Source organism: Daphnia magna, linkage group LG8 (assembly GCF_020631705.1).
Source record: "Daphnia magna isolate NIES linkage group LG8, ASM2063170v1.1, whole genome shotgun sequence".
Lineage (NCBI taxonomy): Eukaryota > Metazoa > Arthropoda > Branchiopoda > Diplostraca > Daphniidae > Daphnia > Daphnia magna.
Genome location: NC_059189.1, coordinates 6,165,445 through 6,304,675, shown reverse-complemented (window position 1 = coordinate 6,304,675; position 139,231 = coordinate 6,165,445). Strand labels below are relative to the sequence as shown.

Sequence of the window (139,231 nt, the reverse complement as noted above, 5' to 3'; positions counted from 1 at the left end):
TCATCGATCAGTAGATTAGCAAATGCAGAAGTAAGATGTGAGTAAACAGGGGCAACTGCTGTTTTAAGAAAAAAAAAGGGTAATGATTCAGTCACCATCGTTGCCACAACTTTTGAAACTGCTTTGGTTTGAAGACATCCAGTATGAGATGATGAAGGCTTTGGAGGAGTACCCGGAGCTCTTTTTTTTAAATGAAGGCTGGTGTGGTGCTGTTGATTACATTGTTGGCACCGAAAACGATTAGGACAATCTTTCAAATTAGTGTGTCCTGGATAAAGACAGTTGGTACATAGTTTCTTCATCTTTACGATTTTTGCGCGTTCTTCTGGTGACTTGAATTCGGAGCATTTCGTCGGCGAATGATCTACAGAACAAAATGGACACGTTCGCTTTCTTGCTATTTGGGAGGGGTGCGACGAGGTGAAGAGAACTTGCTTTGATGCAGGACGAGGAGGTGGATGCTCATAAGTATCTCCCATGATCTCGATCTCACGCTTGATGGCCGTCCGCAACTCGTCGAGAGTCCAATCCGCGGTGCCTTGATGGCGTGTAAGATTTCGACGTACGTCGATGGCGAGTTTATCGACGAGGAGACAAACTAAAATATCTCCGTATTGGGCAGGAGTTGTGCCAAGGGCTTTGAGACCCCGAATGTGAGATTCGAGCTGATCAGCAAACGCTCGGCTAGACTGGAATGAGTGGCATTCGCGACTGGTAGGTTGATTAGTGCTTTGTAGTGAGCGGTGACCACCTTCTTTGGTTGGCTGTAGCGTTCGCGAAGGATGTCGTTAGCCTTGATGTAATTGTCATTGGATGAGGTCAGACCAAGAAGAGCGGCCTTCGCTTCTCCTTCGAGTTTTGAGATGAGAAAATTGAATTTCGTAGCACCACCATAACTCTTAGAATCTACTTCAGATTCAAAAACATCCCAAAAGCTGGACCAGTGAAGAATGTCTCCTCTAAAGATGGGCAAATCAAGCTTCGGCAACACGCTGGCAGAAGGACCAGGTGTTGCAGTAGCGGCAGGAACTATTGGAGCTGTAGCTAAAGCAAGAGCTGCGTTTGCTGCGTCTTCGGCATCTTGGAGCGTCTTCAGTTGATATGTGAAGCCGTCTTTAGCGTCACGAAGAGTCTGATTATTTATATCGGCTTGCTCTATCTCAGCTTGTACTTCTTCAGGGTCTAATTCTTCTTGAATGGTAGCGTCGATTCCTTCTATTGTTTCCATCTTGGCCTCGAGATTTGCAATCTTGTTCTGAAGTTCGTGTATCTTTTGAGCTCTGGATTGCGTAGTATCTGCAATGATATCAGTAATCTTGTTAATTAGACGAGTAGCAGCAGCTCGATTGCCTCCACGTGATGCGGTGAGACGCGCAGGATCCGCCATGATGAATAATAAAATAAATAATTGACAAACTCTAGGCTGATAATTAAGACGAAAGAGAGAAGCCAAAATGAAGAGGCATAGATTTATTCAACTTTCGCATAGGGACCAAAATGCTCTGACCGAATACACGAATGTTACGACTAAGAGTAAGGACCACAAATGTTTAGAGTTGTAGATCTTCTTCAATTATTAGTTGAACGGTATCGTCTTCTTCTTCTTCGAGATCAGGAGGAATAGGGCGTCCTTGATCAGTGAGAATCACGCGTGCCGTTTCCCTATCACTTTGAATAAGTGTGGCTTTGTCGGACGGTAAACTAGGCGGAGTACGTGTAGGATGACGTCTAGTAGAGTAGTGTAGATTCCTTTAGGGTTTTTTCAGCGGTCTTAATTAAGGCTGCCTGTCTGTCAGCCGGAAGTTGATTAGCTCGTTCAGCGATTTGTATTCTGTATTTGGTAGCTTCACCCTTCTTTATTCTTTCTCTATTAAAGGCCACAGCCCGTATCTGCCGGCTCACTTGACTATTTCGGCTTCGTTGCATGGAAGAGTATCATCAAATTCAAGAGTTCAGAGAAATAAATCAAAGGGAATCTGGACCAACGAATCGACGACCGAATACCGTGTGAAGGCAACGACCAGACGACTAGGACCAAGAAAGCTTTTTACTAAAGACAAATGCGAAAAGAGCCAGCGATAATGGGATGACGACGTGTGAAAGACGACGTTGTGGTTTGCCTTGAGCAATGACGATTTTTCGAAACGCGAGGGAAGTGCCGTTTGCACAAAGGAGTGTCGTGCGCAGCCACGTGGTTTTTTTACGGGAGAGAGGGAAGGGGGACTAAGACGAAAGATTTAACGAAGTTCAACGACATTACAGGTCGGGACATTTTTGCAACCCCCAGGGTGGTGTGTTTTTTTAAACGACAGTTGGAAATGTTGGACTTAGGCTGTGTAATACTCCTTACCCAAATAAATTAGTTGGCTGTCTGTGCACAACTATGTCGTTACCGATGGCATATGTGTAGAGCCTCTGATTGCGACGCCGTAGATCAGTGTTCGATACCCAATAAGGAATTGCAAAATGTTTGGTATCGTTATAATATTCATCATTCGAATTTGCTGGGAATATTAATTTCTCTAGAACGAAGGAGATTATTATTTTTAAAATTATTCAATAAACAAAAAAAACACATATTGCTCGATGAAAATTTATTTTGTATATAAGTTAACCATATTAACTCATCACCTCATCTGGAATCGAACACTGATCTCCAGCATAGCATTCAGAAACGCTACACCTACGCCATTGACAGCGACGTAAACATTTACAGGCAGCTGGAACATAGGCTAAATTGTTTCGGTAAGCAACATTACCAAGCCCAAGCCCTAAATTTCCAACTGTCGTTTTAAAAAACACACCACCCTGGGGGTTGCAAAAATGTCCCGACCTGTAACTTGCCTTAAAGCGTAATACCTTAAGGCACCTTTTTAAAATGTCTAGACTTACCCAACCCTACCCTGTCGTGTCCATCACCCCGTCTACCCTCCCCCTTAAAGAAAAACAAACAAAAAACCCACTACCCCGCCAATAGGTGGCTTTAAAAAATTAAATCGGTGTTCGGATTTTTGTGCAGGATACTGTACTTGTTTAGCGGGGATGGCAACTCCCAAAACCGACTTTTTTCCTACTCGAGTTTAACTTTTATTTTTTTTTACCATACTTACCAAGTCTCTCGTTCGACTGGATCCTTATCCTTTTTCTTCTTGTAGGAGCAGAGAGAGACTGAGCCACTCCTACAGGGAGCCGTCCGCTCCCTATAGATGGAAAAGCAGTCTTGAAGTTTAAATAATCATTGGTAAGTGCGCCATTTTGCCACCAGGTGGCTTGGTATTCCTACATGATTCTGTTGTGTGTTGTCTGCTGCAACCTGCAAAGCAACGCGTGAAAAACTCAAAATGTCGGTTTCGCTGGGATCTGCATCGGTAGTTAATCCCCTAATAGAAAGATAAATTTAAAATGATTGCTACCAATCCGCCAGCAGAATGTTTACTGTAACTACTCAAATAATTCCTTACAGACTTACATTAAATCTAGCAGAATAAATGCAGCAGGTATCATTGGGAACTCAAGTTTTTTTTTAGACATAAAAAACCTTATTTTTCTAAATTACAAAGTAGGTTAACTGATACTTCTAGTTATAAACCAATGTCTAAACGGATTACATGATGTTACTTTGATATTGTCAGGCGTTTATCATTATTTACTAGAACCCAAGAAGGTATGCTGAATTGTACAATTGCTCGAGGTCGCGTAGCGACCGAAGAGCAGTTAGGATTGTATGTCAATAAAGAGAAGACCTCAACCTTGTGTTGTCCCTTTTATTACCCAGCCTTTCAACGCAAAAAATGACAAAGAAAGAGAGTCTACCCGCTAGGGTACCGCCCCTTTCTACATCAGGCCTTTTTCACCAGGCATAAACAAAAAAATTTATGAGTTCCATTTTCCGGTTTTGAATCTGTTTCCTCTGTTGGACTGATCTTTGCTTCCACCGGAATAGTTTCGGTTGAAGGATCCACCGCGCCTGGGAAAATAAATAAGAGAGATATAATTAAATTGGGTTGGGCAGGGCGGGGAAGACCGACAAGGTTGAGGTCTTCTCTTTATTGACATACAATCCTAACTGCTCTTCGGTCGCTACGCGACCTCGAGCAATTGTACAATTCCATGTCAATTGCTCGACCTCAACCTTGTGATTTTAAAGCATCAGTTGACTATTGCCAATCCGTCCGGTTCTGCCTCGACAACCGGGCGCTGATAGTGCTTCGAAAATACGGACTCCGTAGCCCAATTTCCGGCTTTTAGTATACGCTCCACCGGAATTCCGGATGCAAATGCCTTAGAGGCTGCGTCCCCTCTAGTCGAATGCTCCGAAAACATATTTACGTCTATACCGGAGTTTGTCAAGACTTCCTTGACCCAGCGGGCGACCGTGGATGCCCCAACCGATTTGTGAGGGGCATTTAGGCCTAGAAGAAGCGTTTTGCTACCGGACACGTGAGAGATTCCGGATTTAATCGGGCAAGCGTAAAGGACTTAAGGGGTCCCTTTTTCTGATTTTTACGCAATTTGGAAAGCGTCAATTTCACACCTAAATTATTCACCACGATGGAATTGTGCTCGATAGCTGCCAACTCTGAAGTCCTACACAGGGAGGTTAGAGCCAGGAGAACTGTTAACTTTAAAGTTAGCTGTTTGAACGATAAGTTGGCGTTAGGGCCAAGAGATTCAAGATATACAATCACCAAATTAACATCCCAGAATCCGCTGTATTTAGCTGACGGCGGGTTTGAAGTAAATATCCCTGTCATCAACCTTATCACCAACGGGTGCTTACCTACATCGAAGCCCTCGATCTTTTCGACGGTCGCTGACAGCATGGACCGATAAACGTTCACTGACCTGTACGCCTTCCCTTGGTCAGCTAGGTTGCATAGAAAGTCCAGAACTTCGTTTAAAGAAGGTGACAGGGAATTCTGGTTCCTCCTAACACACCAATTAATCCAAGCGTTCCATGCGCTTTGGTATGTAGCAGATGTGGTGGCACGATCTGCGGCCAGCAGATATTTGATGACTCCGTCCGGAAGGCCTCTTGCCTCGTACTTACTCCTGATAACCGCCAAAAGGTTAGCAGCAGGCCGCCGTCCACCAGGAGGGGGTGTGATATCCCGGTCGGGCCGGCTAGAAGGCCCTCTGCCTGACGAATTACCATTGGCATCTCGCATGCTAGTTCTAGCAGCGATGGGAACCAAGGCTGCGTTGGCCAATACGGCGCTACTAACGTCAGTTTGGCCTGATCTTTCCTGATTTTCCCCAGGCATCGCTGGATCAGGGCAAACGGCGGGAAGGCGTAAGCTTGCAGTTGAGGCCAATCCTGGCTGAAAGCATCTATCGCCTTGGCCGATGGCTGAGGATGCCAACTCACGAATGACTCCAGTTGGCGATTCCAGGCCGATGCAAACAGATCTATCTTTAGAATCCAGTGACAACTGATTCTCGAAAAGACTGCCGGGTTGAGCATCCAGTCACTCGGGTCCATGCGGGCTCTGCACTGAAAATCCGCCTCGTGATTCATCGCCCACGGTAGATAGACTGCATGCAATGAAATTGAGCGGATTTCACAGAAAGATATTATTCGCTGACTAATGTCGTTGAGCCTTGCAGACTTGGTTCCGCCTGCTTTGTTGACATAATTAACAGCCGTCACATTGTCCATCATTATGCGGATTGAGATTTTCGCTGCCCCGCTGGCGAACGATTCTAGGGCGTGAAGAGCTGCCAGGAGCTCGAGCTCGTTGATGTGTCTTTTCAAATCACGAGAGGTCCATGGACCTCGGGCCTTACTGCTGTTTAGCACCGCACCCCACCCGGTAAAAAAAGCGTCGGAAAACAAAATCAGATCTGGCTCCACGGCTGTCATTGGTTTCCCATTTGCTATCGCTACGTTGCGGACCTACCAAAGCAAATCATCCTTGGCCTCTGCGCTGAGAGAAACTTTGGTCTGTAAGTCCCCAAGACTTTTTTCTGACTCAGAAACGTAGACCCGTTGCAATGACCTATAATGGGCCTGTGCAAACGGAATAGCCTGAATGGCCCAAGCGAAATTACCTAAAAGTTTTGCAATATCACGAAGGGATACACGAGTAGCTTTAAGAGCAATTTTACATAGGCTAACAATACTTGTGACTTTCTCCTCCAGGAGTGATAACGATAGAAAATGTGACTCCCCAATCAGACCAAGAAATTCGATTTTCCGAGACGCCACCCCGACTGATTTTTCGTGGTTAACTAGGAAACCACAACGCTACAAAATAGATACTACTAACTCGAAATGTTTCTCTGCTCCACTCTTGCTTTCATTTAAAATTAAGATATCGTCCCAATAAGCAATTAGGCGTATCCCACGTTTCCTACAAAAAGCTACAACCGGCTTCAAAAGTTTAGTGAACGCCCAGGGCGCCGAAGCTAGCCCGAAGCAGAGGCAGGTAAATTGGTACAAAACCCCTTTCTACCTAATCTAAAGAAATTTTTTGTGTTCGTAAAAAACGGGGACGGTAAGGTAAGCGTCCTTTAGATCTATCTTAGTGAAAAAATCGAGTGGGCGTATAGTGTCCTTCAAAATTTTAACCCCCTCCATTTTAAAATGCTGGTATTCAATATATCTATTGAGACCTTTCATATTGACAATGGGGCAGTAACCGTCCGTTCTTTTAGGGATTACGAAAAAGCCACTTACAAAACAGAGCTCGGTTTCCGGAACGATTTTGATCGCCTTTTTTTAAAGGAGGGATTGAACTTCTGCATCACAGATAGCCTCAAGCTCCGCGCTCATTCCAATATTAGATTGGGCGAAAGGGACCGAAGGAATTGAAATAAATGGAATACGGACCCCTTCTGTTACCGAACGAATAACCCATTGATCCTTCGTGAGCGTGGGCCAAAAATCGGCGCTAAAATGAACCCGACCACCAACATAGTCCGGATCGCTAACAAGAGAAGTATATGGATTGACATACCCTTTTCCGGAAAATTGTTGCTGAAACCTCCTCTACTGGTACCCGACGGGAAGTTTGAGCTCGCTGACTGGCGCCCCCGACCATGATGATGGCTGCTAACCGAAGAACCGGAGTGACCGGATTGGCGCTGTCTTGAATTGCTGGCCCGATTTACGATTCTTAGCTTGGCATCGTTGTCTGCATCTTCCACCATACTACGAAGAAATGAGCGGCCGAAAAGCTCGTCACTCTCGTCTAGGTCGAAACGTTCAGGCTCATTTTGGAGGGACTCGAATCTTGGGTCCATGAACTTAAGAATGTTCTCCCGTCGTTTGGCTGTGATGCTGGTGAATGCGTGACCTAGTAGGCGTATCGAGCCTCTGCATGCATCTCGAACGTCTAGGTTCACATCAGTCTTGTCGGCTGCTAGGGACTCGGAGATGAAGAGTAGTGGGCGTGCGATGTCCAATAGTTTGAATTGCATCGATGTCAGAGCTTTCTCCTTCTGTTCCACCTTGGTGAGTTCCGGACCTCTCTTCTCCTTCACTCTCCGGGCCATGGAATGGTCAATTTTAGGGCAATGGAGATACACTGACCGTTTCTGAAATTTTGACTCGTAATACTTGCGTATCACTCTTGCGTCCGACGGCTGAAGGCAAGAAGACATGGCTTTACGATTTCTTGCTACGTGATCTGCTTACTGTGAATTTTCTTGAAGCTGAATCGTCCGCTTCTTCTCTCGAGCGTTTCTTGGCGGATGCGATGGGAACCTCTTCGGGATCTATGAGATCAAAGTTCACGTTCCGATGAGGTTGTGGCTGCGGCTGAGGCTTCGGCTGAGGCGTGGGGCTTCTGTTTCGTCAACGATCGTTGCTTCCCTCTCTGGCCTGGCTTGAGGTCCCGGCACCAGATCTCCTGTAGTCTCGGCCAAATCTTCTGTAACTTCGGTCCGATCTCCTTGAGTCTTCGGATGATGCACTAGAAGACCCAGATGCACTTTCCGAATAAGATGAGCGGGGCATCTCAAATACTTGGAACTTTTTTTTTTTTTTTTTTTTTGGAGCTTACAAATTCTAACCTGCGTTTTCAAGAGCTGAAAAAGGTCTGATGTAGAAAGGGGTGGTACCCAAGCGGGTAGACTTTCTTTCTTTGTCATTTTTTGCGTTGAAAGGCTGGGTAATAAAAGGGTCAACACAAGGTTGAGATCGAGTAATTGACATGCAATCATACATTTGCTGAATTTTTTGTTGTCGCAGCCTTGTCTTGTAATACTTTCTTTGTGCAGACCTTAACTTTTGATTACTCTACGAAATTGTATTTTTAAAATTTCCTCCCTAACAGTTGTATCTAATTTCTTTTATTTTATGTCATAGGTACTGCTTAACTGGACATTGATGGCAGGTTAATTTTTAAAAAGTTTTATTCTTTTGTTTTAATCTTGTTTGAACTTTTAATTACAGCCGTCATTTGCAAAAAAGATGCACCTGTAAATACTTTTCAGGGTAGGCCTAAGTAGGATAGCCTATTTTGTAGGCAGGTTTTATATGCTGTCAAACACAACAATCAAAATTATTCCTGTCTTAGGGGAGACTGGAGTAAGCCGGGACGGTTTTCGTTTTCCCGCTATATCTCCCAAACTAATCATTAAATTAATTTATTATTTTGTTTTAATGTATTCCATACGGCAATGTACCCCCCATATTTTTTATATAATTTAATAATAAACCATTTCCCATCTAAGACCTTTAAAGTTTTCTTAGATTTGTGGGTGGAGCCTATTTTGAGGGGTAAGTGAGGACACTAGGGTGGGTGGTGAGGGACGTCCTCCGTTTTCGCCTTAAAATTCATTAAAAAAATTTGTACAAATTGAAATAGCGTCCCACTGCATAGACTCTATAAGTTAATATTTAAATGTAATAATGTAATGTTAATAATTTTTAAATGTTTCAATTTGATTATTGTGTTTAAAAAAATTTTTCTTATATGATAAAAAACCCTTATTACAAGATAGGTGGGGGTTGGGCTTATTGTAATCGATTAATATGCTGAATAACTGATTGCTTGTGATCATTGTAAGGAACAGTAATGGCGTCATGAGCTCGGTGATGATTGATGGGCTTGAAGGCCAAACCCGCCCACAAATGTCCCATTTTAGTAAAAAACAGCTGTCCCGATTTTCCGATAAAGACTATTTTTTTAAAACGTTAATATTATCTACAGTAATTGATCGAAAATTATAATTTTTGTTTTTAACAATAAAGGAATGATTAATCTTCATTTCCATATTAAATTTACATGCCATTTGCGATCATTTTTTTCTAGAAACATTAAATGGTGGAGACAAAATTAACTAAAAAAAACCCTTTTTTTTGTTTTGTTAATAACTGATACAGTCATTGACAAAACTCAACCAAATTTCATGCCAAAGTAGATTGTATGTATCTAAATAACATACTTAAAAAAAGTTTAATTTTATTAAAATCTACTATTTTTCCCCCTACTGTCCCTCTTGACCCGGTTTCCCGGCATACTCCAGTCTCCCGTATGTCCTAATATTGTTTCAATCTAGTATTCCGTTAAATTTTCGTGAATACTAGGTTTAATTTTTCAAGTTCTAATGTAAAAGCGGTGAAATCAACCCGATATTCCAAGATTCGTTTTATTTATTTATTTATTTTTATAAGGTCATCCTATACTCCTTTTTAAAAAATACCAGATGTCGCATTTGCCTGGCGTTTGAATACTTCCGAGAGGGTTAGCCACGACGGATTCAGATACTGTTCTGTCACAGACCCTTCCGCATGCAGCCAGAGCAGAGTCTAAGACAAGTAATCCTCTAATCCTCCGACGCAATTCGAAAGAGAAGGATAATCGTCTTTCTAGAGAGGCCACGGCACAAGCCTTTGTTGTCGCATCTCACTTTTACGACCAGTGAGGAAGGTCAGACTGTTGTCGACGTGTACCTGAGCCAGACGATGAGTCAGCGAGTGTCTTAATGACGTGTTCTGGTTTTTGGAGTAGGAGGAAGTTGATCATTAGTTGCATTCAATAAATTTTCAGGTTAGTTACTTAGGAAATTCAATTTTGTAAGTATTTTAACTTTGATCAGTCAATCACAATTGAATGTTCACAATGTTGTTTTATTGCCTTAGTTAAACCAAAGCGTATTTTTGTTTGGATCTAAAGACAAGGTTCACTATCGTATACGTGGTATCAAACAAACTAACGCCCTACTAAAGCAATTTAACATCATGCGATGAAGGTTAAATAGGTTTAAGCAAAGTCAAAAATTTACTACCACTTCTTCTATCTAACGTTTTATCTGCCGTTTATTGTATACCGATGAGTTCGTCCTCATCTGGACACTAGGCTACACAACTTCTACGCCCTACTACACCACCACGTTTGCTCCTCCCATTTACAGCTCCAAGTCTTTCAAATATTATACCACATATGCAGCCCCCAGCTTCTACACCGAGTCTCACAACTACTCACTATGCTACCAGAACGCTCAAACACTACACCACCACATACTCTGATCCAACATACTACACTGGCGCCACTAAATACTATGCTGCTCAAAGGTGTTAATCAATGAATGAACTGATGCGGAATGTTGAGGTTTTTTATGTTATTAATTTCAATAGATCAAAAACCATATTTGATATATCAGACTCAGAAAATAACCTAAATCAAATACAAAACAATAAGATTAAAAAAAAACTCAAATTTCAATGTTTCATATTATGTATCCTCTAATTCTAAAATTTAAAACGCGAAAAAAGTAAAGATAGAAAATAAAAATAATAAAAAACTCGAAAATAGCCCTTCGGGTACCTTGCTAACGCAGGTAGATGAAAATTAATCAATGAATAGACTGATGCGGAAGAATGTTGAGGATAGTTCGTAGTGTGGCTGATAGATTGCGATTTACTATGCAATTAAGTAAGGGAAAAGGTTGAGTGTCATCTCGTTCGTAGGCAATTACGTGGACAGTCGAAATCTGAAAGTATTTGATGACTTCTTTACTTGTTTCTTGGTCAGATTTTGGTTCGTGGTCGCTGTTAACCACCGAAATAAATGAAGTCGAAATGTGATTAGCTCAGTGGCAAAAGGTCACGCGGCGATGTATTACACGCGAACACGAGGTTACAAGTACAAACAAAGGGAGCGACAGGTTGCGACTGTCCACCACAACGAAAACGAATAAGACTGCCCTCGTTGCTGCTTTTCCCACCATTTTCGACTACGGCGGAAATACATGAGGGGGGGGAAACAAAAGAAGGGTGCTAATGTGAAAAAAAGCTTTAGGTGTGAAAGGGGGTGAATGAGGTGGTGGAAATGTAAGGGAGGGTAACCTATTAGCAAAACCAAAAAAAATTTGTTCAGCCAAGGTCAGACAAGTTCAGACTTGTCTGCCCCTTGGCAATGGCATGATCACACACACACACACACACCTATAAAGACAAAACGTAAATTAACATTACAATATACCCTAACGACTTCTGTCGTTAACAGCGGAACCTGTTACTGATTGTAGAGAGAACACACAATCATTCATCAGTAACATCTGATTCTAATAAACATAATTTGGACACCAGGCGGTGGTATTCTCCAGTAGAGGTCTTGACGAACACCGATCGGACGATTCCATCTGGACTGGGGATGATTCGAGTTACTCGACCAACAAGCCAATGTCCTCTAGGAGAATTCGGGGCCACCACAAGCACGGTATCGTCCACAGCCAAATTTTTCATATCGAAAGGCCATTTTCGACGGACAGTGAGTGTGGGAAGATACTCTTGAAGCCATCGGCAACAAAAGTGTGTCATCATCACTTGCATAGCTTCCCAGTGTTTCCGAGAATATAATTTTCCGTTCTCAATGACGTCGTCTTCGGTATTTGGCAAGCTCTGCGCTAACAAGAAATGATTAGGGGTAAGTGGTTCTGGATCTCGAGGGTCCACGCTGACGGTAGTCAGTGGACGTCCATTCAGTTGTGATTCGGCTTGAATCACAAAACCACGCAGTAATTCTTCAGTAAGCGGACGCGATTCCACGATGGCTTCCAGAGCAACCTTTGCTGATTTCACAAGACTTTCCCAAACTCCTCCGAAGTGCTGCGCTAATGGTGGTGAGAAATGCCATTCGATTTCTTGTTTTCACCATTTGACCAACGATATTCTGCTCCTTGAGATGCTCGATGCCTTGTGGGATTGCCTTGTCCCCAGCAACAATTTGAGTTCCATTGTCGCTAAACACGACTGACGGACGACGTCTTCGGGTGCTGAACGAAGCAAAGGCGATAAGAAAAGACAATAAGTCAAGTGAGGCTGCAACTTCCAAGTGTACCGCTCTAGTGTTGAGACAGGTTATCAGCAAAACATATCTATTTACTTTGCGACGATAAATGGTGATGTTGCACGGGCCGAAATAGTCCAAACCCACATGAGTGAATGGACGTTGGAACGGAATAAGACAATGACGCGGAAGCGGGGCCATTAAAGAAATGCAGGGAGTAGCTCTATGGCGTTTGCAAGTAAAGCACTTGTGCAGATACCTTTTGATAGCCACTCGTCCTTTAATGATCCAATATTGAGACCTTATTGAGCTGAGCAGTTTTTCTGGAGATGGATGAAACAGGAGACCATGCTCTCTCATGACGATTAAACGCGTGAGTGGATGATTGTGAGGCAGGATTTTGGGATGCTTGATGTCGAACGAAAGGGGGGCGTAATTCAAGCGTCCCCCTACTCGCAATATTTCTTCTTCATCCAGAAAAGGTGATAAAGTAATCAGCGTCGAACTCAATTTTAAAGGTCTTTTATTCTTTAAAGCCTCTATTTCTTCGGAATATTTCTCCAATTGCGCAGATTTGATGCAATTATTAGCAGCGTGCTGAATGCATTTGACACCAATGCGTGATTTGTCACGATCCAACAATTTCAATTTCGAGTTGGAAATGAAACGAAGGATCCATGCAACAATTCGCATCACCACGTCATAGTTGGAATTTTGTTCCAAAAGTGAGCGGAGCTTATTTTCTTCAGCGGGGCCGTAAACAAGCACAATCCAGTTGGTGGCTGATACCTCTGGATTTTCGACAGAAGGTTCGGAAGTTTAATGGTTATCGGCCAGGCGTTTTCTTCTTGCTGCAAGAAGTCTGGGCCACCCAACGGTAATTCTCCATCATCTCATCAGGGAAAAGTCCTCTGCTGCACTCATCAGCTGGATTTTTGATACCTGGGACATGTCTCCATTCAGTTGGTTGGGAATGCTATAAGATTTCGGATATTCGATTTGCGACGAACGTCTGAAAGCGACATGTCTTTGAGGCTATCCGCTGAAGAACAGTTTTAGAGTCAGACCAATAGATGATTTGAGTGATGGGAATACGAAGGGTCGATTGGACGAACATCACAAGGCGTAGTGCCACAACTGCTCCTTGGAGTTCTAATTTCGGAACGGTCAGCGGACGAAGGGGTGCCACGCGGGACTTTGACGTAACAAAATTTACGGCGACGATATTGTTGCGATAGGTACTCGTAGATATATCACAGAGCCAAACCCAACGGTGGATGCATCGCAAAAGGCATGCAGCTGAATGTCTTGGATGTCACTAGACGAAGTTAGAGCTCGTGGGATCTTAAACGCATCGAGATTGCTAAGATTAGTATTCCACTTGTTCCACTGGTGTTGAATTACTTTGGGAACTTTGTTATCCCAGTCAACACTAACAAGCCACAATTCTTGTAGAATTCTTTTGGCACTAAGGATCACTGGTGATAAAAACCCCAGTGGGTCATACAAGGTGGACACAGCACTCAAGATCCGACGCTTAGTACTCGCTTCGACGTCGGTTTTTACATTAAAGATGAAGCTGTCACTTTCGCTGTCATATAAAACACCTAAGGTTCTCTCCGTGGGCCAATCCTCTAGATCCAAAGAGGCTGATTACGATCACCTTCTGTTACACGTGACAATACCCGTCGAGATGAAGAGAGCCATTGGTTCAGATGGAATCCTCCCTTTTTTAGCAATGCTGTAGAATCTTTGACCGCTCGACTAGCCTCCTCTTCGGTGTAAAAAGAATCCAGAAGGTTATCTACATAGAAGTTCTTGTAGACTCGTTCAGAAGCTTCAAGAAATTCTTTACGATGTAGATCAGCAATATGTCGGAGCACTTGAGAGCAGATGAAAGGGGATGAGACCGATCCAAAGATTTGTCGCTGCATCTCATATACGGTGGGGTTTTTTAGAGAACCAGGTGGACGCCATAGAAATCGTAGGGCGGAACGGTCATCTTTCTTCACGCCAACTTGAAGAAACTTTTGTTGAATATCCCCAGATAGGGACACCGACTTTTCTCTGAAGAGTAGAAGGGTAACACCTATGTCATTGATGAGATTGGGACCGTTTAACAATACTTCGTTGAGTGCAACTCCTTGAAACTGTGCCGAAGCGTCGAAGACCACCCTAACCTTTTCGGGTTTTCGAGGATTTACGACTCCATGATGGGGAAGGTACCAATTTCTCCCAAAAGTGCCCTTTAATTCACTTTCTTTGAGAGGCCGCGCGAATCCCTTTGCTACATAGTCATCGATTACGGCTTTGTATCTCTCAGCAAAATTAGAATTTTTAACAAATTTGTTTTCTATGGAGAAAAGTCGACGCAATGCACTATTGTAATTGTCGGGTTAGGCGATATCTTCTGAAACCCATGGTAGACCTACTTCATACCTGGTTCCGTCGAATTGAATTGTTGCATCGAATTTCTTCCTCGTTAGTTTATCCTCGGTTGATTCTAGCGGTTTAGTTGGAGTTACAATTGGAAAGCTTTCCGTTTCCCACAATTTCTCAACTTGGCGCAAAAGTAATGCTTCCGTCGGTGATTCTTGTACGTGGTAGCAGAGTTTTTGCACCGTCAGCAAGGATTTGTTCGAACGACAAACCGTTGAATCATGTTGCTGTGTCCCTAATGTTAGATCGCCAACGCAAGTCCAACCAAATGGCGTCAATAAACCAAAGGGAGCGTCGGTTCCTACAGGAGGTAGTCTTTCATCGAGACGTAAGTGCAGCCATTGGTTTCCTGCTCCGATAAGTATGGTTGGTTCTCCAACATCAACCAGTTTTGCGTCTTTGAGATGAGGGTAACGACTTCGGATCTCCATTAACTCCTTCGGTGGGCATGGTAACTTTAGGTACTGAGTCGGCACAGTAGAGACCTGCTTTAAATCCGATTCCAAAGATCTATCACGAGCCTTCACAGTCACACTAACCGTAGTTGACTGAAACTGTGGGTCTTGGCCATGAAACGAGCCAAAGAATACATTCCTTGCATTCCCTTTGCATTTGAGCTGTTTAGCTACATCCTCTCGAATTAAGTTAACGGTCGCTCCTGGATCTAGAAAAGCGAAATTTTCTATTTCCACCCCGTTAGCTTGAAGTAACACAGGAACGATAGCTAGGGAAGTGTTGATAGCCGTATCCCTGTTTTTAATGGTCATTGCGCGACCATCATACGATTTTGCTGGCCCGCATTTTTAGTGGTTGAAGCATTCGCGTGATAAACTCGAGGTGCTCCGTGCAATAGAGGATGGTGTATTTGACCACAGTTCCCAATGTTGCAGACGATTTCGGTGGGACACTCAGTTCCCCGATATATTCCAATCAGACACCTGAAACATAATCGTTTCTCTTTAACCCACTCCACTCTAGTTGCAACGTCTAGATCTTTGAATGTGGAACAGGTTTTTATCGAATGGGCGTTATCACAATAAATGCATTTCTTAATAACGCCTTTCTTCAGCGATGACGAATTACTCTCAGAGGGAGGACTTTGCTGCGGTTTCTTGACTGGTGGAGTTGTGGAGATGTGAAAAACAACAGGACCTTTACCAAAGAGAGGGGTTGGTTTGGTGGAAGGCTTAGCACTTCTCGCTTTCTTTTCCTTCTGTGGAGCTGGTGATCTATGAGCAGACGGCCTGGTCATCAATTCACCCATCACCATCTCGTCTATCCACTTTGCTAGATCCTTGAGAGTAGCTCGTGTTGGAGTCATCCGGTACACTTTCACGCCCCAGCTACTTCTCATTCGCGGAGGTAAACGGGAGACGACTTGTTCCAAAGTCATTCCCGATTCCAAGTCTTGCTTATATCCGCCGGTCCTCAGGGCATGCATGGCTCCATAAAGAGTTCCGTTGAGCTTGGCTAGTGCCTCTGAATCATCATCTCGGATCTATGGAAGATTCATAAGAGCCATCAAATGGCTCCGAGCAACCACTTGTGGTTGACCATATCGCATTTTCAGTTCTACTAAGGCATTATAATAAGTGGACGGATTGTCCAAGTATTCGGCTATGTAGGAACGAACTTCTGTAGTGAGCAACTGCTTTAAGAAAGCATGGCGTTGAGCGTCCGATGGTACCACATTATGGATCATGTCCCTAACGAAGAGATAAAGGTTGGCCATCCCTTTGGATCGCCATTGAATGGCGTGCTCTTTATCTGTGTTAACGCATTCATTAGCCAATTTGGGCTGAACCCCGCTGAAGCTCCCCTTGGTGGAGGTGTACGCCTGTTAATCCAATCATCGCTGCTGAACGATGGCATTAAAGGAGGTGGTGGACCACCTCTCCCCGATTGCTGTAATGGTCTAGGATTGAACTCAGACGTGGGCGGGCTCCCAATCGTTGATACAGGTTGAGAGGTATCGAATCTATATTGATCGTTAGTTCTGTCCATTGATTGCCTTAACGACGGATCAGACGTTTGCGGCCATGAACTGTAACGATATTCATCCATGGTGAAGAAAGATTCTTCATCAGCTTGTCTCCGTGTAGCACGACTGGTAGTAGAAGCTGGTGAGTTACGTCGATCATCAAGGTAATGATCTACCTGTTGTGATACTCCTCGGACTCGAATCTCGATACCTATAATATAATTATAGGCATCTGTCATCGGCTTCTTGGCTTCCCATAAGCTTTAATTGTACAAGAAATGGGAATCTCGCACTTGATCCAAACGAATATGGATCTGTGTCTTAAGATGGTTTAATATGGAACGGCTACCACGGTTACTAATCAGCTGCTCTATCTCACGACACTGTTGCTCAAGGATAACGACTAGTGTGTCTCGTTCGACACGTACCACTGCGATTGCTTGAATTCTTTCTTCTGGTGTACGGGACGTTTGACTTCTGGAATCTGATGATCCACTTTGACTGCCAACTCCAGTATCATTTCTGTTACGGTGAACCGGAATACCAATTTCTGGCATACTAGTTGTGCTGCCGTCACGTGTCCGTGGTTGAGACATTTCGCTAGGTAAATAAGATTAATGTAAACTTAAAGTTTCTTCTATCTGACGATTTTGCTCTATTCGTTATAATAAGACAAGTTGAAGCGATGGAATTCAATTTCCCTTTTATATTGTTAAACCGACACGGGAATTAACAAACAATATTCAAATGAATTATTTCCTTCGAGGCTGTTGGTCAGAATTCCGGAAAAGCTGACTTGAGGTTACCGTGCGTACGATCTGGGTCCTTGTGTTTCGGATTCTCCAACTCTTAGCAGGTTGTTCTGGTTCAACATGCGCAGGTTCAACCTCAGTTTCGCCAACTTGGCTCCTTACTTCACAATCGGCAAGATTAGGGACGAAATCGTCCGGCTCAGACTCTGGAACTCCTGGAGGAGTAGGTGGATCCGGAAGTTGCTCGACTGGTCACGTACTGTATGGCCGATAGAAACGAGGTTTCTTTGGCGACGGCGGAGAAACAAAATCCGCTAGCCGTGGTCCAGTCTTCCGACGTGACTGAGTAGATTTAACTAAAGCAGCTCTCAAAGCCTCCGGTGGTTGTGGTGGTGTGTCGGTATCTCTTCCACCTGCGGAACGAAAATAATCCAGCCGTATGCGACGTGGAGTAGGATCAGCAGCTTGTGGCTGTGAGATCGGCTCCAGCGGCGGACGTAATTGACTGGGCTGGCTGTCTGAAGCTGACGGTAAGTTTAGACTAAATTCCGCTACTTTCTGTGCAGCTTGAATCCGAGGAAGCAGCTCTGGTGTGGACAACTCTAAACAACTAAAGTTGCCAGTATAACTGTATATAAATAAACCTTAAAGTTTAGTTACGCGGAGCAGGAAGAATAACAGCTTGCATGTCTTCTGTTGGTCTCCGTTGAGCGATGAGTCTTCCAGTTGTCTTGCTTGCAGTCTCTCGATATGCAGGTTCCAAATCCTTGATATGCTGGAAACGGTATTGTTCCTGCCTAAAACCTTTGCGGATCAGCTTTCTCCTCAGCTTAGCCGCCGGAGTGTTCTTCTTTCGTGGAATGATGAAGCTGTATTACTGATTGTAAACAAATAGAGAGTCAATAAGTAACAATCGACGGCCCTGTAAAGGTATCGACGATACGAGACGGACGAAAAGGTAATTAACAATCGACGGCCCTGTAAAGGTATCGACGATTGAAAATTAGAGAGACGGACGAAGACTAAATTGACAATCGACGGCCCTGTAAAGGTATTGACGATTGAAAATTAGAGAAACGTGCGAAAAACGGAGCGAACAATCGACGGCCCTGTAAAGGTATCGACGATTGTAAACGTGACGGACGAAAACGAAATTAACAATCGACGGCCCTGTAAAGGTATCGACGATTGTAAATGTGACGGACGAAAACGAAATTAACAATCGACGGCCCTGTAAGGGTATCGACGATTGAAAATGTCATGGACGAAAACGGAATTAACAATCGACGGCCCTGTAAAGGTATCGACGATTGAAAATATGACGGACGAGCAAAAACGGAATTAACAATCGACGGCCCTGTAAAGGTATTGAAGATTAAAAATATTAAAGACGGGCGAAAACGAAATGAACAATCTACGGCCCTGTAACGGTATCGACGATTGTAAATATGCATAGACGAAAAACGAAAAGATCAATCGACGGCCCTGTAAAGGTATCGACGATTGAAATATGCACAGACGAAAACGAAAGAATCAATCGATGGCCCTGAAAAGGTATCGACGATTGAAATGTGCACAGACGAAAACGAAATAAACAATCGACGGCCCTGTAAAGGAATCGACGATTGCAAATGTGTGTTGGACACCAAAAGTTACCAATCGACGGCTCTGAAAAGGTATCGACGATGGTAAATAGGACGAGATAAGCAAATACTGACAAGAATTGACCAACCACCATAGGTCGGTCAAAACTATGCCAGCTAACAATGCTTACGTCCTGATTGAAGTGTTCAAAGGATGAGCCGGGATACCCAGGGATGAATGGCCACGCGAACGGATAGGTGATGGGGAAGATAAACACGAACGATGAATTTCCCGGTCGATGCACCAAAATGTTAACCACCGAAATAATCGAGATGAAAATGTGGCTAACTCAGTGGCCAAAATGGCCACGCTGCGATGTATTTAACACGAACACGAGGTTACAAAGGCGAAAACGAGAACAACAGGTTGCGACTGCAGCCAAGACTAAAACGAATGAGAATGACCTCGTTGCTGCATCTCCCTCCGTCTTCGACTACGGCGGAAATGCAGAAAAAAGGGGTAAAACAAAAGAAGGGCGCTAACGCGAACAATTAGCTTTAGGTGTAAATGGGGTGGCGGAAGTGTAAGGTAGGGTAACCTATAGCAAAACCAAAGGGTATTAGTTTAGCCAAGGTCAGACAAGTTCAGACTTGTCTGCCCCTCGGCAATGACACGAACACACACACACACACATACAGACATACAAAACCAACACTTAAATTTACATTTATTACTAATGACTTCTGTCGTTAACACCTGTTGGAAAATTTCAAAATATTTTGCCATTGTGTTTATGTTCATGGTGTTTTCAGTGTGTTGTGAAAGACATAGTCAATTTGTCGAGATATTTCTCTCTGCTTCTTTTTAATTATTTTAGTTTTTTAAATTAATAATTAAGCCGTTTTTTTCTATTTCAGTATGGCACCTGCTGCCTCTCGGCCGGTAAATGGACGTAGTCGTCATTCATTTTACCGCAGTATTAATAAGTTTAAGAAACAATTAAGTGTTCCAATTAGAGTTACAGTGGATGTTCAACAGGAAGTAGAAGCGGCTGACGTTTCAGAGCCTGACATTCAATTAGCTTTAGCTACAGGTGATAGTGACGACGGCGAATTGCTGACCCACCGTATCGATGATGGCGGCGATTTGTCAAACCGTATTGTTGACGGTGAAGTAGCGGGCAATAGTATTGACGAGGGTGTAAATTCTGAGGCTGGTAGTGTTGATGATGGTGAAGTGGGCGAAGTGGATGGCGCCGAAGACGGATCATTTGATGTTTCTAACAATTTCACTCGTACTGTTGATGATCCATTTTAAAATCAGGGTAATCAAGGAAATTTCGATCAAGATAATCAGGGGTTAGATGGGGATGGTAATAGTAGCGATAATGATTCAGAAGGGGAGGATACTTGTACTTTGAAAGATGAGCTAGCCCAAATCTATGCGCAGTGTAAGGTGCCACACTCTACGATAAACAAAATTAACCGAGTCCTCAGAAACCATGGCATGCGAGTCCCAAAAACTGCTAGAGCGCACTTGAAAAACTATTAGAAAAGCTCCACTGATTAACAAAAACCTTTGCCATTTTGATTTAGAAAAAGGAATCATTAATCGAATTCAAAAAGGTTACACGAAAATTTGGGGGAGGTTTGTTCTTGAATTGCATTTCAACATAGATGGGATAGCATTGCACAATAGTACAAAAAAATCATTTTGGGTCATAGCTTGCCGCGTCGTCAATGCCGTTGATGATACACCTTTCGCCGTTACTGTTTTTTTTTTGGTCTCTCAAAACCAAGTAGCGCCAGAAATTTTCTTAACTCATATGTTTCAGACTTTATTAAAATTCTTAAAGACGGAATTGTTAACACAAACGGGGAAAAGTTAAATGTAGAATTAAAAGCAATAATTTGCGACGCCCCCGCTAGAAGTTTTGTGAAAGGCTGTGTTGGGCATGGCCATCTCCAAGGGTGTGAACGATGCTCTCAGACTGGATTTCGGAATGTTGATCGAACGACGTTTCAAAGAGCCTTAGTACCACCGGGAATGCTTCGAACTGACGAATCATTCCGAAATATGGAGGACGAAACTCATCACAAGTATCTCTCACCGATAGCAGAGATAGAAGATTTTGACATGATTTTTGGTTTTCCTCTAGATCCGATGCATTTGGTGTATCTCGGTGTGGTAAAGCGTTATTTAAAAATTTTGTTTTTTGCAGATAAAAACACCAAAAGCATTTACCGATTAAAGAAGCGTGTTCGACAACTTGTAAATAGGCTGCTTGATGCGCTTGATCCGCGATATCCAAAAGAGTTTCACAGGAAACGGAGAAACATGACCGACTTATGCCACTGGAAAGCAGTAGAGTATCGATCATTTCTTTTATATATTGGCCCTATTGTTTTACGACAGGTTCTAAATCAGGAAAAATATCACACTTTCTGTACTTACATGTAGCTATTCGCCTTCTTACTTCAGATAATTTAACTGATGACATAGTCAAGTGCGCTGATAATTTTTTTAAATACTTTGTCGATCAATTTGGGAGATTGTATGGATCTCATCACTGGGTTTATGACGTTCATTCTCTTTTTCATTTAGCCAACGAATGCTTAGTACATGGTAATTTGGATTCATTTAGTGCTTATCCTTTTGAATCTTTTTTGGGCAGCACAAAAAACCTGATTCGGAGTGGACACAATCCTCTAGCACAACTATCTAGAAGATTATCTGAATATACGGCACTAGGAGTAGAACCTTTTAATAATAGAACAAAAATGAGATTTACGTGGGAAAGCATAAGACCAAATTCAAAGGCCAATTCTTATTGTCGTTTAGATAACGGGTTATTTATTCAAGTAACTTCCTTAACAGATTCATTGGTTTATGGGAAGCAGTTCATTGACATTGGAAGTTATTACACGGAGCCCATTGAATCGTCTCTGGTTGGTGTTTTCAAGGCCAGCTCTAAGAGCTCTGTCATATCGAGCTGGGAAAAGTCGAAATTTCAAAAAGTTCAAAAATGTATGGTGATAAATGTTAACTCTGAGTTCGTAATTATGCCTTTAATACACCAAATGTGGTAGATTTGACCTAGTTTAACCCAAAAAATATTTTGGTAGATTTGTACTCAACAATCGACAACAACGACCTTGAAAGAAAAAGAGGAAAATTCCCCCCTTTTTTTCTTAAGATTCCTTCAGGGCTTTGTTTTACTGACCTCTGATGAACTGCTGTTTAGTCTCTTGTCAACAGTCCCCAGAGTTATCTACTCATTAAGTCATTTCACTCGCTACTCATATAGTCGCATGAGAGAGAATGCCTAAAGTCAAAGTCCCAAAATCGGCCCAATTAAGGCAATTTGTAAAACAATTTGGGGATAATTTATTGGCAACTGTTGGCATAAAATTGAATTGCGTTCCCTGCGGAATCCATCCTTGAGCTCGAGAAAAAAGGTCTACCTCTTGTTTCTTCTGTTAACACAGTTTTGAACATTGAAGACAATCTTCCTTTAGGCGGTACAATGCTTGCTGTTAAAACCAAGTGGAACTATTTGTTAGAGAAAAATAAGGGCTTTAAAACAATTCGAAATATTGCTAAAGTCTTAGAAGGGGACGAGTCAGCTCGCACCGAAATTGAAGAGAATTTAAGTCCTTCTGATCTTGCTTGCTTTAAATTTGCCCCAATTTCGTCGGCAACTTGCTATAAAATTATAATTGATACGCTAACTTTAAGGTCGTCGACCGTCTTCCCCATCTCCTTGCTCTATATCACCCTTGCTCATTCTTCCTTTACATAACTTCCATCCCGTAAAATTCTTTGCCGTTCACATATCCCGGGGAAACGCCCCAGGCAACAATAGGGTACGCCCTCTATGATATTTTTACCCAATCTATTCATACATCCATATAGCATATAGCATTCCCCTTGTATTGCCTTTTCCCACTCCTACGGTGAACGAAAAACCAACCTACCATATTTCCATAATAACCCTGTGTGACACGACTGTCACGTAGACTGTTCCCCACCCCTTCATACCATAGGATGCTTCCGATTAAAACAGATAAGGCTCTGATTCAATAGGCTACACTATCAGCCATCCGTATACTATAACCCACCCAACCCCACTTCTTTCCCCACTGCACGCTCCCGTAATAGCGAATCGCTTTTCTTCGTGTAAAACCCCCGATAAAAGAACTCCCACCACAACCACCTCCCTCCCCCTCACAATTTAGGATGTCTGGAATAAAGCCGGATACAAACAGCGTATGCGAACGTACGTTGCGGCAGTCCATTTCGCCATCTCTCACTTCTCCCTCCATTTTTATCTTACCCGCTTCCCCCATTGCCCTCCCTCCCCGCGACAACGCCATGTTTCCCCCTGTAGCTCCCCTTATCCGACCATCAACCCCTAATACTTTTTACCCCATGTAAAATAGGATGTTTAAGATACAGATAGATAATAATATTCCGCCACTCAGCGAGATAGTAACATATACGTCCCTCCACATATATTTCCATCCCCCCTTCCCCAAACCCTATAAGTGTATTACAAAAAAAAAGATTTACTGCCTGGAAATACGGTAGTAAATCAAAAGGTGTTTTTATGATTACCTTAGATAATGCTGACCCTCGTCACGCTACTCCTACTACTCTCCTCGACAAACGCATTCCAGATCACGACATACGACGGCAACAAGTCAAGCAGAGTCGGACTCCTCCAATTTTCCGATGGCTCCTGCAAACCTGCCACACCCACTTCGAATACGAAAGTCGACTATCGAGTCATGACTATTGGTGGCAACCAAGTTTCGTTTTTACTACCTAGTTTTGACAAACAGAAATTGCCGCGGCTTTTCTCTGTGTGTAACCTCCCGGATATTGCCACTTTTATTTTAAAAGTACAGTACCCACACAAAGTTTGGAAACACGACGAGTTTTTCCGCGCTTTTAACACGGCGGCTTATGGGCCAAAGTGTCTGCCTTTTTTACGCGATAACTCACGTTTGAGTTATCGCAAAGCAAATCCAAAAATATCCTCTTGTTGAGGAAAGAATTTCCTTTCATTATGAATTTTTTGAAATTTTTGTGAATAGAAGTTTAGCCCCAAAGTCATAGGTATAAAGTTTGGAAACATCGGCGCGCTCGCCATATGTTTCCATGCTAAAGTGTATGTTACTGAAAAAATTATTAAAAATTCCAATATATGAATTTTTACTTGAAACTTTTACAAACGGTAGAAGACATAGTCTTCTACATTTTGACAAAGTTTCAATTTTTTTTTATGAAAGGCTGATTTTTGCCGATTTTTTTAATAAAACGTACGTCGGAACTTCTGTTCCCCCTTTCTTCCCCTTTTGCTTTTCCCTTCCATTCTTCCCCCGGGCTAGGATTTCGTCCCCTCGCCACGAAAGATTGATCGGCATTGTTTATTTTAAAAATCGGCAAAATTAGCCTTTCATAAAAAAAAATTGAAACTTTGTCAAAATGTAGACGACTATGTCGTCTACCGTTTGTTAAAGTTTCAAGTAAAAATTCATATATTGGAATTTTTAATAATTATTTCAGTAACATACACTTTAGCATTGAAACATATGGCGAGCGTGCCGATGTTTCCAAACTTTATACCTATGATTTTGGGGCTAAACTTCTATTCACAAAAATTTCAAAAAATTCATAATGAAAGGAAATTCTTTCCTCAACAAGAGGATTTTTTTGGATTTGCTTTGCGATAACTCAAACGTGAGTTATCGCGTAAAAAAAGCAGACACTTTGGCCCGTAAGCCGCCGTGTTAAAAGCGCGGAAAAACTCGTCGTGTTTCCAAACTTTGTGTGGGTACTGTATATTCCATTTTGGTCAAGTGTAACAAAAGTGGCTGTAATGGAAATAGTTAACTGGAAGATATCAGCCGCACCGATTCGTATTTGTCAAAACTAGGTACCTAGTAATGCCACCAATAGTCATGACCGACAAAAAGGCAGCTTTTAACTTCCCGGGATATATCTGTGGTCGATGGAAATCAATTAAACATATCACGGTCAATTTCGGTGGACAAGTTATTACCGTCCCGGAACGCATCGCCATGGAAACGACGGCAATAGAGTGCAATATAATGAGACAGTCGAAGCGATGCAATGAGAGCCCAATGATGAAATCAGAAAACAAATGGATATTTAACCAAGAGCCGAAGGACGTAGGATATTGGCTAAGAACCACCACTGTGGTTAAAGTCAACTGTATGTTAGAAGAAGTCGTCCTTTCCCGAATTGATAAAGGAGACATGATGAGCACGCCACTAGGAAAAGCAAACGTATCCCATGGATCCCTATCCCATAACCATCTAACATTATTTTGGATCGACACCTACGGGAAACCAACTGATACCGCAATCCGACAATTAGAGAAAGGCGTGGGATTCTGGTACGAATCTTCAACGAACGGGACCTCGATCCTCCAAGACGACTCCAAACAGTTGGACTTTAACGTGCAGTTGACGCCACGCTGTCAAACCGTGAAATGCGACATAAAAATAGACAGTTGGACCGTGATCGGAGACAACCATTTGTTCATCATTAAATACCCATTGGGATCATCCGCAGTTACCGTACAATCCGCCATCAAGGAAATTGTGACAAAAAAAATGACTCCTTCGATATCAACATCCGACAAAACGCAAGAATCCAGGATTTGGAGAACACCGCCATTCGTCACGAAAATGAACTCATGCGCGTCATCCAGAGCAAGCAGTGTGCCCAACGACGTGCTAAAAACGCACAAGCCGTGTCAACCGCCCAATATAATGGATGGCTTGCAGCCGCACAGCTGGGTCTTTGGAAATGCATCAAACTGATCGCCACCGGAAAAATTGTCTCAGCCCTAAAATGCACCCCTACAACAGTAAATTTCACGACGGATACAACCACTGGTGAACCTCAACCACGGTTCAACCATTTCACCATTGCCCGGTCCAGTTGGGAACTCACTGCTTTCACGCCATGCTACTGTGCTGGAAGTATCGTGAATTTCAACGACAAACCTCACGCCTACCGCAATAACACGTGGCAACCGGTCAAAGCATTCGTCGTCATCCCACAGCGCGATTTGGCTGACGCTTTCCGATACCAAGACGTCAATTTCTTCGAATACCAACATCAAACCAATCTCGCTTATACGGAAGTCCTCATTAGCCCGATGGATATAATGGCTGATATCACAGCCTCCATGAACGAACACTCCATGACTGGTCCCAATCAAATTGCAGGGACATTGGCTATCGTCGTATCCGCCGCCGAAAAAGCAAGTCTCGGAACCTTTACCAATTGGTTCGAGAATTTTAAAGTCTACTCATTCATCATCCTGCTCATCGCTATCTTCCTACTGATCGCTCGCGCTTGTTACGCCCTCGGATTTTGTGGTTTGATATGGAAATGTTGTTGTAAACCCCCACGTCCTCCCCCTACGGCGGTTTTCCAGCCGAGGAGCAGCCGATCCACAGGTCCCTGAATTTTCTTTTGGATTGCGGGACGCAATCTAGTATGGCGGGGAGCGATATAATGAAACGCCAAGCGAAGCCCCTTCTTGCCTTATTTTTTTGCTTAATTAGACTAAGACCTTAGTTCTTAAACTCCCCTTGACTTGATACCCCACTAGTTGAACTAGTTCTTAGACTTTCTAGAAAATATAACAAGCGGTGCAGGTCTAGTGCAGCAACTTTTACACCTTTGTTAAAAATGGATATATTTAATAAATATTGACGAATTCTATTTATAATGAAATCTGAACTAGAGAGAAGACAAACGTGTTTAATATAATGAAATAGGCCATGTTGCGAAAGGCGCAAAATTTCAAAAAATTGTGAATTTCAATCACAAATTTAACATATAAATAATTGCCTAATCTAGATGAATTAGGTATTTAAGGATAGGGAATTAAATTAAGCTTAAATGAAATCAATTTCTGGACACATTGATTGGTAATTTTATAGATAACGAACAAAAAACCCCAAATTTTACTATACCCCCGAGAGGCGAGGGGCCTCCTATACTAGCGAACCTGGCGGGGAATCTTGGGACCCTTTACTGAACACCCGCCGGTCTTGGGGATAGCCGAGAGTGTACCTTTCTATTATATCGTGGTTGCCGTATCAAACGATACCCTTATTTTCCCTCTATTCATTTTACCGAATTTTTTTTTATGTTTTGAACAAATTTCTTTGTATCTTTTATATATTCATCGATGTTTCTATAGACCTTCAGCGGATGCTGATTTGCACCATCTTGTAATTCAGCCCAACCACACCTGGAGTTTTAGTCCCATAAAGCTCTCTTGAGGAAACTTGTTTTTTAATCGTAGCATTATTATTATTTAATCGTAGCATTATTATTAGGGCAAATTTTTGCTTAATTGTAGTTTTAGCGTGTAGCGCGTTTTAATTCTGATTTAATAAAAGAATTTTAAACAACCTTATCTATCTAATTTTTCTTAAATAATTAATTATATAATGATGTTTAGTTGTTTACATTCAAAATCATCAACTGACGGCTACTTGACACTGCAAAACGACATCGATAGTTTTAAATCGAAAGCTGGTACCAGCCACACTTAACATATTTGACAGCATCACACATTGTTTTGTGTGAAGTTAATTTCAATTGTGTATCCTTACTTCTTCTTGTAATAAAAAAAAATATATTGATGTCGAGAACTTAATGGTAGGCAAGAACTGAAATATATGTTAAGTGTGGCTAGATATCAGCTTAAAAGAAAAAATATAGATGGCGTTTTACCGTGTCAAGTAGCCATCAGCAGATAATTTTGAATGTAAACATCATCCTATTATCATTTATTTTAAAAAAAAATTATAGGGATGGTTGTTTTAGTTTCTTTTATAAAATCGTAATAAATTCAGGCTACATATTAAAATTACATTTAAGCAAAAATGTGCTCTATTAATAATGCTAAGATTAAAAAACACTTTTTCTCAAGAGGGCCTTATGGGACTAAAACACCACATGGGATTGGGCTGAATTGTGAGATGGTGCAACTTAGCATCCGCTGAAAGTCTATTCCCGGTAAAATTAATTTTAAATAGAGAGAAAATAAGGGTATTTTGAATTTTGGATTGTGGATGCCGTGGAGAGAGCCAATCAGAGGGCCGGAAGCTACATCCCACTGGGATGTAGCGGTGCACGGAACACCAAATAACCCCCTAAAATTTCAGAAACTCGGGTAGAAAATATACGCGTTTCACTTTATTACCATTTAGTGTTGTTTTGAATTTTCTTGTTTACATTTGGATAGCCCTATACACGACATAAAAAGGTGACCATTAATTTTCAGTTTGCGACAATATAATTAGGCTTAATCTCTTACCCAGATGATGGTGCTAGTTATCCAATGCACTGAAACACAGGAAAATTTCACTGAGAGGAGAATTTTTAATGCTAAACTTGTTTCCCTATTAAAATCCCAGCAAAACAGGGTGGGGTTGGAAAAACAATGGAGGATTGCGCCGTTGCCGGACTACATGAATCCTGCTATCCGCACCGTGAAAGAGGTCTATTGTTAATTTTATGTTGAAAACTGTTGTTTATGTGGTGCAGAATGTTGTTTGAACACTGAAAAAATTCAAAATTACACTAAGACAGAACGTGAAATTGTTTTATTTTTAACCCTCTTTTAACCCCCCCTATCGTTTATAGTACTGTAAGCCTCCTTGGAAAAAATTAACAACTTTAAGCAAATGTTGCTTATTATTACAAAATGATGGAAATGTGAGTTTTAAAAAATCAGGAATATAGTTACATGACATTTTCCGGGTTAATTTGCATAAGACGATCAGGAAATCTGGAATGAATAAAAAATTTCAAAGCAAGAGGCACTTGAATTTATGCATATAATGATTAAGAGTACCATAACGTGCGAATTTTCGTTACTTTTAAGAAGTCAGTAAAGGATGTGTTGGTATAGAGCAAGTGATTGACGCGTACCCCCTCCCTATGTATGAACGCACTCTTGCGGATCTCGCCATGTTTGTTACGAGTCCGTTTTTCCTCTGAGGAATCCTTATAAGGAAAAAAGGGGATCGCAAAAAAAAATTTGTGAAACCTTCCCAATTTACCAAAGGATACTAGCAATAATTTTGTGTTAAAGGTAAATGAACTAGCTACATTTTAATATTAAATTAAGGGTATTTAATTCTATAAAACAGCTAAATTTTAATGTTTAACGGTATTGTTTACAATTTTCATTGTCTTAGGCCCTGGGTATGATGACACCCTTTTACAACGCAGCTCATTTTTCCATACACATAATGTAAACAATACCGTTAAACATTAAAATTTTGCTGTTTTCTAGAATTAAATACCCTTAATTTAATATTAAAATGTAGCTAGTTCATTTACCTTTAACACAAAATTATTGCTAGTATCCTTTGGTAAATTGGGAAGGTTTCACAAATTTTTTTTTGCGATCCCCTTTTTTCCCTATAAGGATTCCTCAGAGGAAAAACGGACTCGTAACAAACATGGCGAAATCCGCAAGAGTGCGTTCACAAATAGGGAGGGGGTACGCGTCAATCACTTGCTCTATTGATTTCCACCAACTGAACAACCTACTCTTCAGCTGGGTAAACATCTTTAGTAAGATGAACGTGAGTCCACAACCATTTTAACTCCAAGCCTTTGGTTCTTAGTGCAGATCTGGTATACGCGAGTAGTTGAAGAGCTTCCGAAGACATTGTGCTGTACATAGTTCTGACACTTAATATATACCTTCTTGCCATAAATTTCCAAAGCCTCTTGTAGGGCATGTTAACTTCATCTGCGATTTCTCGAACCAGGAAACCGAGATCTAAATAAATCAAATATATGCAAGAAAAACTATGCAAATTAATAACAATGTGTAAACATATTTAAATATCTGTGGACCTGAGACTAATTCAGCGTCGTCCATTTCAACGGCGTGATAAATTGGTTTGTTTTTGCAAGAAGCGAGATAAACAGTATTGAAAACCGGTAATTGATGAACGTTTAGAAAACAAAAACAAATTTATTATCACAGAGACATTCACCTGTATCTGCCACTGGCACGATAAAATAGATATTAATTGTTGGAAATGGTTATAGGAATCGATAGTGATTCAGGTCTTCAAAAAAGGTGCGTATCGTGGCCGCTAGATGGCGTTGCTGCGGAAAAAAATAAATGGCCCTAGCCGAGGTGTATGGCAACCGGTTTTACCAACATTTATTTTTTCTTTTTCCAAAAAATAAAAAAAATCTCTACTCTTTCGCCATCTAGCGGTCGATCTTGAACTCGGTAACCAAGTGATTTATTCCCTTTGTGTGACATTGCACTATTGCAGTTGCAGTCGAAGTCCTCGCGTTGCTGAGTCCCTCAAACAGCCTGCTGATTTCTGAGCACAACATCAATCTTAAGTGATTTCGTCGGCCGAAAGCGTCAGGTACAACACCTCTTACTCATCATTATTAATTATTATGTGTTAGCCTTACACCTTATTTTTACTTTAAGACGTTTACTGTTATATTAAAGTCTGTTGGAGACAATGTTGTCATAACATGCTGCAAAACTCTCCCTGTAACAATTTCCCCTCCACTTTCTTTAATGTAACTTTGCAATTCTTCTACACAAAGAGAAATGCAGATGGGAAATAACAAATGTGACACAAGAAATCATTCGTTTGTAGAAATGAATAAGAATCTTTCCAATACCAAAAGTCAGCATCATTGCCTGCGAGCCTGCCAATGTTTTCCGTACTTGCCTTCAAATATAAAATTTGGTCATTGATGTACATCACAATTGAAAATATATCCAACCTATGTACATAATTTGTATTTCTTACTATGCATTGTGCTACTTTCATGTAGTTGAGGCCAACAGGTTGCACAGGTTACCCTAACCCCATTACTCTTGGAGTATATGTTATGCAGTAAACTTTTAATGCAAAGCACAAGTAGTACTGTAGGAGATTTAGTAGCTACTTTTTATTTTCGTTGCTTTCTGTCATTGGGCGATTTGTGCAGTTAATAGACCGGCCGAATAGCGGCTGGCGCTGGCCACACCGTCTCGGACGTGGTAAACCGTTTACGAGTACCGTGGCGTGTAGTATGCAAACGGGAATTTTAGAGGTACCCAAAAGAGTATTAATGACAAACTGTGATGTACTCTGTGAAACTTTACCTAGTGCGCCTGCGAATTCCAACGAGTACTAAGAGAAAATGTGTAAATATACGTAAACTTCAGCTTAATTCAAGGCAGGACCATATTACTTTACTATGAAAGTAATGTGCCAATTATGAATCAAACCACAAGACAGCAGCAATAAGAACTTTTAACGCATTTGAACAAAAATCATGTTCGGAAGATGCGATGCGTGATTGACTCGTTAAAACCGGTTTTTAAAAATTCATTCACAGGTTTTAAAAACTTTGGTTCCTCCCGCTCATATTGCAACGTGCACTTGGGACTCATTTAAATTTACGTTCCACGATAGATGATATACATATGATAGGGCACGCAGATATTCTGTCCAGAGGTGTGCGCCTACCTACCCAAAGATTTGCGATGATACTTAAAATACAATGAAAGCATTTTGTCGACAGTCAAATTCTTAAAACGCTTAAAAGCTAAACAATCACGGAAAAGGAATTCACATGCGTCGCCTTTATTAAATTAAACGGAGTTGTTCCAATTAACATGACGTGATTGACTGTATCTATTTCAAAAAGCACCAGCAAAGGAGAATCTCAAAAAGAATTGTTGATTGAATAGGTGTATTTTTTCATTCCAGGGTCCAATTCAACCATTTTACACAACAAAGTAGTGACTGGCAAGTCCCATTCATCCTAAAACAGCCGAAAACTTGAGTGACATTGTAGTGACGAGGGACCGTAGGACATGATGCTGAAACAATCTTTGCCGTAAGGAGAGGCGCATGGAGCAGTGGGTACATCGCCGATGTAATCAATTGGTCTTGCTGACGTCCCTAACGTGACGTACTATGTCAGCAATAAAATAGCAATCTAGAGCAAATCAAATGTGGTTCTGTTAGTTTCTTTAGATTTTCTTTGCTTCAAATTAGAATTGAATAACTCACAGAGGAATACATAGTGGATTGTTGGCGTTGGATGCCAAAATTTCAGTTCGTTGAAGTGGAGGAAGTCACAGACTGATGGCTCGTGTTCCACAGCTTTAGGTTTTATGGGTGCACAACCATCAGAACTAGATTTTGTTTTGCTACAGGAAAAGCAGTTTGAATTGGTGGTGTATTTTCAATGGAACAATTGTCCAGATTATTAGGGTCTTCTGGCTGACGAAAGGAGAAAACATTCTCACTTTTCACCATCAATTAATAGTCTCCTATGGAAACAAAACATGTCTAGTTAGACTTTAAAGCAGAGGGGGACCTTGATTAAGAATGATTTACCCTTTTTATACTGATGAAAACCCCTCGAAAGTTCTTCTTCACGTTCAGTTAGGGATGACGGTTTCAAAGACAAAACATCTGGAACAGATTGGAAAGAATAGAATTGCTTCTCGTTCCTTCCAACATCCCGATCTTCGTAACAACTATTGTTATCTCTCGTAATCGCAAACCTAACACATAATAAAAAGCAGACTCCATTTAGAAAGTAAAACAACCAAGTTAACACTCTTCTAATTACCGTTCTTCCCCTTTTCATTAGGTTTCCCCATGTTGAATTCAATTTGACCGACATCAGCCGGACTGCAGGAGCACTGTTTTAGGGATTCAGCAACGCGAGCACTTCGACTGCACATAATAAAGGGAATAAATCACTTGGGAAATAATAAAGGGAATAAATCACTTGGGAAACCGAGTTCAAGATCGACCGCTAGATGGCGAAAGAGTAGAGATTTTTTTTTTTTTTTTGAAAAAGAAAAAATAAATGTTGGTAAAACCGGTTGCCATAGAGGTGCTGAAATTTTAGGGGGTAATTTGGCGTTCCGTAGCGGTGACGGTCTCGTGCAGATCAATTTGTTTTTTGTTTTGTTTTATTTTTTTTTTACTGAAAATAATTGTCAACCAAACGCCATCTAGCGACCACGATTTAAACCTTTACACCCACTTGAGGAGGAGTTCAATTGCTATCGATTTCTATTTGCATTTCCAATAATTATTATTGGTCTGATCGCAGTGGGTCATCAAAGAATTTGTTTTTGTTTTCTTACAAAAACATTCGTTAGTAATGATTTTCAATGTTGTTTACCTCGCTTATTACAAATATATCAGTTGAATTCGACGTTAAAATGGATGATGTGGAATTCACGACACTGATTTAATTCAGTGTGAAATATTGAAAATCAGTAACTATAGCAAATAGAAATCGATAGTAATTGAACTCCTCCTCCAGTGGGTGATTTCCATAAAGGTTTAAATCGTGGCCGCTAGATAACGTGTTGGTTGGTGATTATTTTCAGCAAAAACCAAATAAATAAATAGCCTTCTCCGAGATGCTGAAAATTTAAGAGGTCATTTGGCGTTACGTACTTACCCGAGGTCCTGGAAAAAGAGGGTAATTTGGCTTTCCGTATAATTTGGTGTTCCGTAGAAGGGTATGGTAAAAAGTTGTGTACCTAAGAGTTTCGATAGAATCCCCATCGGAAAATTACAGTCCGGTACCAGGTTATGAGTGAAACCTCGTTTAGAAGGAGGGTTACGGTTTTTTTTTATCTGTAACTATCTAATTTCCAATAACGCTAATTCATGAAGCGAAAATTCAAAAGGCGTGACAAACTAGAAATCCAGATTCAATTACTACGGAGCCACGTATTTTATTTAATTTTTTTAATTTCATCATCTACGTAGGAAATCAAATAAATTTATTTTTTTTTTTTTTCATCTACACAGATCGTTACAGGAAATTTGCGCTTTCGGACATGCTTGGAAAAACGATGCGACTTTTTTCGATATGTAAAATAGCCGAAAAGAAAAATACCATCAAAGCAATTCTGAATCGTTAATTTAGTTATCCTTAAGCAATTATTATATGTATTATTAGATAGTATTCCATATATTAATTGATTATCCTTCCGTGACCACCAATTGGGGAATTTCCTTGATCCTGGTGTATGGATCTAAGTTTCAACAGGCCTTAAAATCCCTTTTCTGGAAAGTCTCTGGTGCGGCCAGTAGTTTCGCAAGTAAAAAAGAAAACGAAAAGGTTTGAGAAATTCTACGTAATTCTTGTTAATGCAACGAAACTGCCTACAAACTTAACGAAATTGCTGTTCTTCACAGGTGATACAACGTGTATCAAATTCGGATTATGAGAAGTCACCCTAAGAAGTGTTCAGATGAAATGTCTGCATCGGCCTTTCGTTGATTAAATGGAAGCTCATCGCTGTTACATCATGTTAGAGCTTTAAACTCATAAAGATTTATGAGAAATTTGGTGTTGCTAGCAACGATGTTCAGCTCTTAGCAGTTACAAACCAAGTTCTATTATGTAAAAGGAGCACTTGTGTTTTTGTAAACGTCGTGCTATTATAAAAAGTAGAGTTAATTTAAGTTTTGCGTAGCTGTGGTTTTTCTCGATTTTGTAGTAATTATACTCGATAATAGGTGGCCAAACATTGTAAGAAAATTGTGGCCTCCTACGTAAATATTAATGAGTTTGGCGTACATTTTTATAGGAGAACTACACATACTTTCGTAAGTGAAAGGAAACTAGACGTAAAGCAATTAATATATTATGTCCAGCCATCCAGATATTTTTTGAAAAGGCCAATGGTAAAAATAACATTGATGGCGGCGGCACGAAAAGGTGCCTTATGAGTAGGCGCTAATGCCGCCACTTGCCGAAGGTACTCAAGTGATCAGGTCAATAACAAAGGCAGCAGGCCTGACATAAATTTTTAGAGTAGGGATCGTCAACGAGATGGCCTTTCTTTGAGCTTTGTCAACTGCGCTACGTGGAACGTACCGTCGGTCCGTTACTTGGTAGCTGCTCGAATGGGGCCGTGAGTGTTGATTAGACCCTTGATCGGCATCTCCCCTTAAACGTATTGGGCTGAGATGGATGCAACAACAACAACATGAAAGACCTTACTTGTGAGTCTCCAGGTCACATGATGCTCTCCGTATCTCTATGGTTGTATGGTGTTCGAAAGTTTTTCGTCCTCCCACCCCCCACCCCTCCTTCTTCGCGTCCCTTTTGTTAGTTGTAAAACATCATATAAAGTTGGTACGATGCGACTGACAGATACCTGACGGTCAACATTTAAGGTAAAATTTTTTTTTTCGTCCACAACGGCACCTAGACTCCGTATTGGATGTAGGTATGTCAGCAATACGCCCGATGCCTAGCCCTCTGCCATATTGCTACCTATTACTTTCGGAAAAAATGAGCTATTCAGTCTAGACGATTTAAAAATTTTATAGCTTGATATGGTCGTAGAATGGTGAAAGCGCAGTTCTTTCATATCCCTCTCTGCAATTAAAGTCATTTTATCTCTTGTCATAATCCGATCAGAATTTATCATACCGGTCCCTTATTGTATATCGTTTTATGCTTTGGACCATGTCACGTCTGGCTTACGACAATGGTCGTCCCGCATTTATTTTTTCGGTTTCACTTTTGATTGGATGCATAAATGGAGTTCGTGCTTTTGATCAGTACCGAAAAAAGACCGTGCTAGGGCGTAAAATGGCCATCAAGTCCTTGAAACCAATATAGATCAGGCAGTGTTTAAAGTTTACTACAAGTACACTAAAGAGATGTCGATAGAAATCGACTGCATGAAATTTGTTATTTCAATTGTTCTTTACACGCGGTATACAGAAACCTCTTTCTGATTGGAAAGCGTGAAGTTCTATGCGACGATCAAAATGTGTTGAAATCTCGTCTTCTAAATCTAGGTATAGACTAATAATCATGTGTTGGGCTCAGTTTAAGTTCACCGGCACTGGAAAAGCAATAAACAGCCATGTATTACATCGTTACTTCAATTCTGTCATACTATAGGCTAGCGTGGAAATTTTGTTTGTTAGCCTATTTATTCTTTTCCAATAAGCTTCCTGTGTGATTGCGTATATTTATGGGCATCGTTGTGTATAAGAAAAAAACAAAAATGAAACTCATTCAACTGTGTGTGCTCGATTAAATTTGATGAAAATCAATAACTTCTTGACTAAATTCAAGTGCGGTGTAGCTCTTTTCGCAAGACTACCAGCAGAATTAAGCGAAATATATACTGTTACATTGTAACTTTACACTGTTGTGTAATAGCGGGTTCTCTTATTGACCTGAAAACGTTTACGTGCGGCGTAGTTAATCATTTGATTTACGACAGCATCAGCATTAGTATAGGTGGTGTAATTGTTTATTCATGGATTATCCATTCAACTGAAAGGATAATTTAATTATTTAAAAAAAGAGAAGGAAAAAAAATGACGAAAAATAAAAACAATATGAATGCTTTTAGAAGGTATGACACCATATTACAAAGACCTGCTTTTCTAATCAAAATTTTTTTTATTTTATGAATTTCAACGGGGAAGCGTACCCAAATCAATAGACGAAAGCTTAGCGCATATATCTTAGACATATGATCAATGTCTACTTTCCATATTATATTAAATTCGACCATATCGTGGGTTTGAAAGTAGCGTAGATCTCGGGAGGAAGAGCATAAAGGCATCACCGGTAGATTTCTATCTTTCCTTTAGACATCGAGTTTAGGCATGACTGGTGTGCATTCATCCATTTTCCGCCTGTTCTCGTTCATTTCAGGCTACGAATCCCTTTTGTGTTAGAAGACGGAAAACTATTTCCAAAGTTATTGACGATAGTAGAGGAAGGAAGCACTTCACTTGTGAACGTTCGAATGATATGCGTGACTTCCAAGACATACCTTCCAAAGAAAATGGCCTAAGCTGCTGATTTAACTGTGAAATAGTTCAAATCACTGGTAAATCATCCGAATCGGAATCCGATGGAAAACATACGCCGAAGCCCGTGATACGGATTTTAACGCATCCAGAGAGAAAGAGAGAGAGAGAGAGAGAGCCCATAGAGAGACAGACGACAGGGTGTACTTTGCCTTCCCGTTAGGTGGTTATTCTCTACAGTTAAAAACCCGGTAAATACTTGAATGAGAGAAGATGAAAAAGCCATCTAAGAAGCAGTGTCCAAAACCAGTAAAAATATATGTACAGCCTCTGATGCCCCCGTCTTCTCTTCTCTGGGTACCATAAAACTTTGTGAGTTAAAATTTTTTTTTTTTTTTTGTTTCCCCTCTGCTTTTTCGGCGATCACAAACCTTCGGCCTTTCGGCACACTCCTTCTTCTGTAGTTCCCTTTGTCTCCCCTCCTATAACCCTCACCTGAAAGACTGTATACTGGATTGCTTTAGATTTTTTAAAAAGATGACCTTACGGTAGCTCGATGGCTTCTTTCCAACATTTGGATGTCTGTATTCAACTCTTAGTTTGTCCTCTTTTCAGCGTTCTTCAGCAATCAGCACAATTTTCCGCTTTCAGCATTCTTATATAGTTTGGTCGAAGAGAACACACCGTGCGCTAATGTCACGCGTCAAAATGGCGACCACTCCGAATTCGGAGGGTATAGTTTCCAACAAGAAAGTGAACCATAGATTGCCGTCTTCGATCAAGTCTGCGTGTTCCCGAATCCATTTGGGCGATTCGCGATTCGCCAAGCTTTTAAGAGCGGATCGCGACATTCGGCAAGGAACAGCACGCATTGATTGTGTGATGGCTATTATATTTTTATTGTTATTATCTTCCTGTTGCACGGTCTGTCTATCAAAAGCGAGAGGAGAGGAAGAGCACGCGAGAAGGATTGTCACCGGGCCGCCATTTCTTATTTCGCGCCATTTCTGACTGATCGGAATGAGACCATCGGGTATGAATTGTTTCTCACGCTTCGAAGACAGGTAGTTACTAAGAAGCTGATGACAGTACCAATAAACTATAGAAATGGTCGCTCCGTAACCGACAGAGACTCCGTAGCTTAGAGAGGAGAGAAATCTATTTTGTTGTTAGCTTTTGAAGAACAACAAGAAAAAAAGAAAAAAGATAAAAAAAAAAAAGAAAAAAAGGGAGAGAGAAGAGCTTGACAAGAGCTAGCAAAAGAAACCTATTAAACAAGAAGGTTACAACTGGAAAGTTTCCTCAGAGGATAATCGACCGTAACGAAGTTACAAGTCGATGGCTTCTTTTCTTCTTCTCTCTCCCCCCCCCCCTTCCTCCTCCTCCTCCACGTCTGCCTTCTTATTTCCTGCCGTTTTACCTGTAGAAAACAAGTAAGTAACTCAGAGACCGGCTAGTGCTACCTAAGGGTATAGACTACTAGGGAAAAGGAAGAAGAAAAAAATATATATATATACAGTACATATATATAGTCAAAAGGGAGAAATGAGACTTTTTAGGCCTTTGCTTCTGTGAAGAAGATGTGTTCCAGTAGCTGCTAGGCGTTTATATGGACAACAAAATATCTTAATGTTCAACCTTTTTTTTTCTTTTTTTTTTTTTTTCTTTCCTTCTATATTGAGGGACAGGCATTTTTGTGACTGGTCCAGCTCTCGACTGCGGATAAAATGAGCCGTCACGCTCACTTTTTGAAAGACTCGTCATTCGGAGGCTTGGGTTTACGGGTTAAAGAAAATAAAACTTCTGTCGAGAGAGAGAGAGAGAGAGAGAGAGAAAAGGGAAAGAACAAGTTGCATTTTATTGCTCATCGTCCGCTTTCCGTTCCCCGGTAGCTGCTGCTGTAAATATTCATATTATTAAAACGAAAAATCCAAGGTAAAATAAAAAATAACAAATAAATGTATATATGAACAGTATAGATATAGTATACATGTGCAGTATATCGACAGAAATATTGAGTTTCGCTTTGAAACGTAGCACTCGCTGGGTCGTCTGTTCCGCTCAATTAGCCGATCGGACAGCTCCATCTAAATAGTTTCGTTTTCTTTTTTCCTATTCAGCAGATCACCCAGAGAACTTTACTCGCACTATATAGACACGGAAATTTCATTGGATGGCATTCGTGACACGGTTGACTTTTTTTTATGGCATCCTATACCATTGGATTATTTTTTTGTTTTGTTTTTTGTTTTTGAAATCAGCCTGCTGGACGGTAAATTCATTTGCCCCCTTTACTTACCAACGGATGCCAGCAGCCTACAAGAAAGAATGTTTATACTAGACAATAACAACTCTATATATAGGAAGAAAGAGGTGGCCAAGATAAATACAGCATTTCGATCTCCGGTTTTCCGATTCTGGAATGGCAGAAGATCAGTAAAGCGAAACAGAACTTGTACAGAACGGAAAGGAGGAGAGAGGAAGAGGCAGAGGAGGACGATGATTTCGAAGCTGGAGCAACTTGACGTCGAAAAAGAAAACAAAAAAAAATAAAAAGAAGGAATGCTTCCATTGCCGAGGCAGAGAGAGAGGCATCAGGGAGAGATAACTCGAGTGGGGTGGGGGGGACTGCATTATATCTATACGTTGCTTGATAAACCAGGTGGAACGGACACGCCACACGGCGTTTCCTTGTAGACTCTCTCTCTCTCACTCCATCTCTGTGTGTTGTTTTCGTGCTGCCCTTCTGCCCGTTTTTTTCGTTTTTTTACCCTGCACAAGTCTTTATGCTGATCCATCCAGTTGTAATTCAAGGACATAACAAAAGAGGTGCACTGTCTCGACTCTCTCTACTACCTTCCCTACTTCATAGCGTTTTATGAAGTTTGTAATATCATTTTTGTTTTTTTTTCCTTTTTTTTACAATGCTATGGACGACGCGCTTGGTTGGACTGATCTCCACTGCAATAACGAACAGTCGGATCGTCCTCGTGCATTACACCGAATGACTGGACGGGAATTGATATCGATTCAGCCGATTCTCGGCGACTCGGCGTGACTCACTCGGCAAAAAAAAAAACAACAACGACATCGTTTCAAAAAGCTGATTTTTCTTTTATACGTCGAGTGTGGGCATCATGCAAAAGTATATAGGTTCGTTTTATAATACAACTAAAAGGGAAATAGAAAATGATCGACAGACTGGCAAAAAGTGAGGGGGGGAGTTAGTGAGGTACAGGCGCGAGGCGTCTGACGGTAGAAATAATCCAGTTATGAAATAGCAATTCGGTGAAGGAGGCGAAAAATAACAAACAGAGTAGGGAACGATGGCGCCACCCTCAGCGGTTCAAGGTGCTCAGCGTGCTTTCTTTTTATTGTTTCTAAAAAGAAAAAAAGAAAAAAGAAAAGAAAAAAAAAAAAAACACTTCACCGGACGTGGGTAAGTTACGACACAAAATTAGTGGCCCATTCAAACGATCGATCTTTTATCGTTCGACGATTGGCTCACAGTCGTCGGGCTGGCGCGGTCAACACACTTCCGCCTGGTTTCCCACCGCTGGCCGCACCACCGACGTCTTACCAAAATTACAGCACCTTGGCTAACGATATTCCACGTACGCCGATAGACTTTTAGCCTGCTTGACTTGAAGGGAAAAAAAAAAAGTCTTCACCCGAGCTGTCCTCTACACACTTGGATTGAATGATATCGGCATGGCCTTTGTAAGAGGAGAAGCTTAACGACCGAGGGGGTTGCTTACATTTCCACGGTTCCGCATTCAAACACGGTATGCGTTCTTCGAGAATATGATTTCCAAGATATGATACCGTTGGAATTTCCTAGCATTAGAACAGAGACGTCGGAATACGTACATTTTTGGTTGTCTTTTGTTTTGTTCCTCTTTTATTTTTATTTTCATTTTTTTCTTTTCTTTTTCGATAGGGAAAAATATGGAAAAAAACAACAAAACAAAACAAAAAATAAAGTGAAACGACAAACAAAACATGGGAGGACCAAGTGCGAGTATGCGACGTGCACCATTGTTCCTGCTGTGTGTTATAGGAAGATGGACCAGGACCACCCTGTGCTCCGAGCACTCGAGAACCTTTCCCTGGTATTCCTCGTCGTCTCTCAAGTGGATCGTACCGATAAAAATGCGGACCTCCACCACGCACAGCGTTCCTCGTCTCCGTTTACTTGTGACCAACAAAAACAAAAAACCGAAGAAATCGTTAAGCCAAGAACAAAAAAAGAAAAAAAAAAAATTGGTGGGCCTCCAATAATAAAAAAAAAAAATTATAATAATAATGCGATCGAGCCATTTGTTTACACATTGTGGCATCTTTGTATTCTTTTTTGATATTATTTAATCCAAATGTTTCGTTTGTTTTTCACTCACGCACTCTTGTGACTCGTATGTACAACAAAGAAAAGAAAAGAAAAAAAAAACTACATACAAGAAATACATTGGGCATACCTCTGATAAAGACTGACATTGACTTTACATAGCAACGAGAGCTAATTAGTCTGCCACAACTGAATTACAACATTTTTTTTTCTTGTTGCAATTGTTGGGCCATCATGTTTTTTTGCTTGCTCGTTATCGCAATTAAGCGGCTTTAGGGGGGTGGGAGTAAACGAGAGAAGAAGAAGAAAAAAAAAAGATGACTTAGCACAACAGACAAAAAAAAAATGGAAAAAAAAAGAGAAAACATTCACGAACACGTACTGGAGAGATGGAAACATGAAGTCAGACTCGACTCTCCATCAGATAATATAATAATAATATAAAGCGTTTAGTTTACAAAAAATTCGAAAAAGAAGGGGGGGAAAAACTATAATAATAATTAATTCCGCGGAGAAAAAGGTCATAAAGAAAGAAAAAAAAATAAGAATTGGTTCATTTCGTCCTGAGATCCTCAATTCGTTCCGGAGGAGTTTTGGGGGTTAGGGGTTGGATTGATAGATAGATGTAACAAAAAATTATTTTCAGAAAAACGAAGAGAGAGAGAGAGAGATAGAGAGAGAGAGAAAGAAAAAAAAAGAAGAGTTGGGTGAAACATCTGTGTAGTTGTAAGTTCACGACATAAAACATATCACACATTGTGTCAGAACAGGTTGAGAACAAAAAGAAAAAAAAAATTAATAAACCAGCAAATAATAATAATTAATAGTATTCGTAATAGTAAACAAGTATCCGGAGGATCATGTCCCGTTTCTCGTCTGAGGGGAAAATTAGATAGTCGGTGGAGAGTTGAGGGACTGAATAGGTTGGAGAATTAGGACACAGGGTAGGGAAAAAAAAATCAAAAATGATTTTGGTCTCTTTGGACTGTGTGCGGACAAAAATATAAAAAAAGGGAAAAACGTAGCAAAAAAATAAGAATAAAGACATTCAAAGACAAATCAACAACTATTTTCAAAAATAGGCAAAGAAAAAAAAAAGAATATTTGTGAGGCAAATTATATGAAACGTTCGTCATGTTGCAAGTGGAGAAAACAATTCGCTCGACGACTCTCAGACCGATGTTGCGAGGACATCTTCATGCTGCAAGGGAAACGGTCGTTTGTGTTCACTGGATAAAGAAAAGAAAAAAAACAATAAAAAAAAAGGGCAAATTAGATTTTGGAATCAAAAAGCTGGAGGCCATTTCTCACACTAGTCAACGCTATATATACACACACACACACACATTTTTTTGTTGCTTTCACGTAATGCAACAACCACCGGATTTGTGTCTAGTACTTTATAGCCGCCAGCCAAAATCCTCGCACTTGAAGGCGAACGAGTAAAAAAGAACAAAAAAAAAAACAAAAAAAGTATAAGAAACAAAATCAAATCAAAATCTCGCCCGGCGGGATAAGCTCGAGGCAACTTCACATCCTGTCTCTCTCTCTCTCTCTCTCTCTCTCTCTCTCTCTCTCGTCTATATAGTCGCGTGTACGTCGGTGTGTGTGCATGTATGTGCGCGCGCGTAAGAAGAAAAGGAATGGAGCCAAAGAATAAGAAAAGAAAAAAACTAAAGAGAGTACGAGCTTCCGGTGTTTGTGGTTCAACAGTCGTCTAGTGTGTTTTGTGTGTCTTTTCTTCACGGCCTCTGCAGTGTGCAATAGGAGGTATATAAAACCAAAAACCAAAAACAAAAAAACTAGTGCTCCAGGGCATTGGAAAGGCTTCCAGCTGCCCCGGTATATTAGCCACCCTCGAAAAACCACTAAACCCCAGTGTGTGTGTGTGTGCGTGATTTCTTATTTAAAAAGGGGCACCAGATAAAGAAAAGAAAAAGAAAAAGAAAAAAAGGCAACTACCCTAATGGTAATGGCGCAAAGAAACAATAGAGCTTATGGCATTGAAATAACTCAAATAAAGACGATGAGAAATGTTATGTTTACCTCGGCGAAGATGAACACGTGACGCTGGGCGTGACCGACAGTCTCTTGTCCAGCGTGACGTAAGTTGGTTCGCAACTCGAAATCACCTCCTTCGATTGACAAGAGGACGAGTTCAGCAGCTTGTCGCTGTTGAACGTTTCCACGTTGAGCGCTTTGCTCGTTCGGTGGATGTTGTACTGTTGTTGTTGCTGCTGCTGCTGCTGTTGTTGTTGCTGTTGCTGCTGCTGGTGGTGGTGGTGAGGCGACACGTCCTTCGTTTGGACGACAGCGTAGTCCGGCTCGTTGATGGCCTTGCCTTTGCCGGTCGAGGGGAAGTCCAGCGTGTTGATGATCCGGTGCTCCTCCAAGCATTTGTCCATCTTGTCCATCTTCTTGCTGATGGAGTGGACGACATTCTGCTCGTTTTGACGCCGGGCCTCTTCGTCCGATCGCATTTGTTCCTTTTGACGGCGTTTCTTGAGGCAAACGATGACCACGCAGGACACGATGGCGATCAGAGGGACGGCCGTCGAAATGGTGGCGATCATGACGATTTGGGCGACAGACAGCGAAGCGTCCGAGGGCACGTTGCTCAAGCGGGAAGCGCTGCCGAGCACAGTCGGTGCCGTTGCGTTGAGTTTGGCCGCGGCAGCAGAGCGCTCGCATCGCAAGCCCGAGTAGCCGCGCGGGCAGACGCACTTGTATTCGTTGATTCGGTCGATGCAAGTGGCGCCGTTGAGGCACGGCCGGCTAGAGCACTCGTTCACTTCTTGGCTGCAATCTTTGCCGGCGAAGCCCGGCTTGCAAGTGCAACGGAAGTCATTCACTAGATCGTGGCACTGGCCGCCATTCGAGCACGGCTTCGTCAGGCAATCGTCCACGTTCGTTTGGCACAACGAGCCAGTGAAGCCCGGCACGCAGAGGCAGCGGAACGAATTGACCAGGTCGGCGCACGAGCCTCCGTTCAGGCACGGATTATCCGTTTGGCAGTCATCGATGTCCGTCTGGCACAGTGGGCCCGTAAAACCCGCTGGGCATATACATTTGAAACCGTTCACCTTGTCGACACAAGAGCCGCCATTTTGGCACCGATTCACAGCGCAGTCATCCACCTTTTTTTTTTTTTTTCAAAAACAAATCGAAAAGAAACAGTTGGTCAGTATATAGGTACTTTGGTGTGTTTAAATGTGTTCCCTACAATCTAATTCAATGAAAAAATCGAACGGTGCTAGCCGATCGTTTTTTTTTTTGTTTGTTTTTGTTTACCTGGTGGCCGCAGTTGGCGCCATCAAAACCATCGGGGCAGAGGCACATGTAGCCCTTGTCGGTCGTGTCCACGCAGGTGGCACCATGAAGGCATGGATTGTCGGTGCATGTCTGCTGTGTAGAAGTTTCGCAGCGGCGTCCGTGAAATCCCGTCGGGCAGTTGCACGTAGCATTTGTTTCGCCCTGCATAACAAATGAGATTTGGTTTTTGGAATAAATAAATGCCTTGCTCGTCAAAGAGTAACAACGACAAAAAAACAAACAATAAAAATCCACTTACCGAACAGGTTCCACCGTTGAGGCACGGAATGACAGTGCAATCATCTTTGACCAACTCGCAATCGGTTCCGGTGTACTCGGCAGAGCAGGTACAGGTGTAGGAGCCCTGACCCGTGTTGAAACAGGTGCCGCCGTTCTTGCAGGGCTTGTGATTGGTGCAGTAGTTGAGATCTTGATTGCAAAACAAACCGCCCCAACCTTCGTTGCAATAGCACTGCCACGGTTGTTGGCACGATCCGTGCAGGCAGCCCGGGTAGCGAATGCATTGGTCGCACAATTTGCCTTGCCATCCCAATTTGCATCTGTGCAGCAGAAAAGGGAAAAGGGAAAAGGAAAATATAAAATATAAATAAAATCGGATACAATTTGGATCAAATTAAGAGCGATGAATCGCCAATCGAAACACGTAAGAGGCAGTAGAAAATAGAATGTGAAAACTTACAGGCATTCGTTGGGATCGTTGCAGAAGCCGTGCTCGTCGTGGCATCCAGGCAAGCAGATGGCTATAAAAATCGATAACAAAAGCAAAAGAATTTTTAGTTTTAAGAACTGGCAAAACTATAAGACGATTCAATAGCATGGAATTAAATGGGATTATAATAACAAAAAAAAAATATTATAGTAATAATAATAAAGAGAGAGAAAGAGAGAGAGAGAGAGAGACAGCAGAAAAGAAGCGTGGGATCTGTCCAATGATGTACCGTTTCCAGGTGAATGGTTCCAATGCTCTTGCGCAGTACCTCAACTGTTGCATCCCCTCCACTCTCGCCACCCTACCCCACCCTATTATCACAATGTGATCCAACAGAGTGCAGACACCCTTCTCGCAGTTTCTTTTGACATGGATTTAAATGGCTACAGCTGCGGGCTACCCGACGTGGTCGCATAGAAGCGTCACAAACGTATACGGGGGTTTTTAAAAACTAGTGCAGATGTTCCCTTACACACACACACACACACACACACACACACATACAAACAGGCATAGCCAAGTGAGAAGGGGCAGATGGTGACCCGATCGACCCAAGTGGCAGATGCAACCCCCCTTCCCCCTTAAAACTGGTAAGACGGAGAGAGAGAGAGAGGGGCGAGGGAGAAAATGAGGGGGAGAAATAATAGAATAGAAGAAGAAGAAAAAAGAAGGGAAGACTGAGCGCAGAAGGGAAGCTCCGTGAACACACAAAGCGGCAACCAACTGTTAGGAACCCCCCATTCCCCGTCTACCCACAACACCTTTAGACGGTGGGAAAAAAAAAAAAAAACTTCAAGAAGCCCCCCTCCTCCTTTTCTCCGCCTTCTTCCTCCTTCTTCCTCCTTCCCAAATCATGACAATTCACACATGATAAGAGATTAATCATATTTTCCAATGATGGTGATCATATCTAGCGATTGCCAGAAGAAATTAAGCCACGAATCTTCTTCCCTTGCGCTTCTTTTCTTTTCAGTTGTTTTCTCTTCAACAACAACAACAACAACAAAGAAGAGCGCGCACGGTTAGCACAATATCATGATTGCGTGATGCCAACCGGTTACCTGTCCCCTGAGCTGCTATCCATCCGCAGCCAGATCCCGACCACATAACCCCCAGGAGGTTGAAGGCGGGTCAAAGGTGACCACCATTGGGTATATCTTCTTCTTCTTTTCTTTCTTTTTTTTCCCCCCTTTAACGGGCATGAGAATGAGGCTGCAGGTTGACTACCAACCGCTTCCATCAAAACGGCAGGGAACAGACAGACAGATAGTCACACACACACACACGCATACGAAAACAGCAGAGACTCCCAACTACCGTTCCAGGATGGAAGGAAGAAGACAACAACAACAACTACAGCAACATCCAACTTGGGTCGATAAGTTGATAAAAAAAAGAAAATAAAAGAAAGAAGACAGCCATCTGATTCGTCGTTAGAGGGAAACGATGATCGACCAAAGATGTCAAAATTCCCACGGATATGGCGACAGAGAGAAGGAGATGGGGGGGAGGAGGGAGGGGAAAAACCAAAAGAGAAAGGAAGGAAGCGCCCAAGACGGTTCGGTAACATGAGCCATCAACAGAGGAACCAGACGAGCTCTATCTCAGTCATCGAGTTCATTTAAGGAAAGTGGGGGGGGAGGGGAGTTTATTTTTAGTCAATTAGTTTGTTTATTCAATTTCGTTTTTTTTTTTTTTCGATTGTTGATGTTGTTTTTACCTTTGCTGCAGTACTCGCCGCTCCAGCCGGGGAGGCACACCTTGTCGCCGCTCGGTTCCGAACAGGTGTAGTGGCCGAATTTGTCATCGCGGGGCCGGCAGAGGTTAGCGCATCCGTCGCCGTAATAATGCTCGTCGCATTTCACCCGATAGCTGTAGTTGAGCGCGTGCAATCCATCCGCGTCCGAATAAGAATCGGCTTTCCACGCGTTCGACGAATCCATCCACCTTTGCGTGGCCATCTGCATTACAAGCACTTTGCCTATTCAATCCAGACGAGAAATTCAAGAGTTAGTTAAGGTTCTTTCTTTTTTTTTTTCCTTTTTAAAGCTCTCTCAGTGGCATATGGTTGCTTCGAAGGTGATGGATAGATAGCTGGAAGCCCTCTACGGTAGCATCAAGATTATCTCCCAGTTTTTTTTTTTTTTTTTTTTTCACAAGGCAGCGGAAGAGACGCCAGATGGCGCCCGGATGGGAACCCCCAGACCATTTTCAAAAAATGGAAAATAAAAAATACACACAAAAAAAAAAGATCCTCTTGAACACACACACACACGTATAGATACAACGGTATCGATTTTGTTTTATTTTTTACAACATCCCATTATGCATTTTAGTCGCTCAACATAACCAAATTCAATTTGTAACCAAAATGGCCACCCTATTTTTTTTTCTTCTTTTTCTTTTTTGTTTTAAAAGGTTGGGAAATGAAAAAAAAGTAAGAAGTTCACACTTCTTCCCCAAGTCGTCTGAAAGTATCAAGAAAACGACAAAAGAATTAGAAAAAAAAAATCTACTACCATGGGAAAGTGCCCCGGGTGAACTAGAACGGTGCGAGTACCTAGAAAGAAACAGAACGAGAGAGAAAAAAAAAAAAAAATTCTAACTCCCCCTCTCTCACCCATTAAGAAATGGGTTCTTTTTGCTTAGCTTTAAAGAGAAAAAGGGCGACTCGGACCACGTGAAAATGGACTCTCTTCCCATCTAGTACAGCCGTCAAAAAGCGAAAAAAAAAAAGTAAGGGGAAGAAAGAAAAAAAAAAAAAAAGAAAAACTTGTCAGCTCGACCGGAAATCTTAATTAAACTACACAACGAGCCTTGCCGTCGCAAAAATTGGGGTCTAAGTCTACATCAGCTATAGCTGCATGTGTGTTCACATGGTTAGCGCTGCCACGCAAGTAGCCGGTCATTTACACGTAGACGATTGGTGTGTAGGTGGGCAGCGGAATATAACAACAACACAAAAAAAAAAGAGAACCCCTTTACGTACCCACGTAAACCGCCCCATGATCTATCAACTGTGAAAGAACAAAACAAAAAAAATAAGAAGCCCAAAAGAACAATACGGTTTCCGTGCAGTTGTATAGCTGTATATAGAGTCAAAAGAAAGTCACACGCAACAGGACACATCCAGACCGCAAAGACAAGTGTGGGAAACAAACGAAAATTTTTATTGAAGTGTTTTCAATCTTAGGGACAAGACGAAACCGAAAGAACAAAAAAAAACGCAGCGGGGTGACGCGCACACTTTGTGATTGCACCCCCCCACCCCCTACGCGCTATATCTATCGAGTAGAGCGCTATACTTGTGTATATACGGGTAACACCGTGTCCACCACCGTTCCCACCCCCGCCCACCAAAACCGAAATGTAAAAACACAAGATTTGAAACTTTTTTCTTTTTCTTTCTTAAACGAGACCGCGCAAGATGTCAACTTGCAAGGGAAAGAGTTAAGAATAAAAGATTTATTTAAAAGAAAAAAAAAGAGTGATTTACCTGTAGTTTTGTTGGATGACTGGTGATAGGCTTCGATGATCAGCGAGAAAGTGCCCTAGAAAAAAAAGGGGGAGGAAAACAAAACAAAAAAAAGCGCCATTTTTTTTGGTTTGATTAGTGTCAAGTCCAGACGAGGGAAGGTGAGAAAAAGAAAAACTTACGGGCCAAGAGAATTCGAATGGCAATCGGACGGTGTATCCATTGGCGGCGTTGTCCTTGTTGGCGTTGACAGATGAAGAGCTGTTAGCGGCAGCGGCGCTAAAATCAAGCGAATTCTCGCCGAGGACGGGTGTGGAAAAATCGCCATAAGTGCACACGCCAGACAAGTCGATGCTCGTTTGGTAGTGCTTGAGGCAGACCCGAAATTGCGTGCGGCACGCTTCACTGCACCGGCCGCCAGTTCCGCTCGAAGAGGACGGCGACGATGTTTTGAATCCGTCGCAGCAATGACCTTTGGCGTCGCGGCCCAACTCATTCTGAAAGCGGTCAAAGCGCAATTCGAACACGCCAGACGCGCTCACTTGCATCGATGCTAAGCAAAAAATGGTGAAAACAAGACACACGAGCGAAATCAATGACGACGCAGCCATGGCGATTTGCAAGTTCAGGGCAGGTCGTAGGTCAAATTGTCTTATCTTTTTTTCCTTTTTTTCTTTTTAAGATTCACGCACGCAGCACTAAGGTCTACACTGCGCACACACACACATGCGCGCACAATCACAGACACACACACACACACACACTGCGAGTGTAGAATTCGGTTTACGGGAAAAGGCTAAAGTGTGTCGATTGGTTGTCACTCGAAATTATCCATCATCATCATCACGGTCTAAAAAAAAATTTATTTATTTTTTTTTTTTGTGAAGAAAGTGAAACTTGGTAATAAACTGACAGAGGCTCTTAGAGCGCAAACTGGTCAACAACAAAAATCAATTGGAGAGAAACGGACGAGTGCGTCCACTTTGTGCCGAGGATGGCGAAGAACTGACGATACCAAGGGCCCATCGGTCCGTACGGTGGTTTCCCGTCGTTGATCGATGCCTCCACCAGGGCGGCGCTGCTGACTCGCCAGGTGGAGGAAGTCCTCAAAGTCCCTCCCCTCCTCCCTTTCCACCGCTAACACAGCACATATACACACACAGAGAGAGAGAGAGAGAGAAGGAAAAAAGGGAAAGACAAAACAAAAAATGAATAAAAAAAAACCAAAAAAAACACGGGCAGAAGGAGAAGGAAATGGCTGAAGCAGAACCGGAAACTTCGGTGGGTGCTGCTGGTCCCCCCCCCCCTCCCTTCAGTTTTTTTAGTCTTTTTCTTCAACTCCGCCCCAGTTCTTTCTAAGCAGACGCTGACGCTGCAGACGCTGACGCTGCAGACACGCAGAACGTCAAATAGAAAATAAGCAAAATTTAAAAAGCAAAACAACGATAGTTTCAATGATTACTCGAGTGCAGAATGGGTCAGTCCTCTGCTGATATTTCCAAGTAACCGCATTTAGCAACTCGTTATCGCTGGTAGACAGAAGCCAACAGCAAAAACGATAGCTGAAGCAAAAAATCAAAAGAGAACGTCGATAAGATAAAGCAGTTTCATCAGTTTAAGTCTTTAATGTTATGATGGCCAATTGGGGTTTTTTCTAACAGACGGCTGCTAAGTTGCGCAAACTAGTTGTCACCCACATTTTTATCTGAATCGTTATTGCATTTTCTTGTGAACGCTTTTCAAAGCTGACGTCCTGTGGTGGAGGGGGGATGAACGCAGTGGGACCTGACGTTAACAAGCCACCGTTAGGATTGAGTTGTTTAAGACAGGCAACTAAAAAAATTGTTTTCAAGATTCAATTCCAGGGCGATCGCTGTCAACGTGAGAATCAACTCCATGACAAGCAAAAAGATAAAAAAAAAAAAATCGAAGAAGAAAAACGGATTTAGATAAATCCCATCCAAAAGGAGAGCGCCAATAAGAAAAGACAAGAAAACGGTCAACGTAAAAAAAATAAAAATGAAAAATAAAATAAAATAAAATAAGAAAAGGCTTCAATGATCGGTGACCCCAGGTGAACCCTCTAATCCTACCCCTGGCTCTTGTCCAGTTTCGTTCTTAATGAATCCCGTGGCTCCCTGGCCATTGATCGACATCCGACACCCATCATTCGATACACCCCCTTCCTATCTCACTAAAGAGAACTGGCTTGAATCAACACCATTAAAAAGTCATCGAACTGATTTCCTTCTTTTTTTTTTCTAATGCCGTAACCACTAACAAGCTAATCGAAAAGCGGGATGACAAGCGACGTAACAGGCGAAACTCCAAATCACTTTCTTAACTGCGAGTTCCGAGCTTCGCAGTCGGGTCACATTGGGAAAAAAATGGACGATCTGCACGTTGTTAACGCGTACAGCTTTTAATTCATGGTCAAAAGACACGTGTGACCGGTTGACCACTGTGCTCGTTGCCAAGCCGGAAATGGTCGACCAACTTTGAATTGTCCAGTCTCGTGCTTTGCTGGTGTTTTAATTAGTTACACAACTCTTGTTTGCCATTGACGTTTCGGCATAGCCTGTTCATCAATGGCAGTCGTTTGAATTGAACTAATGATGATTTCGTGTCACGTTTGTTTTTTGTTTGTTTTTTGCTTTTTTCTAAGGGTAGCTTACGTAACGTAAAATCGTATTGCATTCGAACACGCACTTGATTGTTTTCAATCACGGCTTATCTACTTCGTTGTCAACTGTTTTATTCATCAACTCCTCTGTGTTGAATTTTGTTGGCACCATTCATCCACTGGTTGACAAGAAGAAAAGAAAAACAAAAAACGTTTGAAATTGATGATTCTAGGACAAGAACCATCAAACTAAATGTTCCTGTTTTAATCGCTTGGCTGATGGTGGTAGAGGGACGCCGCTTACGTCACAGCGTGGGGACGCCAACTATAAAAAAAAAAACGCGCGCCGATTACGAGAGTGAACCGAAGGGAGAGGGGAATAGATAGATAGATCGAAACTAAGAGAGAAAGAGAGAGAGAGAGCATGTGTTACGGAACCCAACTAGACGCTTTCCTACCCTATTGCAGCAGCAGCAGTGGGGTTACAAGAGGGAGCGAAAGGTGGTGGTAGTGGTGGAGGTGCATTTTCTGGTGACCATCTGCCCGTGTCCGGTGCTTGCAGCTGCCGCGCCCGCTTTTTTTCTTCTTTCCTTTTTTTTTTTTTTTCTCCCTATGTTATATGCTGGCGTCTGTGTGTGTGTGTGTGCTGCTATCAGTGCTGCAGTGTGTAAGCATGTAGCCAAGGAAGCATCGGAAGGAGATTGTCAAATGGCGGCAGCTGTTAACGATTTCCGTCGCCAATTTTTTGTTTCTCTAGACGCGTGCTGTTTCACATTCGCCAGCCGATGCGTATCATAATCACTTTTTTTTTTTTCTTTTTTTTTTTTTTTTTTTTTGTTGCTTCGACCACAAGTCCTTGAAAACGTGACAGATAATGGCCGAATTCGTTTTTGTTTTTTTCGGTTTCGTGGCTTCTCTCGTACCACAGTCATGACTTTGGCACGTTGATTCTCAATGAACAAGAAAAGAGAGAAAGACACACACACACAAAAAAGTGAGAAATGGTGCAGAGAATATTCATTATCTCTGTTTTCTCTCTCCCTACCTCTGCCGTTTGTCGTCTCGGTCGTCTCCTGTTCAAAAGTTTAGTCTAAAGCGAAACAAAAAAATAAAAATGATATGGTGACCTTGGTTGACCTGGGCCTGATATTCAGTTTCCATCTTTTTTTTTTTTTTGTTCAACCTCTCCAGGGTCTTTTTTTTTTGTGTGTTCCTGATTCAGACGTGCATATCTACCTTTTCATGTGCAAATGTGATGACTAGGTAAGAAAATTACCACCAACTCGACAACTCGGACCAGCTTCAGCCATCTTGTGTTTCGGGGTTTACGTTTTTAGCACAGCAATGGCCGACTATTAGTCGGTTTCCCCCCACGTTTTCTGGAAATATTTTGTAAGCTAACTCGATAATCAATTGCAGAGTGCACACAATTGTGGCACACCTTGAATTTTCGAAACACCTTGTACGTACAGACATTTCACAGCGATACATTTTCCAGATGAATAAGTGGGTTAACCAGAGAAAACTACGGCAAATGAAACGAAAAAACAAAATGGCGGATTGGTCGATTACGAAAAAGAGATTGTGCTGTAATGGCGACAGAGGGGAGGTGCATTGAAATTCAGGTTTTCACCTGCCCTTTTTTTTTTTCCTTTTTTTTCCGCTCTCCGCCCCTATCGTATGGCCTTTCCATTGTTAAAAACTAAGACTGTGAAAACGAACCGGACCCAGATAAGAAAGAATGAAAAATAGATTAGCGGGAATAATGATTACCGCTTCGGTAGAGTAAAAACAAACTTTTAGCTTTTTTTTTCTTTTTTTTTTTTTTTTTGCCTATAATTTGGCGCCTTTTCAGAAAGCTTTTCTTAGTGTCTATTGTGGACAAGCAATATAATGTTCCAGACGAATGATGTAGTTAAACTTAATTGTGTTCAACAATAGTTAACACGTGTCTGCTCTTTCAGACCTTGAAAAAATCATTGGAATCATGGAATGACTGAGCTGCATGTCTTCAGTTGTGTCTCTTTTGTTGATATATTTCCTTCAATGAAGACATTTAAAAAGAAAAATGCTGGGGGGGAAAGCAGGTGAAGTGGGTTAGAAAAAAATAAAATAAATAAATAAGCTAGATCATAAGATATTCAAGGCGTGTTCCCCGAGCGAACTGGCACGCGTCGACAAGCTTTTCTTCCCTGTTGTCCTTCCACGAGTTCAAACTTGTGTAGGAAGAATCGGCTGTTGGAAAGCAATTAACGAGCAGTTAACCGAAGACAGGAATCATGCAAGCCAACATCGTGATCTGTGAGCCAAGTATCTTGTCGTTAACGGTCAATGGCGTTGACGTTGTTACGAAACAATTCGACGTCAATTAGAAACGAACCCGTAACCCCCCCCCCCCTAGTTTTTTCTTTTTTTTTTCTTTCGAAGTTGTATGTGTAACACGAGTTTGTTCCACAGTTAGCAAGCTGTCTAAAAAAATCATAACAAAACGTGGGAGTTGAATAGTTAGACCAGATAACAGAGGTGAACGGAGGTATCACAAAAGTCGAACGAGTATTTTAACAATTCAAGAGTTACGTTTGCATGAATGTAGCCGGAAGTTTGGCCCACCTTTTCAATCGCTGTGAATACAAAGGCTGGCAACGTAGTAAATCAATCAACAATCTCACATTCAACATAATATTTCATTTAAACTGAATTTAAAAAAATATATATATACAAAATGGCTTCGAATAATTTGTATGAACATAATCGTCAATGCTAGATGCGAGTTAAAACATTCGTGGGCGAAGAAATCGCAGAATAGAAAATACCTCGTTTTCAAAAGAAGTGGAACAACGGAACAACAGCAACGGTGTTGTGTGGACAATAGCTTCGTTTGTGCAGTCGTGGCCACGCATCAAGGCGAAAGAAAAGATGCAAAGAAGTGATGCGCAGATTGACAAGTTTGCCACTTGACACACTTGATAAGGTTGCAGGCTTGCAGCAGGCTGTTAAGAAATATGTTCCTCTTATTCGTTTGTGTATAGAAGTGAAGGCAGGCCGGGATGCAGTCGACGAAACTGGCCATTCGTCTGAAAGGAGACGAGGCTCGCGCCCACCAAATTCAATTGTAAATATCAACTTCTTTTCATCTCGACATGGATATGAAAGAATCTTGCTTTATTTCTTTATATTTTTTCCCCCCTTTTATTTATTTTTTTTCCCCTTTTATTATTATTTCAAATCGTTCAACGCACAGGCGAGCATGGTTCCCCCCCCCCCTAGTCTTTTCCATTTTTTTTTTCTCCCTTTCTTCCTTCGAATAAAAAAAAAATGAAAAGAAAGAGAGGAAATCCGTCGGTTCTTTTGAACTGGCACACACACACACACACAGATAGAGCAGCAGTAGAGTAGGCACACAACACAGTAGCTACCTCGGGAGCAGATGGTTTACAAACACCCGCCGTCCTGCTATACTCTCTTCAAGGCACTATGTATAGGAGTATATACACGGCCTGTCGACCCCCACGCTGACCAGCGTTGGCCCAGGGTGCGACAGTGTGCGTTCGCGGGCCTCTCGAAATAATACGCCTTCCTTCCTTCTTCTTTCGTATTATTTAAAAAGCCCAGACTGGTAAGCGCAGTGAGAAAAGAAAACGCTCGAGTGAATCGGCACGTGTCTCCGTGTCACCTGGGCAAACATAAAAAAAAAACGATTTTTCCTTTTTTAACAAAAAAAAAATGTGGGAAAGAGAAAGGAGCAGTTTGAGAATAAGCATTTTGCATATGCCTTCTGTCTGTTTTCTATTTGATTTATTTATTTGTTTGCGAATTATTTTATTTGCGAGGATTCGAGAACGTCGCCATCAAGTCTGAGCGAGGTTTCAATGCGAATTTACAAACGGTTGATTTTGATGCTTAGATTACTTTAGATACTTGAGATGTAATGTATGCGTAGAATCAATCTCGCGATATAAAGACGAGATACTATAAAGCGAAATGACATTCTCTTAGGCACCACGTTATTAATCTCTATACTTTGAATCTTCCAATTTGAACACGATAAAGGCATAGGTTGACAATGGTGTTATAATGTTGCACAAATGCAGTCTATGGTCATGTGATTGTTAACCACATGTGACTGTTGGAGTTAACCTTAACTAAATCATCTTTTTGACTAGTCATAAATTGTCCCCCCTAGTCCAAACGTTTGTAGCGTCTTCTTCGATTCGGGTCTCTTCTTGAGCCATAAGGGATAACAGGCCAAGGACTGGGCGAAAGGAAAACGCGCACAAGGTGACGAATGAAGGAACAGTTGTCGAGCGCCCCGACCAGTTATAGAAAAAACCACCTGGTCCCGTCTCCTCTATATACTTTTTTTTTTTTTCCTTTTTTCCCCCCTTATTTCTACGGAGGAGTGCATAAGCCTATAACAGAACGGACTAGGAGACCCCAAGTATGGACGATGAGTATACGATTCTTGGGGGAAGACCCCTCCGTCCCAAAGACTTTTTTATTTTTTAAAGAGCTCGGAAAAGACGTTTGCAATATGGAACTCTCGGCAGCCGTTCGAAGGCACAAAATTACCCACTCAGAGCCACCCCTATATGCTCTTTGTTGCTCTTTTATTTTTATTTTTGTTACTATATAGTGTGTTCCATCTCCTTCTGTTCTCGTCAGAAGCGAGATGTAAAGAAATAGGCTGAGCCATCTGCATAGCCAGTTGGTTAGTTGGTGCATTAAACGAGTTATAAGACTAATGATAATGGATTAGTTTTCTTGTTTGTTTCGTATGTGCCACCTTTTGGAGACAGCAACAGCTCATGATCGATGGATTGAAAGCCATAAAATGAAAATATATATATACATATATGTTTAAAAAAAAATAAGGGTGGAGAAAGACAAAAGAGATCAGTAGATCATCGTTGTCATCATTATTATATTGGCTATCGGCCATTATAGCCATCGCCACCATGAAAGAAAAAAAAAAGGTTAATGGCGAAAAAAGAAAAGAAATCGAATGTTAGTACGACTCGGCTTCTTTGACGTTTCGAACGATGATCAGGAGTTGCTTGTTTCACCTTCCTGGCGATGGGATGGTATTTGCTCATTAACAGGGACTTAACCAGCGGGAGATTCGAAATGTTTCCCTAACCGACTTGACTACCACCTTATGGGAGAGGGAACGTATATGCACAGCCTCTGCATTTGGCCGAGACAATATCCTTTTCTTCGCCGTATGGGTGGTGGAGGAATTCTGTTTTGTGCTCTTCAGCAAAATGAATGGGTGGGCGGAGTCGGTGTTCCTCAAAAAGTGGTTGCAAATTTAAAGAAATGTGTATTTTAAAAAAATGTATGTATATGTATACGACAAGCAGAGATAAGAAGCGGCACTTTAACCTCTTAATGGAGTTTGACGTGGATCAAATCAGTCCACGAGTTTTCATCCGCCATCTTTTCTGAAGGATTCCCTTCTCTTTTCTTTTTCTTTCGATGGGAACACACATACACACACATACACACACACACACACACACACACACAAAAAGGGCCACCATGACATGGCCTGGTCTACGGATATACATAGACGGATATACGGAGAGGTGATCGAATCCCACAAATAGCGCGCTCTTCCAATACTTGCATCGAAGATCAGTGTCAAGCGTCAAACAATTCTATATGCTGTCTCAATCCGTTAAGAACTTATCAAGCGAGCGCCGCGCTATGCATTCCCCCTCTTTTTTTTTTTTTTTTTTTCCAAGGCACGAAGATGTCAGTTTTTCCGGCTTAAATCAAGGGATGCATTCTCACACATCCTACAAGAGGATTTGATATGACAAAAAAAAAAAAAAAAAAAAAGTAAAACTAAAAAAATAAAAAATAATAAGTATATGCCGACATTCTTGACTGTCTTTCAGAAATCGCTCCATTAATCCCAATAATTCAATTGGAAGCGGATGCGCCATGACCGATTTGTAGGAGATTTTATTTTATTTTATTTTTTATTGCATTGTAAGTATTCTATGTCTATACAGGACCTAGGGCACACCCACACACACACAAAAGGAAGTAAACAATTTAAATTTGAAACGATACACAGCCATTTGTTTTCGGCAGTTTTCAGATCTCCATCAGCGAAAAGCTATACTGCCATCAACAAGAAACGGGTTGCGTCTTTTCTTTTGGCGCCTTCATTTTTTAAAAAGGAAAAAGAAAAACATGGAAAAGTTGAAAAGGATAGACTTACGGGGCCCTTACGCAGCCAAAGAGTTCTTCTGAAATTCGCTTTATGTCGAATATAACGACCTGACAAGATCGTGTGGCGTAAACGAGCCAGTAGTCCAAAGCAGCAAGCTGCGACCTGAAAGAAAAGAAAGGGTCACCTCTGACCCCCTTTTTTTTTCCCCCCCAATTTTATGAGAAAGAATAGATGCGTGCACAATAAGGAGCCCTTTTGACAGAAAGAAAAAAAAAAACACATTTGGCTAGATATATTTACAGTATGATCATTTTTTATAGTCGTGTTTCTATGGCTTAAAGTCCGAACCCTTTTGATTGATTACCGTGCGCACGTATTCAACGGATAAAAGTTGTGATAGTTCTCTTCTTCTCACTATAGTGGTAATTCAACAAATCTTGATGACCTGTGTGTTTGACACCTGGTTTATTTTTTATTTTTTTTTTTATTTTTTTTTTTCCCATGGTCTATCTCCGTGTCTCCCCCTTTTAGGTCGGTTTCAATCGGCCAAACCCTTATGAATCGATAGTTGTATTTTTTTTTTTTTCAAAGGAAAAGAGAAGATGGAGAAGAAGAAGAAAAAAAAACGACAGATTGAACGCTCAACTTTTTTTTTTTCACAGCTGCTTTGTTCATAAGGTCATGTGGCTTTGCTGGGCCCGACAGATGGCTGTAGACTTGACGGTTTTTGGGAAAAAAACAAAAAAACATCTCGTTCACAGAGAGGTCAGCTGAAAATCTTTGAAAAAAAAAAACGAAATTAAACGTAGAAACTGAAAGCTGTGAAACTGTGGGAAGAAATAAAAATCAATAAACAACGAATATTTGAAAAAAAAAAATGAAAAGAGGAGCGTGGTAAAATGGGAATTAGCGCAGTAAATCGGGCCATTAACACCTCCTGTCTAATCGATTGATACGTAATTGATGTTACCGAGTGTCCCTTCCAGCTACGAGGAATTCGTCTGCAAAGTAAGCGACCAAAAGGTGGGACTGGGTAAAAATTCAAAGTCAAACGACCATGAGGACATTTCTTTTACCTATATCGCACCTTACGACTCAGCGTGGGAAAATCAAAAATGGTTCCATACAGAAGGCGCCTTAATCGGATCAAGAAGAAACTGCGCAAGACTCGGTATGCAAAGCATTCAAGGAAAATGCTAGAGCTACATTTGGCTGTCTCACACAAAACGGAAAGACACACAGGGTGGTGTAATTGATTTTTTGGAATCTGCTGTCCCATATTCTCTCCCACGCCGTTTCACGTGCACTTGCTAATTAGAATTTCCGACGTAGACGTCGTTCATGGTTGCGAATGAAAAAAATTGTTTAACTGCTCGCATACACGCTTGTGCGTTGTTCGTTTTTTTTTTTTTCCCCTTTTTTGTAAGGATGTAGTATAGGAGAAAGTTGTGTTATGCTAATTAAGATACGGTAGCAGAAAAGGACGGAAATGAGTGAGTATCCTGCTGGCGATCGATTCGTTCTCCAACCAGTCCAGTTTGTTATTGAGATACCGAAAGCCCAGCAAAAAAAAAAAAATGATAACTCACTGTTTTTTTCACAATCCTGTCATCACACCTGCTCAAACCATCGATCTCTCTTTTCCCTTCATAAAAAAAAAATAGATAACAACAACAACTGTGCAGCTACATATTGTAACAAGCTTTGGCGAATATCACATTGACGACTAACAGTTATACGACCTTGATTTCTCTTGCATGCCAAACGGTTTGGGCAGTGCTGATACGGATCGGATGCGCGTTATCATCAAAGCAAAGCATACACACACACACACACACAAAAAACGATTGCAAAGCAGATGTCATACCTCCGCTGTGAACACGGACAAAAAAAAAAAATAAACTAGAAAAACTAGAAAAAGAAAAACAGCGCGTACAAGCAACGCAGCTTTCACTCCTGAATGGTGATGAAGTAAACACCCTTGCTCTTTCGGGTATTTTTTATTTTTATTTTTTTTTTCTATTGCCGGCTGCCAAAAAACAGCGTGCAGACCCTACTTTTTTTTGTGTTGTTGTTGTACCCCTTGGTTCCGCCGTGTATTTACACTACCGGTATTCTAATGTTTGTACACGTTTGCTTATATAGGGAGAAAAGGGAAAGGGGGATATATACCTATAAAAAAAAAATATAAAACGTAAAAAAAAATAAAATAGCAATATTAGTAAGAATTGAAGCCAATTAAACAGACGAATCATTTGAAAAATTTCAAATTTTGAAACGAACGCCAAATTCTTTCTTTCTCCGTTTCTCAGTAACAAAAAGAAAAATCTGTTTTATGCAAATAAAAAATGTTGGGTTTCCCAACTGATTTTTTTTTTCGGTTCAGATTTTTCTACCGTGAGAAAACTTTGAAGGTAAATTCGCCCGCGTTAAGATATATGATCGTTACTTGTACTTGAAACTTTATTTTTTTTTTTTTCATAGAATGAGAAGCCTGAGTATCGTACTAAAGCGGCTCGTTTGTATGGATGACCCTTTTCATTCAACAGTGAATTGAAAATAGAAATGATAAAAAAACATGAATGAGCTGGACACCATACCGATACATTCTTCTATTCTTTTACTTTTTTTTTTTTTTTTTGAAGTTTCTTTTTTTTTAGGGAACTTCTTCATGGTGACAGGCCATTGAGAGAGGGACCATTCGGAAAGGGTTCTTTTGTGATTTAGAGCTAGGGTTAGGCCTCACGCCTCCGTGGGAACAAACTTGCCACTATACATAGAATCACTCTTACAAAACTCCAAATATGTCCGAAATAATGTAGGAAATCAAAGTTTTTGATTAGTTCCAAGCTGGTAGGTCCTCGATGGCCTCAGTGGGCCTGCTGGAACTCAGCCTGAAAAAAATGAAAATAAAATAAAATAACAAAACAAGGAAGGAAGTTGAAAGAAGGCAGGTGCACGCCAGTTGCAAGGAAAGGAAAGGAAAAAAACAAAACAAAACAGACCATATTATCTTGGGCACGCGTCGCTAGTCAAGACGCACATCGTTTCGGCCGAGCGAACTTGTACACCGGCAACGCTATATAGTGGTCGAAGTCCATCTTCAAGCTGCCTTTTCTCTCTCTCCTTCCTCTCCACCATTATTATCTTCTAATACACAAGAGGACATGTGTGCACGTTTGTCTGTTTCTTTGACCGCAAGGTCACGTGACACGACGCCATCGCTGGCTTGGCTTGGCGATGGCAACAAACATTAACGGCCATATTCAAAGTCATTAAGCAGTTTACCAACTGCTTCCACCTATTTTGTTTTTTGTTTTCTTTCGCCTTGCCTTCGAATTGATCTTGAATACGTTCACCAGCGGTTGGGTGTTAATTCTCTTTTAAGTTCTCCAGGTGCGAAGTAGTAGTCTACTAAATTTGTTTATTCCCCGTTCGGACGCACAAGCTGTGAGGTATTGGACGAATACGAATATTCTGGCATGTTATGACTTGTTCCAGTTTCCAGTTAAAGCCGGCTGATGAAAATCAAATTTCTTTTGAAACAAAACGCATAATTGGTTGATTGTGTGTATACAAGAGCAGCATAATGACGTCCTGTCGGTGGCGTCGTTTAGTTGCCAAGATATGCAAATGGTTATGCCATTAGGTACATTTTATCCTGCAAGGAAGAAGGAAAAGGTATAAACAAGAAAGTTGGGAGGGATTGTGCTGACGTATACCATAATGTCCGACTTAACGGGAAAAAAACAAAACAAAAACTAAATCTGCTTTCAATGTTTAACGATTTTGTAAGACTTTCTTTCGAAACAATTTCTTGTATATCGAACACTATTTGGCAGCAAAGTTTCAGTTGCAAGAGAAGCGAGTTCGAGTTTCGCTTGCTAAAACCGTGACGACGGTGGTCGTTGCCAGAGTAAAACGTAAACATCAGCTAAAGAGTAACAAGCATTATTTCTAAACAGAAACGCATATAATCAAGATGTCTTGTTGTCAGGAATTCGCTTCTGAACATCGTTAATCGAAGCTATGATGACAGATGAAATGCTCCTGCTCTACATCGGCTGGCTCTGATGGCAGGCAAACTATTCGAAGCACGCCGAGGTATGCCGGCTTCTGACCACGTCCAAGTGGCTTCTCGAAAAATTCAAAAGAGTGGAAAGGATCGCGGATCAAGCATTTCACATAGAGAGAGAAGCTTGAATGGTTGCAAGGTATTCCGTCTCTCTTGACCAATTTGTTCCATCCGAGAGTGCGCTTAAGGAACAGCCCAAACGCTTTTCGATTCATCCTCTTTATTCTGTGTGTTCGTATATGGCCAAGGGCTGAACAGACGGAAGCTCAAAAGCTTTTTTTTTTATTATTATTTATTTAGATATTTTTTTCTACATAGGCCATTTTCTTATCCTTTAGATAAGAAAGAGAGAGAGGATCATTTTCTTCCCACCCTCCTATTATTATTGCTGACTGGAAGAAAAGATCTTTCCTTCCTCTTAAAGTGGCGGTATATACAGTAGTAGCCCGAAATTTTTTTGGAGGAACTCGGCTGACGAATCACAAATAGTTGACATTCCAAGATTGTCATGTGATGAGCATCTTTTTTGTGGTGGCCTTTAGATATACTTTGGGCACACGACGGCGTCATTGCTGAATGCATGAAACCCAACTATTTTGGCGCATGCCTTTTCCCGTCTGCCGCAAAAACATTCAACTTTGACAATAAAGAGAAAAGAAAAGATCCGCGTTGGAGATTTTCCGACCTGGAAATTGCTAGATCGAGCGTCGACCCGTCACGCTAAAGAAAAGCGAAGGTATTCATTCCTTTTCGTTTTTCCTTGGCTGACCAAAAGGTAGAAACATTGCTCGCGTAGGTAAATATGCATGCCGTAATTAACGTACGTGTTTCTTTCAACAGATTTCTAAAAGTTAAGGCGAAATATGTGCCAACACACGATATTTTGTTTGTCGAAGCCGCTTTTTCGGATGCCAATCATCGGCCAATTATCTTTCACAGCGCTTCACGCATTTCAGGAACGATTGACGAAGGCAATCGTTTTCGATGGTGACAGCCGAACATTTCAAATGTCGTGTGAATTCGAGCGCCTCTAACCTGGACGAATGTTGATCATTTATTTATTCGTGCAGAGCTGCGATACGTTGCCGTGCATTTGAGTTGTCGGTTAATCCGATTTCCCAACACCACGCCCACAATCAGCATACACAGCAATTGAATGTTCAAAAAATAAGGGGGGGCTGTTTATAAATCTGAATTTAGGAAGCCTAACAGAAATTTGACGGTAATTTGACATTGAGCGTAACGGCGGCTGACTTGTGTCCCCCAACTGCAATAACAAGTAAAGCGGTTTTCGTGAGAGTGAAAGGGGTAAAAAAAAAAAGATTGACGGAGGGGGTAGGTGGGGGTGTTAGGGTAGGAAGCCGTTGATTTTCGTCATGAACTGCATTTCGTTTCATTAAATGTAAAACCTGATTCTGAATATTGATTTCTAGATCTCTCACATAATAGGGAGCTAGACTAGTAGACCACACGTACTTAAGTTCCGGTATCGTCGGTATCGTAGAACTCGGAACGTAATACGAGACCGGAAACATGGTTCCAGGTCATAGTTCGACCAGTTTCTTTTTTCTTTTTTTAAACCCGAAAGCCGTACGATCTACAAGATCGTAGCCTTCATACCGCGATAAGTCAATGTTATCAAAACTGAGAATAAAAAAGAATATGCTGCGTACGCAGCGAAAAGCTGACGATTCGGAACCTCTCATTTCCGCTTTTGGCTGACGTAGACCCTCATATTTTGGGCCGGTTGAAAAGAACAGTAGCACGGAAGGCGCCGATACAATTGAAAGCGGGTGTCATATTTAAAAACCAAAAAAAAAAAAAAAACAGCTGATCACAGAGGCACGGTACTCATCTGGTCACACAGGAAATGTAGGTCCATTGACTGCTCCATTTGTGTGAGCCGGCAAATTGTCTTCAAGAGGGAAAGCAACTGGCAAAGCAAAATGGCCTGCTGCTGGATGCTGAAATGTCAAAAGTTCACGTATAGGGCAGCGTTTGACTCGCATTCGCCATTATTCAAACGACCAAAGGCAGCCCAGCACGCGCCTAATGGTTCGGAGTCTCGAATTACTACACCGTCAAGGGCGCCGAACACAACGATGACAGACTTAGCAAGTAAAAAAAAAAAAAAAAAACAAAAAAAATTCCGGAGGCAATATCTGTAGACTCCCCATTGTCACATTATTCAGCTTTTGTCTTTCACGAGTGTTTGATCCACTTTAGTTTTTTTTTTTTTTTTTTGTTTAAAAGAGAAAAGTAAAAATGCACATCCGCAGGATGAATGTAGACTATACTATTGTTTAGGAATCATGGAATACTAATAATGACACGTTTCGTCATTTGCTTTCTTTATTGGTGAGCCCAATACATTTCTAAAGCATTTCGATCGGATTAGATCGAATTTAAGGTAGTTAATAGGGTGTTATACAATATAATTTAATAGATTGCCACCAGTGTAAATCCAAGTATAAGACAGTCAATCAATATGAAATTTTTACAGCACATTTTCGTGGCTGATTGCTCGTTAACTTTGAAGCTAATTAAATCAGCTAGTAAGTGAGCCTCCAGTTAGAAATTCATGTGCAACACGTGTGTAGGAGCGGAGGGGGGAAGCTGTGGCGAGTGACGAAAATGACAGCCGTTTGCGGTCCACGAAGCAACGTCAAACCTGCGACTCATTTTTTTGCTACGTTCATTGGGCTCGCGTCTTCTTCGACTGAAACTCAATCTACAGAAATGTTCCCCTCGGCGCAGCGTCCAACTTCCGCTTACATGTGGTTACAGCTATACAGGACCCACGTTGGCGAAGGAGAGCAACGAGCGGGACCGACTGGTTGCAAACAGTTGAGCGTAATAAGACCAAGGTCTCAGTTTGACTTGAAACAACACTGTAACTCGACACCTTTTTCTCCCCCTAAATAGTTGATAAACTATCCTTGAAGACAAACATGATGTAAAAGATAAATCTTGTATCTGTTGCACTTGTCTTTATACAGCAGCAGCGGGAGGAGGACTAGATTTCTCCGTGATTTGTTTAGCAGCGTGATCTAACATTTGTTCTTGATGGAACAACCATAGTGAAACCGGTTATAGCGTGTTTCTTATCGGAGGCAATTATACCACCGCTATGGGCAATATTTATTTTTATTTTTATTTCGTTAAGGAAGGCTCAGCTTTTCAAGCTTCTTCTGTGATGCTCTTTTAATAGAGCAATAGTTATTTTAATACAATCCTTGGAATGAAATGAACTGCCTTGTTTTTTTTTGTTTTTGTTTTTTTTAAATGTTACTTTTTACCTACACTATTGATATAAATTTAGTGCTGGTATCAGGTAGTTCTCGTATTGACTTTCGGCGGGTGTATGTGAGATGTTTTTTTTTTTAAGTTTTACACCCCCCTGACTTTCGAACCGGTTGTGATTATTCTTCTACATGAAATCAATCGTCCAGTCCAGAAAATAGTGCAGGATAAAAGCTTCAGGCATTGTGTAACGGATGTTTAAAGTTGCCTCATTTCCTCGTGTAGCAGAAAGTTAATTTCGGGGGTTTCAATCGACCACAATCCTCGAAAGCCAAACCGCGCAATTGAATACCGAGAAAAGATAATACCGTATACTGCTGGCAAACCTGAAACAGTAAAGCATGGATACAATACGGCGCTGATACGATAGATTATGTCACCCCGTATTACCCCACTAGAAATGAAATCCTATAAAATCCAAAAAATGTCGATGAAAAATAAAATAAATAAAAGCTTGGATGGCTGCCATGTCGGTGTCTACATGTGGGAAATCCTTTCTCAGCGCGCACGTGTTGTTCGCTGCAGGGAAGTTCCGAGAGTGCGCTCGGACAACTGGACACCAAGGTCCGCTCGCCGGTGTCCAATTTCTATCACCTCCGGAAACTACTTCCGTCGAGTCACATCGCTTCCGGCTCTATGGCTAAGCTTTGCCCTTACGACCTTTTGTTTCTTCTGCTCTGTTCGGGCCATCTTGTTGCCTTCACGCAGCGACCGTTCAATCGACAGCTCACAAAACGTTTTACTTTTTGCTGCTATTTTTTTTTTTTTTTTTTCTTGAGCTTTTACGGGCGAACTGCAGCCGATCATTAACTAATTACGAACTCTTAGCTTCAGCTGTGCTAACATTTTTGGTGATGTTTCCTTTGATATTTATTCAGCTCCTTTCGTCCCTCTTCGACATTTACCCCCTGGAGCTGTGCCATTAGACCCCAATCAATCGTGCCCCACTGTGACTATAAACCGAAGCTCAAATCCACCAAGACTTTACAGACGTACAAATGAAAATCGATTCGGTGTTTGGGGTGTTTGCTTGTATGGCGTTTCAACTCGAATCAAATGAGGTCACGAAGGATTCAAATGGGTCGTAGCTCAGCATCAAGAGGCATTCAATAGCCTGTAAAGCACACACAACCAAAAAACATTGACCCATTTCCCCTTTGGTCCGGGTTGATGTGGGGTGAGGCGGGTGAGAGATTGCGTGATTTCATCGAGACGGCATCGTTGCTGCTGATGGTTAACAATAACAAGTACTGACTACCGTGAAACGATCGACAGATGGACTGGAGAAAACCGAGATAATAGACATATATAAAATTGAACCCACCTTATTTTACCACAATGCTTGGCTTGAATCAACTTTCCTGATGTTTTGATTGCCGTCTTGGGGAGGGCGAGGGAAATGTTAAAGCGAAGGGGATAATTTACAGAACAACGAGGGAAAAAAAAAACTCGTTATTAAACTTAAAAATTCGATTAGCAGGTAAAGAGGCCATTTTTTTCCCCTACATGATTCTTTCGAAAAAAAAAAAAAAAAAGGGACGGTTGAAAAAATGGAATTACATCTATTCATTCTTTCGGTAGAATAATCTGTGCATTGTTATACATTTTCGTTTGTGCACATTTTCTTTTTTTTTCATCAACCATCGCGTTTTGCTTCGCCGTGCTTCGCCAATTTGTTCATTCCGAATTCGTATAGTCATATTGAAAAACTACGAAGAACACGATGGATTGTCTTGACCTTATGGTGAGGTCCGTATGTGTGCACCAACTGCTCGGTCCACATACTCGTCATTGGATATTTCCGGTTCGTTTTGACGTTACAAAAGATCTTCCGCAGCACAAGCCTACCGAATGTCGAAAGGCAGTGAAGAGGATCGAAGCAGCATGGGATGTCGTGGCGGATGGTGGCGTGGTCCGAGAAGGCGCAGCCGAGCCGCAACAGCACTGCAAGGAGCAGGTGAATGCGTGCATTAACGACTTCCCCTTTTTTCTTGCGTGGTGCTTGCAGGTGGTTTCTAGACAAATACGAAATTCTCTCAAGAGTAACGCGATGAAAAAAGAAGAAGAAAAAAACTTCTCCAGACCTCAAACGTACCTGTACACCACGCACCTTGGACACTAACATTATGAAAGCGGAAGTTCTAGTTGGTTAGTTTATCTTAAAAAGGTTTTCCCCCCACCTAACTCCAATTTTATAATCAACTTTCCCTCCTGTTATGTAGCTCAGACGTAAAGCTGGGAAACTCGCTTACTTTATAGATAAACAAACAATGCTGCCATTTTTCGAAGAAGTCCTATTTCTGTTCAATGAAAAATAATTGATTGATTGGACGAGACGTAAGCCAATAATAGCCTACGCATTGTCCAAAGAGGGAAGCATAACACGTATGTTTTTTTGTTTTTTCTTCTAAAGCTGCTGCATTCTCCGAATCGTCCTGCACCATGCGGACAAAACTGGACAATTGTGGTCTCTTTTTTTTTTCGGTTTGCTGTAAAAATTCCCCAGCAGTTGATGGATAAACTGATGAACAAGAGGTTTTACTTAGTCACTTTGTCTTGTATTCCTCTAGACACCGCATTGTGTGCTGGCCAAAGCTGAGCGTTGACCTGAGCTCAAGGATAGTGGCGTCGGCATCATAGGCCATCTCCAAAGAGTGAGATGTTGAGGAAGGAAGCGGACCAGAGAGCCGCCCTTCGCACAAAGGCATGCTCTTCCACTGATAGATTTTAATGATTTTTACCTGTCACTGTATTCTACTTACTCCTGTTGGTGACTTCTTTCAAAAACGAAGATTGCACACAGGGGGGATGTCGAATTTCGGAAATCTAGTATATAGAAAAAACAACAACAGCATAAGCTGAAAGACGACCTACCGCGATGATTCTCGTCTCATTTTCGAGGCGGCTCATTATCGATGTTTAACCGTCTAAGCTTAAAAGCATGATGTGAAAAGGAAACTGATTCCCCAGTGTCTTTGTCCTTACATTTATTTTTTTCTTTAGCTTTTAATTTTAATTTTTGGGGACAGGCTATTCTCTTCGTTCTCATTTATCTCGAAAAATAGTTGAATAAAAAATGACTGAATTAGTGCTGAATACCATGTACACACGATGGAACAGTCCGAGTCCAAACAAATTCTATTCTATAACCGAGGAACAAATGTTTGAAAGTAATTAAAAATAAATAAATAAACAAAATTTTCGTCGTTTCAAATAAAACTCATTATGGTATCTTGCGTTGTCTTATCGACATTCTTTTCGAAACTTCGGGAAACGTTGTCAGTCCTAGCAAGGGAAATTAACTTGCAACTGAATTCAAATATTATTCCGGAAATAGGTTTCTTTTTCTCTCAGCTTTGAAATTCCACCAGACCTGCTCCTATGAAGCTGGAGGGCCTGGTCCATTTGTACCATGTAACGTGAATTACATTTAGATGTTGTGCTACCTATAAAACTTTCACTCCCCTCTTATAAGTTCTCCTAAACATTAATCATACCATTCGAGCTTGCAATATCCTTAGTTTGCGTTCGCAACTCATAACCATTGAAAAGTTTAGCGGCCAACATTTTAAAAACTTGTAAACTAATCCACTTGAAACACGTCCTGCTTCACACCAATAACGAATGTTTGAATTTTGCGCATCGTGAAATTTAATATTCAAATAATTCTTCGTCATTGTTATTGCATGACGCAAAAGAATTTCGTTTTAGTTTCTGTTGAACATGTAACAAGTATTGTGCTGAATACCAGTTTGACACATTTCCCCAAGTCTGGGTGCAAATAAAAGTAAATGAGTTTGAAATTAAAATTAACAATGTAATATTAGGCAAATTATATTCAGAAATAAAAAACGAACATGCTGGTGCGTTATTTTATTTGTGCACGACAAACACTCGAAGGTCCCCGTTCTCTCTTGGTGGGTATGGCGAAAGGGCAAATAAAAACCACACAGTTCTTTCGTGTTTTCTTTTTCTAGATTTCTATTACTCATTCTGTATTTCCGTCTTGAAACGAAACATGACCAGACATACTAAATCACTCATCAACGATGGGGGTGTCACAACGAGGGCGAGAATATTTGTCGTTTTGATTCGAAGTATCCATCCTACGCCAGAGCCATCTGTGTGCGCAATCTGTAAGTCAAATGGAGCCGTGGGTGAATGGCATGGCACTACAATTATCTCAAACTCCAAAGCATAAATGTAATTTCTAAAGCATTCCTGGATGGTGCATACGTACGTTCCTGATTTGCGTTTTTTTTTTCATCATTGGCAAGCTTGATACGAAAGAACTGCATGAGGGTTTACCATGTGAACGACTCTATTTAGTCGATGACGGTTGTTACATTTTCGTGCGTTGGTGTCACGATGTAGACCTATGGTTTAATCGCAGAACAGGTTTTGCTACTTTGTTTTATTTTTGTGATGCCGCTGAAAAATCTAGCTTTAAAAGTTGAGTCTGAGACTTGTCAACTACAGAAAAACGTATCATTTTTCGCGTTCCGAAAATTGAAACGTGATGTGATTGTATACTTTACAAACTGTCGTCTGAATCTTTCCAGGCTCGCACGCAGGGGCATGTAGCCATGTAGCCTGCTCTTCATGACTCTACTGTAAATGCATTTGGAAGTGTTAATGCAGATCATGCAGTCAGTTAACAACAGAGGATTTAAGGTCTTGTCATCGCCTCTACTGCGCGAAGTCGTAAATAAACTAGCGTTACTGGATACGACAAGAACAAACTACAGCCACAGGCCACAGGTGGCCACGTATGTAGCAGTGACTAGTGCCAGTTGACGAAGTACTTGCTGGAAACCAACGGCACGTCTACCAAACTGAGGTTTCTCTATCTTTCTGCAAGCAAGATGTTGCTTACTTGTCAACGACTGGTTAAAAATGGTATGGCAATCACCGTGCTGAGTTTTGCTGAACATTTGCCGAATCTATCGCGGAGAAAACAACATACTGCACAGGGACAGTTGGCCCGTGCCATAGACCCAAATGTTCTTGTTTTTTTTTTTTTTTTTTTTTTTTTGTTTTCTTTCTAGATTTCCCACAAAAAAATCGATGCATCTGTCCGGGCTTAACGTGACCATGTCTGCTGTATGGAAGATAGTGCGTTATGCTCAATTGCCACCTGGAGTCTTTTACTGCTAAAGCAAAGCAAAAAAAAAAAAACAGCAAACGAAGCGAAACCCATTCGTAGTCCTGGTGTACCAGAGTACCTTAAACTTAAAAAACCCTTTTCAGAAAGCCAGCTGTGACCTACAACATCTCAGTCTTCTGTCTAACTTGTTTGATTTTAAATATAAATAGATATTTAAAAAATAATGCCTGCCAGATAACCTTTTTGATCAGCTGAAACTAATGTTGATGTCTTGTTGAAGAATTCCCGTCATGCAAAAAATGATCGAACATGGACGTTCTGTTTAAGGTATTTATATTTGCACATTAGTTGTTATGTTCAGTCCCATACAACAATTCCACAATGGCTGGATATAGATAAGCTATTGGAGAAAATAACCCCGTGATGAAAGTAGACTTTTCAACAAAACAATTTCATAAATTGGCAAGACGGTAAGGAAACAAGACATTGTATATGGGAGGAACTAGTGAACTTCCGTTTTCAAACTAAAAAGAAAGGGACATATACTCCCTTTTCCGGTTTTTATAAAAGTGCAGGTGTGACTATCTGCATCGAAGTTGGCCGTAGTGGCCGTGCACAAACACTGAATTGGAAGGGTGAAAATCTATACCCTTCGTCAACTCCTCCCTCCAAGGTTCCTCCCTTGCTCCCCTCTCCCTCAATCTCTCCCTGTTACTGACTTTCCATTGAGAAAAACAAGTAAATCGGGGTAAGCTGAATAGAAGCTTCCGTACACATTTCATTCATTGACGATATCCGCTAGCCGTTCAATACACGAAAAAAAAAAGCATGCTGATAGATAAGCATCCATGATTCTCCATTTGTTATTGTAAATAATTGCCGTGTTGTGACACCTTCTCGCATCATTCGTCATCGATTGCCCATCAATTTTATCACGTTTATTGATGTCGATGACAACGAAGCATTTTCAAGCCATAATAGCTTGACTCTTCCTTCACAAAACACCTGGGCTTGTATCGGTACACATTTAATCTGATTTAGTGCGGGGAATGGATAGTCTACCCTTTTCAAACATATTTTTTGTTCGATGATCCGGTTATCGATTCTATTCCATGTTGCAATGTCGTTGCTATATCTACGAGGAAGCTTGCTCTTTTGTTATACCGGAAGTCGCTCACCGACCGTTGGTTGTCTTGGTAGCAATGCCCCAAAAATCTAACCGTTGGCATAAACATTTTTTCGCAATGAATTGTTTTGTCTACATTGTCGTGAGAATTTTTTCAGAAGGTTAATAACAATTTCAAAACGCTGCGAATATAAATTTTTTGTTATATTTTATGGACCTTGGACAATTAAATGATAACCACAATGGCCACAACTGCGAAATGGGAGATGTTTGTGGCTTTAAAGAAACATTCTTATTTTGCTCGGTTGCCATTTAATGTAGTTTTCTTACGTATTGCTTTCTTAGTTCCGTATCTCCGTGTGCTATTATTTTCCTTCCTTTCAGGCACACGTGTTTTTATTTTCATCTGTTTATCCTAACTCCATCACATCCCTCAAAAAAAAAAAAAAACTCCAGTGCAAATAAGATGATCGCATTAAAGAAGTCAAAATCCTGTCATATTTTACAAACCAGTGTGTTTGGAGGAAGTACATGGAAGAATAGAAGGCATACAAAAAGAGGGAGACTGATCAGCCGAGGGACGCGAGGAGCTCTGTCTACTGAGTAACTTGAGATTTCCGGAAGGGAAGCTATATACCGACGATATATTTTTGTTTGGCTATGCTTTCGGCATCCTCAGACAGTTGTAAGGAGGAAAAAAAATTACGAGAAATCTTAGGGGGAGAAAAAAAAAAAAACTTTTGAACATTTAGCCGTTATGGGATTACGTTTTGTTTAGCCAATCAATTGTCAAATAAAAGAATAGGATAAATGGGTTATTATGAAGTCGAATAACAACAACTGAGGGTAAAATAAGTAAAGCGATGCTGGCAAAATAAAGAACAAATTTTCAGGGAACGACATTACAGAGCTAGAAATATTTTTCACAGCGAAGGATATGAAGAAAAATGCTTTTCTCTTCATTTTCTTCGATGGGTGTCTGGGATGACTATATACGTTTCTAAATTTTCTTTTAATTCTGATAATCTCTCCCTAGCATGACATCCTATTTCAAGTTGGCTGTTAAAAACACACCGACTGCACTTAAGAAACATGTCTACGAAAAAATTGCCTAAACATGATGTCCGTTTTCTTCGATTCAGGCATACAAGTTCCAGCGGAAGTCGTACAATGACATTGGCACAAAAGGCACGTGTTCACTTCCAAATTTCAACTGACATTACCGCTCTCCCCCTTGTTGGTTTTCTCCCTGACGACACGTCGCTTGTTTAGTAACTAAAAGAAGATCGTCATTTGATATTATAGAGGGTTTGGAATCATAGTTCATGATTCAATTATGATTAGAAGCAGGAGAGATGTTTTTAAAGCAACAGATAGAAAGGCAAGAATGTTTAGACCACTCACTATGTTAACGCTAGTACGATCGTCTTCCGAAATAATTTTGGCTGATTTCGGTAATCCTCGTACAAACAAAAATGTTAAAAACAAAAATGGCAAGCCCCTCCATAAGCTACTCCATGGCCAATTTGTGTATTAAATCTAATTTGTGACTAAAAATATCGCATAGGAAAATGGGACGATAAATATTTCCAGACTGTGGTAGTCGGCTTTTGCAGCTAATTTTGCATTTAGCCAAATGACACCAATCAACATTCTCGTTTCTAGGGCTTACGCAAGTTTAGGGCTTGTAAATTCAGTGAAATCCAACGTTGACGACAAATTATATTGCTGCCAAGGATTCTTTTCCTTCTCCTTCATGTCTTCTTTTTCCAAACGCGCCTTGGTTCGCTTGATTTGTCTTAGTCGTTCAAGCCAGTTTGAAGCGTATGGATAGTTAGACTTGGATTGTAGGATAAGCGCAGCAAGCTGAACCAGTTGATATCAAAGATATTAACATTAATGAAGCGCAAATTTCTTTGCAAAATTATTATAAATAAATTATTTACGTTGCTGTGAAAAGCCATCTGTCGACTAAGTAAGGAAACATTTCGATCAGAAACCAGCTTCGGCTCAACCGGTCCACCCATCAAGTCGTGCAAGTCTTCTCGGCATTTTAATGTCACCCGATGCGTGGCATGATCAAGAGGCTCAACAATCACGCACGCATGGTTGAATTGACCCTGGTTCCAGATTTAATTTATTCAGAAATGTTACGGAGAAATGGTAAACAAAGCAGCGTGTAAGATTGTTATTGTCTTGATGCTAGTACTCACTCGGATGGTGTTGATCTGGTGATCTTCGCCACTGTCGTTGTACACAATGGTAACATAATTGTTACCAATATGCCGCTTTTTGTTGGTACATGCAAGGTCGTTGGGTTTCGTAGGCATGAGCGTGGCAACATGAAAAATGACTTGCAGTACGTCATCTTTCCACAAGTACGCGAATTTTCCATCATCGCCACTGACTTCAAGGCCACCAATGTATGTGCCACGAGTGTCCACTTCTTTCAGGCTGATTAATTGGCCAAGCTTGTGCAGAAATTCCATGTAGCGCACACTTCCATGTTCGTTTGCGAGAATTTCTGCCTCTTTTCCAGCTTGTCCTTTGCCAATGTACAGAACTCCAATTTTGTGCGTCTCATAGGGAGGGATGCGATCTAAGTTTTTTATAGCGGTGAGGATGTTATTAGGTACGAGAACAGGGGGTGAGACCGCGTCAGACCCCTCTTTATTAACAGAGTGTGTCGTAACCGCAGAGGTCATTGGTGAATAATACAACTGAAGGAAAATAAAACTGCAAAGGAAGAATTCAAAGATTTTGGTTGAAAAAATACTTTGAGATGGTTCATGATAACTGAGCTCACCTGGGATTTGATCCTGACGATGCATTGGCATCCTTCAATGAGGGATCGACATTGCTTATGCTTCTTCTTACGTTGGGGTCTAGGTTGCCGCGTCTCTGCATATTCAAAGCAGGCATAGTATAAACTCGATCTCGCGGATGTGGCTGCAGATCGCTGGTATCATCTGCTTTAGCTCCTTCTACTTCTTTGCTCTCTTCAGGAATTGCTTCACAACTCTTGCGCGATGACGAAGGAAGCTCTTTCAAGGAAGTTTGTCTAGTCATAAGGGGTCGTTCACGACTTTCTTCATCCACAGGTGGCCCATCTCTAGCCTCAGTTTCTGACTCACATCGGTCTTCACAAAAGGTTTTCGAAATAGGATTATATTCGGAATACCTCTCTTTGAAAAACTAAAGAATAACCAACTCACCCTCTCGACTAGGAGCGCTCCTTAAGGAAGCAGAGGCTGAAACTGAACGATCCAGTTTCGGGTGACTACTTTCTTCTTTATGAGCACCAAGTTTTGGTATTAACACAGTCGCTAAATTGGGCAGGGGTTCTTCGGACGAGTCACTCAACAAGAAAACGTCGTTAATACTCTGAGGAGGATTAAGCAGACGTGTCACCCAACTTGTATCACCAGTTGGGCGACGAATGTGGATTTTTGCCCAACCAGAACAGTAACAAACGCATGGGATTTGAACAACGGCCGTTTTGGTATCAGGCTCTAAAAATTAATGTTGATTTCGGTTTTTCGAAACAAACGATTCTAATTTCAGAAACAGCGTAATGTCTACCTTGTAGATCGCGGTTCGGATCATCCATGTCAATGGTTAGCCTACGATCGTCAATTGAACTCCTGTGACGTGATCTTAGTTTAGCTTGAACATCTTCTGTAGGGCGATTTTCAATACCATGCCACGGTATCTCACCGGACGACAAAGCCGCAGGCGAAATAGCTGAACGATGGCGGCGTCGGTATCCACTAAGTTCCGAAACAGCTGGCGAAGGCGGCTCATCATTTTCACACACTGGTTTCAATTATATAAATGTTTCGCTATTTATGAAACTCTAAAATAGATTTACCTGGAACTGAAGTTTCTTCTGACCCTAACTTGCACAGCAAAGAACACCGATCACACAGTCCACGATGATTGGCTACTCGTAAGCAAGGACTCGTGGTTATTGTGACCAATTTATGACCTATCAACCACGTTTGACTGGGGCCATCCTGTAAAACATACAAAACGTCAGCTGAACATAAAAAAATGTTTTCGACACCATCTCTTACCTTCAAAATTTTAGCAACTGTATCTGACTGTTGGGCATATGGAGCACTGTTACCATAGGTGTAACGAGACATGAGATCAGCGCAGGTTTCCATCAGTTCTCGATGGAACATGATCCGCGTTTCGTCTTGACTGACTTTAGAAGCGTCGCCTGTTCCCGTAGAGCGTAGGTTGCTACTACCAGCACGTCGTGCGTCGTGGCTGGAAAAGCTGCCACTTCTTATCCTGCTAGATGAATCTTCGGTAACATTTTGACCACTAGCTGATTGATTTTGAGCCATTTGGCTCATGCCTTCCTCGCAAGGGATGAGGACATTGTTTTTAAATCCTTTAACAATGTAGCAAACAAAGTTCTTCCTCAAAGGAAGTTTGCAAGACAGAAACCATAGAGAGACCACATGGTGCGCCAAGGATACAACATAATGGTTAAACTGTTGAAATAACAAAACAGTTAAATTTGGCAGATGCACATTCAGCTTAAATGAACTAAAACACAAAAATGTAAAAAAATTTACTTTGAAGGGGTTGATGAAAGGCAGCGTTATGGCAAAAATGCTCAGGTACTGTTCTTCCACAAAAGACGAATAAACTTCAGGAAGGCGGTTGAGCGTTGAAAGAAATTCGAGGATATTCGGCGCAATCGAAACGGTTGCCGAAATCTTGGACAAGCTAAGCAGAACTCCCGGGAGTAACTTGTACATTGTTTCTTTCATTTCCAGGGCAGATATTGTGAGGGCAACAACACAAGTTTTAGCCGTATCTGTAAATATTTTTTATCATAGTACTTTAGCTTAATAATAGATACTATTTAACCGAATGTCACAAAGATACTGTTACGCAATCTGCATTACAGTTTTGTAGTTATGGGTGTGTGCGAATGTAAAACCTTTATATTTCAGGCCGATTTCAAGGCATTTCACAAGTTTTTGTTGGGTGTCCGGCTTAAGGTAAGCATGGTAGGACGCCAAAGATGTCAGAACGCGAAAGACATAAAGCTGGAACTCGGAACGCGAAAATTTGGGAGGCGCATTTCTCAACGTTTCCGGATTGTTAAGATTAACATCGCTGATCAACGAGCATAGAGCCTTTCCGACATAATCAATGTCTGTGTTATGCCGAGAAAGAACTAATGCCTTGTTATTGAGAACCTAGCAGAGGAAAAGACAAATAAGCTGGAAAAATTTCTATGTTTAAAACTAAAAACAAATCAAAGAAACCCCCCCCCCCAAAAAAGGGGGGGGGGCAAATGTCGGATTTCGATACTCACACGTGGAATTCTTTCAAGAACTAGCCTCAAAACCCTCCAGTCTCTTTCCTGAGTGAGACATCGAATCACTGCAACACAAGCTTCTCCGAGTGACATCTGGGTGACTTGGGCAAATGAAGTTGAGCTAGGGTCGTCTGTAGCACTGCGAACTTCCTTGCGATTAGTTCCACCTACACGTTCTCCATGTTTGTGATCTATCAAAATGTACGGGCTGTATCGTGGTAGTAGGGCATATCCCAACCGATAGTCACCTAACAAATTGCACTATGTTAGTTATGCAATTGGTAGGTCTCAGACATATTATCATTACCATCTGCTGTGATATTAAGAATAAAATCGAATACAGCGAGCTTTGTAGAGAGCGCGAATTCAAAGTAGATGGGTTTCTCGTAGTGCAAATTAGCGTGGCGCACCAGTGTCTTATAAATTTGTACAGCGTGCAGTGACGGCAATTGGTACATTTTGACAAGGAAAAGTTCTATCAGTCCATTTGTACACTTAACCACATCGCCAAGTTCTTCCTCGCTCGGAATGTTGACTATGTCACCGTGATCCATATTAAATGGCCGTTCCATTATTTTCTCAAGGACATCCAATAAGCCGGTGCAATGCTTGGAATTACAGTGGCGACAAAGAGAGATAATTAAATCCACCGCTTTCTCCCGGACCGACACTTCGTGCTCCATGTGGAGATTCTGGAACAGGGGAAGCAACACTAGTTCTAGCAGCTCTTCGTCGTGTAGTCTTCTTTGCGTGACGACAATGGATTCAATTATGGTCAATATTCTAAATCGCGGCTGAATCCGTTTTTCTTCCACGTAAAACCTAAAACAAGGGAAAATATTTAGGGTTTCCTGAAATGCATGTTTTGGTTTTTTAGTTTTTTTTTTATAATTTAGTTTTATTTACCTTTGTATGTATTTGTTCAGATTAGAAATCCAATTTGGCTGGCTGGGTTTGATTTTTTCCACCTGATAATTCATCAAGAGGACTACTGACGATTCACTTAGGTAAGATAAACCCCTTTCCACCGTGGCAAAGAACAGTTCCATTGACCCCGTATAAACACCCTTTTCAACTAGATCTTGCACATCGGAGAGTATTTCCAAAAACATTTGTCGGACTTTTGGATACTCATCACCAAACTGAAGGAAATGCTCCAAGATCTCCAAAATCCAATCCCAGGCAAGCCCTACTAAATTCGGGCCATCCAATCGAACCAATTTTTGCATAGTAAGACCAGTTTCGAAAACTACAAGTGGATTTTTGCTATGTTTCAGAGCTTCGCTTAACGCTGGCAATACAACTGCAGGAGGACATATGGGACAGTTGGCTGGCCGATCTGACCAAAGTACCATGCCAACGAAAAAGATTCCTCCTCGTAAAAGTGACGGGTCTTCCGATGTTTGCAAGCTGCGAATCAATGTATAAAGTGTGCTCGTTCCTAAGTGAGTCCCTATCAAATTTCGCATGATTTTCCAAGATAGGTTGCTGTAACTAGAAACGTTGACCAAACGACACAGGGTTGAGGTGAAAACCACAATTGATTCGTTGGGAAGATTGCTGTAACAGATGATTGCATCAAAGACCGATATGATCAATAAAATTTCTTCTGGATCAGAGCTTGAAATTGCTAAGCCACACAGAGTGCTAACAACACCACCAATCATACTGCCATCAACATAAGCTGAGTTGAATTTGATGACATTCAAAAGAAATGGTAAAAATTGCTTCAGCAGCTGCAGCTGAGATACTTGTTGAAGGAACTGTAACAAGAAGCTTCCAATAGATTCTTCAAAATAAAGTAAATACTTCCCATTGTCTGTCATTGCTTTGAGCAGTTCAATAAGTATGAAGTTATCCTCATTGAACTGAGATTCTTTTACAATATTAAATATGTAAACTCTGAGCATTCCCAGACGTTCATACTGTCCGGTAATGAGGTTCTTAAGAAACATTAGGGCTGTTTGTCTTTCTTCTGTTGAACTGATAACAAACAGGTCATTGATGAGCAGCCACAAAGTCTCTGCCCCATCATCTTCAATTCTCTTTGATGCCACTTCTTCACCTATTTCTTGTAAAGTCTTCAATCTCTGTGCCACAGGTATCTCACAAGTAAGCGACCGCTGCACATCTCTACTCAAAATAAATTTTTCGACTTTAAGGCGAGGAAATGAGCCACAGGTTTGGCTTTGTGATGATGCAGGTGATTTAGAAGAAAACTTGAAGAATTGCTTCAGTTTTTCCGGGAACGTCTTATCTTTATTGTTACTCATTTTATGTGACGTCTGCGTTGGCGGAAAAACGTCCCACTTCAACTAAAGATGATTGATGGAGCCTCTTGGATCCTTTTGACATGGGAGGCAGTCAACTGTTCATATAATATGAGGTCAATGGTGATTTTAAGACAAAGTCAATTTCAAAAACTTTGGCGCAACGTAATGATATGTAAACACCAAATGCGCGAAAAAGGGTGAATCCAGTCGTTCTTTAGAATGGGAAACAGGGAAACATCACTAAACGATTTGAGCAGAAGAGTACGTTTTAGTTCGTCTGCAATGTATCACTTGCACTGTTGCCGCATATTGATGAGGGTTCGTCCCCGCCATTCGGGCTCGGTCCCGCGCCAATCGGGGAACTTTTTAGTCGATTGGGTGCAGGGATGATCTTTATCGGTGCGGTGATTTCGGTGCTCGGTGCGGTGATCGGTGCCTTCCCCGATTATCTATGAATAGTGATCTAAATTGGCAGTTGCCCTGCGGCCAACAAGAACAAAATGTGACCCTAGTCACGTGATTCTCTTTGGCCTATCAAGGTCACTATAAGACTAACCCCCCTATGGCTGAAGCGGTGTTATCGGTGCAGCACCGATTATGGCACTGTTCCGCACCGAAAAAAGAAATCCCCGCACCGAACTTCCCCGATTCATTTTTATCGGGGAAGCTTAGCGGTGTCCCCGATTAGAATGTGTGATCGGTGTCGAGCCCTACCCGCCATGGTCATAGACCCCTGGTTCCTCCACTATGGCTATCTTTCCTCTCAGAAAAGGGGTACCCTCTTACGGGGTTTACTACAGAGTCATGGAACACTGGTTGGTTCACGCTGAGAGGAATCCCTATACCGCGTTTTGTTGGTCTTTGTGCCTAAAATTTCGACGGTTTTGGGGCGGGGCACAGTCGTGGAAACTCGAATCAGAGTCATCTATTGAGAGAAACTGAGTTATTCAACGGCCATTGTCAGTGTTTCTTTTCGAACTTCAATTTTTCAGGAGTCGTCTGCTCCGTTTGTTTCCTTATCACTGTCGTGATTGGCTGTTGAATTTTTCAAGCACGATTCCTGATTGGTGAATTCATCACACACCCGCTGGAGGCTCTGACTGCTTTTTCCGAATTAGACACAACGACGATTCCCCCCCATGTCGTGAACCAACCAGGGTTCTATGACTCGGCCAGAGTAATAGAATACTGGTGTAGCCACGGCCATGTTAACTCCCCCTCTCGGATTTTTTCCCAAAAGTTGCTGCAAGTTTCGCGTATCGATTGTGAGAAAATGAGGCAAGATATCGATTTAAGTGTCCCATAACCGTAACGCCACCTATGAATTGAGTTTTAAGGGTTGTTAAGAAATCTCTTCATGCTCTTACTTTTTTCACACTAATTAATTAAGCCACTTTTTGTTTACTTTCTGAAGTACAGACGACGAAAACGAACGAAAACATAGCGAAAACTTAATACATCACAAGTTCACAACACAGCCGCTGTGGCGCTTTCGTTACGGGCCAGAAAGACTTTCAGGCCAAAAAGGCAATGGGAGGGCCCGCCATAAGCGTGGCTACACCAGTATTCTATTACTCTGACTCGGCTCTTACTAGGGAACGCCTACCAGCCATAGGAGGTATTTGAGTTTACAGGCCTTAAGCATTAAGTAGGCCTTGGGATAACTGAGTCTGCGTGCCAATTTTTGAAAATGGAGGATTCTCCAGTAAATCGAAGGAGAAAGAGATCTACAGGAAAATCGACATTGCCTCTTGTTTGTCGAGCTGGGATAAATCAGCTTACTTTCAGAATATTGGTAACTGAATAGTGTTCGGAAGATTTTCTGTTAACGACTAATGAGAAAATGTTCGATTGTAGCTTACTGGCCCAGGAAACGTCATACCAGCTCTTGCCAGGCAAATGAAAAAATGCATCACTGAAACACACAACATAAAAGATGTTGTAGTTCATTATGCAGTTTCTCTTACCGAAGAAATTGCTCTGAAGCTACGCGATACAGGTTTGCATGGCATTGTTCTTTGTGCAAATGCCTCTATGTCAACAACTACATCAAGTATCCAGGAAACACTTAAATATTTGGATTTTGATTTAATATCTACTTCATTACATATTCTTAATCTTGTTCAACCGTCTCGATCTGTGTTTTCTTCTGTGGCTGATGCAATTGAAAAACTTTCAATTGCTTATAACACTCCCATTATCAATATTGTGCTTGAAGTAAGTAGAATTAAAATAACAAAACAACTATTTTGATTAACTTTTGAACATATAAAATTTTGTAGCATGAAAGAAGTGTGAACTTTGGACTTGACCGTGTTTGTACAGCTGCCTTGCGTGGAGCCAGATTCATATATGGCTATGAACATGCAAATTTAAATGCAGCTGATTTTCTTCATCTTTTTGAGGGTTCTGATTGATTCTCCGTACGCCGTAATACATTTTGCTTAAATGAACATTTTTAGCTTCTTATATAACAAAAATGAATCCCACAAATAAATAATTTTGTCAGAAGCAGATCTCTGCACATTACATTGCAACTTTTGCATTCCTAATTGGTTACTACCCAAGTAATTAAATTTTCCTTCGCGTATTGCTATCCACGACATAAAAATATAGGGTTTGTAGCTAAGATTAATTAGCACACTAATACCCGACTATTCTTTCTTCAGACTCCCACCAAACTTGTTAGCCATCATGAAATTTTGTATCTTTAGGTAAGAGAAGGTGACCAACTATGAAGGAAAGTTTATATATTCAACTAATTCATGAAAATGTATTTTTTTTATTAGAACAATCAATAGATAAAAGCTTAATATTTGCAACAAAAACAAAACAAAAATCGAACACCGCTACTATACCTTGAAGTCCTTGATATACATCTAATCACATTATCTTCACTTGTAACTAAACTTACCGACGCTATACTGCTGTAAGAAGTTCCGTACAATGAGCTTTTACCTTGTAAAAATTGCTGTCTTCGGTCACTAAAGTGCCACAATTGTTCTTGGTAATCACATTTTTTGTCTAATTTTAAGGGGTAGATTTATTGTAATTTATTGAAATGACCCATTCAAGATTTATGCACAATTCCTGTTTTTGTTTTGTTCAAATAAGTAATCACTTTTCAATCTACCACCATCGTACCGTTAAAATGGGTGTCTTCTCAGAAAATAGCCTATAACTTTTCGGTGATTTATAATATTCATTATTATCCCGAAAGGCAAGATGTGAGTTCATTCTTGCACTTGCAAAGCAGATTGGTTTTGTTGAATTTACTGCATACGCTTTTGCATATTTTCCTATATAATTGGTAGGATTCGACTAGGGATCGACCCCGAGCCAAGCGGTACGCGTTTTTGTCAATCAGGATAGGCATTTCAGGGCGGGGCTTTCGTGGTGAACATTTTTTCGCCGCGAACAATCGAGGTCTGTAATCGGGGATTTAACCCTGATTGCAACCAATCGACTAATGCAAGAACATAACAAATCAATTTTTTCACCCCGATCACAACCTTGATTTTGCCGCATTCTAGCTAACACTATCATTCATTCATCGTTTTCAGTTGCTGAAAATGTGGAATTCATAATGTGTTCACCTATACGAGATTGCGATATGCGATGATCGCGAAAACGATTAGATCATTTACGAATGATTCGATCGCGCAATCGAATCATTATAGCGCATATCGATTACTGTTATAATGGAGAGAATTGGGAAAAAGACTGCCAAAAGAGGAAGTCGAGATAAAGATAGCACGCAATTTTGATTTTATCACGATTTCCGTGAAAAGAAACATTTGCTTCTATTTTAGCGGTAAATCTTTTAATTTTGAAAAAAAACGTTAAAAATGATAAGGCAAAACAATTTTACGCGAATAACAGATTGAACGTAGTTAACGTAACTAAACGATTTCGCTGGCAAGAAATCCAAAAAAACCAGTAAGCTGACTTAGTTGACCACTTTCATGAATGGAACCTTCTAATAACTGAACTCCGACAAGATCATTTTTCTGAAGAAGAACCATTGCCTCCAAATGCACTGGAAACCAACCATACCAGTCGTTGGAATTTAGATGGCCTTCCGCCAACATTTTATTAGGGGTCCCGAGTTGAATGAGTTGGACTGTTAGGCGGCTGGTTCCGCAACTTTCCTTTTTGGTCTTCAAGGCTGTTAAAAAAACAAACACACATCACTGCCTACTATTTTAAAGATCATACGTTTTAAGAAAACATTTAAACAATTTTAACAATGAAATGAAACAACAAAAAAAACAAAAAACAAAAAAAAAATCAAAAATACCTGTAAAATGAAAGTGATAAATTCCTCTAACTGGCACAGTAAATAGTCCAGAAGTTAAGTCTAACGAGTTACCCAAGTTCAAATGACTACTTGTGTACGGAATAATAGAACCCTGGTTGCCGTAACTACTATTTCGTTGGGCGAAAAAAGCTACTTTTTTTTTTGCATCATACAAATTAGAATTAGGTTGCGTGCGCTCAGACTGTAGAATTTCACTGTTTTCCAGCTTTTTTTGGGCCATATGTGTTTTGTTTAGTCCTTCTTCAATGCTTATCATCTTTTCTCGTATACTGTTTGTCGATTCTTCCAGCACAGGCAGTTTGATTATCAGTTGAATTTGCGTATATGACTGGCTATCCAAGGTGTCTTGAACTGTTGAAAACTTCTCTGCAATTGAACTGATCTCTGTTTTTAGGGAACCCTGAATTTCTTCCATCTGATTATTTAGGGCAATGAGTTGTTCACTCATCGTGATAAAATTTGTGTTCTAATCGAAAGTAAGAAGATAAGAATACTAAAAATGAAAACTGCCATAAAATTAATATAAATATTAAAAACGGATAAAACTGTAAAACAAAGGTTACTAATGAAAAAGCACAAAATATGATACTTACATTAGTAATTTGCTCAGATAACATTTTGATTTCATAGTTGGACAGTGCGCTTTCTTCTGCAATAAACATTTTCTCGATTTTAGCAACATTTAAGGTTAACGCTATCGGTGGTAGAAGCAAAACGTTATTCAGTAAAAGCAATAAAAAATGCTGAAAACTGTGTAAAGTATTAGGTTCTTTTTGCACTCAAGGAATTAAACTTTTAACACTATCGACATTATCGATACAATAGCAAGTTGACATTTTCGGGTCGTAACGAGCCCGGTAAAAAGCTGCTACCAAAAAAAAATAATAAGAATTCAGGAATATTAATTGAATGAAAAAAAAAATTTTTTTTAAAGTCTACAAAAAACTTACAAATACAAACAAAATCTTTTTGCTATTGTTGCTACAGTTCTGTATAGTCTCTTAAGGGTGAATACATGTAAATTAAGTTTGATTTGTGCAATTTTTAAAAGAAACTTACCATTTGTTTTGTTGTTATAGGATGCCTCTACTTTCAATGTATAGAACGTTAGGACTACCGTAAAGAAAATTTTCTTGTAACGTATTTCCTGTTTGAAAAAGGTATTAATCCAGATACAGTAGCTATATAAAAATTTATCCAACCAAAACTTGAAATTAAAGATTACCTTCATGCTCTCAGACTAAGCTATAACTTGGTAGGGAAAAAAATTAAAGCAGCAATAGCTCATGGCAAAATAAAAGTGAACAATATATTTATAAATTTACATAGAATTTACCCAGTTCCATTTCCATTAATTTTCTCAGCCAATCAATGATCGACAACTAATGGTAAAAACATTCGACAAAGGTTTGATCTCCTACGATATTACAACTAGATTTGCAACGCGTGCTGTTAGCTCACGTACGATTCGCCAACAGTGGCATCGAATGACTCCCACACGTGCAATACTTGGACTAACAAGCAATTGGATATAGGGACCTGAGGTTTTCAAGTTATATGCAGTCTAAAAATGAGAAAATTTACTGGCATACTATTTTTACTTTTAGCTACTACATAATAAGTGCTATTTCAATGGCGTAACCCGCGAAACTTTTGTGGAAAGGATAGAAGCTACCGATTTGCTCATTGGAATAACCATTAGTTTTCCAGTATACTCTTTCTGGCGACGACTAGAGAATCAAGATTAGAAAACTGGCTTGCAGACAGTTTACGAAACCGACTGATAAAGAAAAAAAAATATGTACAAAAATCCATCGATCAATCCAAAGTTTTAATATAGCAGGCCTCATGAAAGGGCCTAGTTCAGAGCTACACAGACAGCTAGTTGAACAACTTGTTTTTATTCTTGAACATAACAGGATAATGTACTGTTAACAATATCATATATATGCGCAAAGATCAACTGAAAGTGCACAGTTCTTGAAAGCGTCAAAGCGGCAGGAGCGCCCGCTGTAGACTAAGCACTTTACTTGAGACAATATGGGAATTTCATAGGGCATTTGGAGATTTCATTCAAAAAGAATTCTGGTTGGAAGACCATAGGCCAGAGGAGGACCATGGATGACGACGAATACTTTTACTGTCATGGAGGAGTGTTAGGAGCCATTTGAATATCGAGTAGGTAACCAAACCTAACTTAGTTGCGCGACATTTGATGGTAGCTATTTCTGCCATCCCGAAGTTTTTATATTCTGTATTGGAAAATCTTTACTCTTGTGTACCGTCGAATTGACTACAAAAACGAAGTCGTTGAATCACGTAGAAACAGTTGTTGCATTGTCAACGTTTTTCGTAAAATTATTTCACTAGTATGAAACGTTTTATCACTTTCTGCCTTAAAGATGTCTAATAACAATAATCAACAAATGCAATTACAAATCTAGATGCTTTTTTGGTATGATTGTGTATTAGTTTCTCTTTTAGGATTAAATGGATTTCACAGGAGGGATTAGTAGAAAATCACAAGCATTCACATTCCAAAGGAATGTAACTAATACAGTGTGCAGCTTTGTTAACTTTCACGTGTGCATAAAAGCTTAGGATAACGCCATTACTGCCAAATGACTAAACAAATTTAACTGGATGGAGGCTGAGCCAAACGTCCAGAAAAAAGGATCATTTTAGTTGTATTGTCGCGGATGAAGTAATAAAAAGGATGATCAGCGACGAACGGTGCAGGTGGTTCCACGGGTAGCATCATCATACGTGTCATCATAACGGCACCTATATTGAAGTTAAAATCGCTTTCTAAAATTAACGCAGAAATTCACTATTCACATTTGATCCGCTTATTTCACTAATTAATTGCTACCGTGCTGAATCCTAAAACCAAGCCAAGGTTCCCTGAAATGAGTTTTCGAGAGACAAATTTATTTTTAGAGCTCATCGTTATGGCGGTCAGGTGTCATTTCGGGACCGAAACGAATAAAACATGGCTCAACAAGGCGTCCAAGGAAGATCCACGTGCCGGTATTATTGTCCCGTAATAACCACAAGAATGGGTGATCGGCAATAAAAGGTTCCGCTAACTGATCTTCCACAACATGCAATGACCTCTTCATTCTAGTAGTACTACCTGTTTCACGGATCCAAACCAACGTGAAAAGCAAAAGTAAGCTTAACGAAAATGTGCCAGGCATATCACAATAACACAAGCAACAACCAAAGCATATTCAAATTTGAAAAACGAAAAACAGTCTGTACTGTCTGTGTCAGACAAGACAAAAAAAAAAAAATGCACGTTATGTTCACTGACGACTACTATTTGAATATGAAAATTCACGCTCTTCCACCAGCTGAGATTCTACACCACCCAAAGTCTTATTGATTTACAAATATATAACTATGAAATAAAAAATTAACTAACTGACCTGTAGCCGCTGCAGCTTCACTGCCTTCTTCGTTGACATCAATGAATGATTTGTGGAATATATTGGATACGTAAAGGTCTTTCTCTCCCGATATACCAGAAAAATCAGCAGATTTCTCGTCAAAGATATCTGACATTCCCATGTTGATTAGAATATCCTTTAGTTTAACATCAGCTTCTAGTTTGAATTTTGGTATAGAAACATGAAGTTTAGCACTACGCATTTCCACATTGGAATCATCCAAAGAAGTTTCATGCAATTTGGCTTCCAATTCCGGCAACCCATCCATTTTGTTCGGAAGAACGATAAACATGCTCAATTTGCGGCCCTGAATTGTTACAGAATGACGCTTTAAAATAATTTTCAGTAGAAATATGTTATAAGGTTTGAAACAACCACATATGGTAGCTCAAGTAGACGGGCATCCAGGCTCTCGATGAAACCAGTTCGGAATTCAGCATCAATATGCATCATATTAACATCTTTTCTGTTATCTTTGGATCCCAAATAGAAAGGCTCGATTAAAGTTAGAGATGAATCGAATTTGCGCATCCAATTTCCTTTGAAGTATATGGCATTGACCAGCACAAGTCTGGTCAAATCATTGACGGATCCTTTTAACGATAATTTCGAAAAACATCAATAGAAAAATATAATGGACCAGGTTAGCTCAAATGCAAGAAACAACCTTCAGGGAGAAGATCCTTAATTTTTTGTTGCGTAAATTCTTCCACCCACTGGTTGATTTTCGCACGAGATGCGTCTACAGCAAAATCAACGCGCTGTCCTTCTGCTCCATAGTTTTCTTTCAAATTTCGTTGGAAATCGTCAACTAGCTGATACTTGTCGGCCACATACAACTGATTAGCAGCTTCGAGAGTGAAATTTCCGTCGCCCTTTGTCCAGAATGATTTTAATGTTACCCAAGAATGAAGATCATATTTTTTATTCATATTTTTGTCTTTAGGTTTTGACCTCTTACCTTCATGCTTTGAATAAGGCTGCCTATTATGGTATCACTATTCTCATTTTCCTTTTCAAAGTTTGTAAGTCCCATTGACTTTTTTAATTGCAAAGCTGTATTGCCTCTAGCACCTACCCCTACCATACTCAAAACAGCAGCAACACTAAAAGGAGAAATAAAAACATTGTCTGTTGGGCCATATTGTTTTCCTACAGCCTGTTAAATAAAATAGTTGATAAAAAGAAATAAAAAATATATGGAATTTATTAATGGAAACAACTTTGTGTTTTACCTGAAATAATGTAACTGAAAAATTTTGAAGTGCAGCTGCAGCTTTGGCTTGGTCACCAATAGTTGGCGGATTTTTGGAGATTGACGCCATTGTGGGAATATGGTATAAGCAGATCACTAGAAAAACAGTTGTTGCCACAAAAGGTAAAGCACCTGCAACAGAAGAAATTATGTCTTAGCATAATTAAATCATGCAATTGTATTTTTTAAAATTATTATTATTGGGTAATTTGAAAAAAAGTGTAATATAATACAGACATCTACAGTATGAAAGTGTTTAAAAGTGAATACTTTATGGTTTCAATGGAGACAATGCCCTGACAGTCCGATCTGATTGCACCTTTAGGTTAAACAAAAAAAAAACTCACGTATCATTGACCGAAAAGGTGAGTCACTTGAAACGGAACCGGAACTACCATCAAGTGGCTGATAGTGACGGTGCGCAAGCTGCGTCATGTCAAAACAACGCCAAGGCTGCCGTGCTACAAAATATTATTAAGGGGTTCGCGTTCTCTTGCCAGATGGAAAATGAAACACGTAATAGTTTCGTAAATATTAAAGCTAACTTAGGACCAAGTCCAAATAAGCTTCCAGCAGCTGATAGCAAATTAGCGGAATGGCGATTAACTTTCGAAGTTTCCAAAATAAATCGATCAAACGTTTGTTCAGATACTGTTTAGCTTTACCTTCACTATCTGATTTGAAGTTTCAAATTTTCTGTAGGACAACTGCTGCAACAAATAAACTTTCGAATCAAAACAAAAAATGTGTGATGTTGATCAAGTAGCAAAGGCTTTAGAAAAATGGGCCGTGGAAGAAATGGGATTTCGTAACATTCAAAAGAAAGATGGGATTGACACAAACAAATCTATCGATTTAAGCGGGTAAACTATTCTTGTTCTCTGTAGTTTTACACGTACATTATTATATTATTCATCAATCTTCAATGAGCTGTTCATATAGTTCTTCACCTAACATTTCTTTCAATCACATCATCTTTTTTAGGATATGCCTTGGACCCATGGCTGACATTTGGATGTATGTTATAAAACATGTGAAAAGTGAGGCAACTGTTCAAACTATTAAAGGAAATCTGAGTCTTCATTCAAGAGCCCAAATTGAGGTTGCAATTTTGTGAATGATAAAGTTCAGATTTAATTTAAACTTTACTTTTCTTTTTTATTTGTGTAGGACCCCCAAAAGGTTAACCTTGTCACCCAAAAGGAAAAGCTAAAACAAGAAATTGCTAATCTTAGAAAAACTAACGGTGTTCTTTATGATAGTTTAACAGAAGCAAAAACATCTATTCAGAAACAAGAAATTGAGTTAAGGGAGAAACAGCTTGCATTTAGAGATTTGAAAAGATCGTCAGTCCTACTAAATTTAGTGAAAAACAATGTTGAAGATAACATAAAATCCCTAAATAAGAATGCCAGAGAAATAGAAAAACAATTTCTGTCTCTTGCACCTCAACTTGAAAATGAAGCAGATCTAGAAAGATATAAAATAGATATTGAAAATATGTGTAAACTTATGCAAAATTCACTGAATGAGCTGTTGAAAGAAGACCCAAATATTGAGAAGATTAATGCCACAAAAATGGCTGTTGGCAATAACTTGGCAACCCTCCTAGAAACGTTGCCTCACCCTCTTTTTATGAAATTGATCCAAGAACAGCAGGCAGCTGATGTTTCAGCCATAAATCACAAGGATTTCCGTCTACCTCAGCAAAGTAATACGGCGCCCGATTTTATTCCAGATAATGTTCAACCTTTACAGAAACTGCTGTACGAAATTTCGTGGTATCATACTGAAACTGCAACACGTGCCGAAGCTGCAAAAAAACAAGCCTTACCGTTAAAACAGGAATTGGAAAAAATGAAAGCAAATATATTACAATCCTTGCATATGCGTTTTGATGCCGAAGATCCAAAACTAGCCGATGAACATTTTAAAGCGATTGAAATGGAGATCCAGCTTGCCAGCCGTAAAGGTGCAATAGAGTCTCTGCGAACAAATTTGGAAGAGCTGGAAAACTTCTGTACTCGCTACGAGGCTCGACAAGCTGATATTGAACAAAAGATTCTTACTATTGAAAGCAACAGTCGACTTTCAGACCACCTCACTGCCCTAATCTGCACATTGGCTAGGAAGCGCACTAACAGTCCAGGTCTTCTTCAGCAGTTAGTTAACCAATCGCAGCGCATGGTGAACGAAGACTTCCCAACTGTTCACAATACATTGAGCAATTTTATCGAGTCATCCCAGTACAACTTCGTCGAAAAGGAACTTGACTTGTACCGCCAGCTGAAACCTTCTCAGCTATTTAATGTCCGCATGGACACGTAATGCCACACGTTTTCATATTTGATTGAAAGACACGAATTCATTTTCTCTCTCTGTTTAGGAAGCTTGTGCCTGTGAACCGACTATCATTACATCGACTTTTACTGACAGCCGATTCGGATGTGTCAGGAAGTCACCTTGAAAAGGCTCTCAAATGCCTAGGTATTCCTTGCACCCTACCTGTTTTTCGAGTCTTGGAGAGGGTCGGCGAAAAACAGTTAGAAATGCGGAAAATGCAGCAAGCTCTAAAGTGGCACGAAACCAGGAATTCAGAGATGATAGAAAAACATGGTCTAGTCTGGCTCGAAAATGGAGCTGTTCATTATAAAGGTTTGCATTTTTTTTCCCCTCTTCATTGTTAGAAATTGCCATCGCTGGTGACCACTTATTATTTTTGTTGTTGTTTTACCAAAAGAGCTAGCAGAGAAGTTAAAAGATAACTGGAACGCACAGAAGACAGCTATATCACCTTCCTTGGAATTACGCCGTAAGAGGATGGATGAAGCTCTGAAATACATTGGAGATGTCGACGTCGCACTGCATGAATGGCAATAGTCTTTCACTTCTTTTCTTTTTTCCTTTTTTTTTTCTATTTTTTAATATCTGCTGTCCAGCTCGAACGTTCTCTTTTGTTTATTATTCAAAATTGCCATCACATATTCCCATTATGTTTCAGAAATGCCGTAAAACGTAACCTTGCCATACGATTCACGACATTGATGTGGCCATTACTTTTCTTTAGATCAAAAGCCTTCCCTTCTTTTTTTGGGTAATTGAATCGCTAACTGGTGTTGTTTTACTTTAGGTGCAACGAACCAGCAAAGTTTATTGACACAGGCCGCACCGTCAATGGGAAAACGCTTAATCAGTGGAATGCCGAATGGAAAAAATCCCTTACCTTGTGTCGTAAAAAAGCTCCTTAGATAATAATATTGAAAGGAATGGTTAATACATGTATTTTCCTTTGTTCAAACAGTGCTGTTCGCAATTCCGTCTGACTGATAACTGTACGGTGACTAGCCAACCCACGTGACGATCCGGTATAAGTTAGTCACTCGTATTCACTGCAACTTTACATTGAATTTGTACCTGAGCCCAGTATCCATGCACTATACAATATATATGAAATAAGCGAGAAGATATGCAAAAAGAAAGAAAAGTCAGAAAATCGTGTGAAGGGGTAGATACAAAACGTACGCATTATTGGAGCAATTTTGGGTATCGACTAGTTTAGCTGCCTTGAAACGAGAATCCAAACCTATTTACGTTGAAACAAGTTTTGAAAATAGACTGAACTGTAGGCACCATCCGTTTACTAGGCGTGTTGTGGCAATAGATTTTTCGAGGAGTATAAAGCGGAGGAAAGTCGCATCTGAAAATCCTTGTACAATAGTTTCCCTCCAAGTGGAACACGCTGCACGAACATGTCAACGTTCATCAAGCACAATGCTTTGCCGTTCATGTGAAACCGATCGCTGCTTATGGGAGGAAGGCTGTGCTGGTTTTGCATTGTTGATCTAAAAATAGGAAAACAAAATTATTCGTTAGTCCATTAATTTTCAACCATACCCTACTAGAAGAAACTTTGGATATAAGACTTACAGCCACACTAATACTTCTTCTCTGGACCAAGACCGTGGATCTGTAAATCGATACAAAGTGGAGTCAAGAATCATATTCAGTAATATTCTTAATTGCAAACATGTTAAGTCATTTAAAAAAATTGTAAGTAGTTATTTTGTTTTAAACACAACGAATGTCTATCATAATGTTAGTCGATTATTTACCTTGTGGCAATGCGTAGAACTGATTCGATAACTCTTTGTTAAGATAGTCCGAATTTAGTTTAACTTCGCTGGGCCAAACAGTGGTGTGCATTTCGAACACTGGAGTGTACATCTTGCTCGTAAGCTGAAAATTAGCAAGTGCTGCCCTGGGCTAGGATTCACGGGAAGACCAAATATTCCTTGTAATTACTTTGGTTAGTAATTGAGCAAGCGCGTGACAAATGTTGTGTATATCCAAACAAGGAAGCCAGCAAAGATGTTCTTGGCAAGGGAGCAAAAAGCTTACTGAAGCTCCACGGAGAACTTTCAGCTCATTATATGCTCCTTCGGTGCAAGTTACGCCCCTAGCACAGACTTAGTTCTCATTCCTCCCCCACCACAAACCTGGCCTTCATTTTTTTTTTTTTTTTTGTGGTAGCCCTCTTTCCTTTTTCTGTGAATGAGCGGAAAGTCCACACATCTGTCACTCCTGCTTCCGTAGGGTTCTATGGGAAGGAGAGAGCTCCAAAATGAAAGAAAAAAAAAAAAAAGGAGAACAACTTGGGCACACGTTTCAAGGGCTTCGTTTATTGGCTGTTGGTTGCGTACAAAAGAAAAATACCAGTTGACTTGCAGTACTGTAGCAGATGTCGGATAACTTAAAGAAGTATGGGATTAAGAGAAATAATATTAGTTTAATGCAAAGTTTTACATAATATTCGAGTTTCTACATGGGCTTGAGATAGAATTCCATGTTGATTGCGCTAAACACATTGCTTTTAATTGTTGAAAAGGAATCAGTAGTTTTGGACCGGTATAAAAATAGGAAAAAGGAAGTGTTTAAACGAGGATGTTGTTGAATAACAACCCCAAGAGGTTTAAACATTTAGTTTACATATGAACAGCTAAATTACTATATAAACAGAGTACAGCTCGCAACTTTTCAGTGGGCACATTTGAAAAAGTCTTTTAGAGTTCTATCTCACAGTGAAAGCCTTGGGTGGTGGTCTGGCGAGAGACCTCACAAAGGCCGTTAAGGTGTTTCACTTCCTCCTCCAATGGGCGCGCGCGCGAATGGAAACGGATGCGGAAGGCAGCTGTAAAATCAAGCGACAAAAACTCCTGCAGGCCGACCAATCCTAAAGTACCCGCCGACTTCCTTTCGCACAACAAACATCCTGTATATGGTTCTTCACCCATATAGTAAAGGCTCGTATTTTTCTCTTTGCATTATCTCTCTCAGTGTTACTACCTGTATAGAAAAGGTAATGCTACATTTTTATCAAAATCGATAGTATTTAATATGCGAAACTCTACGAAATTTGTTTAAGATGAACCGTCAGAATCCAAATGCACATTTATTCAATTGTTCTCCCTATGCAAAAACATGTCAATAGGAAAGGCTTGCGCGTTCCAGCAACACGATTTTAATGGAACTTTTTCAAAGAAATATCTTGCGATTTCTTATACTATTAAAACACTTTACTTTAATAATATTCTTCAAACTCTTTATTTAAAGGAAACATCTTTAAAAAAAAATCGAAACGAATATCCTCTTCCAATGGATATCACGATAACCACACATTTTCAATAAAATTATACCAAAAATGATTTTGTACCACGTTAAACCTTAAAAAAGTATTCAAGCAATGCAAAAACGTTGATGCAAAATTTGGCCGATGACATACAGCACTAAATGTGGAAAAGGTTAGTTCTGCGCCCTGTTAACATGGCGCCTTACGGGATTACGTTACCACGGTTTTTTCGTGATAACTAAAGTTTTAGTTATCGCATCTTATATTTAAAAATATACTTTTTTTCGGGCTTTTTTTTTGCAAAAGAATTGCCTCTTACCATAATTTTTTTCAATCTATGGTTAATTGTAGTTTCCCCCCAAAACACTAGCTTATAATTTTGGAAACGGCGCAGTTTCACCCATATGATTAGGGTAAAAAGTAGGCCACCTTTAAGAAATCGCCAAAAATTCAGGAAATATTATTTTTCTTTAAAACTTGCACCAGGGTTAGATGAGACGTATTACTGCCAAACGATTAGTTTACAATTCAATAGCCCTAGAAACATTTTTTTATTTTTAAACGATGTTGCTGATCTTAAACCTCTTTTGGTAGTCTCCTTCTATATATCCCTACCTTTTATCTATAAATGTTTTATTGGTACAGAAAGATCCGTTTCAAGATAGATAACCCAATCACGTATGACGTTTTCTAGATTTCATGGCTATTCTAGGATTTGTTTGACTACTATCTAACCACTTGTTAGTTTTCAAAGATCTTTTTCAACAGATTGTGATTATCGTGAATGCTGGGTATTTGATAAATTACTCTGTATTACGTAAATTTTCTAGCTGCTTGGCGGCCGGAAGTTGGTCACATTTTCCCGAGGAAACGTTAGGGGAGCGGCTTCCGGGATAATGGGGTCCTCAGTGTGGGGAAGAAGAGTCTTGATATACTACGTACACATGTGGGCATTGAACACGTACGACTCCCTTCCCCATTTTGGTCCCTTTTCATGGTAAAGCGGGCTGGCAACCCTATGGTTCTTCTTACACGAAACGGCACAAGCTCTTCCATCCGCCTGAGCTAACAAATTCAGAAAAACAGGGAAAGATAGACAAAACCCACGAGCGATAAGGTTGGAGTTACAGCCTGAAGGGTAGAAAAGTTGAAGGGGACTCGGCACGCGATAATTGAATACAAACGCAGTAAAAACTCACACCACCTACAAACAAACGTGTCTCTCAGCTGCCTTCCTTTTACCCTCCACTTCATCTGTTTTCGAAAGGAAGCAGTTCGGCAAAAACAAGCTCATTATCATTACGAGCGTTAAACAAGTCTTAATCGTATTTTTGCAAAATATTTTCGAACAAGTATAAATTACTAGTGAACATCATAAACACTCAGTGTTTAAGACTCATTTTGTAATATATAGTTGTGCTGTGTCATCATATTTTTTTGTACAAGTTACTGATATTTATCTTACTCTGTAGTTTTCCTACTTCTTCTAGATGGCTATCCTCTCGCAAAGTTATTAACGAAGGAGGGATGCGTTGAGCATAATATTTCCGTTTGAAACCACGCGATAATACAAAATTCTATGCTATTGCTGGATTTCGAATTACTCAAAACGAAGTTTTGCTTATTCCTGGTCCGTTATGTGGTATAATTATGTGTTACAAGTGATAGTAGCCAACTACCATTTGTAAATTTTTGACTTATTCTTTACAGGTTGGTACAGTTACATGTTTACCTTAAAGGACATTGATAGTGTGTGTTTTAAAGTCGCGAAAACGTATTCTATCTGCATCCGCAGCAGGGACGTAGAAACTATGGCATCTAAAAAAATTTCCGTCACCTCATTCATTTAATACGATAATGAATTGAAACAGCTAAACAGGTAGTGAGTTGCCTTGCCTGATACGTGATACCGCCTGATGCTTCGTGAATCGTGATGTACCGAAGCAAGTTATAAATTCCCATAAAATTTTTCTAAGATATTACTGTTTTGTTTTTTTGTTTTTTTATGAGCATTTTCCAATCAACGGGCCGCATTTTCCCTGGCTACTGGTCCATTGCCCATTTCATTTTTTCCAGTAAAATTCCGGTTTGTTAATTGGTTTTGGAGAGCTGACAACAGTGACGTAGTTCTTGTATATAAAACTACTGTATTCATGTGGCCGCCCATTTTTTAGTACCAAAAACAGGTCGGAGATTAGTGATACCTAGCGACCAACTACGGAAGGTATTGAGCTGGTTCAACAAAATACAGTTTCAAATGCCACATTTTGAACTTGGCCGCTACGTGTCTCTTAAAACGTTGGAACTTCTTTAGTCCACAGGGAACGAGACGGATGAAATCGGCCCTGTAATATCAAGTAGATAGTGATATTGTCAACCAAAGACTGAAGTTGTTCTGAATTAAGACAGTAGTGAAAATAAAAAATGGCTGCGGCGATATTATCGCGCGTGGATCAAAGCCATAACATTGACAAACTAGTTCGCGTTGGTCCATATGAGCTGCTTAAGACGATTGGAAAAGGAAATTTCGCTGTTGTGAAATTAGCAGTTCACAATATCACAAAATCACAGGTATGGCTACAGCCCAATCTTTTTCAGCTGTCGGTTCGTTTACGTCAAGGTCACGAATCTAGTAAACTGTAATGCAGTGTCATAACAGCAATGTTTTTGTTCTTGTATTTAAATCTTAGGTGGCAATAAAAATTGTGGACAAAACTAAACTTGATGATGATAACTTAAGGAAAACCTATCGAGAAGTGGATGTCATGAAGAAGTTAAAGCATCCAAACATTATCAAACTTTACCAAGTCATGCAAACAGATAAAATGCTTTATCTTGTGACAGAATATGTTCCAGGGGGTGAAATATTTGGTAAATTTGAATTCCTATACTGTACAGGCAAGTTTTGTCACATCATCAAGTTTATATTGACAAACAGACTATCTAGTTGCCAATGGACGGATGACAGAAAAAGAAGCTAGGAGAGTTTTCAAACAGATACTGGCAGCAGTTGGTTACTGTCACAAATGCTGTGTTGTTCACAGAGATCTAAAAGCTGAAAATCTTTTACTTGATGCAAAAATGAACATTAAGCTTGCAGGTTTGATGAAATAGTTGTGTTAAATATTAGCTTATTTACAATATGCCTCTGGTTTCTTAGATTTTGGCTTCAGCAACTATTATCAACCTGGTCAGTTACTCTCAACATGGTGTGGTAGCCCTCCCTATGCAGCTCCTGAACTGTTTGAAGGGAAAGAATATGATGGGCCAAAGGCTGATATATGGGTAAGCTATTTTGTTTTTACAACAATGATGTAAAATTCACTTATGTTTTCTTCTCTTACTTCAAATGTCAATTAACGTTTATTTCAATATTACCTTGCAGAGTCTGGGCGTAGTTCTGTATGTACTAGTGTGCGGTGCTTTACCGTTTGATGGTTCCACTCTTCAGCTCCTTCGCAGCCGCGTGCTGTCCGGGATATTCCGTATCCCATATTTCATGACGACAGATTGTGAACACTTAATACGACACATGCTAATAGTAGATCCCGATCGACGGCTGAGTATTCCGCAAATTCTTCAACATCGATGGCTCATAATGGTACCACAGCCAGTCAGCCATGCAGCATCGTGATATTAAAGATATTTTGAAAACTTTAGGATGATGATGGGCGAGCTGGACCCGACAAGTCTTCTGAAGTGAATGGTGACCTTCCGGCAGACGATCATATATTAGTCAATGAATCGATCGTCGACACAATGCTGAAAATACCGGGTTTAGATAGGGAAATCATTCTAAAAGTAGGATACTTTATTGAGATATCAATACTTTTTTTTGTTAAACTTTAATTTCTAATACGATTTGTTATTCTTTCTCGAGCAGTCTGTGCAGGAAAGACGCTTCGACCCGATCAGTGCAGTGTATCATTTATTAGATGATACGTCAGTAGCAAAATCGAACAGTTCTTCGAATATTACAAATGATTTTACTCACACCGCTACCCCAGCAGCAGGTTGGCCAAGCTTGAGCGATAGCCAGCATTTAGAAAAAGTACGTTTTTCTGTTTTGAGAGTTTTTGTCGGATTTCCTTTTTATAATATTTTGTTTCTTTATAGTTTGTAGATATGGATTTAGATGAACCTAAACAACCAAGGGCATCCACGAGCGGAAACGATGGGCCAAGCAAGCAAAGTGGCGAAAGAAATTTGGCTACTCGACGGCATACGGTTGGACCAAGTGAAACAGCTCACGATCAAGTGATGGGAAAACATTTGAAACTCGATCATTCTGGTGCGAGAGGAGCTCCTTCCTTCTATCCGGCTACGGGTTTCACCGCCCTTGGTTACAGTCCTCTAAATCTGCCGTCGCACGTGGCTTTTAATCCAAACACAGGGCTGAATAACATTTTTGATACACGGCCAGGATTTTTACCAAATTTTGAGTTAAACATGCGCTCACCGGCCACAGTTCCATCAACGTTGAATACGCAGTTCCCCACTCTCTCTGGTGTCCAAAACTCATCTGGTATGCATCATGGTATTTAACTCTTTCTAACTCCTGTAAAAGTAGTGTTTCTGATAATTCCGCATGTAATCTTAATTAGGAGCTTCGTTTGCGTCACCTTCCCATCCTATGTCAATGTTGCCGCACACTAATCTCCCGCTGATGCTGCCGTTACTGCAGAATGAACCCCCGCACAATTTTAGCGTCAAGGATCAACATTTACTAAAACCCCCATCAGCAATGGGAGCAGCAGGAGGGTTCGGTCGTCGGGCATCGGATGGCGGTGCCAATCTGTTAACTTTCTTTCAAAAGAATATAGAACACAGTGACTGGAGTACTGTGCAGCAACAAAAGCAGCAGTCCATCCATATGGACTCTGTGCATCACCTTTCGAATCCATTGGCGATTAATACCTCATCCACCCCATCTCATGTTTCCCCAGGAAGTCAAACTGCAGAGTCATTGGAAGATTCCTCCAACTCGGTTGAGCTAACAAGGTACCTTTTGCTGGAATGGAAATTTTCATTTATTCTTATAAACATTTCACCATGTAACATTTCCGTTAACCTTTATTTACGTGAAACGTTACGTTCCACAGGTATATACATAGGGGAAAGCGGCATACATTGCCCATGGCTAATCCAGAGGAAACTCAATGTCTTCAACAGCCGGCCTCTACCAGAATGCGTAAACAGGGTTTAGTTCCCATGCATCGACCGTCAGGTTTGTCTCCATTCAAAGCCGAGCACATTACATTTTATGTATCAAAGTTTACGTGTTTAGTTAGAAGTACGACTATGATTGTTATCAAAGCTGGCTCCAGTCCTGTAAATGCCTGTTTATGTCTCACAATTTTTTAAATGTTGCATTTGCATTAATTGCTAACGTTTATTTTATAATTATTTTTTGTTTTGTTTTGTTTTACACTTTCTTTTTAATTATTATTTAGTTTATTTAGTTTATTATTCTAATTATTTTTCAAAATTTTTTCATCTACCCTTTTTCCGACTTTTATTTCCGCACCATTTTCCTTTTCGGACTTTCTTGTACGCTCTGCCGCTTGCTGCAACCGCCTCTTTCTTGAATTTTGGTTCGAAAAACCTGTAGTGATCAGTCCCGAGCTAATGATTGAAGTGGAAGCTCGAATGAACCGTCAGTACACGCCACCTAGTCTCCTTCCAGGCAATCCCGCCCCTTCTACAAGCATGAGCATGAATAACTGTGTAGGTGTGCCTCCAAATACTCAAGCTCGTCCTATTCCCAAGATTCGACGCTCAGGCTTGGCAACTGTCATGGAAGGGCCCGGTCCCATATTCATAGGTATATAATCTGGATCGAGTAGTTTTTCTCGATATTTAGCGGTAGTGTTTTCCGATTTCAATATTTTGAACCGTAAACGTAACTATGCATACTGCCTGCTTCGAATATTTATTTTGTTCCACCAATCACGTTCTTTTATTCTTTTTATCGCTCGTGTAGTTTGATTTCTTTTATTACCATATCTTTGTTTTGCTGGTCTAAATGGATTTCACCCATAATTGTTATGATTCTCTCAATTTAATACCATGTTGACTGTGTCTAGGACGTGATGGTTTGGTACGCGGCGATATGAACGTACTGACACTACCATCAGAACGTTACCCACGGCGGGCTAGTGACGGATGCGCATCAATTGGCCAATACCGAATGTCAGAGAGAGAGGGTGAAGATTCTAATAGCACAACCGGCAATGTTTCCTCGGCTTCTCAGCTCAAAGCTATACAACAAGAATACCAAGCATTACAAGTAATTTTTATTATTATTTTTGAAATGCACGAATACGCAAAGAGCTAAATTGATATACATAACTTGTTGTTTTACAGCGCCAAATGGTAAGCACCAATAGCAACGACATGCAGATGCGACATGCCATTCACGTACAGCAGAGGCAACAACAACAGCAACAGCAGCAAATGTCTCCTCGAATGACCCCGACGCCCCCACCTACGTCGACGTCACCAGTTGCATCAGATTTTTGTGCCATCAATTCGCCCCATTACCTGAACCACATGTGTTGCGAAAGTGGGACTCTTTCTCAGCATCTCCAGCAGTTACAACTTCAACAACAACAGCAAAAACAAATCCCTCCACCTGCACAGTCCACGCTATTGCAATCCTACAGCCAGTCTCCGCCTGTTACTGGTGTGCCTGGTTGCTGTGGCTCCAATGTTGGTGGGTCAATAGTGCAAGGTACGGGCCGCCCAATGGGTTCCATTGTTCAAGGAACGCCAATTGTATCTCAAGGATCTCTTGTGTCAGCAACGCCTTCGCTTGGATTCTTCAACATAGAAAACGCTCAGAATTCGGTCATAATGCCACGAGTTCAAGGAGGTTCTATTATCCAAGGAACTCCATATACTCTTCCGACAGTGCCAAATAAACTGGACGTCTTCGCTAATCAGGCTCCGACGTTGATGCCAATTTCAACATTTGCAGGAGGATCTATAACGCAAGGAACACCGGTGAACCGCATGGTTGAAGTGGAGGATATGGAAGCAGATGCGACTGAAGACGATACTAATCCAGCGGAAGAGGCTTTAGACTTGAGTGTTAGAAATTTTAAAAATCGGACGAAGAACGAATGGACGTGCCAACGAGAGGTTGAAAGAAAACCAATGTTTACCGGTCCACCTCACCCTCAGATCTCCATTACGGACGAGCAGGGTGAAGTGACTGACATGTCATGGAGTGTGTATGCCCATTTAAGCGGCAAAAACGGTACCTGTCGTCAGGTGGGCTTACAGAATCTTCAGAACGACGTGCTTTCCTCGTCTTTGTTGGCTGGTGATATAAGTTCTATGGCAGCCTATCCCGAGTTGCATAAATCTTCCAGTGGATCTATCGAAGTACAGCTTTCATCCGACTGTTCGCAGTTGACTGTTGCAGAAATTTTTGCCTTGATCAAACGCTCGATTCACACCAAGGCTTCGGGACTGGTGTCGCGTCAGATGGAAGATGATGCTGCACTCGTGCTCGAACGACCCGGAGAAGATATTTATATTGCTGTCGAAGTTAGCCCACCTGCTGGACCAGAAGGTTTAAAGGGCTTGAAAATCCGTCGTATATCGGGCGATTATGTCCGTTACGATCGTATATGTAATGAGCTGATTGCTTGTATCAGCATGTAACTAATCCCCTCCTATTCCTTTGTGTGTTTGTTTTGTTTGTGTGCGTGTGTGTGTGTGTTTGTGTTTGTGCGTGGTTGGATGAACAACTCTCCCCAACTATCCCTACTCCCCATTGAACGATAGCCTGGACGCGCTTGCCCTTGCAATCCATTCCGATCGTTAGCAGAAATTATGCGTACAACGCATTGTATATTTTGGGTCTGTTTTGTTTGTATGCGTATGCGTGCTTCGTCAAATGTCGTCTCGGAAACCGTGCTAGTCGCAAGCAACCAGTTTGAGTGAGCAATGTGCGTTACCTACAATTTTTCTTATCATTATTATTATTTTATTTCATTTTTTTAATTTTTCCAGTGATATGACAGGACATTCCCCGTCTTACATTTCCCACCTTTCTGTTAAGTTTTTAGCAACGCCTTTTTCTCTTTTTATGGGTTTGCTTTAAGGCAGGTCCTGCAATTCTCGATTTTTTTAATTTTGTCTTTGTTAATCTTGCCCTGTTGCACGATATTCATGAATTTCTCTAATCAGAACTCATATTGAGACAGGTCTATAGACATTTTACGCAAAGCATTTATCTATTATAAGCTAATAGATTTGCATCTGTCAAACTTGAGATATATTTTCCCCCTCATACGTATCGCTTGACTAATGAAGCTAGACCTTGTTCTTCCTTCCTTCTCTACTGTACTCTTTCGTAATCAATACTTCATGCACTTCGAACGTCGGGAAAATCGTTCACCTTCGCACACCGCATTCCGCCGTCAATGTGATTACTCAACAAACAGGATTCCGTTTGCAATGCCCCGAAGAGTCTAATGTCATTACGTCGTTGTAAACACGTTTCAAGTTAAAATTACGTCTCTGGGGACGAAGGGTTGGAAAGAGGCATTTTATCGTATATGACTGTTAAAATAAAAGATTTGATCCGAGAAGCGAAACGCGTTATCTCGTTTGGTCTCCGTCTTAAAGTTAAAAAAAAAAAATGATTCCATGTAATTCTGATGGGAAATTTATGTAATATGAAATATCACTGTACATCCACCACGAGAAAATTACAATTACATAGGATCGCCAGCTATTCGAACATTTACCTTCTTAAAATAATTCTTCTTCGTAAGTCACCAAATCACGCTTATCTTTGTAGGATCCTTTCTGTGAATTACGAGCAGCTGAAATACGGAGAAATGATGCAGCATTAAAAAAATGGAATGCATACACAGAAGAAAATTGTACAAGGACAGATCAAGCTAACATATAAGGAAGAATTTAAAATGAAGGAGTGCGTTACGGAGGCGTCTAAAAGTGAAAGTAAATCTCTAGCTTTTAGTAAAGATTATGAATGGCGGCAATGAGTCTACGCTTAAAACTGCCATCTAGTGTTTAACACTACTCCTTTTCCTCCGTAAAAGCCAGAGTTGTTCTTGGCTTTTCAGGGGGATGGGTACACGGACGTATACGTGCTCTTGTAGTCATAAATATAGATAGTTTACGTGCAATGGAATTATACCTATTGTAGACCAGGTAGCGGATGACGACGCGTCGTTGATAGGCTCGATGACAGGTTGACGCCGTGCCAGGGATACTTTTAATTGTATACCTGATACCATGCTACCATTCATCTAGTTGATTGGCGTAAGAGGAAAAGTGTAAAATCTATACATGTTTGCAAAAGTATATGGCAATATATATATGTATACTTCACTGATGGCTCTATCGGCTGATGATGTTTTATCAAACGTGACAAACCCACAGCTAGAAAATAGGAAGCAAATAATATTAGTTCACATGAACTCATTAAGATTTTCATTGATAAGTTATAATACTACTTTTTTTCAATTTCCATGGAAATATTGACAACATTTCCAAAAGACTGAAAAGCTTTTTTGAGGATGTCTTCAGTGATGCTATAGCCAAACACCTAAAAACAGGCAGCATTTGTATGTGTTTAAAAATTCAACACTGAGGAGAAAAGCAAAAATATTACATAGACTGTGTGCCCAACTGTGGGTTTCTGATGCTTCAAGGGAGAAAGTGTGGGAGAACCAGTTGTTTCTTTAAGTGTTGTTGGGCTAGTCACAGAAGCTTCTGGGTCTGTTTCTCTTGAGGAGATAAAATTTTCATACAGATTTGGAACCTACTTATTTCAAACAAAATGCTTTTGGAGACATTTTAGTATTTGGAAATTCATATTCTATATTTCACCTTGCTTTTAGTTCTAGCTTCTTGTACAACATGCTCCTCATTTGAGACCATACTTCCTTGGCTTGACGAAAATGGTTGGAACCCGCTAGGTGCTCGGTCAGAAGAAGAAAGTTTCCTTTCCAAGCCTCTAGACCTTTTGAATCCAGTAGTCTCTGTTTTTTCACAAGGTTTAGGTATTGCAGAAATGGCCCCTGACTTCAAGAGTTTTTTAGCAACTTCCCTTGCATCTCTTGCCTCTGCTGGTCTTTTCAGGGCAGGTGTTTTTTCGGGTTCGGGTTTGGGTGCTTTTAGTGCTTGCAAAGCCTTTTTCTAATTATCAATAAGCCATCATTCATTAGTCCAACGAAAATACCTAATAATTATGTGAAAAACCTTTTTTTTTAACTTTTGATATTTAGTTTGAAGCATCAGTTCCTCTTCTGTCAAATTGGAAGGAAAATGAAGATACACCATTGTATTTGTTTTCGACAAAAAAGAACACTGGACGTTTTTGAAAAAGTGTCTACACAAAGCTAGTTACGACTTATGTTGTTATTTACAGAACCAGGGAAGCGGTTCGAGCGCTAACGATAGATGGCGAAAGACGCAATAAAACAACGGCTTCGTCTAAATAGAGGACCTGGTAACAGAATTTGTTTCCCCCTAAAGCACCAATCCAGTCACAAAGGTTTGAGTCACGTGTCTGGGCCTCGTAAACGGAAATTCCAGCCATTCACGATCCTTGCCCGCCGTAGCAGCGATAGTCAGACGCGAGTATACTAAAGGGAGAAAAGACAGATGGAGTACAAGAAACTGCTGTAACGAGACTGTGTGTCGTGTGTGACTCGGTGTGTGTATCTTGAATGAAAAATCGATCCGTCTGCAGTGGCCGCTCGTCTCATCATTCGTCGATATGAGGGTATTGTAGGGTGAACAGAACAGTAAAGCGTCAAGGTTACACTTTTCGCAGCTTCGTCTCCAACGAGGGACTTTTTTTTACGGTGCAGGTGTGCCCAACTATCGTGTGATGCTAGTCGTTTACCGGCGCTGTGATACGACACACCTCCGCGGGGTAGGTAAGTAAAACTGTCAATTGTAGTTGCGCAATCTGTCTTTCAGTCGGCATGGAATTTTTTTTCCCTCTACCCTCGAGTTATTCGAGAAACTCAAGGTTCTCTCGTTTCGAGAAGGAGGCGATTCTTTGTTCCAGTTTGACTCTATTTCTCCCCCTGCGTAAAGAAAAAAAAAACACAGAAAATATACAGACACTTGCCAGAACTGTAGAGAGTGGGCGGTGTGTATAGTACGTTCTCCTCCTTGTTGTAGAACGACACAATGGGACCCCCAGCCTCTTGGAAAAGGAGCAACAAAAAAAAGGGGAAAATTTTCCCACTCCCCACTACCCTGGGTTCTATTATTTTCGGTCGTGGACAGCGTAGCGATAGTGACACTGTTGTTGCAAGAAAACAGTTCAAGTGAAAAAAATAATAATAAAAGTCTATTATTCTATTTGCAATGCTGCGGCTGTGCGATGAGGTCATAGTTAGTCTTTGATCAGTTGGATGGAATACGACACAACTTTTCCCGGTCATAAATAAAAAAAGAGCCAGAACTTCTGATGTTCGAAAACTCAGTGTACCGAGTGTACCTCGGTCACTCTGTGTGTGTGTGTGTGTGGGTTGTGTTGTAGAATTGTACGCGCGCGCCGACTAGTAGAGACCCTCCCGATCCGCCATTCCGCCTGCAGCAGATACACATACCCTTTGGCTTTCGGGCCTGTGAACCGGTACCACTCGGTACGTACTACAGTGAAACTACTACAGTCTTCATCTGGCCTTGTCGTCGTGTAGTGCAAGTGTTAGTGGCTCCCTCTCTGAAACATAGACATCGACTTTTATTTCATTGGCCACATTACACATGCCATGGAATGGAGGGTAAGTTTTTGAGGCTCACATCGAACACCATTCTTCGAGAATGGGGAAGAAAAAAAAAATTTTCGACTTGGTTTTTCCAAAGTTCTGTTAGTTTGTTGGCGAGAGGAATTGGGTGTGCTTTGTTGGCGTTTTGTGTGCGGTGGTGGCGCCATGGACGGCCTTGACTCGATTGAGCTGCTCTTTCTTCAGAGACTTGTCTAAACTTGGTGTTTTTTCTGGGGTGTCTTGTGTGTTCAAACACGACAATCTCTTTGCTTGGTCATCGCTCGACAACGACACGGTGATCATCAAAAAAGTTGTCCATTTTTCCCCGAAATTTTTTTGAGACGGTGATCTCTTGTAATGGGGTTATCAGCTGGGAGAAAGCTTTAAGCAAATACACACACACACACACACCGGTTGTGACGCCTCCATCGCTGTGTGTAGGTGTACATTTTGGCGCATCCGGTTGGGTCACAAGTTGATTATTTACTTTTAGAAACACTGTTCCTACATTAAAATCAAAAGAGATTAAAACTTGGTCCCGAAGTGGACCGCCCACCATTGTTATCCCCGTAACTTGCAAGCGGAAAATGTCACAGTCGGTCGAACGGAGGGGAGAAATTGAGGTTTTTCTTTTCCTTTTTTAAATTCTCTTTATGATATGTTTGGAAGGCTAGTAACGGTACGAATTGCCAACTCACGGCCTTTCATCACAACCGCAGCAGCCAAGCTTCTCTCTTTGTCCGGTCCCGTCACCTTTTTTTCTTATTCTTCTTTTTATACTGTATTTATATATATAAATATAAATTGTTTGTATCTGGCAGCAATCCCATTGGCTCACGATGCTATCCCCCCCCTCCTCTTTCCTCTCAGTCAGTGCGTGTGTGTGTGTGTGTGTGAAATGTGTGTGTAGCGTAAGCAAACGACCTTGACAACCGGTACACTCGAAGACGGAGAAAGAGAGAAGCGAGTCCAAGGACCCGTGGAAGCCAACTCCGGGGCGCGGAAGAAAAAAAGAAAGAACAATTTTGTCTTTTTTCTTTCTTCGTTCCACTCAAAATGGCCGCAACGTTATCCATTGATGGATTCCTACATCGTGATACATAAAAATCCATGCGCGTTTGTCTTTTGTTTCCCAGTTGACTTGGAATGCGTACGTAAAAAAAAACCAAAAAAAACTCTAGCAACACTAGCAACACTAGCAACACTAGCAACACTAGCCCCTCGAAACATTTACTATTTTTAGGGGCTAGTAGCATGGCTCTATTTAACCTCCTTTTTTCTTTCTTTTTCCCTTTTTCTTCGTCTTCTTTCTCTTTTATTCCCTCCTCCTTTGCCCATCCTCTGCTGACACAGTCAGTGCATTCATGCTCATCAAAGCCAGGGGAGTAAAAAAAAAAAAAAAACTGAAGAAGAACCCCTTTTTTCTTTTTATTATTTGTGATTCTCTCTTCATTTACTACGAAAGCCCAAAAGGACTTACGGGACCGAAAAGCCCCATGGGCTGTTGAGCTTTGGCCTTGTGGCCGACCTTTAAAGAACACAGTGTCGACGATGTGCGTAACCCAACGAATACAGATGATGATGCGTGCGTGGAGATGATATTGTGTGGTCGCATGGCAACAACTCTACTCTCTTCTTTCTCGGTCTTTGATCGAGCCACGTTACACCCGAGCCCTTATCGTCCCCTTTTTTTTTTTTTATCTCTTATCTCAAATGTTTTTCCATAGCGTTGAATTTCTCCTTTTTTTTCTCTCTCCCTCTCCGTCTCCGCCAGTCTGGACGCCTTGAGTTTTAACTAAAACGTGATACTTAAAATATTGCCTTGTTTGTATATATGTACTTTTGCAGGAGATGAGAGCGTGCTGGCTACGTGAATGGCTGAATTATGCAACAGAGGAGAGCGGAGACCAGGTCACGGAAGGAGCATTCGGCCGCTGGCAAGGGTCTTATTAGCCATAAGAGTCAATCAGTTGGGCGGCTCGTCAACTGACGTTGTCGCCCGTCTTCTAGTGCCACCACCCAGTCAGACAAGTGTGTACTTCTACTAGCCGGCTGGGACTTGCAGTGCAATAATCGACGAGTGCAGATCAGCCGCGCGCCATCATGTCTAACCAACACGAGTCGGCGGTTGTAGCCCGTCGCGTGCCCAAAAAGCGAAAATTCGATCCGACCGAATACGAACAATCGGCCGATCGAACGTCGCCTCCTCGCCATTACAACCATTCTTCACAAGTGCCAGCAGCAATGTCGGGACCGAGTTCGCTGATCTCATCGTCTGTAGTAGTAGCGACGATCGCTTCGACGACGGCCAGCAGTCCTACGCTTCTTCCTCGAGTCGCCTCTCCTCCAGCGGCTCACGTCGATCTCAACGAATGGCGTTGCCATCGTGTCCTCGCCAAAGTGGCGAGTCGCTACTTGACGGGCGTCATTCGCAGTGGTCACGGGCACAGTGACGTTCTCGTCCAGCTGGATGGACACGAACAGCCGACTCTTTATTCGGATGTCACTCGTGCCGGGAAATTCGATGTCATCAGCGATGCCAGTCCGTCGCCGTCTCAGTTGACGCTTGGCGCTAGGGTGTGCCTCCGCGTCGAAAGTCATCCGCAATTGGCCGTCTTCGTCGAAGGCGTTATCTGCCAAATATCCAACAAACCCATACAGTACCTCGTTCGTACCATCGGACAAACTCCGGATGTCGAATGTTGGACCACTCGTCCGTCTCTTCGTCTCCTACAGCCGCCTTGGTGGGAAGAGCTGGAAAACGGGCCCGAACCTCTACTGCCACCAACTACAGAAACCTACCAGCCATTGGTCCAGCCCGATCCGCCGGTGGTCGAGTTCCACAATGCGGTCGCCGACAGTTACCCATCTCGCCCCGCGACGCCCGCAGAAGTTCATGTCGAAGCTCAACATCATCACAGTGCGGAAGCAATGATGCCAAACACCCTTTCTAGTGGCAGTGAAGAGCTTGTACCTTCCGCCGGCCGTCCTTCGTACCACGAGTACGATTACGGCGGCGAAAGCGACGAAGATTTGAAAAGAGAGGACATTACCTTCCATTCGGAATCGGGGTACACGGTGGCCGGTAGGTCGCTTTCCTTGACGCCCGGTGCTCTGGCGGACGGTGTAGGTGGTGTAGGGGATGGCAAATTTTCTGGCAGCAGTGGAAGCAAGCGGAGCAGTATGCAAAGCCGCGGTAGCAGTTGCAGCATTCTGGATCCGTCGCCGGGCGGAAGTTTGACTCCCCGTTCCCAGCCGACGACGCCCAGTCCGTTCCCAGGCGCCCGCTCTCTCACCGGCACTCCGCAAAAATACAAGAAAGGTGACGTTGTGGCCGGTCCGAGTGGCATTCGCAAAAAATTCAACGGCAAACAGTGGCGCCGCCTTTGTTCTAAAGAGGGTTGCAATAAGGAATCGCAACGAAGAGGCTACTGTTCGCGCCATCTCAGCATCAAGGGCAAAAATCTGCGCTCTTCCGGCGCAGCTGCCTCCTCGTCCAGTTTGGGCGGTCTGACGTTCGCGCCAGGAGGCAACAAACTGGTGGTGATGAAGGGTGCAGACGGCCACGATATGGACTGGGAGGAGACTCTGTCACGAGATTCCGTCGAACCGTCTCCTTCCGGCAGCTATAGTACGAGCAATAGTACGCCGACAGCCGAGTCCGGTTTGCAGCGATCGCTGCGGATTGGAGCTGTTGCAGCTGCGGCCACCGGTGGTGGTTGTGGAGGTGGCGGTGGCGGTGGCGGTGGCGGTGGTGCAAGAGACGGATTATCTTTAGAAGAAACTGAGGCGGCCAATATGTTAGTTTCACTGAGTAATTCACGCTCAACTACACCGGCTGCTCATTATGGATTGGCAACGGATCTCTCATCGACATCGCGTCACCTCCAATCGCCACCCAACTCTCACGTGTTGACTGTTGGAATGCGTCACAATCTGTTTTTGCCCATTTCTCAGCCGACTGCCAATAGCACGGCCGCCTTGTCCACGTCGACGGGTGCATTCCAACGAAGTCAATTGGCCTCCTCTTCTTATACGCATTGTAATAAAGAGTCCTCAATTATCCGGCCAGTTGGCCATTCGATGCCTAGGGCTATTATTCCGTCGCTTACTTCCTATCACCATCAACTTCACCAACATCCCGGAGTTATTCGACCAGAGTTACAGCGGCCCGGTTTACTTCCCGTTTCGTCCAGCACGAGTGTTATCAGGATCTCGCCGACCACCCAGCACATGGCCCAACATCCGGTCAGCTTTACGCCGCCTATCGTCGTCAGTCAAGCCCAGAGTAGTCAGTCACCGTCGTCGTATCCGTTGAATTTGCAACAGCAACAGCAGCAACAGCATCAACATCAACATCAACATCAACATCAACATCAACATCAACATCAACATCCATCTTTTCATCATAATATGATGGATCCGTCTTCTACCAATTCTCCGTCACCGGGCCAATATCAGCAGTCTAGTGAGGACTCCTCCAAACATTGGTATCGACACAAACATCAGTCCGGCCAGCAAGGTGGGCCGCCACTACTCCATCAAGCGTTGACGGGCAGTGCTCACTCTCACCAACGGCCATCAACGTTGACGGTGATTCAAACTGGCCACAATCAGCCAGGTGGATCTTCGTTGTCCAGCCCTGGTGGTGTGTTGATCGCTCCCAATAACGTCCCTCTGAATCTTCACGTGGCCAAAAGCAATCCAGCTCTTCACCAACCTTCTGCCGGACAGTCTAGTTATTCCATCATCAGCCTAGTGCAAACAGAATCGTCTGCTCAGCCGGCTCATCAGCAGCCGAATCATCCGCAATACAACGGGCAGGAAGAAAATTTCACGGCGGCAACCATCCGTCCGGCACCGCTGTATTACCTGATTCCTTCCAAAAGCCTGGTGGAAAATTCTGCTAATCACGTGCCTGTTCGCTCCAATAACGGCCATGTTGCCAATGAGGAGGAAGAAGGTCGTCCAGGTATTATCAAAATGCATGCGTTGAAAGGAGGGTCAAAAAAGGAGCCACCTGCATCACCGACTGCTGGTAGTCAATGGTGGTCTCAGCAGAATCAGGCCCGCAATGGCCTCACTTCAACTCGTGTCGGTGTTTCAGCTTTCCAGACTGTTTCGACGGATAAATCGGGCCATGAGACGGACAGTAAACAAGAGGAAAATGGTTCAAAAGCGTCAATGGATTCTTCATCAACTACAGGTGAGGTGCGCTCTTCTTTTCACCTGGGAATTTTCGCTCTTTTGGCTTCCACCCCGCCCACGTTAATTTGCCTTTGTGTGGACGTGGCAATAGAAACAATCTTGTTCCTTTCCTTTTTGTGAATATCCACGATTTTTTTTTTTTTCCTTTTTCCGATGACGTCGAAAAGAATGTCGGGTTCGTTTGATGCTCTGCCAAGTGAGCTGGCCTTCGTTTTTTAATCAATCGAGCTTCACACTTTCTATAAGCTCGACTCTACTTGCATAAATCTTTTCTGTTTCCTCCGTCTTTTTTTTGGTTTTTTTCTTTCAATCTTGACGCGGTTGGATTAATGAAACTCATTCGTTCTTTCTTTTTATTTTTTTATTTAGAAACAGCAACCATGGTGAACGCCGAAAACGGCGGTGGTGCGAGGGTGGCATCCAGGGAATCAGTGGGTGAACGGCGTCGTTCATCCGTCACGCAAGATCTGACCGAATACACGTACTCGGTCGCCGGGGAACCTGACGCCGAGGTTGCCGACGACGACGACGTTTTCGAAATGGATGCTAGTGGTGGAGGAGCCGAGCCGGTTGTGCCTGGAAACAGTTCCGCTGCAGGGGTAGGAGGAGCTGTGAGCGAAGCGAAGCGCCGCACTCAGTCGCTGGGATCTTTAACAGGAGAACCTAAAAGCCCACGCAAGGTATTGAACGCTGCCTACGTAAACAACTTGAAACTCCTCCTATTTTCCCTCCTTTTTCTTTGTCGTCAGCTCCGCCCTATCGTCCTTCTTCTCAGAAATTATTAATCAATATCGATCAGGACAACCTGACTATCCAACTTATTTTTATTTTTTTTTTTTTTCATGACAGTTGATTTAACAGTTTTTATTTTGTATTTTTGCAGGCCAAAGAGAAAGATCATGTTCGGCGGCCCATGAACGCTTTCATGATCTTCAGTAAGAGACATCGGGCCCTTGTTCACCAGCGCCATCCCAATCAAGACAATCGGACGGTTTCAAAAATTTTGGGTGAATGGTGGTATTCGTTAGGACCGCAGGAAAAGCAAAAATATCATGATTTGGCTTTTCAGGTAAAAAAAATAATAATAATGAATTGCTTCCCATCTATCTCTAACGTGCTTCATTATTCTGTTTATTGTTGATGTTTTCTTAGGTAAAAGAGGCCCATTTCAAAGCGCATCCCGAGTGGAAGTGGTGCAGTAAAGACAGGCGCAAATCGGGATCGACCAGTTCGTCCAAAGGCGATGCCAAAGAGCCTCGTGGCACGCTCGGTTCCACTGGAGATTTATCTGCCGAAGAACACAAAGTGGATCCTCCTCCCGCTCCGCAACCACATCCGTCTTCAATTATGGGACCACCGTCTGCTGAATCGACCCTTAATCTCAACGGTCATCAGGTGAACCATTCATATTCGCATTGCAAAAATGGTCCTTTCACTGAAAGAGCTGATTGAGCAAAACGTTGACGTGTCAATTTTACCTTGGCGCATTATGTCTTGTGCCACAGGTAACGTTCATTAGTTTAATGTTTTCTTTTGTTCTTGTGCAAGACTAAGGCCAACAAACTTCGCCGCCAGGCTTTAAGTGAAGACCTTTCTGATGACGATCGCATGGTAAAAATTGATAAAAAAATAAATAAAAACTGTCTCAAGGTTTACTGTAACGCCTGCCTTTTGTTTCGTTAAATAGGTCATTTGTGAGGAACCGGCTGAACCCACTGGATAGGAAATCGACCTACAGTGTCGGGAACATGTTGTCTCTGATACGGAATCCGAGGCAGAGAACCCATGTGATGTGCCTAATAGCAATTCTTCGTTGATGCAACGCGAACCGGCCCTCTTTCCTCAACAACCCTTTGGCAGCCCGTCGTCAATTGGACAAAACAACTCGGAGGTTACTCATCGTCCTAAAGCCATCAAAGCCAAGTATGTTTCGGCGTACATATTTTCTTTTCTGTGTTTTTGATCGTCATCGTTTCTCTTCTGTTTTGGCTTAGACCCACACCTTTATTTGAGGGCGACCCTAGGCCGGCAACATCTGACTTGTACACTGGCGCACCCAGCGGTCCAGCAGGTCCGCAAGTCTTTCATCCGACAGGAGGAGCGTTCAAAAGCATGCCTTCACCTAAGGTGACATTTCAACCGTCCTTTGACTTTCCAAAGTCTAGCCCTAAAGAACCGAAAGAAGACGCGAAAAGATGGACAGGATCTGTACCCAACAGCCCAGTTGCTAAAGATGACGCAACAGTCGAAAGCAAACGTCCGAAAACACCGCCGCAATCTTCAGCTGGAATGTACACTTCTCTTCCGTATTTCGGGCAGTTTGACAATATGCACCATCCTCCATTTTACCGTCCGGGACCGTCCAATGTTTCTCATGGGTTACCTATATCGAGTGGCTATGCTCAATCCACGTTGGTGATCCCTTCCGGACCTTCTTTTACCTCTATGTCGAGTAAGCATTCCCTACCAGCTGGATTCTACCCCCCTCAAGCACTTTTAGTTCGACCAACGACTTCACAGCATGAACAGACCTACGTATCGTCTGGCCAGAATCACCAGAATCACGTCACGCCCACGTGGTCGTTGAAGCCGTCGGTGATCGTCAGTAAGGCTCCTTCATCCGGCCAATTGAATAGTGGCAACCATTCTTTAGCTCCAGCTGGAAGTATTTCGAATGGAACACCCATACGGCCGCCTTCACGCGAGATGATTCCGACGTCATCATCGGCCCAGTGTTTTGCCGGTGTCATGAACATGAAATCAGGAACGTTGTGCGGCACACTGACTCCTGTTACACTCAACGACTTGACTAGACCAGCTCGAATCAAAGCCGTCACGGCAACCATTCCTGTGGCCAGCGAGATGGAGTACGCCCAGACTGCGCCCAGTCCCAACACGAGCAGCAGTCACAATAATAGCAATAGCAGCACGTCTAGGCAGAGCAGTACTCCTAGTACACCCAGTACGCCTGGTGTGTCGGCTCATCAGAGCGACCCACCTGGTTTAATGCCTCCCCCAGAATTACCCAAATTTGTTTTGGCGCCTACCCCGGCTCAATTGGGGCGTGCACCTTTTCAGCGAAGACAGTCATCGACGCAGTCACTATCACCGACTGGATCTTCTTCTCATAGTGGCGAAGAGGAACCTACAAGTCCAGGTGGTGGTTATGGTTCGGCTCCTGTATGCAGTCCCACTGTGGGATCAGCTAACGTATCCGGAGGAGGTTCATTGCGCTGCTATGCAGGTTTCACAGTTCCTACATCGTCCACGCCATCTACTCCCAACGTGCCTCCTTCTCCAAATCAAAATAGCATGCAACAGGCTGCGGCCAAGAAGAGCATGTTCAAGCGGACCAAAGATGACGGAATGGACAAGTAAATAAAAACAAACCATAATACAAGACAAGACTACACGAAATTCTTTTTCTATTTGCTTAACGTATGTACCCTTTTACAGGGTGTTGGAGCAAGTGAACTTTGACGAGAAATTTTCCCACCTGCCAGAATTCAATCCGGCTGATTGCCAATCACCCAGTGCACTTTCATTACCATCCAGCCCGCGGGTGTTTGTGCAAAACTATCGTCGAAAGAGAGTCGCTTCCAGTAAGATCTAACGATTTAAAAAAAAAATAAACTGTTATTATTATTGTTTTTTTTATAAAGCGATTGCTCAATTTCATTTTTTTGTTGGGGGGTCTTTACAGCCACAGAAGAAGAGGGAGATTCTGACGTGTCCAACACAAGTGCTACTCCGCAATCGGGAGCTGTTGTAGGACACAAATTCTTTGGGCCAGACTTTAGCCTCGATGCCTTCAAAGGTAATGCTTATTCTTCCGTCCCCCGTCCCCCGACGCCACGTATTTGGATTACTTTTCTACATGTTGTTGTTTTTGTTTGTATTCTCCGTCTTTCTTTAGCCGAAGGTAACGAAGGCGACGTTTGCCTTTCTCCCGGTACTCCGAAGACACCTGCCACGGGAAAAGAAAGTGCCGAAAAGAACTTTTCTTCTTTGCGGAGAATCTTGGATCAAAGAAGGCAATTAGTGATTCAACTTTTCCAAGAGCATGGTTCCTTCCCATCCACACAGGCTACCAGTCTTTTTCAGGTGTGACACTATTGTTGTCTGCTAGTTATTCTCGTTTTTTGATTGAATGTGTCGTTTGTGAATAGGCTTTACACCAAGATATTTTCCCGACCAAATCCTGTCTTCAGTTGAAAATTCGCGAAGTTCGCCAGAAAATGATGGCACAGTCTACGACTCCGGCTAGCGGCAATAGTGTGGCCACCTCGAGCGTTTCAAGTGGAAGCAACAATGCCTCAAGTAACGCCTCGGGATTCAGTGGTAGTGGATCGACCGACGCCGTCGATGGGGAGGGGAATGACGTGATCGATTCGGTCGCGGCCGATGGGGGATCGTAGATGACCCTCAGCTATACTGCATAATGCCGTATGTGGCGACAAGACTTTGTGACAATCCCACAAACGTTATGGATATTAGTGACTGTATGGAAACGCAGCACATAATATTCCAAGATACTCTAAAGGATTTAAAAAATAATTGTTGATTTCTTTTTTTTTTTTTTTTTATTCTTTGATTTGTTAGGTGATCATTTAACAATTTTTAAAACGGTATAGATTTGTTGTTTCGAAGGAAAAATCCTTTAGATAATTCTCGTGTATTTTTATGATTGAAAATTCGTTTTTCCTTTTTCTTGTTTTTGGTGGTCATCATTGGAATAGGGTCACGTAATTCTGTGGAAAACAGTCCAATCGTGCTCCCAGGCTAGGACAGTAAACAGGCAATTTTAAATCTTTTTTTTTTTTTTTTTTTTTTGTTCTTTTTCTTCTTTAATGGACATACAGTTAATTGTCGTTGTGATTTTCGCTCACGAGACATGAATTGCTGCACATTTCAAATTTGATTTCCAGTTCTCTCTATTAATACTTTTTGTCACAGTTAATGTTTGTCCGGATGGCACAAAAAGTTTCTACGTGTTGTTGTTTCCTTGTGAGAACACTACGTAACATAATATGTCGATGACAAATTAATTGTGAACGGTTAAACAGTTCATTTGATGATTTTCTCTCCGTCGGCGTGGTTACGTTGATTCATAAATATGCTGGCGGCACGGTTAAAAAACGTTAAAAAGCTAGAAATTGACACTTGAATGTGTGTAATATGTGTCGATGTGTGTCATTTTTCGTTTCCCATTCGACCGTTACTTTTTTCTGTCGATGAAACCTTCCTTCTATTTGTTTTAATATTATATATTTAAACTGTGATAGCCCTTTGTATAACTTCAGCTTCGTCTGCGCGCCGTAAAGTGTTATGGAGATGTCGAGTACGTGCGCAATGGTATACAGTATTTGGAATTGGAATGTTGAACCATAAACGCTGATTAATTTGAGGAAAAAATAATACAGATTTTTTGGAGAAAAAAAAACAACAAACAAAAACTGTCTTATAGCCTTCCACTTCGTTCTTCAACGATTGCATGTTCGTTGATCAAACGTAAGAAATACACTGTATTAATACCACGAAAGGTAAAACTGCATTAAAGGGAAAAGGCAATGACCGTTAAGGAACCTCCCTTTGTTTTTTTGGACGGCATAGGCATGCAGACTACAGTATTGCAACTTGAATTGTCTAAAATCACTTACTAATCCACATTTGGCCTGATAACGTGCGTTTTTGTGTAAGGAAACAATCCAGAATATAGTATGGCCTATTTCAATCCATTTCAACTCTTTATCTTATCTGTGTTGGCCATCCACGTCAATACGGCCCTCCCATCCAGTTGTACAAATCATAGCAGTTTAGTCTCTCCAGCCTTGACGAAATTCTCGACATCTCTCTACCAGGTAATGTTAAGCATCCCTATATACAGTTTAACGCATTGTCTAAGAATTTATTCTATACGTTTGTTCTAGGCAACTTCGAAAGCTGTAGGTAAGTATGATAATGTCATCGTATCGCCGTCCAGCATTGCGTTGGTATTGGCGATTACGTTAGTCGGGGCGAGAGGTAACACAACAAAACAAATTAAACAAGCGCTTCACATGATGGACGAAACGGATGCAACGATTTCTTGCACTATCGGTGCATTTAACAGGAACATTAAAGTATGATTTATTATTTACAATCGCAGAAAAATCAATAATATACGGCCATTGACTGAAAATAGTCGAATGGCGTTAATCTCAAATCGATGAATCGTGTTCTAGTCTCGGATGATTTTCGCTTGACGGAAGCCTTCCGTTCGACAGTACAAAATCAATTTGATGTATTAGCGGAAAATGTAAACTTTTCTCTTCCTTCAACTTTGGAAGCTATTAATAAACAAATTGAAAAATCAACCAACGGCAAGATAAAGGATTTAATTCCATCAGGTTTGGTTACCCTTTCATTTAAAATCGCTTGAGGCAAACAGCATATAATATTTCATCTTATTTAACAACAGGATCTCTTGGAGCCTCTACCAAAATGATTTTGACGAATGCCATCTATTTTAAGGGTAACTGGCTCAAAGCTTTCGACTCCTCGAGAAGTAGAATCAGGCCTTTTTACGTCGGTCACCAACTGAAAATGATGCCAACAAAAATGATGGCCAGCCGAAGCTATTTTCGCAGAGCATTCATTAAAGAAGCCGACGCACAGGCTCTTGAATTACTTTACTCGGTAAATTGCATTTCCGTACAAACTAACTTCACAGCTGTTTAACCCAACACTTTCTAAAAAAACTTCCCAATATTTTTTCAGGGTTCTCAATTTAGCATGATTATTATTCTACCCAATCGATATAATGGATTAGCTCGTATCGAATCTTTGTTGTCATCCAAACTTCTCAGCTTGATCGATAGCAAACTGAGCAAAACTCTAATTGATGTCGTCATACCAAAGTTCAAATTCGAATCTTCACCTGATGTTAAGCGCGTTTTGAGGAATGTTGGTATAATTGATTTATTCAATGCCGATGCCGATCTCTCTGGAATTTCAGGCTCAAAGGAACTATACGTTTCGGATGCTTATCATCGAGCGTTTATTGAAGTAAACGAAAAAGGAACTGAAGCGGCTGCCGTTACGGGTAATAACAAGCATTTCGTGACCTGACTAAAACTATTGACTAAGACTGTACAGTAACCACCGATCACTTGTGTGTTGTCCATGTGCATAACCAGCTTTTAGGTTTGTGGCGCGGAGTTTTAGGCCAACTCCATTTATTCCAAAATTCGTAGCTGATCATCCTTTCCTATTCATTGTTCGTGACAGGCGGAGCCAGGAAATTCTTTTCATGGGACGTTTCTGCAAACCAGAAAAACATTAGGCGATTAGAAAATCAGTTGGAAGTCATAGGTAATTACCGACCGGCTGTTAATTGAAAGCCACGAAGAACGGGGGAGGATGTGTATTTATTTCCCATTGGGATAGTACTGTCTCGTCTAGAGAGAAGCGATACTAAATTATACTTGCACCCCATTTGAAAATAGATGGCGTATTCCAGTTGTTTGTTTTTTTCAGTCTCGATCGTTGCAAACTAACCGTGTTCTAATAATAAAATAATTTTATTGCATATCAAACAAGTCCATTCCATGTTGTTTTCGGATCAGACGGGTATTAGTTAGCTTTTCATTTTCTTTCCTTAAACTTTCAAAAAAAACACCGCACTTCACTATGCCAGAGTTTCAATCACTCTTAATTTTGTGATTATGTGACTGTGAAAAATGGTTTGTCTAAGATCTAGGCTAATAGAGCAAAGTTTCAATCTTAATTAGGGATAATCTAACGGCATGTGAGTAGCCAAATTTAATCGGGAAAGTTTGCACGAAAAACAATAGTAGTCTAGCCTAATGTCTCAGTATCTGCCACAGAGTAATTTTTTTAATGTTTCAATTTATTTGTTTCCCGCCCTTCACTTTTGATCTGTTAACCCTATATTCGAAGTCATAAACATTAAATATGGAAATGGAATTTATTCTGTTTTATTCAGTTAATGTATTTGGTTTTCAAAAAATTCAATTATTCAGTTAAATTTATTTAGTTTATTTTCCGTAAACCAAATAAAATTTTATTCAATTTAGTAGTTTAAAAACTTTATTTGCAACGCTTCCTGTCCATTCCTACCGCAAGGTCGTCAGTCACTTCGATAGGTACCTCAACATCAACGGGAAGAAGCTGTTGGGATAGCTGCTGTTTGATTGGGACTTTCATTAGTGGGTGCTGGCCGAGACTGGCTGTCGACTTTCTTGTGATGGAAGACGTCTTTGTCAAACTCGCTGCTTCCCATGCTGCGTAATAAGCGGGTAGGCTGGATTGCGATCGTCGTCTTACAGACTTTTTTGCTTGCACCAGGTTCAGAGGTTTCTTCCGCAGAGGCAGGTCTTTTCCGCGATGGTCCAGCTTGGTAGGTAAGCGGTACCGACATGGATAACTCTTGGCTCTTGTCGGATATTTCAGACACAGTGAAACGTCTCCGCTTGATTCTGCTGTTCTGGTTAACGGATTCATCGTCAAATTCGGACTCGTATGCTCGCTTGCGTTTAAGACCCTGTGGGTAAGTAGAGGTGCTCGATTGCAACGAAAGTCGAGAAAACAGCAAGTCCAAGAAGAACAGGAATTTCATTTTAATGGCACGTAAAGAGACAATCAAATAATGAATGCGGGGGGTCAGAAGCATTGGCATTATATTCACCAGCTGAAAACACTTGCCTGCATTAGTAGATTTTCCCATTTTCTTCTTATTTGATACTATCTTTACTTATTAGAAGATTCGCTGTCATGAAATAACTGGAGATGAACAAAACAAAAATCACTGTTCAACAACATTTAATTCTGTTACGTCGAAAATAACGTTAATAACAGCAAATGAAAATAGCGAGAATTGCATGCAATAATAAATTAGTAATGGCGGCTGTTCAGGTTGCGCGTTTTTTATTTTAGGAATTGCCTATTTAAAGACGCGGCACGGCACAGATGTTTTAACTCAATTCCTCACAATTCATTACCTCCCTCCCAATGATTATGTAGATATTTATAGCAATTCGAACGAATTTTTGGAACCAGCAGTATCGCATTTTCAGGAGTCTACTGTATAATCGGCCTTCTGCAAAGGGCAAAAAATGCTTTACCAAAAACAAATGTTTATTTGAAGCGAAATGTTACACTAAATCTGGCACTGAATTTAGTACCGAGGATTTAATCAGGACTACAATCGCCTCTTTGGGAAATCCTCGGTTGGAAGCTATAACAAATTTTTCAGTATTTACGGCAGGCAATAAGGGAGGCGGAGACCCAAAATTTTCCTGGTTTAGACTGAAAGACTAGAAGAATAACTAGTTCAAAGTTCCTATGGGTCAATAGAGTTGGCTAACGTCCGAAGTTGCCAGTTCGATGAAATTGTGAAAAAAAAATTGGACACGAACTAGTAACAGTTCTTGCATGGCGGCTTACGGAGTTTCGCCCGTTGTAGTTTTAGTTTTAATTTTTTCCATTGAAATTATCTTTCTTTCCATTCATAATTGGATCACGAAATTCCTTCGTTATCAGGTAATCTTTTAATTTTTATTTGACCTCGATATAGACTGTACTTTATTTATTATTAATTTTTTTGTAGACGTGTTTACTTTCTGTAGCAGACAAAAATGGATGTTGTAGAGGAAACTGGCGGGCTGATAAGGGAGCCCGCCAGTTTTTGTCTGCTACAGAAAGTAAACACGTCTACAAAAGAATTAATAATAAATAAAGTACAGTCTATATCGAGGTCAAATAAAAATTAAAAGATTACCTGATAACGAAGGAATTTCGTGATCCAATTATGAATGGAACGGAAGATAATTTCAATGGAAAAAATTAAAACTAAAACTACAATGGGCGAAACTCCGTAAGCCGCCATGCAAGAACTGTTACTAGTAGGGCTCGGCCCCATGTCCAATGGGTAGGTATTTGGGCAAATGGGTAGGTCTTCTCGGCAAAAAAATTGGATCCGGTGGGTAACGGTTCCTAAGACTTTGTGCCCACTACCTACCCGGGTACCATGTGGGTAACACAATTTCGAAAACCGTTTCCATTACCCGGGTTCAAAACCCGTTATCCTCGATTTCCTACCCGATTACCCGAGTTTTTCCCTGAAATCAAGTGATGCCCTTTGAATTTCCCACCACAAAAAATTTTTTTTTGCTACCCTCCCTTTTAATTTAACTTGGGGCTTTGCAAGCTGCCATTTTCCAAGATGGCGGTGGGTATACCCGGTTTGCCCATCAAATCCGCCCAGCCTACCCACTTTGGCAAATAGACTACCCGGATCGCTCATGGGCGACTTTTTTGGGCGACGAACCGCGGGTAAACCGGGTTTTCGAGAACCGGGGCCGAGCCCTAGTTACTAGTTCGTGTCCAATTTTTTTTTCACAATTTCATCGAACTGGCAACTTCGGATGTTAGCCAACTCTATTACTTGACACGACAAACGAGCACTAAAGTTTTCAAGATACCCATTCATCCAGGCAAACTTCGTCAACCACTTACTAAAAATCCAGGGGTATTTACACAATTAACTTATTTATTTTAAAATTTTTTTAATTATTTTGTTTTTTGTCGCTTAGGTTTTCGGCCCCGATATGGCAATGTCTTCAGTAATACACATTCTTTCAAAATGGTCTCAACTACTCTAGCCAACTTGATCTCGGTCGTAGGGTTCGAAGGGCTATACATTTCTGAAAATTTACTTGTTTTGAACTTATAGTTTGTCCGCAAAAAATTGTTTAAATTTTATGTATTTCAGGGAGATGGGGATTACCCGATTCCCCTTCGAACCGCACCGACCTACCCACAAATTGTGAATCAGTTTACTACTCGAGTTACAATTTTTAAAGCAATAATTTTGCATAAATGGGTAGATCTTGTAAAGAGCTATCCATACCTGCTATTTCTTTAAATTAAGAATTTATAGTTTACTGATTGCAATTAATTTAATTTAAAGACCCGTCAAACCAGTTCGACAAAATATATCCAGTCGGTTTTACTAATTAAGTAAGCACTTTTTAAGCAAAAATTTTACAGAAATGGATATCCTATGATGAGGGCTATCTATTTCTGTAAAATTTATTTATTTCTGACTAATGTTTTTACTGAAAGAAGCTATTTGAATTTCGTATACTGGGACAAGGGGAGTACCCGATACATTTAAACCGCACCGACCTACCTAGCTGAAAAATGACCAATCGGTTATAACTCGGGTAGGTACTTATCAATCGGTTCCCTTCAGTTCAAAATACCCAATGTAAACGATAAGGCCGTGCCCATCCTCGAAAAAGTGTGAGCAAGTGAAGTGAAATCAATAAAAAGAGTAAAATACAATGTAATACACGAAACGGGTGCAAACAAAGTACAAAACAATTTAATCGGCTTGTTGAACCGGTTACACAGTCGGTGTCAATTGACAATTAACATCAATTTAAATGAAAGCATACCGTTAAGCCATCTAAAAAGTGAAAAAAAAATTATAAGGGTAAAAGGTATTGTATTGCACAAATAAAAAAAAAAAAAAAATTAGATAAGTAAACAAAAAAAATAAAGGCCCCGACCTGCCCCGACAGTTCGGCAGCGGCAGTGCTGGTAGATAGGGGAGGGACCATGTTGCACCAATGACGGCAACGCCTAGCCTGTGGTAGAGGGGCCTGAACTCTACCAGGATTTCTGTCGTACTTTGCCTGGTAGAGTTCAGAGTTACCTGAACGAGATGGAGTTGGAATTTCCCAAAGGGATTTAGGGCGAAGCATTTGGGATGGAGGGGAAATTTCCCGAAGCGATTTAGGGCGAAGCATTTGGGATGGAGGGGAAATGTGGAAATGAATGAAATTCGCCTGCTAAGCTCAATAGATGGAGATTGAGTTTCCCGAATCCGCCTGATAAGCTAAGTAGATGGATTTTCAGTTAACTTACGGTACAAAGAACTGATTCTGGAAAGAATAGTATAGATTAATAACTATGAATAAAAATATTTTGAATACGTTTTCATGTTATTAGCATGACATATTTCGCAAGAGAAGTTAAATATTAAAATCATATAAGAAATAAACGGCAGCTACTATTTCAACGTTGTTTTATTACAAAGCAGAGGACAGCATAAATGAAAAAGTTATCATTACATATGGGTCGTATCAAGTAGCTGAGATTCTCAGCTCGGATCAGTAATTTCTAACTAGATATCGCTCATCACGACGGCTCCTAGAGACGCTTCGTTGCGATTCTGGGCGATGGCAGCCAACAGCGCGATGCATTTTATTTTATCCTCCAATTTTCTGATTGGTCGCTGGGCTTCCCCTCGCTACCGTTACCCTCACGACGAAAGCAGACGATATATTTCTCTATGACAACTTTATAATCAAATATTTATTCTTGTCATTTGATTTTTAAATATGCACTTATATTAAAGTATAAGCTTGTGTAACGTGTCAAGAGTAATACAACCAATGAGAACAGAGTGAGTGAAAACGATCCTTTTAAACCGGTATTTAAGAGTGTTGAACAAGATCTGAGACGAGAAAATGTGATAAAAGGAAGAAAAGGGGATCATTGTTAGGAGTGAGATTGTCTCTTTATAACTCCTCTTGTTTCACCAACAGAGGCAATTCACATCGCGGTTTCGCGTGTCAATTGTTTCGATGTCCGCCATTTTCTCTGGTTGTTTATGTCATGTTTTGCGTTGTCTGTATTGGCTGAAAGTGTTATTTCCCAATACAAAGTGGATTTTGTGAATCAGTGTTTAATTTTTTTCAATTTTTTTTTGTCAGTTAATTGCTACGTATCTTAGTTAGTATGTATAACAATTTCTGTTTCCAGATCACATTTCTTGTATTTTTAAAAAAATATTTTCTGTAGGGCTGTCAGAAGATAAACGTAAGTATGCAGCAAAACTATTAATAGTAGGTTGTGATTGCCCCTATACAATTCACGAAGAGTATTGGTGCAATGGACTTAGCATCGCAGGAAAAATGCCACTGGTAACCAATCTTGATTTGGTAAATTACCTGCTATGTTCCAAGTCTCCATACACGCATGAAGATTTAAAGGCTTACAAGGGCCTTGAGACCTACAAGAGATTCGATTATCGATGGGGGAATTGGATCATTTTGTGCAATCAGTCTTTTAAACAAAAATTTGTTGATGAAAGCGAAGGTTATTACTCTTCATTTGTTTATTTGTAACATTACTATAACATATAACTTTTTGATGTCATAACGTATAAATAAATTATACTTCATAATTTGTATTACCTCTTGAACATTTAAAATTACTCTTCTTGACTCTCTATCCATGGCTGACTTAGCGTTAACATACACTTTGTCAAGATTCAGGGATGGGGCCCAGTCTGGGTGTGTTTCTCCAGTGTACTAAAAAGGTTTTCCTGTGTGATTTCAAATAGAAGAATTAGATAGACACATTCACTATTAATAAATTTGTTGAGACTTACCTAGAACAAAATGTGCATTACAAACTCTGTTTTGCAAAAACAAATGTTATTTGTTTTTGCAACCCGGGGCACAACAATATTGAAAACCCATGACAGCCCTACAGAAAAGATTTTTTAAAAAATACAAGAAATGTGATCTGGAAACAGAAATTGCTACACATACTAACCAAGATACGTAGCAATTAACTGACACAAAAAAAAAATTTAAAAAAATTAAACACTGATTCATAAAATCCACTTTGTATTGGGAAATAACACTTTCAGCCAATACAAACAAGGCAAAACATGACATAAACAACCAGAGAAAATGGCGGACATCGAAACAATTGACACGCGAAACCGCGATGTGAATTGCCTCTACTAACGAATCAGCAATAAAAATGTGTGTTTATAATGAAGAAACTGAAAACCAATCTTCCAGCAACGAACAGCATGATGCAATAGACAGCATGATTGGAGCCTCTTGACGGCTGTTATTAACCAACAACCAGACAAGTATAATTAAAAATGTATTGAAGCAAACATGAAAAGCAATTTAAATTATTTTAACAGCTTTACAGCAAAAAATTGGAGGGCTCTATTTCAAGTATGAAATGCAAGTAACTGACAGAAAGCACAAGATAAAGAAAAATACGCGGGAAGCAGTAAATCAGAATACAGTACACAAAAACAGTATAAGAGAGAAAGACGCAACATAGGAAACTAAGAGAAGAAATTAGTTTGAAGCATCATCTCAGTCATTTCATATTTGTGTTTGCCATGATTGCACATGAACACAACAACAACTTCCTGTGTAAAGTAAATCTTGTGGCTCTAGTGTAATAAAATTTACTTTTCCGTGTGGCGGTGTTTGTCATTTGCGAGTGACCCAGGACACCAAGCAAAAATTTGAAGCAGGTAGGTGCAAATTGATATAAAAGTTTATTAAAACACGTGCTACAAATCGCGTCTTGTGTGGTAGAACCCGAATATAGGGCAGAAATGATCGGCAAAGCTCATCAACATTTTTTGAAACAAAAAGCTGAGAAACAGTTGATTGAAGAGAGGAAAAATATAGAAGAGGAAAAAGAGAAAGAAATGGAAAAGCAACAAGCCGAGACCTTTAGAAGGAGTGATAATGGGTCTCGCAAGTTATATGCATAATTAAATTCTAAAGTTCTACATTTCTACATTGTTGATTTGTAAGTAGCATTATCATTCGTGATGTAATAGTTTAATTTATTTCACACATATTTTATAATAATTTCAAAACAAACAACTATTCTTTATTTATTTTTATGGTATTTAATGTTAGATGCTTTATTTGTACAAATCTAGAAAGAGAAAATATGTTCGATGGAGAAGCAATCGTTGCCCCTCTGCCAAGCCGTTCCATTATCGAGGTGCCATTGCGCTTCGCGGGTAGTCGTCGATGGCGCTATGATAAGGGTATTGCCAAAAAATGCGGGTCCTACCCTTGGTGACATTGCAAAGGCCAGGGGTTCAAAAAGAAAAGCGACGAAAAAACCAACCCCTACCGTAAAAAAAAAAAATTATGACGTTTCAGGTTCCCAGCCAACGTCAAACCACAGATAAAAACCATTGGTTCGTTATGTCCATAATAGAATTAACATGGGCAACTGTCGCCAGCATTCTTGCTACCCTTCCTCCAATTTAAGGGTGATAGGAATGCGTGTCGTGCCATCAAGTCGGAGTTTTGTTCTCTACATACTGCGTCCGTCCAACCGTCTGCCATTGTTCATGGCAGTTTGTGGTGTTCTTGACGTCGTATAATTGTTCGTAATGCTTGGCAAATTTTCCGTTTAAAATGTCGTTGTTGAAAAAAAGAAGAAACGGCGCGGTGCATACTGTTTTATTTGTGGTTATGTTGAAGATGATGAAAACTATGTACATAGCGGAGTTTTGTCGGGTCGGATCCCGTGTTGAACCAGTGTGCTTCACCCGTGTGAAGTGTGACACTGGTGAAACACACTGGTGTTACACCTCTTGTTCGCGTGATAGGGCGGGTTTAACACCGGTGTAAGTTATAAAGCTTTACCCGCAAATTTTATAGTTATTTTCCACCGGTATTGTTCTAATTAAATATACCCGTATGAAGCTCAAATTTGTCCCAGTGTACTTCTCTGATTTTCCCTACTATATTAACCGGTGTAATACACTAATATGTAACTGGTGCACTTCTCCAGCTGAAATTTTTGTATAATGGGTGCATAAACCCGTATCAAACCCTTTACATGTACTGGTGATTTTCTCCAGTTTTAATCTCATGCAATTTGTTGGTAGATCACACTAGTGTTACCCTATTGCATTTTTTTGGTGCATCGCCCTGGTTTTGAACCCTTCAAACATACCAGTTTTCACAGTTACAATCTTGGTCCGTCTCTTTCACGAGTGCAAACAAGCTAGACATTTTCAGTAAACAGACAAGTGCTTTTTACTGCCACGTATTTTATTTCTATTGTACTGCTGAATGAAAAAGCATGACATTAGGGTACAAAACAAGTAATTGATTGACTGATGCAGTCCAGAAGGTCTAATAACCATGAAATGTTAAATAAAAATTGTCACAATGTAAAAACCTAACATTGGAATCTTCTTAGTATACCAACGACAAACCAAATTAAAGACTAAAACAGTTAACTAATGCTTGAAGTAACAAATTCACACAAACTCGCCAACAGGAATTCCCAACTGACATGCACGAGGAATAATTAAACATTAGTCGGAAAATATTAAATTAATAAGCTTAGTTTTACCATCGGCGTTATTCACCACTAAATGCGATCACCACGCGATATGTCTTTTTTCCAAGTTCGTCTGCTCTTTTGCAGCTTGGAGAATTCTAAAGGTATGGAAAGTCAAATAACAAAAGACGATTGATAAGCGACAGCAAAAGCATTCTTACTGCTGGTATCCATGGCTACCACAATATGTCGTCGTCTGCATTCCCACTTGTGTTTTACAATATTGTAAAGTGAGCGTTTGAAACGCAGTAAACATTGGATGGAAAACTATATTTATGAAACAAGATGTAGACGCGTTTCATTGCAGTGTCAAACCAATATGTTCCTTACAAACTGTGGTAACAAATTGAAATAAAAAATATGAGTGTGGCAAACCAATATGAAATGCATATAGATGTAATTTTAAAAGCTATATGCTATACAACTACTTTGATGAATATTTCTAAGTCCTTATCGCAGAAAAGTAAACCAATATGCTGTTTCGTTAACTAGCCTACCCACGGTTTCAAACTGGTGTCACACACACTTAAAAAGGCGCAGAAACCACAAAAAAATTTAAGTGTGTGACACTATTATGAATCCAATATTCCCCGAATAAATCCCCAACACCAACTAGATGAATTTTTATTGTGCTTAAATCTAGTTCTACCTAAAGTTCATAATGGTGTCAGACACCCTTCGAAAAATGCCATCAACTAGAGGGGGAAATATCATTAAGGAGTGTCCTGCACCCGTTAGGAATGCTCTTGAATCTGGTTTACAAAAATTACCTTTACTCTAAGTAAAAATGAGGCAAAATAGTTTCGTAACACGAGGATCCGAAGAGTATCAAATGCAGCTTTCACATCGCAAATTCAGAAATACGTTAAACGAGGCTTTTCATTTGCAATTCCTCGGTTGCGTGAAGCACACCCAATTTGAACCATAAATGAAGGGTTTGAAATAAGTGTTTTACACCACACCAGATCCACACAAAAAAAGTCCACTAGGGGTCGGTCTTGGGCATGGGCGTTTTGAAGTTAACAAGAAAAGGCTTTCGGAATGGGAAAAAGTGATTCCCAAACCTGAATTAAAAATTGGTTCTTTCTATCTGTGGTCGTCATTTTGATATTGATGACATTATTAAAGGGAGAGAAATAGGTGGAGTTTTCCAGCCATCCAAGAAATGGAACTTAAAAGAACTTGTCGTACCTAAACACTTACTATGTAATATATTTTGTAAATGTTTATCTCAAAACTGGTATGTTGGTGAAGTAACTTGATAACTTTTACGTAGGCAAACCTGTTGATCCTGTTGCTAAATCTCTTCATTGTTCTCAAGCTAAGAAAAGTACTTTTTTTTAATAATTGAAATCATGAAACACAATCTAACTATTATTATTAACAGGTGGGCCCAAGGTACGTAACCCATTTGCTGATTGTAACAAAGAAATCGTAAAGCTCATGCTTCCAAATCTTCTAATAATGGTATATGTATTTCTAGATTTAATGTCATCACATTGTTGCATACATCAATTCAAGGCATCTTAAAAAAGAATACCATTATTGTTATCATAGGTGGGAGTGTGGGACACATAAACAGATTCCATTATCTGATTGTAGCACTGGAAATCATCAGCTTCACATTTCCAAAGCTTCTAACAATGGTACTTGAAACATAAGTTTTCTATTTAAAATTTCAATTGACAGGCTCATTTTCTGCAGGTAAACTAATCAATTTAGCCACTCCCCGTTAACCCTCTAAGATGATTGATAATATTATTTCAATGGATAAAAATGTGCCTGCTGCAATAATTTGTTTGGAGCAGCTCAAGGTAAATAATTATGGAAAATTTAAGGTATAGATTGCCCAGATAGGAATTGTTGTCCTATAGGGGCTCCAAAGCCGTACCAATGGCACCGCTGCGACGAGTTCATCCAGTAGATGTTTCAAATTCCAATCCAATCCCTTAAAAAATGAAGTACTTCCATTTTTCCGCTATATTTCGTTTGTCCCTCGTTGATGTCCCTAGCCCGTCCCATTTCTTTTCTTTTGGCTCTCTATCAACACTTAGAAAAATTCGTTATTATCATATCTTTTTCCAGCGCGGGGAAATTTGCTCACTCCCTTTTACGACAGAGTTATCGTTTCGCTCACTAGATGGTTAGTTCAATAAATTTTGTCAGCAGTTTCTATTATTTTTTAAATAATTTTTTATTTGCTATTTTTGTTATCCTTCTTGCTGTAGATTTGTTATTGTTTATTGGTAATAACGTTTACGCTCATTCTGGACTTGGATTGCAGCGTCTGTTTCCTGCATGGTGTGAGAAAGCTGGTATCTCTGTTTCTTGCTTTAGTTAATAGATATTTTTACTCAACAAGGTTTTTACTATTTTTACTATACTGACGCTGGAGATCCGCGTTCTAGACTTGAGTGAGATAACTGTTTTCAAAATTATTCCAGTCATGAAAAAAGTGTAATTGTTTACGAATTAAAAAATCATTGGTCATATAAAAATACTTTTTTCAAAATTTTAAAGATAATATTTCTCATCAAAGATTTATTTAATTATATTTATTAGCTAGATTTATTCTGAAAACTATTAACGCAAACAAGCTTTGAACGCGGATCTCAAGCGTCGCCGACGGAATCGTATCAAATAAGCCACTAACAATTTTCTAACAGATGGCTAGCATAATTATAAATATAATTTGGTGTTTCCATATGCTACCCGATTACCCGACCTGATAAAGACAATAACGAGTAATGGAAAAACTATATTTTGTATTGCAAAAATTGTTCTACTTTGCCGGGGGGTAGGGTAGTCTATCGATAATACAGTCTACACTTTTTTCTAGACATTTAATAACTAGGGCAAAAAAAAAGTGTCTGGACTGAAATTACCTAACCCCCTTTATGATGATTTTGCGCCAAAACCGCCCTACCTCTCCTTCAAAAGGTAAACTATTAATATTTTCTACCCACAGATCGCATTTTCAAAATAAGTCGGTGTTCACCTTTTTTTGCAGGATACTGTACATAACGGACCAGTGGTCTTTATCGGTGGTCAAACCGATCAAGCGGAGCATTCCGTTCATGGTAAGTGTAATATTGAAGTTATATTCTGAGCATACATTGTACTAAATTGTAATACATATTTTAGAATTATCAGATCACGAACACGTTCACACCAACGACGGTCCGATGGTGCAGGAAGATGAGGCGGACGAATCGGATTCAGAGGAGACGACGGATAAGGGGTCAGTTCCCTAAACACCCCTATTGCTCGACATATTTCATAAATTCAAGCCACAATTTGATCAGCCATACTCCAAAAAGCTAAAATATGGCAAAAGGTAAGAGATATAAAATTAAAAAAAATATATTTAATATTGCAATTTGATGACAATTTCCCAGATGACTAAAGCTGAGGGACTTGTGGCTCTTGGCAGAACTTCAGCCCAGCTTTCAAAAAAAAATTATAATCTGAAGGATCCGTGGCGGTTGATAAAGAGGCCTGGTGCCGATTCGAAGGCATGGCGATGGACGGATCGTATGAATGAAATATTTGGGGAAGACGCAACAATCAAATTGCTTCACGTTGCCGAGGTTAATAATGGAGGGGGAAAGGAAAAGCTACCACCGCATGTGGATAATTCTGCAGAAAAAAAAACTAACTGGAAGGCGGATATAATAGATATCGAGAAGGAAACAGTTGAAGTGCTGAAAGAAATGGTGTCTGGGCAAGCAAAAAAAAAAATGCAATTTATGATCGTTTGACATCGGCTATTGAAAAAATAGCAGAAAAGTAAGTGTTTGTGTCACATTGTATTACATTTTAATTCGGAAATATATTAAAATTACAGTAATAAATACCTTATTCAATTTTTTTTTGCTTACCTGCTGTCGTGCCATTATCATTGTCAAGAGGGGTTCACCACTGAGGGGTTAGGTGTACGAAGCAAAAATCTTTTGCTAAAAATTTGCGTAAGTTACGTAAATTTGGCTTAATTTGCTAAATTTTTGCTTCATTTTGGTTAAGTTTGCTTAATTTGCGTAATTTGCCTGTTTTTTTGCTAAATTTGCTTAAATTTTACCTAAATTGCGTAAATTTTGCGTATTTTGCGTAAATTTTGCGTATTTTGCGTAGTTTTTACGTAATTTGCTTATAATTCGCGTATTTTTCGGCATTCTTGTGATAAATTTCTCACACTTAACCAATTCTGATTTTCTACCTTTAAATGTTAATTAACTGAACGCTCGAAAAGTTATTAGAAAACATATTGACTTGTGTATTGTTTTAAATTCAACACCGTTACATCCGACAATTTAATAATGCTCATATCAAGCTGGGGAGGGGGTACACTGCAAACATAAAAATGACAGGGATGAAAGCCACGAATGGACACCTCGACTGGTTTCAATTTACCCGATAAATTTTGTTTTTGGTTTTCAAAATTATTCCAGTGACATAGTGCCCCAAAGTTTTCCTCGCCATCCCATTCCAAAATTGTCGCATTCAACTCTTTTTTTGAGGCGGCAGATAAAGCGCTAAATGACATCACATGACCAATCATAACACGTTTTTTTTTTTTGGTTTTTTTGTTTGCATGGCTAGAATCGGGTTCACACTGGAACACACACCAATCTCCGATTCGTATTTTTCTTTTCTCTACTGTTTTAGCAACTAACATGTCGCCTAAGCTGAAACTTGTACTTTGCATAACGCGTGTTGTCCGGTCGTTGCTTAATTTTCTGACTCCATTTTCCAATGCCTATACTATTGCGCTCTTCCTAACAGCTCTGACTCTTTCATCCTTACATGTTACAAGGGCAAACGAACTAGACTATAAAATAATCAGTATCATTATTATTACCGTTCTCGTTTTTCCCTGGAGTGTTTTTTTTTCATACGTTGTTGAGATTTTAGACAAGCTTTTTTCAAAAGGGATGTGTAATCATTGAAATTACCATTACTTATAGACGAAAGAACGCTAGCATTGAAATCGTCAAAATCATCGTCGACCGAATCGACAACTTCCTCAAGAACTGCACAATTTGTTTCTTCACACTCATCATCAATATTTTCTGTTAACGACAGAAGTCGTTAGTAATAAATGTAAATTTAAGTGTTGGTTTTGTATGTCTGTATGTATGTGTGTGTGTGTTCGTGTCATTGCCGAGGGGCAGACAAGTCTGAACTTGTCTGACCTTGGCTAAACTAATACCCTTTGGTTTTGCTATAGGTTACCCTCCCTTACACTTCCGCCACCCTATTTACACCTAAAGCTAATTGTTCGCGTTAGCGCCCTTCTTTTGTTTTAGCTCTTTTTTCTGCATTTCCGCCGTAGTCGAAGACGGAGGGAGATGTGGCAACGAGGTCATTCTCATTCGTTTTAGTCTTGGCTGCAGTCGCAACCTGTTGTTCCCGTTTTCGCCGTTGTAACCTCGTGTTCGTGTTAAATACATCGCAGCGTGGCCCTTTTGGCCACTGAGTTAACCACATTTTCATCACCCTTATTTCGGTGGTTAACATTTTGGTGCATCGACCGGGAAACTTCATCGTTCGTGTTTATCTTCGCCATCACCTGTCCGATCACGTGGCCATTCATCCCTGGGTATCCCGGCTCATCATTTGAACACTTCAATCAGGACGTAAGCATTGTTAGCTGGCATAGTTTTGTCCGACCTATGGTGGTTGGTCAATTCTTGTCAGTATTTGCTTATCTCGTCCTATTTACCATCGTCGATACCTTTTCAAGGCCGTCGATTGGTAATTTTCGGTGTCCAACACACATTTGCTATCGTCGATACCTTTACAGGGCCGTCGATTGTTCATTTCGTTTTCGTCTGTGCACATTTCAATCGTCGAAACCTTTTCAGGGCTGTCGATTGATCCTTTCGTTTTCGTCTGTGCATATTTCAATCGTCGATATCTTTACAGGGCCGTCGATTGTTAATTCCGTTTTTGTCCGTCACATTTTCAATCGTCGATACCTTTACAGGGCCGTCGATTGTTAATTCCGTTTTTGTCCGTCATATTTTCAATCGTCGATACCTTTACAGGGCCGTCGATTGTTAACTCCGTTTTCGTCCGTCACATTTTCAATCGTCGATTCCTTTACAGGGCCGTCGATTGTTAATTCCGTTTTCATCCGTCATTAATATTTTCAATCGTCGATACCTTTACAGGGCCGTCGATTGTTCATTTCGTTTTTCGTTTGTGCACATTTACAATCGTCTATACCTTTACAGGGCCGTCGATTGTTCGTTTCGTTTTCGCTTGTGCACAATCACAATCGTTGATGCCTTTACAGGGCCGTCGATTGTTCTTTCCGTATTTCGTCCATCTCACACATTCACAATCGTCGATACCTTTACAGGGCCGTCGATTGTTAATTACCTTTTTGTCCGTCTTGTATCGTCGATACCTTCTCAGGGCCGTCGATTATACAGTGGTGATTCGCAGAGGAAACTTTAAGTTACCAAAAACTTAGTTGCCTAGTGAAATGGCTCAACCACGGACACGTGACAGCAGCACAACTAGTATGCCAGATATTGGTATTCCGGTTCATCGTAACAGAAATGATACTGGAGTTGGCAGTCAAAGTGGATCAACAGAACCCAGCAATCGAGTATCCCTTTCACCGCAAGAACGACTTCGAGCAATTGAGGTGGCACGGGTCGAACGAGACACATTAGTCGTTATCCTTGAGCAACAGTGTCGTGAGATAGTGCAGCTGATTAGAAACCATTGTCGCCGTTCCATATTAAAACACCTGAAGACACAAATCCATAGCGGCTTGGAGCAAGTGCAAAATGCCCATTTCTTGTACAATCAACAATTATTGGAAGCTAACAAGCCGATGACAGATGCCTATACTTATATTTTAGGCATAGAAATTCATGTCCGAGGAGCATCACAACAGGTGAATCATTACCTTTGTGATCGACGTGGTTCGCCAGCTTTTACTGACAGTCGTGCTACTCGGAGCCAAGCTGATGAAGAATCTTTCTTCACCATGGATGAATATCGTTACAGTTCACGGCTGATCTGACGTTAAGACAATCAATGGACAGAACTAACGATCGATGTAGATTCGAAACCTCTCGACCTGTATCAACGATTGGGAGCCCTCCCCCGTCTGAGTACAATCCTAGACCATTACAACAATCGGGGAGAGGTGGTCCACCACCTCCTTTAATGCCATCGTTCAGCAGCGATGATTGGATTAACAGGCGTACACCTCCACCAAGGGGAGCTTCAACGGGGTTCAGCCCAAATTGGCTAATGAACGCGTTACCACAGATCACGCCATTCAATGGCGATCCAAAGGAATGGCCATCCTTTATCTCTTCGTTTAGGGACATGATCCATAATGTGGTATCATGGGACGCTCAACGCCATGCTTTCTTAAAGCAGTTGCTCACTACAGAAGTTCGTTCCTACATAGCCGAATACTTGGACAATCCGTCCACTTATTATGATGCCTTAGTAGAACTGAAAAAGCGATATGGTCAACCACAAGTGGTTGCTCGGAGCCATTTGATGTCTCTTATGAATCTTACATCGATCCGAGATGATGATTCAGAGGCACTAACCAAGCTAAATCGAACTCTTCATGGAGCCATGCATGCCATGAGGACCGGCGGATATGAGCAAGACTTGGAATCGGGAATGACTCTGGAACACGTCGTCTCCCGTTTACCTCCGCGAATGAGAAGTAGCTGGGGCGTGAAAGTGTACCGGATGACTCCAACACGAGCTACTCTCAAGGATCTAGCAAAGTGGATAGACGAGATGGTGATGGGTGAATTGATGACCAGGCCGTCTACTCATAGATCACCAGCTCCACAGAAGGAAAAGAAAGCGGGAAGTGCTAAGCCTTCCACCAAACCAACTCCTCTCTTTGGTAAAGGTCCTGTTGTTTTTCACACCTCCACAACTCCACCAGTCAAGAAACCGCAGCAAAGTCCTCCCTCTGAGAGTAATTCGTCGTCGCTGAAAAAGGCGTTATTAAGAAGTGCATTTATTGTGATAACGCCCATTCGATAAAAACCTGTTCCACATTCAAAGATCTAGATGTTACAGCTAGAGTGGAGTGGGTAAAAGAGAAACGATTATGTTTCAGGTGTCTGATTGGAACACATCGGGAAACGGAGTGTCCCACCGAAATCGTCTGCAACATTGGGAACTGTGGTCAACGACACCACCCTCTATTGCACGGAGCACCTCGAGTTTATCCCGCGAATGCTTCAACCACTAAAAATGCAGGCCAGCCATCAGCAAAATCGTCTGATGGTCGCGCAATGACCATAAACACCTATCAACACTTCCCTAGCTATCGTTCCTGTGTTACTTCAAGCTAACGGGGTGGAAATAGAAACTTTCGCTTTTCTAGATCCAGGAGCGACCGTTAACTTAATTCGAGAGGATGTAGCTAAACAGCTCAAATGCAAAGGGAATGCAAGGAATGTATCCTTTGGCCCGTTTCACGGCCAAGACCCACAGTTTCAATCAACTACGGTTAGTCTGACTGTGAAGGCTCGTGATAGATCTTTCGAATCGGATTTAAAGCAGGTCTCTACTGTGCCGACTCAGTAGGCCTACCTAAAGTTACCATGCCCACCGAAGGAGTTAATGCTGGAGATCCGAAGTCGTTACCCTCATCTCAAAGACGTAAAACTGGTTGATGTTGGAGAACCAACCATCCTTATTAAAGCGGGAAACCAATGGCTGCACTTACGTCTCGATGAAAGACTACCTCCTGTTGGAACCGACGCTCCCTTTGGTTTATTGACGCCATTTGGTTGGACTTGTGTTGGCGATCTAACATTAGGGACACAGCAACATGATTCAACGGTTTGTCGTTCGAACAAACCCTTGCTGACGGTGCAAAAACTCTGCTACCATGTACAAGAATCATCGACGGAAGCATTACTTTTGCGCCAAGTTGAGAAATTGTGGGAAACGGAAAGCTTTCCAATTGTAACTCCAGCTCAACCGCTAGAATCAACCGAGGATAAACTAGCGAGGAAGAAATTCGATGCAACTATTCAATTCGACGGAACCAGGTATGAAGTAGGTCTACCATGGATTTCAGAAGATATCGCATTACCGGACAATTACAATAGTGCATTGCGTCGACTTTTATCCATCGAAAAAAAAAATTGGTTCACAATTCTAATTTTGCTGAGAGATACAAAGCCGTAATCGATGACTATGTGGCAAAGGGATTCGCGCTGCCTCTCAAAGAAAGTGAATTGAAGGGCATTTTTGGGAGAAATTGGTACCTTCCCCATCATGGAGTCGTAAATCCTCGAAAACCCGAAAAGGTAAGGGTGGTCTTCGAAGCTTCGGTACAGTTTTAAGGAGTTGCGCTCAACGAAGTATTGTTAAAGGGTCCCAATCTCATGAATGACATAGGTGCTACCCTTCTACTCTTCAGAGAAAAGTCGGTGCCCCTATCTTGGGATATTACAACAAATGTTTCTTCAAGTTGGCGTGAAGAATGAAGACCGTTCCGCCCTACGATTTCTATGGCGTCCACCTGGCTCTCGAAAAAGACCCACCGTATATGAAATGCAGCGACAAATCTTTGGATCAGTTTCATCCTCTTCCATCTGCTCTCAAGTGCTCCGACATATTGCTGACCTACATCGTGAAGAATTTCCTGAAGCTGCTGAACGAGTTTACAAGAACTTCTATGTAGATAACCTTCTGGATTCTTTTTACACCGAAGAGGCGGCTAGTCGAGCGGTCAAAGATTCTACAGCATTGATAAAAAAGGGAGGATTCCACCTGAACCAATGGCTCTCTTCATCTCTACGGGTATTGTCACGTGTACCAGAAGGTGATTGTAATCAGCCTCGCCTGAATTTGGATCTAGAAGATTTGCCCACGGAGAGAACCTTAGGTTTTTTATATGACAGCAAAAGTGATAGCTTCATCTTTGATGTTAAAACCGACGTCGAAGCGAGTACTAAGCGTCGGATCTTGAGTGCGGGGTCTACCTTGTATGACCCACTGGGGTTTTTATCACCAGTGATCCTTAGCGCCAAAAGAATTCTACAAGAATGGTGGCTTGTCGGTGTTGACTGGGATGACCAAGTTCCCGAAGTAATTCAACACCAGTGGAACAAGTGGACTACTAATCTTAGCCAGCTCGAAGCGTTCAAGATCCCGCGAGCTCTAACTTTGTCTAGTGACATCCAAGACATTCAGCTGCATGCCTTTTGCGATGCATCCACCATTGGGTTTGGCTCTGTGGTATATCTACGAGTAACCTATCGCAACAATATCGTCGCCGTAAATTTCGTTACGTCAAAGTCCCGCGTGGCACCCCTTCGTCCGCTGACCGTTCCAAAATTAGAACTCCAAGGAGCAGTTGTGGCACTACGCCTTGTAAAGTTCGTCCAATCGACCCTTCGTATTCCCATCAATCAAATCATCTATTGTTCTGACTCTAAGACTGTCCTTCAGTGGATAGTCTCAAAGACATGTCGTTTTCAGACGTTCGTCGCAAATCGAATATCCAACTTCTTAGAGCATTCTCAACCAACTGAATGGAAGCATGTCCCAGGTATCGAAAATCCAGCTGAAGAGTGCAGCAGAGAACTTTTCCCTGATGAGATGATGGAGAATTACCGTTGGGTTAATGGCCCAAACTTCTGGCAGCAAGAAGAAAACGCCTGGCCGATAACCATTAAACTTCCCGAACCTTCTGTCGAAGATCCAGAGGTATCAGCCACCAACTGGATTGGGCTTGTTTACGGCCCCACTGAAAAAAATAGGCTCCGCTCACTTTTGGAACGAAATTTCAACTATGACGTGGTGATGCGAATTGTTGCATGGATCCTTCGTTTCATTTCCAACTCGAAATTGAAATTGTTGGATCGTGACAAATCACGCATTGGTGTCAAATGCATTCAGCACGCTGCTAATCATTGCATCAAATCTGCGCAAATATATAAATATATAAAATAAATATTCCGAAGAAATAGAGGCTTTAAAGAATAAAAGGCCTTTAAAATCAAGTTCGACGCTGATTACTTTATCACCATTTCTGGATGAAGAAGGAATATTGCGAGTAGGAGGACGCTTGAATTACGCCCCCCTTTCGTTAAACATCAAGCATCCCAAAATCCTGCCTCACGATCATCCGCTCACGCGTTTAATCGTCCTGAGAGAGCATGATCTCCTGTTTCATCCATCTCCAGAAAGACTGCGCAGCTCAATAAGGTCTCAATATTGGATCATTAAAGGACGAGTGGCTATCAAAAGGTATCTGCACAAGTGCTTTACTTGCAAACGCTATAGAGCTACTCCCTGCATTCCTTTAATGGCCCCGCTTCCGCGTCATCGTCTTATTCCGTTCCAACGTCCATTCACTCATGTGGGTTTGGACTATTTCAGCCCTTGCAACATCACCATTTATCGTCGCAAAGTAAAACGATATGTTTTATAGATAACATGTCTCAACACTAGAGCGGTACACTTGGAAGTTGCAGCCTCATTCGACTTGTCGTCTTCTTTGATCGCCTTTGCTTCCTTCACCGCCCGAAGAGGTCGTCGGTCAGTCGTGTATAGCGACAATGGAACTCAAATTGTTGCTGGGGACAAGGCAATCCAACAAGGCATCGAGCGTCTCAAGGAGCAAAACATCGTTGGTCAAATGGTGAAACAAGAAATCGAATGGCATTTTTCACCACCTTTAGCGCCACATTTCGGAGGCGTTTGGGAAAGTCTCGTAAAATCAGCAAAGGTGGCTCTGGAAGCCATTGTGGAATCAAGTCCGCTTACCGAAGAGCTTTTACGTGGTTTCGTGATTCAGGCCGAATCGTTGTTGAATGGACGTCCACTGACCTATGTCAGTGTGGTAGTGATGTTACGTTTAACTTAACGGATAACGTAAACGTAATATTATTTTCTGGCGTTAAATTTTGACGTTATTTGCAGAAAAAAACAGCGTTGCCTTTTTTAAATTCCTGTAGGTTGACAACCAAAACAATGGGCATTAGCCATACTGTGGGGCACAAGAACAGGACAACACAAGATGTTTTGGCCGCCAAAGTTTTTTTAACACGCAACAAAGATCTGCTGAGACCAATGCTTATGTAGTTTTTATCTTTTTAACTTCTGATCAAGTGTTTAATTTTTAACTATTGAGTCAGTTAAGAATTAAGAAATAACTAACATTTACGTTTTCAATTTCATTTACCAAGAACTTGTCATGACAGTATTCAAAACAGTCGCGTAGTCATAATCAAGACCATTGATAAAATATTATTCCTTTGATTTATTCACCTATCCTGTGCAGAAAAACGCAATAAATTTAATAATTAAGATCCTATTATTATTTTACAATTATTTTTTCTTTAAAGTAACGTAAAAATAACGTGTAACGTACGTTAACGTGCTGTTTCAAACAACGCGTTAAATAACGTATTAACTTAACGTATAAATTTTAAAGCTACGTTAATTTAACGGATAACGTAAACGTAGTCAAAATCCTATAACGTAACATCACTACAGTGTGGACCCTCGAGATCCCGAACCACTTACCCCTAATCATTTCTTGTTAGCGCAGAACTCGCCTAACACCAAAGACGACGTCATCGAGGACGAGAAACTGTATTCTCGAAA

At 41.0% G+C, this 139,231-nt stretch overlaps 13 protein-coding genes, 4 long non-coding RNA genes and 2 pseudogenes across 23 annotated transcripts; 9 read left to right on the top strand and 10 right to left on the bottom strand.

The window, feature by feature from the left end:
• The window catches only part of LOC116930540, a 5,578-nt pseudogene extending 2,074 nt beyond the window's left edge, over window positions 1-3,504 (bottom strand).
• Window positions 3,505-24,946: 21,442 nt separating this feature from the next.
• LOC116930538 lies at window positions 24,947-26,502 on the top strand. The gene is made up of 2 exons (XM_045177949.1): window positions 24,947-25,488; window positions 25,599-26,502. Exons 1-2 carry the CDS (start codon window positions 24,947-24,949, stop codon window positions 26,500-26,502), a joined length of 1,446 nt encoding a protein of 481 aa, XP_045033884.1.
• Window positions 26,503-27,866: 1,364 nt separating this feature from the next.
• On the bottom strand, window positions 27,867-28,631 carry LOC116930782. Its single transcript, XR_004398559.2, has 2 exons — window positions 28,372-28,631; window positions 27,867-28,301 (listed from the first exon to the last, which is right to left on the bottom strand). It is a non-coding gene; the product is annotated as an uncharacterized LOC116930782 (long non-coding RNA).
• Window positions 28,632-30,287: 1,656 nt separating this feature from the next.
• On the top strand, window positions 30,288-32,049 carry LOC116930781. Its single transcript, XR_006650193.1, has 2 exons — window positions 30,288-30,460; window positions 31,808-32,049. It is a non-coding gene; the product is annotated as an uncharacterized LOC116930781 (long non-coding RNA).
• Window positions 30,490-30,995, bottom strand: LOC116930780. The gene is made up of 2 exons (XR_004398557.2): window positions 30,860-30,995; window positions 30,490-30,778 (listed from the first exon to the last, which is right to left on the bottom strand). It is a non-coding gene; the product is annotated as an uncharacterized LOC116930780 (long non-coding RNA).
• On the bottom strand, window positions 31,774-32,864 carry LOC123475274. Its single transcript, XR_006650192.1, has 4 exons — window positions 32,682-32,864; window positions 32,444-32,613; window positions 32,114-32,376; window positions 31,774-32,039 (listed from the first exon to the last, which is right to left on the bottom strand). It is a non-coding gene; the product is annotated as an uncharacterized LOC123475274 (long non-coding RNA).
• A 9,052-nt stretch (window positions 32,865-41,916) lies between these two features.
• LOC116929679 (neurogenic locus protein delta) lies at window positions 41,917-49,737 on the bottom strand. The gene is made up of 8 exons (XM_045178529.1): window positions 48,913-49,737; window positions 48,752-48,806; window positions 46,976-47,236; window positions 45,226-45,286; window positions 44,785-45,085; window positions 44,505-44,687; window positions 43,260-44,350; window positions 41,917-42,442 (listed from the first exon to the last, which is right to left on the bottom strand). The coding sequence occupies exons 1-8, from the start codon at window positions 49,339-49,341 to the stop codon at window positions 42,385-42,387; spliced, it is 2,439 nt and encodes an 812-aa protein (XP_045034464.1). The 5' UTR covers window positions 49,342-49,737; the 3' UTR covers window positions 41,917-42,384.
• A 22,922-nt stretch (window positions 49,738-72,659) lies between these two features.
• Window positions 72,660-79,053, bottom strand: LOC116929674 (tuberin). The gene is made up of 13 exons (XM_032936977.2): window positions 77,396-79,053; window positions 76,797-77,311; window positions 76,487-76,737; window positions 76,106-76,367; window positions 75,735-75,979; window positions 75,222-75,650; window positions 75,017-75,161; window positions 74,728-74,961; window positions 74,361-74,657; window positions 73,952-74,285; window positions 73,359-73,881; window positions 73,092-73,265; window positions 72,660-73,011 (listed from the first exon to the last, which is right to left on the bottom strand). The coding sequence occupies exons 1-13, from the start codon at window positions 78,760-78,762 to the stop codon at window positions 72,814-72,816; spliced, it is 4,974 nt and encodes a 1,657-aa protein (XP_032792868.1). The 5' UTR covers window positions 78,763-79,053; the 3' UTR covers window positions 72,660-72,813.
• Window positions 79,054-80,318: 1,265 nt separating this feature from the next.
• On the top strand, window positions 80,319-81,215 carry LOC116929750. The gene is made up of 3 exons (XM_032937096.2): window positions 80,319-80,557; window positions 80,620-80,979; window positions 81,045-81,215. The coding sequence occupies exons 1-3, from the start codon at window positions 80,453-80,455 to the stop codon at window positions 81,177-81,179; spliced, it is 600 nt and encodes a 199-aa protein (XP_032792987.1). The 5' UTR covers window positions 80,319-80,452; the 3' UTR covers window positions 81,180-81,215.
• Window positions 81,216-82,573: 1,358 nt separating this feature from the next.
• LOC116929728 lies at window positions 82,574-85,383 on the bottom strand. Its single transcript, XM_045178181.1, has 2 exons — window positions 83,063-85,383; window positions 82,574-82,930 (listed from the first exon to the last, which is right to left on the bottom strand). The coding sequence occupies exons 1-2, from the start codon at window positions 83,529-83,531 to the stop codon at window positions 82,665-82,667; spliced, it is 735 nt and encodes a 244-aa protein (XP_045034116.1). The 5' UTR covers window positions 83,532-85,383; the 3' UTR covers window positions 82,574-82,664.
• A 145-nt stretch (window positions 85,384-85,528) lies between these two features.
• LOC116929713 (leukocyte elastase inhibitor) lies at window positions 85,529-88,279 on the bottom strand. 3 transcript variants are annotated; one of them, XM_045178179.1, is made up of 7 exons: window positions 88,138-88,279; window positions 87,771-87,922; window positions 87,497-87,694; window positions 87,203-87,410; window positions 86,911-87,128; window positions 86,515-86,842; window positions 85,529-85,867 (listed from the first exon to the last, which is right to left on the bottom strand). In XM_045178179.1, the coding sequence occupies exons 1-7, from the start codon at window positions 88,223-88,225 to the stop codon at window positions 85,719-85,721; spliced, it is 1,341 nt and encodes a 446-aa protein (XP_045034114.1). In that variant the 5' UTR covers window positions 88,226-88,279; the 3' UTR covers window positions 85,529-85,718. The 3 variants fall into 3 exon arrangements, with proteins under 3 accessions (XP_045034114.1, XP_032792937.2, XP_045034115.1); XM_032937046.2 differs by lacking the exon at window positions 85,529-85,867 and adding an exon at window positions 85,994-86,219; XM_045178180.1 differs by lacking the exon at window positions 85,529-85,867 and adding an exon at window positions 85,994-86,219 and having other exon boundaries at window positions 88,061-88,203.
• Window positions 88,280-88,288: 9 nt separating this feature from the next.
• On the top strand, window positions 88,289-91,265 carry LOC116929697 (HAUS augmin-like complex subunit 5). 2 transcript variants are annotated; one of them, XM_032937020.2, is made up of 8 exons: window positions 88,289-88,428; window positions 88,493-88,653; window positions 88,775-88,892; window positions 88,961-90,114; window positions 90,177-90,445; window positions 90,531-90,663; window positions 90,921-91,021; window positions 91,092-91,265. In XM_032937020.2, the coding sequence occupies exons 2-8, from the start codon at window positions 88,535-88,537 to the stop codon at window positions 91,115-91,117; spliced, it is 1,920 nt and encodes a 639-aa protein (XP_032792911.2). In that variant the 5' UTR covers window positions 88,289-88,428; window positions 88,493-88,534; the 3' UTR covers window positions 91,118-91,265. The 2 variants fall into 2 exon arrangements, with proteins under 2 accessions (XP_032792911.2, XP_032792910.2); XM_032937019.2 differs by lacking the exon at window positions 88,289-88,428 and having other exon boundaries at window positions 88,448-88,653.
• On the bottom strand, window positions 91,056-92,192 carry LOC116929761 (transcription factor ETV7). Its single transcript, XM_032937106.2, has 3 exons — window positions 91,903-92,192; window positions 91,718-91,757; window positions 91,056-91,632 (listed from the first exon to the last, which is right to left on the bottom strand). Exons 1-3 carry the CDS (start codon window positions 92,012-92,014, stop codon window positions 91,431-91,433), a joined length of 354 nt encoding a protein of 117 aa, XP_032792997.1. The 5' UTR covers window positions 92,015-92,192; the 3' UTR covers window positions 91,056-91,430.
• Window positions 92,193-95,743: 3,551 nt separating this feature from the next.
• LOC116929678 (serine/threonine-protein kinase MARK2) lies at window positions 95,744-102,019 on the top strand. 4 transcript variants are annotated; one of them, XR_004398012.2, is made up of 14 exons: window positions 95,745-95,987; window positions 96,107-96,287; window positions 96,355-96,516; window positions 96,577-96,701; window positions 96,802-97,017; window positions 97,077-97,217; window positions 97,300-97,467; window positions 97,533-97,953; window positions 98,021-98,417; window positions 98,519-98,643; window positions 99,028-99,240; window positions 99,503-99,705; window positions 99,783-101,374; window positions 101,439-102,019. XR_004398012.2 is itself a non-coding variant. In XM_032936986.2 (13 exons), exons 1-13 carry the CDS (start codon window positions 95,841-95,843, stop codon window positions 101,085-101,087), a joined length of 3,792 nt encoding a protein of 1,263 aa, XP_032792877.2. In that variant the 5' UTR covers window positions 95,745-95,840; the 3' UTR covers window positions 101,088-102,019. The 4 variants fall into 4 exon arrangements, 3 of the variants coding, with proteins under 3 accessions (XP_032792878.2, XP_032792877.2, XP_032792875.2); XM_032936986.2 differs by having other exon boundaries at window positions 97,533-97,941; window positions 99,783-102,019; XM_032936984.2 differs by having other exon boundaries at window positions 99,783-102,019.
• A 64-nt stretch (window positions 102,020-102,083) lies between these two features.
• LOC116929734 (negative elongation factor E) lies at window positions 102,084-104,451 on the bottom strand. The gene is made up of 7 exons (XM_032937075.2): window positions 103,662-104,451; window positions 103,290-103,598; window positions 103,072-103,221; window positions 102,914-103,005; window positions 102,785-102,839; window positions 102,595-102,706; window positions 102,084-102,256 (listed from the first exon to the last, which is right to left on the bottom strand). The coding sequence occupies exons 1-7, from the start codon at window positions 103,740-103,742 to the stop codon at window positions 102,183-102,185; spliced, it is 873 nt and encodes a 290-aa protein (XP_032792966.1). The 5' UTR covers window positions 103,743-104,451; the 3' UTR covers window positions 102,084-102,182.
• Window positions 104,452-105,046: 595 nt separating this feature from the next.
• On the top strand, window positions 105,047-115,936 carry LOC116929672 (protein capicua homolog). The gene is made up of 12 exons (XM_045177948.1): window positions 105,047-105,202; window positions 107,036-110,393; window positions 110,765-111,075; window positions 111,279-111,464; window positions 111,548-111,790; window positions 111,944-112,006; window positions 112,119-112,318; window positions 112,390-113,769; window positions 113,852-113,997; window positions 114,099-114,212; window positions 114,312-114,499; window positions 114,565-115,936. The coding sequence occupies exons 2-12, from the start codon at window positions 107,291-107,293 to the stop codon at window positions 114,811-114,813; spliced, it is 6,183 nt and encodes a 2,060-aa protein (XP_045033883.1). The 5' UTR covers window positions 105,047-105,202; window positions 107,036-107,290; the 3' UTR covers window positions 114,814-115,936.
• A 45-nt stretch (window positions 115,937-115,981) lies between these two features.
• On the top strand, window positions 115,982-118,361 carry LOC116929735 (ovalbumin-related protein X). Its single transcript, XM_032937076.2, has 6 exons — window positions 115,982-116,256; window positions 116,326-116,517; window positions 116,580-116,784; window positions 116,856-117,073; window positions 117,155-117,479; window positions 117,574-118,361. Exons 1-6 carry the CDS (start codon window positions 116,116-116,118, stop codon window positions 117,717-117,719), a joined length of 1,227 nt encoding a protein of 408 aa, XP_032792967.2. The 5' UTR covers window positions 115,982-116,115; the 3' UTR covers window positions 117,720-118,361.
• Window positions 118,362-125,666: 7,305 nt separating this feature from the next.
• LOC116928702 lies at window positions 125,667-128,258 on the top strand (annotated as a pseudogene).
• Window positions 128,259-135,226: 6,968 nt separating this feature from the next.
• LOC123475353 lies at window positions 135,227-138,488 on the top strand. Its single transcript, XM_045177947.1, has 4 exons — window positions 135,227-135,660; window positions 135,786-135,921; window positions 136,013-137,326; window positions 138,054-138,488. The coding sequence occupies exons 1-4, from the start codon at window positions 135,227-135,229 to the stop codon at window positions 138,486-138,488; spliced, it is 2,319 nt and encodes a 772-aa protein (XP_045033882.1).
• Window positions 138,489-139,231: the final 743 nt, after the last annotated feature.

Bases quoted from the DNA above. Each gene is read 5' to 3' on its own strand.
- LOC116930538 (XM_045177949.1), top strand. From the start codon at position 24,947: ATGCCACCAATAGTCATGACCGACAAAAAGGCAGCTTTTAACTTCCCG. The intron at 25,489-25,598 runs GTTGACGCCACG...GATCATCCGCAG, and splicing joins CAGTTGGACTTTAACGTGCA to TTACCGTACAATCCGCCATC.
- LOC116929679 (XM_045178529.1), bottom strand. From the start codon at position 49,341: ATGGCTGCGTCGTCATTGATTTCGCTCGTGTGTCTTGTTTTCACCATT. The intron at 44,351-44,504 runs GTAAACAAAAAC...AAAAAAAAAAAG, and splicing joins GCGCCAACTGCGGCCACCAG to GTGGATGACTGCGCTGTGAA. The intron at 42,443-43,259 runs GTAAACATAACA...TTCTTTATCCAG, and splicing joins ACGTGTTCATCTTCGCCGAG to TGAACACAAACGACCGTTTC.
- LOC116929674 (XM_032936977.2), bottom strand. From the start codon at position 78,762: ATGAGTAACAATAAAGATAAGACGTTCCCGGAAAAACTGAAGCAATTC. The intron at 75,980-76,105 runs GTTTTACATTCG...AAATATTTACAG, and splicing joins AATCGGCCTGAAATATAAAG to ATACGGCTAAAACTTGTGTT. The intron at 74,286-74,360 runs GTGAGTTGGTTA...CCTTTTGTGAAG, and splicing joins GAGCGCTCCTAGTCGAGAGG to ACCGATGTGAGTCAGAAACT.
- LOC116929750 (XM_032937096.2), top strand. From the start codon at position 80,453: ATGGAGGATTCTCCAGTAAATCGAAGGAGAAAGAGATCTACAGGAAAA. The intron at 80,558-80,619 runs GTAACTGAATAG...GTTCGATTGTAG, and splicing joins AGCTTACTTTCAGAATATTG to CTTACTGGCCCAGGAAACGT. The intron at 80,980-81,044 runs GTAAGTAGAATT...AAAATTTTGTAG, and splicing joins TTATCAATATTGTGCTTGAA to CATGAAAGAAGTGTGAACTT.
- LOC116929728 (XM_045178181.1), bottom strand. From the start codon at position 83,531: ATGAGTGAACAACTCATTGCCCTAAATAATCAGATGGAAGAAATTCAG. The intron at 82,931-83,062 runs GTATTTTTGATT...TTTTTTTAACAG, and splicing joins TTATCACTTTCATTTTACAG to CCTTGAAGACCAAAAAGGAA.
- LOC116929713 (XM_032937046.2), bottom strand. From the start codon at position 88,225: ATGACGCAGCTTGCGCACCGTCACTATCAGCCACTTGATGGTAGTTCC. The intron at 87,923-88,137 runs GTGAGTTTTTTT...CTTCTGTTGCAG, and splicing joins ACCTTTTCGGTCAATGATAC to GTGCTTTACCTTTTGTGGCA. The intron at 86,843-86,910 runs GTTGTTTCAAAC...GTAACAATTCAG, and splicing joins TACTTGAGCTACCATATGTG to GGCCGCAAATTGAGCATGTT.
- LOC116929697 (XM_032937020.2), top strand. From the start codon at position 88,535: ATGTGTGATGTTGATCAAGTAGCAAAGGCTTTAGAAAAATGGGCCGTG. The intron at 90,446-90,530 runs GTTTGCATTTTT...TTTTACCAAAAG, and splicing joins TGGAGCTGTTCATTATAAAG to AGCTAGCAGAGAAGTTAAAA. The intron at 90,664-90,920 runs GCAATAGTCTTT...GTTTTACTTTAG, and splicing joins GACGTCGCACTGCATGAATG to GTGCAACGAACCAGCAAAGT.
- LOC116929761 (XM_032937106.2), bottom strand. From the start codon at position 92,014: ATGTACACTCCAGTGTTCGAAATGCACACCACTGTTTGGCCCAGCGAA. The intron at 91,758-91,902 runs GTAAATAATCGA...ATCGATTTACAG, and splicing joins GTTCTACGCATTGCCACAAG to ATCCACGGTCTTGGTCCAGA. The intron at 91,633-91,717 runs GTAAGTCTTATA...TCCTATTTTTAG, and splicing joins GAAGAAGTATTAGTGTGGCT to ATCAACAATGCAAAACCAGC.
- LOC116929678 (XM_032936984.2), top strand. From the start codon at position 95,841: ATGGCTGCGGCGATATTATCGCGCGTGGATCAAAGCCATAACATTGAC. The intron at 98,644-99,027 runs GTTTGTCTCCAT...AAAAACCTGTAG, and splicing joins TCCCATGCATCGACCGTCAG to TGATCAGTCCCGAGCTAATG. The intron at 99,706-99,782 runs GTAATTTTTATT...GTTGTTTTACAG, and splicing joins AAGAATACCAAGCATTACAA to CGCCAAATGGTAAGCACCAA.
- LOC116929734 (XM_032937075.2), bottom strand. From the start codon at position 103,742: ATGGTGTATCTTCATTTTCCTTCCAATTTGACAGAAGAGGAACTGATG. The intron at 103,222-103,289 runs GTGAAATATAGA...TGAAATAAGTAG, and splicing joins AAGCTAGAACTAAAAGCAAG to GTTCCAAATCTGTATGAAAA. The intron at 102,707-102,784 runs GTATACATATAT...CCAATCAACTAG, and splicing joins CCGATAGAGCCATCAGTGAA to ATGAATGGTAGCATGGTATC.
- LOC116929672 (XM_045177948.1), top strand. From the start codon at position 107,291: ATGTCTAACCAACACGAGTCGGCGGTTGTAGCCCGTCGCGTGCCCAAA. The intron at 111,076-111,278 runs GTATTGAACGCT...GTATTTTTGCAG, and splicing joins AACCTAAAAGCCCACGCAAG to GCCAAAGAGAAAGATCATGT. The intron at 112,007-112,118 runs GTAAAAATTGAT...CCCACTGGATAG, and splicing joins TTTCTGATGACGATCGCATG to GAAATCGACCTACAGTGTCG.
- LOC116929735 (XM_032937076.2), top strand. From the start codon at position 116,116: ATGGCCTATTTCAATCCATTTCAACTCTTTATCTTATCTGTGTTGGCC. The intron at 116,257-116,325 runs GTAATGTTAAGC...CGTTTGTTCTAG, and splicing joins TCTCGACATCTCTCTACCAG to GCAACTTCGAAAGCTGTAGG. The intron at 117,480-117,573 runs GTAATAACAAGC...GTGCATAACCAG, and splicing joins TGAAGCGGCTGCCGTTACGG to CTTTTAGGTTTGTGGCGCGG.
- LOC123475353 (XM_045177947.1), top strand. From the start codon at position 135,227: ATGCTGGAGATCCGAAGTCGTTACCCTCATCTCAAAGACGTAAAACTG. The intron at 135,661-135,785 runs GTATGAAGTAGG...TTTTGCTGAGAG, and splicing joins ATTCAATTCGACGGAACCAG to ATACAAAGCCGTAATCGATG. The intron at 135,922-136,012 runs GTAAGGGTGGTC...TGAATGACATAG, and splicing joins ATCCTCGAAAACCCGAAAAG to GTGCTACCCTTCTACTCTTC.